We start from the raw sequence: 144179 nt of genomic DNA, 5'->3' as shown, positions 1-144179 counted from the left end.
AATTTTCCACAGTTGATTGTGATCCACACAGTCAAAGGCTTTGGCATAGTCAATAAAGCAGAAATAGATGTTTTTCTGGAACTCTCTTGCTTTTTCCATGATCCAGCGGATGGTGGCAATTTGATCTCTGGTTCCTCTGCCTTTTCTAATACCAGCTTGAACATCAGGAAGTTCATGGTTCACATATTGCTGAAGCCTGGCTTGGAGAATTTTGGGCATTACTTTACCAGCATGTGAGATGAGTACAATTGTGCAGTAGTTTGAGCATTCTTTGGCATTGCCTTTCTTTGGGACTGGAATGAAAACTGACCTTTTCCAGTCCTGTGGCCACTGCTGAGTTTTCCACATTTGCTGGCATATTGCATGCAGCACTTTCACAGCATCATCTTTCATGATTTGGAATAGCTCAACTGGAATTCCATCAACTCCACTAGCTTTGTTCTTAGTGATGCTTTCTAAGGCCCACTTGACTTCACATTCCAGGATGTCTGGATCTAGGTCAGTGATCACACCATTGTGATTATCTGGGTCATGAAGATCTTTTTTGTCCAGTTCTTCTGTATATTCTTGCCATCTCTTCTTAATATCTTCTGCTTCTGTTAGGTCCATACCATTTCTGTCCTTTATCGAGCACATCTTTGCATGAAATGTTCCTTTGGTATCTCTGATTTTCTTGAAGAGATCTCTAGTCTTTCCCATTCTGTTGTTTTCCTCTATTTCTTTGCAGTGGTCACTGAGAAAGGTTTTCTTATCTCTTCTTGCTATTCTTTGGAACTCTGCATTCAGATACTTATATCTTTCCTTTTCTCCTTTGCTTTTTGCTTCTCTTCTTTTCACAGCTATTTGTAAGGCCTCCCCAGACAGCCATTTTGCTTTTTTACATTTCTTTTCCATGGGGATGGTCTTGATCCCTGTCTCCTGTACAATGTCACGAACCTCATTCCATAGTTCATCAGGCACTCTATCTATCAGATCTAGGCCCTTAAATCTATTTCTTACTTCCACTGTATAATCATTAAGGGATTTGATTTAGGTCATACCTGAATGGTCTAGTGGTTTTCCCTACTTTCTTCAATTTCAGTCTGAATTTGGCAATAAGGAGTTCATGGTCTGAGCCACAGTCAGCTCCTGGTCTTGTTTTTGCTGACTGTATAGAGCTTCTCCATCTTTGGCTGCAAAGAATATAATCAATCTGATTTTGGTGTTGACCATCTGGTGATGTCCATGTGTAGAGTCTTCTCTCATGTTGTTGGAAGAGGGTGTTTGTTATGACCAGTGCATTTTCTTGGCAAAACTCTATTAGTCTTTGCCCTGCTTCATTCTGTATTCCAAGGCCAAATTTGCCTGTTACTCCAGGTGTTTCTTGACTTCCTACTTTTGCATTCCAGTCACCTATAATGAAAAGGACATCTTTTTTGGGTGTTAGTTCTAAAAGGTCTTGTAGGTCTTCATAGAACCGTTCAACTTCAGCTTCTTCAGCGTTACTGGTTGGGGCATAGGCTTGGATTACTGTGATATTGAATGGTTTGCCTTGGAAATGAACAGAGATCATTCTGTCGTTTTTGAGATTGCATCCAAGTACTGCATTTTGGACTCTTTTGTTGACCATCATGGCTACTCCATTTCTTCTGAGGGATTCCTGCCCGCAGTAGTAGATATAATGGTCATCTGAGTTAAATTCACCCATTCCAGTCCATTTCAGTTCGCTGATTCGTAGAATGTCGACATTCACTCTTGCCATCTCTTGTTTGACCACTTCCAATTTGCCTTGATTCATGGACCTGAGATTCCAGGTTCCTATGCAATATTGCTCTTTACAGCACTGGACCTTGCTTCTATCACCAGTCACATCCACAGCTGAGTATTCTTTTTGCTTTGGCTCCATCCCTTCATTCTTTCTGGAGTTATTTCTCCACTGATCTCCAGTAGCATATTGGGCACTTACTGACCTGGGGAGTTTCTCTTTCAGTATCCTATCATTTTGCCTTTTCATACTGTTCATGGGGTTCTCAAGGCAAGAATACTGAAGTGGTTTGCCATTCCCTTCTCCAGTGGACCACATTCTGGTAGTCAATGGAGTCTTTCTATTTAATTAGTTAAGTTGCAAGTTATGAAAATCAAGAGAGACTATTTTAGCTAGACATTCCCCAAACATAATTATACCTATAGCATTTACCTAAAACTCTTACCACATTTATCTCTATTTTATTTACTGAAAAGCTTTGTTGTATTGTTATTTTTCTTGTTTAACAAACTTTGTAAAAGGAATAATAAGGTCTTAATTGATTTCCAATAAACTTAGGTACAGTAGAAGCATTATTCTTAATGCTAAAGACACGTCTGCATTAATCAAACAAATAATTTGCTGGCATATTGAGTGCAACACTTTCTTAGCATCATCTTTTAGGATTTGAAATAGCTCAACTGGAATTCCATCACCTCCACTATCTTTGTAGTGATGTTTCCTAAGGCCCACTTCACTTTGCATTCTAGGAAGTCTGGCTCTATGTGAGTCATCACACCATTGTGGTTATCTGGGTCATGAAGATCTTTTTTGTTCAGTTCTTTTGTGTATTCTTAGAGAAGGCAATGGCACCCCACTCCAGTACTCTTGCCTGGAAAATCCCATGGATGGAGGAGCCTGGTAGGCTGCAGTCCATGGGGTCGCAAAGAGTCAGACACGACTGAGCGACTTTGGTTTCACTTTTCACTTTCATGCATTGGAGAAGGAAATGGCAACCCACTCCAGTGTTCTTAACGGGAGAATCCCAGGGACGGGGGAGCCTGGTGGGCTGCCGTCTATGGGGTCACACAGAGTCGGACACGACTGAAGTGACTTAGCAGCAGCAGCAGCCACCTCTTCTTAATAACTTCTGCTTCTGTTAGGTCCATACCATTTCTGTCCTTTATTGAGCCCATCTTTGCATGAAATGTTCCCTTGGTATCTCTAATTTTCTTGAAGAGATCTCTAGTCTTTCCCATTCTGTTGTTTTCCTCTATTTCTTTGCATTGGTCGCTGAGGAAGCCTTTCTTATCTCTCCTTGCTATTGTTTGGAACTCTGCATTCAAATGGGCATATCTTTCCTTATCTCCTTTGCCTTTGTCTTTTCTTTTCTCAGCTATTTGTAAGGCCTCCTGGGGCAACAATTTTGCCTTTTTGCATTTCTTTTTCTTGGGGATGGTCTTGATCACTGCCTCCTGTAGGATGCCATGACCTCTGTCCATAGTTCTTCAGGCACTCTATCAGATATAATCCCTTGAATCTATTTGTCACTTCTACTATATAATCCTAAGGGATTTAATTTAGGTCATACCTGAATGGTCTATTGGTTTTCCCTACTTTCTTCAATTTAAGTGTGAATTTGGCAATAAGGAGCTCATGATTTGCGCCACAGTCATGTCCCAGTCTTGTTTTTGCTGACTGTATCTTTGGCTGCAAAGAATATCATCAATCTGATTTCGGTATCTACCATATGATGTCCACATGTGCAGAGTAGAAGGACATGTGCTCATCCTCTCTTGCGAGAACTCCAAAATTACAACTCGCTGCTGAAAAACATCAACAGGAGAATGTTGGATCCCACCAAAAGAAGATACCCCACATCGAAGGGCAAAGGAGAAGCCCCAGCAAGATGGTAGGAGGGATGAAATCAGCATATCATGGCCAGAGATATTTCAACAGTGAGTAACAGTGCAGTAGGTCTATATGCTTCCATGTATATCCTGTCATTAGTGCTCTGACTGTAAAATCTACAGTTCTGCAGTCAAGCCTCAGAACTGCCAGTTATTTAAGTGTTTGATTTTGGACAAGTCATTTAACTTGTCTGAGCCTTGTGTCTTCGTCTACAAAATGAGGATGATTATATCTGTTCAGGTTGCCTTACTTGCGTTTGAGACTATGAAGGCAATTGATAAACTTTACTATTTTTGACACTTGCCTTTGGTTTTTGCTTTGTTTTCTGTTTTTAAATTCTACCAGTTTATTGCTACCAACCCATCTCCCTCCACCCTCATGCATGCGTGCTCAGTCATGTAACCCCATGGACTGCAGCCCACCAGGCTCCTCTGTCCATGGACTTTTCCAGGCAAGAATACTGGAGTGGGTTTCCATTTCCTTCTCCTGCTTTAGGTTTTTAAGAAAATGTCCAAAAGTCCCACTCTTGACAAAGGTAGTAAACTAAGAGAAGAGTAAATTATGCGAAGAGATATTGAGGAACTCTAATGTTTTCAGAATTTAGAAAGTTGAATTACATTTATCTAAATATCTTTAAAACTTTAAAACTCATGATATTTTCAGTGTCTTTTTATTGCAGGAAGAGTAGTGATAAAGCCAGTTTGAAGATGAATGGTAACATTTCTGTATGTGAGTGACTTATGTTCATCTTACCATTCTCTGTAAAGAAATTTTAAATATTTAACCAGTTTTGCATAATTATATGGAAATCCTCTTAGATTTAAGAATAGTTGAGCCAAAACTTGATGATTGGGAAACTTTTAAAATATGAAACATGGTATGATTAACACTGTGGAGAGAAACTGAAAAATATTTCAGGAAGCATCATGTGTAAAGATAAAGGATGGCTGAATATCTTTCTGAAGGCCTCATTGCTGATTATGAAGCAGAAGCCATGGAGATAGAGTGCTAAATTGTTGAATTGATAACCTATATCACATGCCTTCGGCATTCCTGCTGAGGTTCTCTTGCAACCTGTATCTATTTAAGTAGTGAGCAAGTGGTCCTGTAGAAAGAAAAGAATTCTCAATACAATGGGTCATTTGAATGAGAAAGACTGAAGAATCTCTTGGTAGCACTAAGGCTAAAAAGGCTAAATTTAACTGTAAATGCTGTCTGCCAGAGAGCTTCATATTCCCACTAAAAAATGAAAATTAAAAAGTATTTTAAAAAAACAAAAACTGAATCAGGTAAAACAACATAAAACCCATCAGTAAAAAAAGAGGTTGGATTCAAATTGGGCTTCCAGCAGATAACACAGATCAACATCACCTGTCTAGCTGGCTAACCCCTTTTTACTAGTATTTATGGAAAACACACTTCTATTTCTATTTGTAGCTTTTTTAAATTTTAGGGACCAAGTGGAGCCTGTCTCTTCTTCCCCAGGAAAGTCCCACTCTTGGACAAGAAAAGTTTGGTTTTTTTCCCCGATCCTTTCTTCCCTTTGACATCAGTAAAGGTTTTAAATATCACAAAACTGATTTGGCTGTAAATGGAGCAATGTTACCAAACAAACTGAAATGAAAAACAAAGGACAAACAGAAAATCCTAAATAAGCCCTTAAGTTTGCTCTTGAGGTTGGACATACAATGATACAGGAGACCATAAATGACATGTTTAACACAGCAAGGGGAGCAGTCAGTGGTACATGGGCTCCTGAGATACCCCTGCCTAAACCCAAGCAGAGATCCTAACAGGTGCTGTGGTTACACAGCATTGTTACAATGAAGTATCATATACTCCTCACCCACTGGGCTTACAGCTGTAATCAGATCACTTCCCTAAAATGCAGCTCAGAGGACTTTCTTTATGAAGAGTTGTAACACTACCCATTCTTAAAAACAGAAATTCAAGAAAAACAAGACGCAACATGCACACACAGATGCTAGCATCCAAAGAAACAAATGAACCGGTTCACAAATTGGGTCAAAGTCCAACAACAGTTTCCTCTCTCCAAAGGGTGCCCTCAGCTCAGTTTAGTCCAGTTCAGTTGCTCAGTCATGTCTGACTCTTTGCGACCCCATGAACCGCAGCACACCAGGTCTCCCTGTCCATCACCAACTCCCAGAGTCCACCCAAACCCATGTCCATTGTGTCAGTGATACCATCCAACCATCTCATCCTCTGTCGTCCCCTTCTCCTTCTCCCTTCCATCTTTCCCAGCATCAGGGGCTTTTCAAACAGGTCAGCTATCTGCATTAGGTGGCCAAAGTATTGGAGTTTCAGCTTCAACATCAGTCCCTCCAATGAACACCTAGGACTGATTTCCTTTAGGATGGACTGGTTGGATCTCCTTGCAGTCCAAGGGACTCTCAAGAGTCTTCTCCAACACCATAGTTTAAAAGCATCAATTCTTCGGCGCTCAGCCTTCTTTATAGTCCAACTCTCACATCCATACATGACTACTGGAAAAACCATAGACTTGACTAGATGGACCTTTGTTGGCAAAGTAATGTCTGCTTTTCAATATGCTATCTAGGTTGGTCATAACTTTCCTTCCAAGGAGTAAGCGTCTTTTAATTTCATGGCTGCAATCACCATCTGCAGTGAATTTGGAGCCCCTAAAAATAAAGTCTGACACTGTCTCCACTGTTTCCCCATCTATTTGCCATGAAGTGATGGGACCAGATGCCATGATCTTCGTTTTCTGAATGTTGAGCTTTAAGCCAACTTTTTCACTCTCCTTTTTCACTTTCATCAAGAGGCTCTGTAGTTCCTCTTCACTTTCTGCCATAAGGGTGGTGTCATCTGCATATCTGAGGTTATTGATATTTCTCTCAGCAATCTTGACTCCAGCTTGTGCTTCCTCCAGCCCAGCGTTTCTCATGATGTACTCTGCATAGAAGTTAAATAAGCAGGGTGACAATATACAGCCTTGACGGACTCCTTTTCCTATTTGGAACCAGTCTGTTGTTCCATGTCCAGTTCTAACTGTTGCTTCCTGACCTGCATACAGGTTTCTCAAGAGGCAGGTCAGGTGGTCTGGTATTCCAATCTCTTTCAGAACTTTCCACAGTTTATTGTGACCCACACAGTCAAAGGCTTTGGCATAGTCAATAAAGCAGAAATAGATGTTTTTCTGGAACTCTCTTGCTTCTTCAATGATCCAGCAGATGTTGGCAATTTGATCTCTGGTTCCTCTACCTTTTCAAAAGCCAGCTTGAACATCTGGAAGTTCACGGTTCACGTATTGCTGAAGCCTGGCTTGGAGAATTTTGAGGATTACTTTACCAGCGTGTGAGATGAGTGTAATTGTGCAGTAGTTTGAGCATTCTTTGGCATTGCCTTTCTTTGGGATTGGAATGAAAACTGACCTTTTCCAGTCCTGTGGCCACTGCTGAGTTTTCCAAATTTTCTGACATAGTGAGTGCAACAGTTTCACAGCATCATCTTTCAGGATTTGAAATAGCTCAACTAGAATTCCATCACCTCCACTAGCTTTGTTCCTAAGGCCCACCTAATTTCACATTCCAGGATGTCTGGCTCTAGGTGAGTGTGAGTTATCACACCTTCATGATTATCTGGGTTGTGAAGATGTTTTTTGTACAGTTATTCTGTGTGTTCTGGCCACCTCTTCTTAATATCTTCTGCTTCTGTTAGGTCCATACCATTTCTGTCCTTTATTGAGCCCATCTTTGCATGAAATGTTCCCTTGGTCTCTCATTTTCTTGAAGAGATCTCTAGTCTTTCCCATTCTATTGTTTTCCTCTATTTCTTTGCATTGATCACTAAGGAAGGCTTTTTTATCCCTCCTAGCTATTCTTTGGAACTCTGCATTCACATGCTTATATCTTTCCTTTTCTCCTTTGCTTTTCTCTTCTCTTCTTTTCACAGCTCACTCAACTGCAAAACAAATCCATTTGTTTCAGAGAAAAAGCTCCAGAGAGGAAATGCAACTCCTTCCTTTCTCCAACAGGGTACCCAACTCAAACAGAAGACAAACTGGCTTATTCCAGAGAAAAAGCCCACAAAGGAGAGACAATAACGTTCCTGGCTGTGTACACCTGAGTGACACCTTATTGCCATTCCACAGATGCTGGGACAGCTTATGTTTTGGGGAATTTGAAACAGCAGATCCTCAGACAAGATGAGGTCCTCAGGACTAGTAGTCAGTCAGCTGCTATGACCATTGCCACAAGCCTACTGCCTGGTTGCGCTAAAATTTGTTTACTGAGTCCAAGGTCCTGCTGGTCACCCAATGACAGCCCAATGGATTGAGAGATAACTTGTTGGGGCAAGAAATAGCAACTTGGTTCAGAAAACTAGCAGACCTAGAAGATTGGCAGACTTGTCTCCTGAAGGATCATCTTGCCTGAGTCAGAATCCAGGCTTCTCTTTACTGAAAGGGGAGGGAGCAAAGCCAAACCTTTCCTATTTTCCATCAGCCTCCTGGCGAGAGGTGTGCATTTCCTCCTCCCTGCAGTCATTCACAGGTGGAGCTGTGAGGTACACTAAGGTATTTTAGCTTAATGTTCTTTACTTAGGAGGCAGAGTTCCCAGAGATGGGGAATTATGTATAATTTAAGCTGAACAGACAACAACCCTTTAGGGATAAACTTGTAAGAGGGAAGAATACAAGGTTCTTCCTTATAACAACACAGCAATTGATAGTTGAATCAGAACCTTGCTATAAAGAAAGCTGAGTGCCGAAGAATTGATGCTTTGGAACTGTGGTGTTGGAGAAGACTCTTGAGAGTCCCTTGGACTGCAAGGAGATCCAACCAGTCCATCCTAAAGGAGATTGGTCCTGGGTGTTCACTGGAAGGACTGATGCTGAAGCTGAATAGTTTGGACACCTGGTGGGAAGAACTGACTCATTGGAAAAGACCCTGATGCTGAGAAAGATTGAAGGTGGGAGGAGAAGGGGATGACAGAGAATGAGATGGTTGGATGGCATCACTGACTCAATGGACATGAATTTGAGTCAACTCAGGGAGTTAGTGATGGACAGGGAGGCCTGGCGTACTGCCGTCCATGGGGTTGCAGAGTCAGACACAACTGAGTGACTGAACTGAACTGAACTTGCTATCTGAAAAAGGAGACAACCCACTTGGCTTGACCATTTGTGATCCATTCCCTTATGTGACTGGGGACACAGGAGGGACTGTTACATGATTTATTTATTTTTTTTGGTCCAAATCAGTAATTGAATTGGTGGTATCAAAGTGGCCTGAAATAGTATAGAATCATAAAATTAGGGAGCTGGAGAGTCCTCACAAAGCATATTTTGAAAGTTAAAAAAAAAAAAACAGAGTTCAGGAAAGTTAATCTGGGAATAGAATCCCAGTTTTCAGGTTCTTTCAGTATCTGTATCATTGACTCCATTGATCTTCAACACTTCCATGGAAGTGGACCACTATTAACATGTGGAACACAGTAAATGCTATCTATGTTTATGTGGATTAATTTTTTTTCATTATTATACTTTTACTGCTAACGTTAATCTAAAGCCTCCAGAGCTTTATTATGTCCTTTGATAAAGTGTCATCTATATGATATATATACATATTAGAGAACAGCAGATAAGGGGTTATATAGTCAGATAGCTATTGAGTGAAAGAAAAGGATTAATGTTTGTAAGTTGTTTATTGATGGGCCCAGTAAATAATACACCACTATTACAGCTCAAGTTCAAAGCCAACTCAGAAAAATAAATAAAAGCACAATGGGACAAAGCAAATGAGAGCCCTAAATATTGCCTTTATTACTGATAAATCTGATATTGGATGTGTGGCTCATATTGGAAGACAAGTGGGCTTCCTATTAACTGGTTTTTAGAGAGGCACAGCCACAGGATGGCATTACATGTGGTTCTCTCAAAGCTCCCCACTCTTTAAGTGGAAAAGAAATACGAACTGAAACCACTGCGGTTTAGAAAATTCAACAGGAAATAAATAAATGACTAATCAGGAAGAATTAACCTTCTTTAACACATATCCCTCTTTTAATAACATTTGGCCACATTACGCATCTTTTGTGCCAATTACAGATGAAATATTTGGTTGGATAAGGAATTAGTGTGACTTATTGAAAATATGTCTTATACTCTTACTATTTTCTGATTCTAAACAATATGATAGAAAAATTGTTTGAAGCAGTAATTTCTCAGTTATTAACTTGTCCTTTTCCTCTTTGATCCAGAGAAACAAAATGTTAATATCAAAAATACATAGTTAATTTCAACATACACAAATTAGTTATCGATAGAACTTGCTAAGGAATCCTGAGTTTACAAGGTAAAAACAACCAAAATCTCTTCTATAGGAAGAGGCTGAAACAGAAAATGAAAGATAGTGACTTTCCTGGTGGTCCAGTGGCTAAGAATCTACCTTCCAATCAGGAGACGTGTTTCGATCAATCCCTGGTCAAGGAACTAAGATCCCACATGCCACAGGGCAAGTAAGCCGCCGGAGGGCTGCAAAGTACTGAGCCCATGCGCTTTGGTGCCTGCACACCACCACTAGAGAAGAGCTCGTGGGCCCTAATGAAGAACCCACCTGCCACAGCTAAGACCCAAAGCAGTCAAAAATAAAATAAATAAATGAATAAAAAGAAAACGAAAGGCGTAAGGCAAAGGATAGAACTGTTTAAAGAATGTTGGCACAGGCAGAAGTGATTTGATGGAAATTATACGTAATAACTATTTTTCCACTGCAACGGCTCTTTATTAATAAAGTGAGGTAGTTAGAGGAAATTAAAGAATGTTGCCAAAACTCAGTACAATTGCTGAAATTCAGCATCAAAAATCCCCAAACCAAAACCCAGGTAGGTGCAAGTCACTATGTTTGGTATTTGGAGAAGAGATTATGTAATTACAACATACTCATCAAATTAAAGGGGAACAATATATGCACGTCAGGTAATAGTTGTAGATGTGTTTGCTGGCTACCCTATAGCCTTCTGCCACCTGTATTTATTCCCTTTGCCTGCCTCCCATATAGAAGCTGAAAAAAATTTTATCTTCAGCTTACTAGATCTTCCTTGCATGTCGATCACTTATGACCCTGTCATGGCTAATAATGTGTAAGGGGTCTTCTGGGGGCCTTTGGAAGGATTTATCTTTTCCCTCCAAGAAAAAGGTGCTCAAGGAGAAACCCTCTGTCCTGCACACCCGAGATATAGCCATCTTGTAGACACAAGTGCAGGACAGCGGTATGGCAGAGACATCACACTGAATCCAAATCTTTAAGACACTGAATCAATGCCAGCAACCACCTATTTCTAGACATCTCATTATGCAACATAACATTAGTCACGTTTTCTGTTATTTGAAGCTGCAAGCATTCTGAATTATCCCTATAGATGAAGGCCACACTTTAGGTAGTAATCTATCTACACATTTGAATGCCATCATGATTTTTCTCTAGCAGTTTGCAGCTTCAAAACGTGAGCAATCATTATAATTCATTTCCCACAGATCAAAATGTTACAGGACATGGCAAAAATGTAATGAAAAATTTGGGAAGATGATGATTGAAAAAGACCAGAGTCTACTCTGGGTCAGGACTGCCTCAGACCTCAACTTGACCCCATCTAGTTGTGTGATCTCAGCCAAAAAATAGGATAATGAGTCATTTACCTCATAGAGTTTTTGTGAGAATTACATGTGATATTTGTAAATTGCTTACCCCAATGCCTGGAAGATGAAGAGGATTACAGCTTTTTTTTTTTTTACTATATACTCCTGAATTAATTTGCAAAATAAATGTTCAATTTTATAGTCATTTTTTAATATTCACTTGCTCTTTTTCTGCTTTTAAGGAAATCTTTTATTTACTTATCAAATATACTCATTTTTCCTTTTTGACAAAATTCCTATTGGTGTGTAAGCTTTCCTTCAATAGTTATTCCAATTCTTTATCGATTATTGCAGGAACCAAATATTGTACTCCTCTCACCATCTCTCTCTCTCACCTAACTAGGAAGAGACAAAAATTAGTGTGCTGCAAGGAAGACGGGGGACGGGAAGAGCACAGGAATGTCAAATTAACTGGAGACAGGTATCAGTTCAGTTCAGTCACTCAGTCGTGTCTGACTCTTTGCAATCCCATGAATTGCAGCACGACAGGCCTCCCTGTCCATCACCAACTCCCTGAGTTCACTCAAACTCATGTCCATCCAGTCGGTGATGCCATCCAACCATCTCATCCTCTGTCGTCCCCTTCTCCTCCTGCCCCCAATCCCTCCCAGCATCAGAGTCTTTCCAATGAGTCAACTCTTTGCATGAGGTGGCCAAAGTACTGGAGTTTCAGCTTTAGCATCAGTCCTTCCAAAGAACACCCAGGACTGATCTCCTTTAGAATGGACTGGTTGGATCTCCTTGCAGTCCAAGGGACTCTCAAGAGTCTTCTCCAACACCACAGTTCAAAAGCATCAATTCTTCGGTGCTCAGCTTTCTTCACAGTCCGACTCTCACGTCCATACATGACCAGTGGAAAAACCATAGCCTTGACTAGATGGACTTTTCTTGGCAAAGTAATGTCTCTGCTTTTCAATATGCTATCTAGATTGGTCATAACTTTCCTTCCAAGGAGTAAGCATCTTTTAATTTCATGGCTGCAGTCACCATCTGCAGTGATTTTGGAGCCCCAAAAATAAAGTCTGACACTGTTTCCACTGTTTCCCCATCTATTTGCCACGAAGTGATGGGACCAGATGCCATGATCTTCATTTTCTGAATGTTGAGCTTTAAGCCAACTTTTTCACTCTCCTTTTTCACTTTCATCAAGAGGCTCTGTAGTTCCTCTTCACTTTCTGCCATAAGGGTGGTGTCATCTGCATATCTGAGGTTATTGATATTTCTCTTGGCAATTTTGACTCCAGCTTGTGCTTTCTCCAGCCCAGCGTTTCTCATGATGTACTCTGCATAGAAGTTAAATAAGCAGGGTGACAATATACAGCCTTGACGGACTCCTTTTCCTATTTGGAACCAGTCTGTTGTTCCATGTCCAGTTCTAACTTTTGCTTCCTGACCTGCATACAGGTTTCTCAAGAGGCAGGTCAGGTGGTCTGGTATTCCAATCTCTTTCAGAGTTTTCCACAGTTTATTGTCCACACAGTCAAAGGCCTTGGCATAGTCAATAAAGCAGAAATAGATGTTTTTCTGGAACTCACTTGCTTCTTCAATGATCCAGCAGATGTTGGCAATTTGATCTCTGGTTCCTCTGCCTTTTCTAATACCAGCTTGAACATCAGGAAGTTCATGGTTCACATATTGCTGAAGCCTGGCTTGGGGAATTTTAAGCATCACTTTACTAGCATGTGAGATGAGTGCAATTGTGCAGTAGTTTGAGCATTCTTTGGCATTGCTCTTCTTTGGGATTGGAATGAAAACTGACCTTTTCCAGTCCTGTGGCCACTGCTGAGTTTTCCACATTTGTTGGCATATTGAGTGCAACACTTTCACAGCATCATCTTTCAGAATTTGAAATAGCTCAACTGGAATTCCATCACCTCCACTAGCTTTGTTCGTAGCAATGCTTTCTAAGGCCCACTTGACTTCACATTCCAGGATGTCTGGCTCTAGGTAGTGATCACACCATTATGATTATCTGGGTCATGCAGCTCTTTTTTGTACAGTTCTTCTGTGTATTCTTGCCACCTCTTCTTAATATCTTCTGCTTCTGTTAGGTCCATACCATTTCTGTCCTTTATCGAGCACATCTTTGCATGAAATGTTCCCTTGGTATCTCTAATTTTCTTGAAGCGATCTCTAGTTTTTCCCATTCTGTTGTTTTCCTCTATTTCTTTGCATTGATCGCTGAGGAAGGCTTTCTTATCTCTTCATGCTATTCTTTGGAACTCTGCATTCAGTTGCTTATGTCTTTCCTTTTCTCCTTTGCTTTTTGCTTCTCTTCTTTTCACAGCTATTTGTAAGGCCTCCCCAGACAGCCATTTTGCTTTTTTGCATTTCTTTTCCATGGGGATGGTCTTGATCCCTGTCTCCTGTACAATGTCACGAACCTCCATCCATAGTTCATCAGGCACTCTGTCTATCAGATCTAGTCCCTTAAATCTATTTCTTACTTCCACTGTATAATCATAAGGGATTTGATTTAGGTCATATCTGAATGGTCTAGTGATTTTCCCTACTTTCTTCAATTTAAGCCTGAATTTGGCAATAAGGAGTTCAGGATCTGAGCCACAGTCAGGTCCTGGTCTTATTTTTGCTGACTGTATAGAGCTTCTCCATCTTTGGCTACAAAGAATATAATCAATCTGATTTTGGTGTTGACCATCTGGTGATGTCCATGTATAGAGTCTTCTCTTGTGTTGTTGGAAGAGGGTGTTTGCTATGACCAGTGCGTTCTCTTGGCAAAAGTCTATTAGCCTTTGCCCTGCTTTATTCCGTATTCCAAGGCCAAATTTGCCTGTTACCTCAGGTGTTTCTTGACTTCCTACTTTTGCATTCCAGTCCCTTATAATGAAAAGGACATCTTTTTTGGGTGTTAGTTCTAAAAGGTCTTGTAGGTCTTCATAGAACCATTCAACATCAGCTTTTCAGCGTTACTGGTTGGGGCATAGGCTTGGGTTACTGTGATATTGAATGGTTTGCCTTGGAAACGAACAGAGATCATTCTGTCGTTTTTGAGATTGCATCCAAGCAGTGCATTTTGGACTCTTTTGTTGACCATGATGGCTACTCCATTTCTTCTAAAGGATTCCTGCCCACAGTAGTAGATATAATGGTCATTTGAGTTAAGTTCACCCATTCCAGTCCATTTTAGTTCTCTGATACCTAGAATGTCAACGTTCACCCTTGCCATCTCCTATTTGACCACTTCCAATTTGCCTTGATTCATGGACCTAACATTCCAGTTTCCTATGCAATATTGCTCCTTACAGCATCAAACCTTGCTTCTATCACCAGTCACAACCACAACTGGGTATTGTTTTTGCTTTGGCTCCATCCCTTCATTCTTTCTGGAGTTATTTCTCCACTGATCTCCAGTAGCATATTGGGCACCTACCGACCTGGGGAGTTCCTCTTTCAGTATCCTATCATTTTGCCTTTTCATACTGTTCATGGGGTTTTCAAGGCTCAGCTTAACATGTGTCATATCAGTGTCAGAAAAATTTCCTCTAGCTGGGGCAAGGGAATAGCACAGACCTCAAGGTTGCACTGACGCTCTCATGCATGCACACGGAAAGCCAAAATGAAACAAAATGAAAAGCAAAGACTCGAGCTTCCTTTGGTGACTCAGTGGTAAAGAATCTGCCTGCCAATGCGGGAGACATAGATTCAACCCCTGGTCTGGGAAGATCCCACGTGCTACGGAACGACTAAACCTGTGAGCCACAACTATTGAGACTGCTCTAGAGCTTATGCTTCACAAGAAGAGAAGCAATTGCAATGAGAAGGCTGTGCCATTTAACTGGGAAGTAGACCCTGCTCTCCACAACTGGAGAAAAGCCCGTGCAGCAATGAAGACCTAGCACAGCCAAAAACAGAATAAAGGTAAAATTATTTTATTAAAAAAGAAAGAAGACTCACAAACTTGCACTCAAGAAGACAAAAAGCAAGCAGAGTTTAAGACACTGAGATTGTAAGCCTTGGATAACAGCAAAAATCTGCTTGCAAGTTAGAATTCATTCGAATGTTTAAATGAATAAGAGAAGGGATGGGGTTTGGGATGGAGTGGGAAACAAAACTGAGTTAAGCTCCCGAGTTTGTCACTTAAGTAGTAGATAACCAGATTTTTCTTTAAAAGGCATGGGTTCCCTTTTCTCCAGCCACTTTGATGCAGGGAGCTACCAAAATATGGTTACCTTGACGTTGGAGAGAAATCAGAATTAGTCACTAGCTAAGTTTCTCTGTTTCTATTCTGGACATGGAAGCATCAGAAAGATAAATTAAACACCCCTTTTAAAAGGGCAAACTCTAGCTTGAAAAGATTTTTATAATAGGGTCGAGAGCTTCTTGCACAAATTGATTTAGGGAGGCATTATAAATGAACTAATTAAAGCAAGTGGCCTATAGTTTTGGATCATTCTTTGAAAACATATGAAAGAGGAATTTTAAATTGTCAGTTTGTACCATGGTATATACTTCTTCTGAATTTTGCTTAAATAATGCTCTGTACTGAATCTCACATAAATCACAGAACGCAACATTTCCAAAGGTGAGCTCATCTCTAGTTGTCCAGTCCTGTCTCACGTCTCAAAGACTGGCATCATCATCCACAGAGGTGGAATCCTAGGAGTTAATTTTGATCATTTTTCCTTTCACCATACAGAGCTGATCCACTGCTGCTGCTGCTTTTTTTTTTTTTTTTCTCTTTTTGTGGCTTGCATTGTCTTTGATCTTCGCTGTGGCCTGCAGGATCTTTAATCGTGGTATGTGAATTCTTAGTTGCAGCAAGTGGGATCCAGTTTTCTAACCAGGGTTCAAACCCAGGCCCCCTGCATTGGGAGTGTGGAGTCTTAGCCACTGGACCACCAGGGATGTCCCCATCCACTGCTCCTTGACAGTGATCTATTTTTTTCCCTCGAATCTCTTGTTGCCCCATCAGCTCAGTTAATTCAGTCACTCAGTTGTGTCCGACTGTGACCCCAAGGACTGCAGCACGCCAGGCTTCCCTGTCCATTACCAACTCCCAGAGCTTACTCAAATTCATGTTGCTGACTTACTTATTCAAGCATGTGATTACCCAGCTAGGTCATCTCAGCTGCCATGCTTCATCTTCACTCGTTCTCTTCTACCAACTCAATGCAGAAAGACTTTTCAAGTGAAAATCTGATAGATGACACTCTGTAGTTTAAAACAGACTAAGGAATGCCTGTAACAATAAAGTGGGCTTTCCTTGTGGCTCAGCTGGTAAACAAATCTGCCTGCAATGCGGGAGACTTGGATTCGATCCCTGGGTAGGGAAGATCCCCTGGAGAAGGGAAAGGCTACCCACTCCAGTATTCTGGCCTGGAGAATTGCATGGACTGTATAGTCCATGGGGTCGCAAAGAGTCGGACCCAATTGAGCAACCTGAACTTTCACTTTCATAGCAATAAAATAAATTCTAACTTCTTTAAGACTACGGGCAACGTTATCCATAAATCTGACCCATGTTCATCTCTTCATATCAATCCCCTTACAATCCCTTTCTAAGTATGCTGTGTAATGAAAAAAATGACAAATCTAGAATAAGTGGTCAGTTGTATTGTTTTAGTTTTTATGACTTTTTCACAGGTACACAGAGATGGGAAGCGATATATATGTATCTGCATATTGGCTTCCTTCAACCCAAACTTTTATTTTCTTGTCTAGATTTCCACTGAAATCTCCATTAGTGTCGATCAAAAATGTCAATCCACTAAATATATACCAGTTAGTCAGCAGGATAATGAGTGCTAGGAATTCAACTTCTTACGGCAATTACCATCAATTTGCAGTTTGAAAGAATGAAAAATCTGAGAATTGTATAGCGGAATACATTATGATAAGAGACTGAAATGACAACAGGTTGTGATTAAGTAAGGTCCTCACAATTCTGCTAATTTTCAGTATACTAGGGCTTACTTTGCATACTAGATATATTTTATACCCGATTTAATTATCAGAAAGTAAGTTTGTCTCCCACCATTCTAAATAAAAATGAGTAAGTTTCAAATTGTGCATGCTCTGTGTTCAAGAGAAGAAGACCTCAAGGCACATAGACGTGTGCCTAGAGGCAACCACTCAGAAAGCAACTGATTAGGGCACTCAATTCCCACTAAATTATTCAGAATCTCTAATGGAAATCAGATCCAATGCTTCCTGGTGTGGAGCAGCCCTTCTTGGTTACCCAATATTCAGCTAGCTACTCAAGAGCTTTTGAGAACAATAAAGTAAAAGGTAAAATATATTTTAATGGTGTTCACAGTCTCTTGGGTGATTTCTTGGCATGAAGTTCCTCACTTCCTGACAGCTGCTGCCGTTGAGAAGAGACAGAGAAAGTGAAAGAAAGAAATCAATATTTAAATCTGAAACCGCCAGAAATTTCCATGAAGGGTGCCAGTACTAACTGGTTTGCGTATGTGTTTGGCCTTTCAAAAGCCCCCAGTCTTAAGAAGAGAGAAGACATTCTAAGTAAACAACTCATTAGGAATCACACCGCAAGTATGCATTATTAGCTCAGGACACCCATTTAATTTAAGGAAGAATATTCATGTGAGATTTTGTCTAGAAATCTCAATAACAGAATGAACTGTTGCATAAAGTAATGTGCCTGTTTCTCTCTCACTCTCTTTCTCTCTCTCTCTCTCCCTCTCTCTCTCTCCACAGGAAGAGAATATTGATTTCCCAGTCTTGGCCACCAGCCCCACCTCTTCTCACTATAAGCATTGAGATGAATGAGTTTGTGTCTCTAAAAGCACTAAGCAATCTTCAAGAAAGTACCGCTTTATAAATTAAAAAAAAAAAAAAAAGCTTTTTTATTATTATTGGGTAGAAATGTTAGAGAGAAAGTTGGAGCTCTTATCAAAGGCTGTTGGTGCCCTGACATTCGCTGTCAGCTCTGAAAAGGTGGCTGTGAAACTCATTGTATCCAATCCTGGTTGGCTTAGGGCCCAGCCTACAGTGGGATTTCTGGCCAACGGCCCCGTACAGTGGGACGGCTGGCGCCTGGCCCAGGGATTAGAGAGCTTTCATTTCTTTGTCTCATTGATATTAGTCACAGAATCTCCCTTTTCATGCACAACCCAAACCCGTGCGGGGGTGGGGGGAGAGGGCAGAAGCAGAAATTGCTGCAAACTCTGAGCTCTGGTACCCCAGGAAGAAGAAGAACATTCCCAATTCCAGCTCCGTTATCCAACATCTGCAGCTACTTCGTTATGCACATATAGCAGGAAATGGACAGTTCAGTATATCTTTGAAAGAAAAATTGCTTTACAGATATAAGATAACGTCAGTTCAGTTCAGTTGCTCAGTCGTGTCCGACTCTTTGCAGCCCCATGGACTGCAGCATGCCAGGCCTCCCTGTCCATCACCAACTCCCGGAGTTTACTCAAACTCATGTCTATTGAGTCAGTGATGCCATCCAATCATCTCATCCTCTGTCATCCCCTTCTCCTCCTCCCTTCAATCTTTCCCAGCAACAGGGTCTTTTCAAAAGAGTCAGTTCTTCACATCAGGTGGCCAAAGTATTGGAATTTCAGCTTCAGCATCAGTCCTTCCAATGAATATTCAGGACTGATTTCCTTTAGGATGGACTGGTTGGATCTCCTTGCAGTCCAAGGGACTCTCAAGAGTCTTCTCCAGCACCACAGTTCAAAGGCATCAATTCTTCGGCGCTTAGCTTTCTTTATATAGTCCAACTCTCAAACCCATGCATGACTATGAACCGTACTGCCAGTTAGCCCTGGACAAACAAGGTTTTCAGATTCTCCAGGCTTATTCTGCTTCTGCCTCTCCTTTCCCCTCTCCTTCTCTTTCTCTCTAATGAACTAATGACTATTCTTAAATTTCATCTCAAGGAGCAATTTTGGTAAACATAATTTGTGGCCACATTTTCTTTCATTCCTAGATGTGTGTGTGTGTATGTGTCTGTACCCTTTGCCAAAAGACCATATGTAATATGCCATTTGTGGACAGGTTTCCTTTGATTCCTTCCTGGCTTGTGCGTGTGATTATGTATTTGTGTATAGGTGTGTGGTAGGTGCTCGGCAGAGCATCTGTACTCATATGTCCTAGAGTCACATTCTCCTTGAGTCTTGGAAAATGTTCCACTGAGTTCCTCAGGCTAAACTTTGGTCTCAAATAATAATAATCGTGGTTTCAGTATTCATGCCCAATGGAAGCTGAAAGTCATTTCCAAAATAAGACTAGGACTGTACCTTGCTAAATAGCAACTGATCTTAAACCACAGAGCCCGACCTATCAGAACAGGATGGCTCAGGCTCACATCCCTTTGCCTGACTCTCCTAAAAATATCTTCTGATAAAAGAAAAGAAATACTAATGTCTGAAGGACAGTCTATGCTGAGTCCATGGACATAATCTTGCTCTTTTTCCATATACTGCAAAATTGCCATGAGGGAGCAATCAGTTCATCTCACATACAAAATATGTAGGTTTTCTGGAACCAGTTCAGTGGCAGAGGGAATTAGTGAGTGAGAGAGTGAGAAAGAGAGGAAGGGAGGGAGGCAGAGAACTTAAGATCAGATAGAAATGTCTCTGAAAATTTGCCGCCATCCTCATTAGAGGATTAAACTTCTGCTTCCTCAGCTCTGACAGAGTAATAATGACGTCTATCCTTATGTGTTCCTGATATACATCAAGTGAGAAAACATATGTGAAAGACTTTGTAAAACTTATAATACGTAAAGAAAGAGGTGTTGCTGTATGTAGTACTTGAAGGTGACAATTTTAAGAGGTAAAAGGAAAAGAAAGATGGATTTTGTTCAGATGAACACATATTAATTATGGACTTCCAAATCCCTGAAATTATATTAAAATGTCCAATCTCATACTCAGGACATCAGGAGTTTAGATCACTTGTTCTACTACTATATTTTAGAGAGACAAAGAAAAAGGTCAAACGTCATGGGTGATTTATCCAAAGTAAGAAAACGAACCAGCAGCAGGTCAAGGGGATCTGACGAGGCTCACTTTTAACCTGATATTCTTGGGTTTGCATTCCTTACAAATGACAATTCACTGTTTTGTTTTTGAAACAAAGAGTTCTGAGAGAGGTGCTGGAGGTGATGGCCAGTTCATTGCCACTGTATCATCCGTCTTTATGGTGCAGGAGGAACTTGACTGACAAACAGGGTTTGGTAAATGCATTAGAGCAGGGAAGACCTTATTGGTCCAGAAAAATAGCGGGAACTCAGACATAAAGAAGCATGTTACGCACAAAGGCCACTGGGACAGCTGTCTGGCTACAATAAAAATGGATACTGGAGACAATGAGAAATGAAGCACATTATTAAGGACCAAATTTTAGATGATGTCATTCAAAAACATCTTACCTGCACTGGAAAATTTTGGATTATTGAATCAAAGATTGACAAGATGACAAGTTCTTAAAAGATTTTCTTTCTTTCAGTCTTTCTCCATGCGTTATACATCTGTCAAATTAAGCTTCCTAAATACTGCATGCACTGTGTCAATCTTTTTCAGAAACCCCCACGTCTCTGCAGCGTCTATCAATACAATAAAGGCAGACTCAAGAGGTGCCTCAAAGTGACTCAGGTCAACTCGGGTTTGCTCCCAGACCTGGTCTCTGCTTCGGCCAAAACCGCCCACAAATCATAGCCAGCATTCTTACTGGACTTTCTTAGCTGGAATAATCGCTGTGTCTGACTCTACTCCTCACATTAAAAAACAAACAAACAAACAAAATTCTTCAAAATCCAATATAAATCTTTCTGTTTCTATTAAGTGTTCTCTCATTTTTCCTGACTTTGGCTGTGGGTGATTTTTCCTCTGGACTGAAGAAAAAGCCCTTCATTATAAACCCATGCACATCTGCCAGTCATGCCATATGTGTAACTTCTTGGAGGACAGGGCGCGTGTCTTTCATTGTGGCTCTGTCTTTGTGTGCCCCCAGCATAAGTACTGCCCTGGTCTTGAAGCAGAATCTGAAGCTTGACTACTCAGGCACCTATACACTGCAGACATCCTTCCTGGCTGACTATCAACCAAATACCTATTAATAATAGTGGTGAGCAATCTAATTTGGGAAATGAGCAAGGAAAAAAAAATGATTTCTTAAAATTAAGTGGTCTACTTTTGAAAGTCTTAGGATACAGCTTTTATTTAAGGGATGTTTATATTTAAAGGACTTGTTACTTCATGACATATTTCCTTTATACATGGATCTAGAGCCAATTTAATGCAGTGTCTGGCCCAGATTTTAACACAGTGATTTTAAAGATTCTTTACCAATTTAGCGAATGGTGATATAGTGTTTGTTAATAACCAAGCAGTGTTCTAGACATATTAAAAGCTTAATTTCCTTTGCAAACTTGCGTGGCAGGCACTGTTATTATCCTTACTTTTCAAATGGTAAACCAAGGCATGCGCGCATGCTCAGTGGCTAAGTCATGTCTGATTCTTTGTGACCCTATGGACTGTAGCCTGCTAGGCTCCTCTGTCCATGGGATTTTCCAGGCAAGAGTACTAGAGTGGGTTGCCATTTCCTTCTCTAGGGGATCTTCCTGACCCAGGGATCGAACCAGTCTTCTGAACTGGCAGGTGGATTCTTTACCACTGAGCCACCTGGAAAGCCCAAACCAAGGCACAGAGGGCTTAAATAAGTTACTAAAGGTCACACAGTCAGTCAGTGAAAGTCCCGGGTTTGGAACCAGTTACTCTGATTAGAGTCGATGTTATTAACCACTACACCTAAAGACCTTATTATTTGATTTTGTAAAAAATTTTCTTGAGGTGCATTTAAGAATTTTAATTATATACAGAATTTTAATTATATACAGAATTTTAATTATATAAAGTGTACCCATGCTAAGTGTATAGTTTGAAGATTTTTAATAAATGTGTATTTTCAGGTAACCACATCGATAGATTATTTGGTGGTTCTTCTATCAACCTCTCCCACCCTGTACTGCAGTCGCAGGCAACACTGATCTGCTTTTTGTCAATGCAGATTAGGTTTTATTTTTCTAGAATTTTCTATAATATAATCATACCTTACGTGCTCACAAGTGTCTGGCTTGTTTTGCACTGTGTAATGATTTTGAAGTTAATCCACATTGTTGTATGTATCAGCAGTTTATTCTTTTATTGCTGAGTAACATCTCATTGAATGGACCTACTGCATTTTATTAACACATTCAACAACTGACGGATTTCCAATTTGGGTCTGTTGAGAATAAAAGTGCATTTATGTAAAAACTCTTGTGTGGGGTACAGATTTTTATTTAACTTAAGTAAATACCTAAGAGTGAAAAGTCCAGATCATATGGTAGATGCATTTTTAATCTATTGAATTTATTAACAGGTGTCAAACTATTTTCCAAACTGGTTGTATCATTTTATATTGTCACCAATGCTTAGGATTGTCAATCTTTTTAATTTTAGCTCTTTGGGTTGGTAGGTAGTTTGAGTTTGCATTTCAAGCTTATTAGCATTTATATATTTTCTTTTGTGATGTGTCTGGTGAGACCTTTTGGCAATTTTTTATTAGGATGGCTGACTTCTGATTATTGAGTTATGTGGAATCTTTAATATCCTAGGCCACAATCTCTGTCAGACACATATTTTGAGAAAACAGCTGGCTTCTCCTTTATCTGAGGCTGAGAAACCCATGGATACAGAAGGTCAACTGCACTATGCTGTTTTATATAAGGGACTTGAGCATAATTAGGTTTTAGTATCACGGGGGTCCTAGAACCAACCTCCCTGGCAAATACTGAGGGACAACTGTGTTTATTTGCATTTTCAGGATTGCCTCATTATTTTTAAGATGGCTTTCAAAGAGTGAGATTTCAACTTAGATAAAGTGCAATTTATCAATGTTTTAATAATTGTGCTTTCATGTCTAACCTATGAAATCTTTACCAACTTCAGAGTAACAAAGATTTTCTCCAACTCTTTATCTAGAAATTCTATATTATTTGCTTTTACATTTAGGTCTATGGGCTGTTTGGAGTCAACTTTTCTCTATGGTGTCAAAATTTGCTCCTTTCCATGTGGTTATTAAGTTCTTTCAGGATCATTTGTTAGAAAGACCATCTTGTCTCCACTGAAATATGTTGGAGTCCATTGGTGAATTGATGATTTTGTTCTTTATTACCCATGAAAGTGAAGTGAAAGTGAAGTCGCTCAGTCGTGTCCGACTCTTTGACACCCCGTGGATTGCAGCCTACCAGGCTCCTCCGTCCATGGGATTTTCCAGGCAAGAGTACTGGAGTGGGTTGTCATTTTCTTCACCATATTACCCATGAGTCTCTACTTATTAAACATAATTATTAAACAACAATTTTGATTATTTTTATTTTAAAGCAGGACTTGATACCAAGCAATGTGTCTTCCAAATTTGTCCTTTTTTTCCTAAAAATAGAGCCTATTTGATAGACATTTGTTCTAAAGAAGATACACAGATGGCTCTGAGGCACATAAAAAAAATGCTCAATATTGCTAATCATCAGATAAATGCAAATCAAAACCACAATGAGATATTACCTCACACTTGTCAAAATGGCTATCATGAAAAAGTCTACAAATAACAAATGTTGGTGAGGATATGGAGAAAAGGGTTTGGGACCTTCTTTACTTTAAGCCACATATGTCTGAAGCTCCCTGACCCCATACTGAAGAGACTTGGTTCACAAATTAAAGATGCAGAGTCAAAAGATGGAAAGACCTGGGTCCTTGAAGACTTTAAAATACTGACTTGATCCAACTATGTTGTTCATGAGATAAATTCTCGAACTACTTAAGCCCTTCTTAGCTGAGTTTTCTGTTTTCTTATCCAGTAAAACTGCAGTCATTTAAAAAAAATTACCTTAAATTGAAGTAAGTTTTGTAATTTAGTCACAAAGATAAAAAAATAAAAGTTTTTTTAAAAAATTACCTCTTAACTATTCCAGAGAGAGGAAGGGAAATGTATTAATGAAACTTCCGTCACACTGAGGGTGTGATGAATTGTCCTTTTGCATTCTAGGCATATTGAAGAACTCAGGGTGGTAATCAAGAATCTAAACGTCCTGCCAAGTAGGCAATCCAGGAGACACACTGGCCAATTTTTCAGCAGGTTGCTTCACATTTTTTAACTTCATGCTCATCACACTTCTCCTTGTATTTGTCACTGCAGAATCAGCCGCCTCATTTTCAAAACTCCCTTAGGATATGTTATAATTTCTATGATTTCAAATCATCCTGCATGTAGTTATATTTTAGCTTGGCAACACCCATGCAGAGGGCTCACTAATTACCCTGGAGAGGCTGGGGAGCTGGGATGAGCAAGTCAAGGTGACTGCTGACAGGCATTTTCGAGGGCAGAGAACGTGTGAAAGAGTAAGTTTGGAGTTAGTTATTCTTCACAAGAAACAGGGACAAGCAGAAGTCTGGTCAGTGAGAAGCCGCTGTAGCCTCCTAACTGGAATCTCTGCTTCTACCCTTGTCTTTGTGTGGTCTTTTCAACACAGCAGAGAGACCCTGCTAAGCCAGAGACTTAATTGCCTTTCACCTCATTCAGAATAAAAGTGGAATTCCTGACGGAGGACACAGACCTTGCACAATCTGGCCTGCTACCTTCCTCACCTCCATCCCCACCTTCGCCCATTTGTGACCTCCCCAGTGGCCCTCTACCATCCTGCAGTCAGGCCTCAGGGCCTTTGCATTTGCTGAACTTTGCCTGGAGGTCCTTTTCCCAAATATTTTCTCAGCCAGTTCCCTCACCTCTTTTAAGTCTTCACTCAGGAAGTCTTTCCTCCTCCAAACGGATGCTTTCATCTTCCTTCATAGGCTTATATCTTTAACAAATTTTACTAATTTGTTAATTAATTTCATTTGCTAGTTTATATCAATAGAAGTGTAAGATATATGAGAGTGGGATTTTCATTTATTTTTGTTCATGGCTCTATTCACTCAAAAACTTAAGTGCTCAAAGTCAGCTAAATAAATGAAATGACTTGAAATCTTAAATCAACAGACAGACCCATGTCTGTGTCACAGGAAGAAGTTTCAATTTGAAATAGCACATTTCAGAGTGTGTTAAAAAGCATCTTCTTCTTCAACTTTGTGGTACCTGCTGGGTTGACTAATCTAAACGTTATAGATTTCTATTTCTTAAAAAAAAAAAAAAGAAAGAAAAAAAACCTCTTTTTCATCTTCCTTTATATTTTAAAAATACAGTGGCTAAAAATGGTTATTATGGTCCCATCCAGCCATTATAATCGCTCATTAAGAGCCTAGGAAGCCTGGTGGTGCTGGTCGCAGGACAATGTGTGTGTATAATGTCACTGAACTGTACACTTAAAAATTACTGTATATTTTGCCACAATAAAAAAGTAAAAATAAATACAAATTTTTTAAATGAAAAAATAAAAACAAACATTAATAATGTTTGTCGGGGTTTCTTAATCTCAGCTCTATCAACATTTCAGGCCAAATAATTCTTCGTTGTGGGGAAGCTGTCCTGTGCACTGTACCATGTCTAGCGGCATCCCTGGCCTCTGCTCACGGGGCACAGTAACACCTCCCTCCCCCAGGCTGTGACAACGGCAATGTCTCCATCATCGCCAAATGTTCACTTAATGGCAAAATAGCTCCTGGTTGAGAACCACTGATGAAAATAATTTTCATATGTCCCTATTTGAATAAAGGGTTACTTTTTGATATAACACATACAATAGAATGGAAATCATGGGGATCTCATGCTTACTCTATGGATCCCCATAGAGAAGCATCATAATAACTGGTAGCAATATGTTACATTTGAAGATGTTAAGATAGTGCTTAAGAAGTTATCCCTGGCGGGTCAGCGGTAACGAATCCACCTACCATTGCAAGAGACAAGGGTTCAATCCCTGGGTTGGGAAGATCCCCTGGTGAGGGAAATGGCAACCCACTCCAGTATTCTCACCTGGGAAATCCCATGGATAGAGGAGCCTGGTGGGCTACAGTCCATGGGGTCATAAAAGTCAGACATGACTCAGCGACTAAACCACCACCACCAAAAAATGGATAACTCCTTGTTTAATGGCCTGGAAATTTCACCCCTATGAAGTGACAGTGAATACAGAGAAATCTCTTTCAGTACAGGGTCTGGGAAAAATAATCATAAGTGATAATATGCATTCCTCCACAATGTATACAGGTAAAATCAGATTAAAACAAATATTGCTTTACTTCATTGGATAAATGGGATCACAAAAGGGACGCAGGCAACCTGAAGTTTGTATATGGAAGGAAGACAGCTCCTTATTCATTTGTTTCATTTGAAGAAGGTGTGTGTTGGGTATACGGAGAATTCAGCTATAGGGATAGACCAGAGGTGTGTAGGTGAATTTCTGATGCTTGTGCTTTTGAAAAAAAAAAAAAAAAAAAAAATGGATTGATTCAAAGCACTGCCTGTAGCGAAGGCTCTTTGTCCCCACCCAGCCCCTCCATGGAACATTTGTCCGTGTAGCCAGCAAAGTCTCTAAGATTCTAAGAGCTACTTCCCACAAAACAATGGTTTTTGGGGTTTAGGTTGATTCACGTAAATTTTAAGAGTTATATAAGTCACTTAGTAGCTATCTCTTAAATTGATTTGAAAGGAAGTTACTTCAGAACTATGGGAAACGGAAGGGAAGTATATTTTGCAACTACGTTTGGGGTCTGCAAACAATAAGTGGAAAGAAAGTAAAAGAAGCAAGAGAAAGAACAGAAAAGAACCGGTGAGCAGAGGACAATCTCCTTTTTGACCGTGCTTGGGTGCATTTGCTTTATACTTAATAATTTCACGCAACACTTCCTCCCATCTGTATCACAAATACTCATTTATGTGTTACTCAAATAATCCTAGGTATATTACCTTAACTTCTGTCCTCATCCGAAGAAAATGGAAATTCCAGAAAGAAAACCTCGGAGTTGGAGCCACGTGGATTAAGCCCCTAAATTCTTGAGTGTCAAAGAATGTCATTAAGTAGGTCACTAAATGCACCAAGGAAGCCAGAAAAAGAAAGCCCCCTAAAGGAAAGTGGCATTTAATTGGGAACTTTCAGACATCTGTCACTCTTTGTGACAAGCGCCAAAAAGTCCTTCGCACATTTAGTGACGCGCAGGTGGGACGGGACTGACCGCTGGAGTGATTGATGCTGTGCAGAGGTTTGGGCGAGAGGGGGAAGGGCGTTGGGGGTGGGGTGGGGACAAACAAGGGCTTGGTTCTGAAGACTGTGGTTTTTCACCCTCAATAGCAACCACAAAAATCGCCTGGGGCCCAAATTGTAACCTAAGATACCCTCGACTGTCCATTTCAGGTCTGCTACTTGGCAAACTGGGGTACGCACCCACTGCAGAAGAGGTCCTGCGCAAAGTTTGGCAAAGGGATACCGCATTGGTCCCTGCTAAAAACGAAACAAGTCTTTCATTCTCCCCGCCTCTGGGTTCAAATCCGCGTGCTGGCGCAGGGGGTGGGGGCCGAGACGGCCCCCGGGAGAACCTCGCATTTAAGAAGAAGCTTCCCAATCAGCGCGCGAGGGAACGGCGCGCTCCCTCCTCCCCAGCCGCGTCTTCACCCTGCCCGCTCCTCGCATCCCTCCCATTCTCCATTTCCCTTCCGTCCCCTCCCCGGCAGGGCGTGCGCCAGTCCGAGGCAGGATCGGGTTCCCCGCCTTCCAGTCCAAAAATCCCGCCAAGGGAGCCACAGAGCAGAGGAAAAGACGAAGTGGAGAGAGTAGAAGAAAGAGAGCAGGGAGTCACCGGGCGTGCGGGGGCGGAGAGCAGCGGCCGCCGCGAGCACCAGCGACTTGGGTACCTGGACTCAGCGCAGAAAAACCTCTCCCGGATCAACAAAGGCAGCCTGAGCGCGCACCGCTAGTTTGCGACTCCAAGTAAGTCGAAGCGAATGCGCGATTCCTTCAAAGGTGTCTCGGATCGACACCTTTCTGGGCGCCAGCGCGTAATAACTGGTAAGAGTGGGAGAGAGGCTGCTAGTGTCTCTGCTCGTGGGGCTGCTTTCACCACTGAAGCTCTCCAGAGGCTTACTTAGGGGGAGTCAGGTCAGATAGTCAGGGACCCCTGGGAAGAGTGTAAGCTTTTGTAATGTTATGGGATGTGCATGTGGACTGGGTTCCCGGCTTCCAGCTGGATGGCGAACGTGCGGGGGCTTTGCCCTTTGTAGAACCTGAGCTAGTAGGTGTGGCTGGGTAGAGAAGAGAGAGAAAGTAAGGCAGCCTGAGCAAGCAGGCTCATTTTCCCATCTTTCCTCAGCTTCCCGGATGGCCCCAGGGCTTGCCAGCTGATGCGTTTCTGTTGGCATTTCTAGGTACCAAGTGGGAGCTTGTTCCTCCCAGTGCCAGCTACATTGCGCATCCCTCACAGAGCATCTGGGCACTCCTTGTCCTGCCTGCCAGCCCAGGAATGGTTCTAGAAATGGTTCTGTCCAAAGTTTAAAAGACACACCTTGCATCCCACTTCTAATTGAATAATTTTAATAATTGCCCTGTACCGAGACACTTGAACTTTTTATTTCCCCCACATAAAGCTGGGGTATATTGATTGCTAATTGGCTAGATTCCTAGTTTTTGAGTTGATGCGTCTAATAAGTTAAAATATTTTAAAAGGGACGAATGTATTCTACTCCATCCCTTCCCTACTTAATACATAAAACAAAACTTCCTTTCTCTTCAACTCACACACACACACATGCAAGCACCCTTTTTTCTTTAACATAACACTACACTGAGTTTACTTATACTTTTGTTAACTTACCCTTCCCTCTGTTAACAGCTGCTTTATAAGTTTGGGGGATACACTGAAAAACTAGGAGTGGCATATGGGGGGAGGGGTGGCAATGATTGGGGAGAAGGAACAATTTGAGAAAAATTAAATTCTGGTCTTTTTGGCATTTGGCATCTATCATCTTGAGGGTTATTTAGGCATTTTGCTTTAACAGCTTGAGAGAGGTGGGGGGGGTGTGTGTGTGTGTGTGTGTGTGTGTGTGTGTATGTGTTGGAGGAAAGGGCCTGGGAGGAGGTCCAGGAACTATCAAGAAAGCTTTTAAACTAAAAACATAATGAAGCAATTTCATGATTTCAGGCAAATGTGGAGTTGATGAAACAGTAAAGCCCATTTTAGCCTCTTGAGCATCTGGGGATAAACTGGTATTTGAAATATTGGAAGGTAATTGGAGGGAGACAAAAGAGGTGTCTCTCAGCATAGAAAATAAAGCTTCTATTTTTCCATCTTCTTTATGGTTTTATTTTTAAATAAATTAGGCATTCTAAAGACCAAATCATTAAGAAAATTTATAGTCCAGTTAAATTCAAAGGCAATTAGAGTGGATATTTTCTTTTTTCCTTCCTTTGGGATATGAGTTATTTCAGAGGAGCAATATTTGTACTTTCTCATTTAAATTAGAGGATGGCTTTTAAACAATTATTTCATTAAAAAAAACCCTATTATTTTGTGCTTTAAGAAACTTTGGTGCTTTGAATTCTCTAATTGTACTTTAAATCGATAGAAGTTGTTCTCCTCCTCTTCCCAGGCCTCTTTTAGGACATTTTTTTCTCATGTAGTGAAAAGCCTCTATAAAGAACACCCACCTGAAGCCATACTTAATGCCTTAGCTGCTGTGTTCCTGCTGTTTGCATTTCGGTACAAGTGTATTGTATTTTCAAAGCTAGAGCTGTGAAAGAAAAGAAACTCAGTTAATATGTGACTTTTTATTATCTGACTTTTCAATGGGGTCTTATATAGAATGAGAATAGTAACATTTAAAAATATTTAGAGTATATTATATTTATAACACAATTCTGTGGATTTCTAGACTTCTTTTCATGATATTGGGAATAATACATTTACCAATTTATTGAAAATTTCCACGTATACCTTAATCTTCACATATAGCAATGTGTCACAGAACCCACATTTTTAAATGAACATTTTTGATGTTTTTACTCTAGAAAACCTTGTGGCCTGGTTTGGATTTTCACAGAACCTGATCACTGGAAATAACTTGAGAGAAATAAGATCCTTAAATATTTTAATTGCTTTTATCAATAAAGTCAATCTTAGAAATTAAATATTTTGAGTTTAAATATTTTTTTCCTTTTGAAGATACTCTTGCTTTCACATTTAAATGACATTCTCATGTGAATTCTGATCATATTCTTATTTGCCATGTGGTATTTTATTACTATTCAAAATTTTCTCAGGAGACTGAGTTTGGTTGGCTTGTTCAAAATGGTATATGAGTTAATCGCGGATTCAGGGCCAGTAGTCCGAATTCTGATTATGAATTCCAGTTCTCCAAATACACTTTTTAATATGGTGACATAGTAAAAAGGGGAACTGTCCTTGACTCCCTCCTAAGGTAATGCCCAAACCAAGACCACCCAGGGTGATCAAGGGGCAAGCTGAGTGCAGGTCAGTCCTGTGTGAAGAGATGCTCACCTTTAAGCCTCTGGTGAGTCAGACATCTCCAACTGCCCTTGTTCCCTTAGCTGGATGCTGAGTGGAGCCTCTCTAAGGGTGAGTGATGTTGTCTCTTTTGGCTGCAGTTCTAATGAATAATCAGAGAGCTAGTGTTTCCTCTTGACTCAGTTCCATGTCACACATGGGGTAAAATAATATTCAGATATGGAGCTTCTCTCTATGAGCTGGACCTGCTTTTTCCCATTGAGTCAATTGACTTGAGTGGAATTTGGGCCACAGCCTTGTGTTGGAAAGCTGTTCTCCATGCTTGATGTTTATGTCCATTTCGAGTTTCCATCCACTGGGCCATGTTTCCATGCACTTCTTGCCAATCTTTTATGTGGCATAGTTTTCCAGGTGTCATACGACCTTTCTAGATTGTCAAACATAGCAAGCCCTTTGTTCCTCCCTATTTTAGTATTTGGTAAATGACAAGTTAAGACTTCTGTGGTTTAGAAGGCTAACTATAATGTAATGTTATCAGAGGGCATTATAATTATGGTAACATTGCTGATTTGATTATGTAGATCACATTCACCACAAATTCCTATTTCTTTTAAGTAGGCAGGGAATACAGTGAATGGCATGCTCAAGGTATTTTGAGAAATAATTAAATTTCTTCTACACCGCTTTATTTTGGAGTCATTTCTTTGTAGTAGATTTAGATAAAGTGACATTCGAATAAAAACATCATCATAATGAGTTTCCTAAAACCAGAATTCTTAAGATTCTTAAAGTTCATAGTTAGTTAAAAAATCTATTGTTATATATTAATATTGAATGAAGTAAGTCAATAGTAACTGACACTTGGGCTCTTAAGTCTAAGAATTGTGCTGAATGAGAACCAAAAACATCATTTTAAGGCACATATTTGACTGAAGGACAGTCATCTGATATCTTGGTATAAAAAGTGGAAGAAGTGGGAGGAAAAGCTGAGAGAGAGACAGCAAGTCCTCAAACTTCAGTGTGGAATTTGGGTGAAACTGAATCAGTCTAAAATTAAAGCCTCCAAGAGTGGGTTTTCCCAGGCAAACCCTCCCTCTAGGTGGCGCTCTAATTCTCCCTCCTCTTGTCTTCTCAGCCCCTCCGTCACCCTGCCCAAGACTTCAGTTCCTCCTTTCCCAGCAGTGTTACCATTGGAAAAGCACATCATTTACCTCTGAGGATTACTCACTTTTACCACCAGCTCCGCTCCACCCAGCCCATTCACCCCTTGAAGGCAGGGACACTCATTCATCCCTAGAACCCTAGAATATCTAGAGTGGGACCATTGAAATGCCTGATAAATGTCTGATGAATGAGTGAAAAAGTAAGCTAATGACTCTGAATACCATTCTCTCTGCTCTTCCTCATGCTCCAATGACCCTGCCTGTCTTCCGTACTCAATCCCTATAAACATCACCTGGTACCAATTTCCTGTTTAAAACCAAGTACCCCATTCTCATCCTTGAACCTCTAGAAGAAGCTCTCCTCTCTTCCCCTCACCTCCATTATTGCAAACGTATAGATCTGCCAATTCTATGGAGTGTCTTCCTTATCACACTGCACCTTGTTCATTTTAAGGCCTTTGACCTTGCATGGCTCTGACTCACTTCCATAATGGAGACAGAAACCTTACTCCTCTTTAACAAACTGTTATTCGAAGCCTTAAGACTGAACACTTGGAACATTATTTTCATCATAACTTCAGTGTGCCTATAGGCTTTTGCTTTTCAGAACTAGTAACATGTATTTTCTCATCATATTTTCATAACAATTCTACCTAGGTAGGCTGAGCAAGACTTTTTTTTTAGTTGATAAGGATACAAGTTTAAAGAGGTTAAGATGACCCCATACAAGAATCTTGGAGTTCTTATAAGATCTTAAAATTCCTAGTTTGGATATTTTTCCTCCTCTATAATATAATGCCGTCTCTTCCTTTGGCTAGTTAATTTTCTCTCACAGTTGCGTCTCACATCAAACCTAATCTCCAGTGTCTATGCAGTGAATGGCCAGATCGCCCAGGGTACTGATTTCCGATCCTCAGTGTTTATCAGAATGACTAGAGTCACGTTTTAGCATCCAGATGCCTGGGGCCCATCTCCAGAGATTCTGATTTGAGAGGTGGAGTCAAAGAACCCGGACGTGTGACAGGCCACCTGAATGCCGGTGATGTGTTAGAAACATCAACTGTAATGCTCCATTATTTGAGCTCTAAGATGAAAGAACTGAAGGTAAACCACAGCTACACTTCTTAATAGCTGTGTGAGCATTAGCAAATATTGTGATCTTTCTTGCTTCAATTTCCTTATTCCTAAGATGAGGCAATGATACTTATCTCCTAGGACTGACATGAATATTAATCTAGAAAATGAATGTGAAGGACTGAACCCAGATTCTGACTGCTACAGAGTATTTGAAGAGATAATGGAAATGCTGATTTTGGGGGTGCATCCCTCCCCATGAAAGCCTACCCTTGCTCTTCCCACACTCCCCTCGTCCACTGCTTTTATTTCTCATGTCCAGCTGGCATGAGACACAAACAGACAAACAGAAACCTAGTCTGTGTCTCACAAAGGTGAGACTTTCTGCTTCTTGCAATGCTCTTGCCTTCTATACTCTCAAATTATTCTAAATGCAGATCCAAAACCCCTTCTGAAAAGAAACACATGGGACATGTGATCATGCTCCAGGCCCCAGGGAATCCGACACGTGAGGTCCCCAAATCAGGCTGTTGACCTTGGCCTTTCCTTTAGTGTCTGTGTGCTCAGCTGTGTCCAAGTCTTTGCAACCCCATGGACTGTAACCCACCAGGCTCCTCTGTCCATGGAATTTTCCAGGCAAGGATACTGGAGCAGGTTGCTGTTTCCTACTCCAGGGGATCTTCCCAACCCAGGGATCAAACCCGAGTCTCTTGCATCTCTTGCATTTGTATGCTGATTCTTTACCATTGCACCACTTGGGAAGCCCGCCTGTAGTGTGCAGGAGAGCATTTTGCACACTGGGCACTTCTTATCCAAGGTGCAGGCACTTCATTGCTGGCATTGTGATACCCACAGCCATGTCCTCCCTGGCCCTGCTGCCTTCGTGGAGCTGCCAGCTCGGAGGAAGGAGTCCAGGTTTGAATCGCGAGCCTGCATTTATCTCATTGCAGTTCCACCTGGTGTAGAGTATGTCCTGTAGGTCCTGGAACCTTAGGTTTTCTAGCTGTAAGATGGCAATGACGATGATGGTGGTGGTATATGCTTTGCCTTCCTCATGGGCTGCTGGTAAAGGTCAGTTGTGTCCATGCAACGTTTATAAACTGTAAACTGTTATTCGAAATATGAACTTCTATTAATAAAATCAATAGGGCCAGTTCTGTCTGTTTCTTTCCTCAATTCTGCTGCTCATCATGATCATTTTCTCAGGACCTAGAGACTGCCTAAGACGTCAGAAGGTAAGTTTGATCAGATGAAGTGAGTAGGAGGCGAGATGTGTGACAGGCAGGTGTGAAGAAAAGGAAATTTGAGTCAGAGTGAAAGAAAGAAGAGAATAGACAACTCTAAAAAAGGTTAAACTAAAATGGCTATGAATTGTTTTACTGAATATTATGTTAGAGTGCTTCCTCAGAGTTGTACAAGATGCATACCAAAAATTCCCATCAGTTATTCTCAGTAAATTTAGGTTTTTATGGTGGATTAGCAGCACTTTGTTTATACTATAGATGTGCTCCTCACATTTTCATATGCATATCAGTCACCTAGAGATCTTGTTAAAATGCAGACTCTGGTCCAGTAGGCCTCTGGCTGACTCTCAGAGGCTGCCTTTCCAACAGACTCCCTGGTGATAGCAGCTGCTGGCCTGGGGACCTCATGTTGAGTGACCAGCCAATAGTGTTTAGTTCCATAACCTTGGAAGACTAGGAGAGGAGTCAGAACTCTCTAATCATGATGTCCATAGCTTAGCACACACACTGAGGGTCACTGGCAGTAACACGTCCTTCTAGTGCAAAAGCTGATCACGCCTGTATCTTCACGTCCGAATAATATTTATAATGTTGGATCATGTGCAGAGGAAATTGACAGTCACCATCCGAATTGCCGTTGACTTGACTGAAGCCCCTTAGGAATACAAGGCCCCTTGTCAGGTGTGATCTCGGGCTTCTTACAGGTACTCTGCTGGAGCTTTTCCCTGAGAGGGTGTAAGTGAGCCAAATACTGCCATTTTCATTTACCTTAGAAGCCGGCGAAGAAGTGTCTAGGAAATTCCATTCATAGTATGAGAAGGATGTAATGTAACAGGCTTTCTGCATCCTACAGTATTCTCTTCTTGAAGGTTTGAACATCGTTTCTCTCTTGGAGGTCCCCTTCCATATCATAAGGGAAGTAGAGCAGGGAGCATCCATCTGTGTGGCTTCCCAGGAGACACTGGGCTGCCCAGGAAAGGAGCCAAAGATTTTTGTCTCAGAGTCCAGATTTAATCAGTAAGGAACATGTCTCAGTCCCAATTTTAGCTAACAGAGAAACTCTTCTTCACTCAGGATAAAATGAATGGAGACCATATAAAACTTTAAAATAATGTTTCCGTAATGGCCTTCCTCATTTGAGAATAATACGGCGTCTTCTAACCTGGGTGAGGGATTATTGCTCTCGACAGCAGAGAGTCATCTCAAAAGTTTTAGTGTATAGTGGCCTTTGTTTCTGAGCATTAGAACATCAGAAGGCTTCCACTGGGCATCTGCCAACTGACCAGATGGACACTTAACAGTGTCCATGTTAAGCCAGGAGTTGGATCTTTGGCTTAAAAAAAAATATCCTGCTGCTTTGGAGAATCTTATGCGAGGGCCAATTTAGTTCTTCAAAAAAATTTTTTCTATAAAAAATGTTGCCTTCTGTGTACAATGTATTTCTTTAAATATGAGCTATGGTCCAAGATGATTAAACGAGAAAGTTTGAAGCTGCTACGTGAAAGAAAGCAGAAAGTTTATTAAGCTATTTTAACTGGTGGAGGTACTTACATTTTGAAACAATAACATAAAGCCTTTCTTCCCATCCTCTTTTAATTACAGTATATGTTTAACTATTCAATTCAAGGCCTCTGGCAAAATTCAGAACCTTAAATTCAGCTCAATGCAATTCAAACTTGTAAAAAGATTGATTAATTTTAATGATGTGAAACATAATGTGTTTTTTTATTACTATGTTTGCTATTAGGAAAACACAAATATACACCTGAAGAAACACATTATTTTTTCTCATTCTGGAATAATGTGTCCAAGCTACAGGATTTTCAGATCTTTAAAGTTATGAAGAAGGAAAAAAATGACTTATAATTATGCTCAAAATAGGCATCACTATTAACACTCTGATACACTTTTATAGTTTTCCTGATTTAAGTTTTGAAAATAGTTGTGCAAATAATAGTCCTGCTTTTTAGGTCAACATTGTAATCAAAATATGCTATATTTTTATAGTTTTACACACATTACCATGCACATTTGTTTCTACTAAGTGGTCCAATTTAAGACAGAAATTCAGTTTATTTAGCCTGACATCAATAAATCTGAATCATAAAAAGCTTAGTAAATTAATATCATGGACTCTCATTAAAAAGTTGGAAATAGAAGAATGCTAACAAACAACCATCATCCAATGAAGCAAACAAAAAATCTTTCTCCCAGCAAAGATGGATATTTAGATGGGAACAAATAATCCTGTGGACCTTAGTGTGTGCCAGTTAAAGGTTGAGCTGAGTAAACATTATCTTTCATTCTTAACCTTGAGGACCCTTCAGATACTATCCAGGGGTAAATGTCTCCCCAGGGAAGCCACACCTGCCTGATCCCACCCAGGTTCAATCTCAACTCCTTAGCAGGTCCCAGGAGCCTGAGGAGCTTCTGAGCTGCTCTGGGCTAAGATGAGTGGGCCTGATACACTGAAGATGGTAAGCTTGCAGAGGCAGCTGACCTCTCTGAGGCATGTCCCCCGGGGCTTGGCACTCTTTGGGGAGTATTTATTTGCTCTGTTATTATTTGGAATGACTAGTGTACAGATTGGCTCTAGTTTAAAGTGAGTCAGATCACACTTGGGTTTGTCAACCACACTCTTGTTTGTAGAGAAGGGGGCAAAAGTTAAATGCTTGTATTGTTTGTGCCAGTATTGGGATTCCCACCAACTTGAGCCTGAAATAATTTCTAGCCTTTGAAAACAGCCGTTTGGGTCTGATGGTTAGGGATCACTGAGTTTGCCCTCTGATATATGGTATCGGGGGATTGGAACGTGTACTTCAAGGCTGTCATAAATGAACTCGGATTGGAGAAACAGATCAAAAACAATTTAGCAGGAATAAGCAGGTAGAGGTGGATTTCTACCAACTTCTCTCTAACTCAATCCATATTTCCTAAAGGCAAGATAACTATGGGTTTCTAATATCTCATCCAGTGATTTCTCTTGCAAGAGGTTCAAATGAGAGCATTTAACTTCAAAGGCAGCAGAACCAAGACTGCAAAAGAAGTAGAAGTGGACTTGAACTGAGACCTTAGGGAAAACATCCAAAAATCTGATAGAAGCCTGATGCTTGGGCAGAGGAGCTTCAGATCTCACAGAGAACACTAGGAAGGGGTGAAAGTTAAATGTTTTTATTGCCTATGCCAGTATTGGGGTTCCCACCAACCCTTTCCTCCACTCTGCCTGAACTCTCTTTGGGTCCTTTGGGCTCAGTTGACCCTGGTGGGGTTCGTTAGGAGATTTCTCCCCAGTGGATTTGTCTTGTTTGCTTTCTAAATCTCCTAAGCGCTGCATGTCTCTTGGTATAATAATGCCACAAAGTCATTCTAGGACAGGAGCAAGCCTGTCCCCTCCTTATTTCTCTCAGAGGAAGTATTTGCAGACAAAACAGTATCAGTTGTTCAAGTGAAGAGCTCCTGCCTTAAATAGGACATGAGCAATCTTGGATGCTGGGCTGTGAGCTAGACAAGCTGGTTGCTGGAGTCAACTTGTCCATAAGGCTTATACCCTCTACCCATTGTTTCCATTCATATCTTCCCCACTCTTATAGGGGGATGATGAAAGGAGATCAAGGAACAGACCCAGAGGCTCCCTTTCATGGGCACAATAGCATCCCTTCTGGCCCAGTTAGCTTCCTGGATTAGTTTTCTACTCTTGATGTCTACTTACCAGCTCTAATATGTAATGTTAAGTATCTTTGTTGAAATCAGAAAAAAAAAAAAAAGTTGAGACTTGGGCATTTGTATTTAAAAAACTACGTATTGTTTCCTGTCTTCTTCTCATCTCAATTTGACCACTTCCTTACCTAATTTCCAAGTCCATGTCAAGGTATGGCCAGATTTATTATCATGTATTGGAACTTGAGCAACTATTGAAAATAAGTACAGAACACAGGAAGGTGTGACCACTCTCCTTAAGGTGATTTTAATGTTTCTTCGGTGAGGAAGATCAGCCTAAAGTATTTGTATCTACTGTATATTTGTATTTACTATGACTCATAATGCTGCAGTGAGATCTCAGTTCCTGATAGGAGGCTAGGAACTTCTGAATTTTAAGAGGTGAGAAATGTAAGGGTTGAGTGCAGGACAGTTAGGAAAGCCTTAAGGAGCAAGTAAAAAAAATTCCCCCAGAAGGTGAAAATTGAGAAACTACGGTACTGTGGCTTATCGAACTAATTTGACTTTTACTGAAATAAGGATGTGGAAATACCCAACGAGGAGCGCCATGTGCAATTGAGGAGCACTTAAGATACATACTAGAAAAGATAAGACATGAAAATACTGAGTGGTGTTTCCTGAAGTAAATCTACAGATCTTATAGATTCCTCGAGATGGCATCTAGCTGATTTTATTTCCATTTGTCGGTCTCTATATGAAGGTGCTTCAATTATTAAATCATTTTGGGTTGTCTACCCTTGGTATTTAAAGGAAGTCACTGTGTTGGTTCTAAGTTTCAGTGGTCCTGCGTCTTCTTGCCGGACCTCTTTGTTCTATCCTGTACCTCTGGACAGTTGCTTCTAGTTCTTTCACTTTCAGTCAGTTTAGTTCAGTTCAGTCACTCAGTCGTGTCCGACTCTTTGCGACTCCATGAATTGCAGCACGCCAGGCCTCCCTGTCCATCACCAACTCCCAGAGTTCACTCAGACTCACGTCCATCGAATTAGTGATGCCATCCAGCCATCTCATCCTCTGTCGTCCCCTTCTCCTCCTGCCCTCAATCCCTCTCAGCATCAGAGTCTTTTCCAACGAGTCAACTCTTCACATGAGGTGGCCAAAGTATTGGAGTTTCAGCTTTAGCATCAGTCCTTCCAGTGAACACCCAGGACTGATCTCCTTTAGAATGGACCGGTTGGATCTCCTTGCAGTCCAAGGGACTCTCAAGAATCTTCTCCAGCACTACAGTTCAAAAGCATCAATTCTTCCACTACCCAAATAGCAAATGGTAAATTGAGTAGTAGGTACTCAATTCATGTTTATCGTTACATAGAATTAAGACAACCTTTCACACAGGGAAGTTGGGAGCTTCCCTGGTGGCTCAGACAGTAAAGTGTCTGCCTGCAATGTGGGAGACCCAGGTTCGATCCCTGGGTCAGGAGGATTCCTTGGAGAAGGAAATGGCAACCCACTCCAGTACTCTTACCTGGAAAATCCCATGGACAGAGGAACCTGGTAGGCTACAGTCCATGGGGTCACAAGAGTCGGACACGACTTCACTTTCTTTCACATAGTTTCTACTCACTTTCCTTGCTCTCCTGCACTCCCTTCACCGACCCTGGTGACATTTAATATTAACTGGCTGCCTTGACCAAAAATTGTGACATGAGCAATCACTTTCTTTGACCTCTCTAGCTTTTCTACTCCATCTTTCATACTTAGGGATGTTTTCATAATCATTGTGCAGGCACTCAGAGTCCCACACCTGTTGTGGTATGAAGACAGCTGTATCCAGGCTTCATGCTGGCCTTGGGCATCCCGAGTTTCCCTTGGTGTGCTCTGGGGACAATGGCAGTAAGTCAAGTTCAGGACCTTCCATTGCATCTGAGGCTCTGAGGCTCTGATCCTAGGAAATGCCAGGGCCAGGGAGGAGTCTTCATCCCCTATCACCAGCTATTTCTAGAAGCTGGAGATCTTGCTTTCTTTTCTTAGCACTTTTCCTTTTTCTGTTCTGAGCACAATTCGCCATCATTACTAACTGAGTCCCTGAATGGTTAAGTAACTTGTTCAAGGTCACAAGCTAGTGAGAGGTAGAACTGAGAACATCGTTTGTTTGTTTGTTTTTTGACTGTATCACGTGGCATGTGAGATCTTAGTTCCTTGACAAAGGATTGAACCCACACCCTCTGCTTCAGACGCTCGGAATCTTAACCAGTGGGCCATTGAGGAAGTTTAAGAAGTAGAATGGAGATTATAGATCAACTATATCTAACCACAAAGCTCCTAAACATTATGCTCTTCCACCTACACCCGCTGTTCTATGACAAGGGCTCAGTGAGTATCTGACCTTTCTTGTATCCAGGAATATGTTTTCATGCTATGTATTTTATTTCTACCTCACCAGGGTCAAGAGAATCCACTCTTTTTGGACAAAGAATCCTGTTGTCAGACTGGATCTCCTGGATTGTATATTATTAATTTGCCACTGCTTTCTCAAGCATTGGCTTGCCTGCCCTGGTGTTCAGTTGGCCTGTCCTGAGGACGGGCGTGGGAGGAGAGGGGACTGGAGGGTGTCTGGGTGATGCGCTGTCTGTTCCTCCGGGCTGCTATCACCTGACCAAATTGTTTGCTGGATTGCTGTGTTCCAGCCCCAGGGGAGGCCACAATGCCCTGTTTGTTTGTGTAGGAGAGACTCTGGCTTTGATTAGCAGCTAGCTTCAGTGCAGCTGAACATACAATAGGGACCAAAGGATGGGAAAAAAAATCCCGCTACAGTTTCCCATTGGAAAGCATTCACTGTCAAGCTTGGAAATCCAGCAGTGGGGCACAGATGGATAGAGGCTGGGAAAGGTTAGGTGATGGATTCTCCATGCCCTGCAGCTCGTTGTGTGTGATACGGTCACTTCTTTTCGTAAAGTACTGAGCCTCTCTCCCTCGAGATGTCTTTTATTATTAAGGTTGGAGACTCGTATTTATGTGCTTTGACGAGGGGCAAAGCCTGGAAGCTGAAAAGCGTGAAGGAGCCCCACAATGATAAGGGCAAGGGTAAAAACGGTGAAAAGGATGCACCTATCTTAAAGGGCTAGTTACACAGTTAAAAAAAGTATTACTTTGGCTTCATGGAAGAGATAAAAAGTAACTATAACTGTACTTCTATCAATGAGAAAGTAGCAAGTTTTTTTTCATTACATAGGCAAAGTTAGTGATTTCACAACATAGACACACTGATAACGGATTATTTACTTCTCATTAAATTCAGTCTTGTACCTAGGAAAAGCACCCCGGTCTGCTGGTAGCTGAATAATAAGATGTCTGCCTAAAGACTTGTGATACATCCTGAGACGAGTGCTTCAGTTATCAAGAATTTTTCATCAATAGATTAGTCGTCTGAAACACTGTGCATGTTACAGAAGCCATTGTCCATTATCCTAGCTTGTAGGTACCTTATTTGCTCTTCCAAAGAGGGACAAAGCAGGCTTAAAATCAGAAAACCACACAATGGTTAAATGGTAGAAGAGTGGTTATCAGGTTGTCTAGAAGAAGATACTATGATCTGGCATGGAAAAGGGAGGCTGCATGAAGGAGGTAGGGTTTTGAAAGACAGAGTGGTACTGTCCATGGCAGGAAGGCATGAGGAAGGCATTCGAGGTGAGGGCTGGAGAGAGAGGAGTAGCAAAAAGATGATAAAAAGTAAGATATTTGGGGACAGAGAGTAGAAGGGCTGGATACGTGCAGACAATGGGTGACCGAGGAGTGAAAGTTAGGATTAGGAAAAAAGTTTTGTATAACAATAGCAAGACCCTTGAGATGCAAGCTGATCTACTTGAACTTTATCCTGTTAAATAGTAAGGCATCTTTGGAGGTTCTGCACAAGCAAGGAGAAACTTGGCTAGAGTATAGGAAAGATTAGAGAAGTAACAGATTAGAGGTGGGGAGAATCCATTAGGTTTTAAAAAATAGTTCTCTGTGTACCACCCCTCCTCCCAAGCCCTTGATCTTTTCAAATTCTGGAAATCCTGTTCACACTTCGGTGCTTTGCTTAAGTACCATATCTTCCATGAAAATTGTCTTCATTCCTCTAGCTGAAGTTAATACTCATTCCTTTTTCTGTTTCACAACTTTCTAAGATTTTTCTTTTATAGTTTTTATCCATTCATTCATTCATTCAAAAATATGCAATGAACATGATCTACTGGGCTCTATGTTAAGTACTTCCTAGTACAGAGATTGGAGAAGGCAGTGGCACCCCACTCCAGTACTCTTGCCTGGAAAATCCCATGGATGGAGGAGCCTGGTAGGGTGCAGTCCATGGGGTCTCAAAGAGTTGGACACGACTGAGTGACTTCACTTTCACTTTTCACTTTCATGCATTGGAGAAGGAACTGGCAACCCACTCCAGTGTTCTTGCCTGGAGAACCCCAGGGACGGGGAAGCCTGGTGGGCTGCCGTCTATGGGGTCGCACAGAGTCAGACACGACTGAAGGGACTTAGCAGCAGCAGCAGCAGTACAGAGATGAATACGACAGTGTCTTTAAAGCTCACAGTCTAGTTGGAGAGCAGGTACATCAATGGCTAATGCGTGCAGTTAGTGCAATGATCTAGATAAGCACTCTTGAAAGCCCATAAGAGAGATACCTGATTCATTTGGGAGTGGATTCATGGCAGGCTTCCAGGAGGAAGTGTCTCCGGACTTGTGTTTAAAGACTGAAAATGTGGGAGTTCCTGGTAGGGACAATAGTGTGAATCCTGACTTCATTTTTATATAGCAGTTATTTTAAATAGCTGTTTCTCCCCTACTTAACTACAGAGGTCTTAGCCCAATGCTTTGCATGATGCCAAATGTCTGTAAGAATGAATAAACGAATGCATTTCTGATGCCTTCACATTAGTGGGTACTTAGGAGGAATTCTTTCTGGAGACACTATGAAGGAAAACAGAAGCTATCTGATATTAGGATGGAAGTCTAGATGTTAAGATGGGTGTGAAGGGGGAGTAAAAAATGAGATGCTGATCAATTTGAAAGAATTCCAGTCCCACTGATGGAAGAAACCTAAAGAAAGATATAGCTGATATAGGAGAGGAGGTGGAGTGTCTTGGACTTGAAGGAACTGTGGAAAGATGGATTATCCTCAGAATGGGGCATGAGCTGGATCCAGGCTTCTCAGGTGTCTGACCTTCATGGCCATCTTCACCATCTCGGAGGCCATTTCATGAGAAGGAGCCCTCAGGCTTGCAGCACTTGGGCAGTGGAGACCAGGCTCCCCACTGAACTCAAATTCCCAGGCTCAGGACGGTACCTCCCTCCCCAGGAGATTTTGCAACATGCTTCTGCCAGAATGAGGCAAGGTCATGTTAACAGTTTTATTTGCTGGGGAATACATGTTATTACTTTGCTGTATCTCATAAGGTTTCCTGGGATGCATTGGCTTTCAGGAGAACTCTAATCAGGTCTAGGCATTCCACATGCACGTGGAATGGTCTGAAGCCACATCTTCCAAAAGAGATCAGTTGGCCTGTGAGTTGGCTTCTGTAATTTGAGTTTACATTTTAGATGTGCACTGATCATCACATGAGATGCCCACATTTCCCTTGAAACTGCTGATTTTGCTTTGCTCGAAGGAATGATCTTCTGCCAGCCGTGTACAGAGTCATTTCTTCTCCACCCAGTGGAAAAAGTAGTTATTCATGAAACACAACACCAGAGTGACCGTGGATGCCAGATTGTTGTGGCTCAGTGAATATTGATTAAAATATGTGGAGAAACCCAAGTGCTGAGCCCTCAAAAGGAGAATGTGTCTTATGTTCAACGCTCTGCGGGGAAGAAAGGCTCCCCTCCCTCTCTGGTATTTTCTTTCTCCAGCTCCAAGATCCTCCTTCAGAGTGAGGGCAGAGTCAAGGTAAATGGATCATTTTCATTTTCTTGCCTTAAAAATTATTCTTCCAGCGTTGCCAAAAGCAAAGAAAGCTCAGGAAGTCAAAATTGTCTGGTTTCCAATCCCTAATTCATGTGCGAGTCAGAAGAGGCAGGAAATGGCCTGGGGACAGAGATTAGCCAGTTTTCTAAGAAAACCATTGTGCCTAGGATACATTATATGTTTTTATTGTTACCGATTAGGACTTAGTCTCCAGCTTCTGTTCAAGGTAATTGGGAACCTGTGAGAGTGAAATCTTATGACTTTTACGGAGGTTTTACCTCTTCTGGTTCCTTTGACAAATAGGTAAGCTTCTGCCAGGGGGAGCCTACTGTAATACAATTAAGAATCTTTTATCTGCAGATTCTCCAGTTGATATTAAACAAAATTTGCTTCTCTATAATGAAGCTAGCAACTAACTTCCATGTAATATTTCTCCATTCACGAATTGCTTTCATATATTTTTTCTCATTCTGTCCTCAAAGCAATCATATGCGATCAGTTTTAATAACTTCACGCCTTATACAGATGAGGAAAAGGAAACTTAGAGAGTGGAAACTTGACCAAGGGTTCTCCAAGGAGGTGCCTCATCTACCTCATAGGATAGTTTGAGGAGTTTTCATAGTCTGTAAAAGTATTTTGTGAAAAAAAAAAAAAATACAAAGAAAAGTCAGCATTCTATTCTTTCCTGTGTATAGACTGTGCTTTAAAACATTGGCTTGCAGTATTCTAGAGCAGTTTCTTAAAGAACAGTTCACCTGCATTTGGATCTCCTGGGGTTGCATCCTCCACCTCTGCAATCAGAACTTTTAGGTAAAGGCTTGGGAATATTAATTTTTAACCAGGCCATTTCATATGAAGCAAAGTTTGAGAAACTCTGTGTGTGTGTGTGTATGTGCGTGCACATGTGTGTGTGTGTGTAAAAATTTCACCTTACAGTTGTTGAGAATAGGGTCTATTATGGTGCTAGCTGTCTTCCAGAAATTATTGGAAATAGATTCTAGGTTTTAGACCAGTCTCTAAGACTGGTTAACTTTGTTTCTGAGTTAAGTAATTTGAATCTTGCAGGTTTCCACTTCCTTAATTGTAAAACAAGAAGCCTAAAATAAAAAGATCTCTGAGATGCCTGAAGCACTTTGAGTCAGCGGCTGTCTTCTTGCCAAATTTTGGTCTCCCGAGTCTTTTCTGTCTCCTCATGAAACACCCTTCTGAATGTGCTTCAGTCAGTGGTTCTTAATATGTGGTTCCTGATCTGCAGCATCCGTTTCACTTGGGAACTGGTGAGAGAGGCAAATTCTCAGGTACCACCCCAAACCTGTTAAATTAGAAACACTCAGATGGGGGTCAACAATCTGTGTTTTAATCACCCCTTTGGTGATTCTAACACATGATGAGGTTTGAAAACTGCTGACTTAATGCATTTCTGATCCTGGCTAATAAATGCAAATATGTAAAATGTTCAATTACATCTTGTTTTCTTTGACCTGTGCAGCAGCCAAAAGTCTACAGTTCTCTATTGCTCAAAGAAGGGCAATAAGGAAAATATGATCTCTGTGTTTTTAATTGATGACTTCTGAGAGTAAAGAATCTGATTTTGCATGGTTCTAAAGTAGCTTCTCTTATACATAGAGTTAGAGGTTATATGAAAGTTTGGCAGAGAATTAATATTTTCAATTACGGGCGGTTTTTGCCTTGCATGGTTCCAATGTGCATGAAGTTTGGTTACTACAGTTTAATTAGCACCAGGTCCCTGACAACATGGGTCAAATTTTAGTATATAAGTAATTGCATAAAGTACAAATTAAACTGCCAACTTCTCAGTCCACAAATAGAAAAAAAAAGAAAGTGAAGTCGCTCAGTCGTGTCTGACTCTTTGAGATCCCATGGAATGTAGCCTGCCAGGCTCCTGTGTCCATGGGATTTTCCAGGCGAGAATACTGGAGTGGGTTGCCATTCCCTTCTCCAGGGGATCTTCCTGACGCAGGGATCGAACCTGGGTCTCCCACACTGCAGGCAGACTCTTTACTGTCTGAGCCACCAAGAAATCCCTCAGTCCACAAAGCACTCCATAAATAACAGATTTGCTTTATAATCAGTGAGCAGTCACATCATTTCTTCCATCCCTTGCCCATCAGTGGTCCCTCTGCATCGGTAATTCATTTTATGCATAGACAGTGAAGTCTGGAGTATTGTTGCCTCCTTGCCTTCCAATGACATTTTTCAGAAATAGACAATTTAAAGAAGAAATTGGCCAACAGAGATGAATTGCAGGCGAGAAGTGAGAAGTGATTTAACACTGGAAGTGAAATTCAAATGAAACATAAATGGAGTTAGAGAAGAAATATCTGTCCGTAGGTGGGTACGTTGACACTGCTGCCAGTTGAGAAGCTCTGCGTTCGCAGCCAAAGACACTTAGTGGAGGCAAGCTTGTCGATATAAATGAGGAAGACAGACAAAACAAAGGATGAAGATGTCCTGAAGGAACTGGTGCTGGCAAGAAACCCACTTTAATGGAATTCTCAAGTATATTTTAAGATATTGAAAGCATGAAGAATAAAACTCTGGAGGCCAATCCAAACCTAGAGAGCCATGACAATTGGCCAAGGCATCGAAAGATGCTCACAATGTATTGTAATTTACACAGTGAGAAGACAGCAAGCTGTTCAAAGTAGTCATGATAAATATTTTTCCAAAAAAAGAAACACTTTAAATCTCAATATTTCTAATGTTGTAAGTTACCATATACTAAGTATGAGCTTCCATATATTTTTAAATTTTCCTCTGCGTTTACAGGGGCTTCCCAGGAGGTGCAGTGGTGAAGAATCTGCCTGCCAAAGCAGGAAACGCAGGAGACAGGGGTTCAATCCCTAGGTTGGGAAGATTCCCTGCAGTAGGAGATGGCAACCCACTCCAATATTCTTGCCTGGAGAATCCCATGGATAGAGTAGCCTGATGGACTTCAGTCCATGGGCTCACAAAGAATTGGACACGACTGAGCAAGGATGCATGATGTACAATACATTTACATCTGATACTAAGAGTTTTTAATGATTTTGCAAAAACTTTTGAAGTTCAAGGAGCAATCATAATTGTTCCTAATTATTATTAAGGTTGCTTTCCCTGGTTTCAGTTTACATGACCATTTTTATCATTTCACATTTCTTTGTAAAGCAGTGACTGTGTATATCTGCTATATATAACTATATGAGATTACATGTTTTGTATTTTTAAAAGAGTATAGATGAAAACATCCACCCATTTAATCACTCATCAGTATATGGATGCCCATATACTGTACTGTACAGCAACACAAGGGTGAAAAGGTAAAAGGTACCTACTTATATTCTTGATAAATGACGAACCAAATAAATATGATTTCAGTTAGTGGTAAGCTCTAAGGAAAATAATAAAGAGCAATTAGATGGAGAATGATTGTGTTTATTGAAGGAAAGGGGGATAGTCTAGGGAGGAGGGTATCAGGAAAAACCTATTGGGTTTCTGCTTAATTCTTTTCTGAACAGTGATAAAAACACCTGCCAAATCTTATCTCCTACAATTTCAGTTACTAAGTCTAAACTTCTTATTCTGTAACTTGTAATACAATATATTTTTGAAAATTAGCTATTAAATACTTGCTGTTGTTTTGCTTCTAAGTCATGTCCGACTCTTGGCGACCCCATGGGCTGCAGCCCGCCAGGCTCCTCTGTCCATAGAATTTTCCAGGCAAGAATACTGGAGCGAGTTGCCATTTCCTTCTCCAGGGGATCTTCTCAACCCAGGGATCAAAACCTGTGTCTCCTGCATGGGCAGGCGGATTTTTTACCACTGAGAATGCTAGGATGACAGCTATTTCCTCTCCTAATTCAAAGATAAGGATAGATAGGGATAAAATGGGGCTTCCCAGGTGGCTCAGTGGTAAAAAATCTGCCTGCCAATGCCGGAGCCCGGTATGAAACATATTGTTTTACTTAGCCTAGTCATGTATGGTCTGTTTTAAATAAAGCAAAACCTGTAATAATGAATTTATGAATAGAACCTTAACTCAAGACTGAAGCATTAAACAATATCTTATTTTTATTGATTATATGTATTTAATCTGGAACCATATGTGTGAATCCCAAGGGCTGTGTGTGTATTTCAACTGAGAAATGAATATTAAATAGGGTTTGGACAAGGAGAGGAAAACATATGCTGACATTCATTAAAAATGTTGCTGAAACTTTAGTACATAGCTTGCAAAAATCATATTGTTATAGAGAAATTATAAATCCACATGTAAAATACTTTTATTATCTGTCATTTAAGAACTTGACATCAATGATAAGCACTATTAATGACAAGAGAAATATTGTCATTATCACATATGACTTTTGTCTTTAACACATGGATATAAACAAAGACATTAGCTTATTTTTTTAGGTGGTGAAATATGAAACTGTGCCTATATATACATATATATATAGTCATTTCATTCCTATTCATATATTCATAATGTGTACATATATGCATACATAGATGTATAGAGAGAGAATCGTTTAAAAATTGTTAAAGCCAAGCAGAAATTCTAATCATATTTGGTTTAAAGGATTGTCTTCTTGCAAAGCAAGCATTTCTTTGATTCTTGGTCAACTGTGAGCAGGTCGAAGGCTGCCCCGAGGCTAGCTTGATAAGTGGTGTTAACCTGAGGGGCCCAGGGTGGTGGAGGCGGGTTGCTTTGCTTATTTTGCTGTACGTGTGGTGTTATTCAGCACCCCTTGGAGCATGCACACAGGACTGGCAATAGCAGGGGAGGCCTAGTAGCTGTCGGGTCACTTCCTTAACTGTCCATTAGCTTGGATGCTCGGAATGGGACACAGTGAACACTTTTCAATACTCCTTACAGAGTCACAGCACATATAGCTCACCTCAGAGCTGACTGGACGTCTGGGGAAAATCAGGCCAGAAGGTCTAACACAGAGGGCTCCCCCAAGCCCAGCTTGCTCTGCGAGATGAATAACCATCACGCCCAGACCTCTGAAGAGGAATAACAGGGTCTCCTGTGGGGCAGGTGCACAGTGAGCTGCAGGACTAGAGAGGCCTGAGCGCTGGTTTATGGAAGCCTACTGCTGTTAGGAACAAAATTCACTTGCAAAGCTAACATCAGAAAATCAAGAGAAAACGGATGATGCAAACTTTTACAATGTTCCTTTTCTCTGTTTCACGTCCAGCATCATATCTTTTTCTACAGTATTTCTGATACATGTCATAATTCTCTTTCCCTACCTGAACACCTTCCAGAAGATTTTTTTTCCCTTTCTTTATCTCTCCCAGCCACAGCTTTAAGTTGTAGATGGAGTAAAAGTACTCATAATCTTATAAATAAGTATGTATTAATTAACGCCAGGGCCAGGTATTAAATGCTAAGAGGAAAACAACAGAATAGAATAGTTAGAAAATATAGTTCACATTTTAAACTTGACACTAAAATGGTCTGCTTTAAGAAAGATTCTAGACCCCACATATGGGTTTTATTTTTTCTATCAGGTGAGTGGGAGCCAGGGTGAGCATGGGGGAGGGGCTGTGTGTGCATGTGTGGGTGAATTGTGATGAAAGAGGAATAGGAAAAGAAATAATAGACTCTTTTATTCTTCCATGGCATAAAATAATAAGAATTAATAAAAATAAATTTGAGGATGCTCAATGGTTGTCATTTAGGTATGAATGTATGTTTGTGTTTTCCAAGCACATACTGACCATACATATAGTATGATGGGAATTTCAGAGCTAGAAAGAAGGAGGGATTTGTTTTCTGCCTCTTAGAATGTTGGAGGAACTCATCTATGTAGATTCTTAGTAGAGTATGTATCCAGGGGGTGTATCAAGGAGGGCAGTGCCATTGAGTATGGACTGAAACAGACCCAGGCCCTCTTAATATTCCTTCTGACCCTTTGATGTCACTTAAACTCTACCTTCAACATAGAAAAATACAGTGTTAGTGAGTCCTGGCAAAGCTGCGTGATGCTGGAGGCTGGGCAGCAGACACTGCCCACAAGACAACCCAGAGCCTGCGCCCAGCCTCCAAGCCCTGAGGTCTTGGCAGTTAGTCCTTCTCCTCGTCTGCGCAGGTTTGAATACTCTTTGTGGATGCCCAGAAACAGTCTGAGATCTTGGTCAGATTCTGATAAAATGGAAGACAAAACCCTATGGGGAGAAATCCTGAGTTTTCCATTTCAATGACTACAGAGGAAGCTGAGCAGCCAAAAAAAAGAACTGTGAGCTGTGTGCGGAGAGCGGCTGTCTCAGTAAAATGACAAAGAGACACTTTCAGTCCCTGGGAGTGCTTTGCTTCAATGTCAAGTTTTAAGGAAATACTGAAAAGCAGAAATCTCAGGTTATGGGTATTTAGGTCATGCCCACTATGGAGGAAATGGAAGGGGGGAAAATGCTAACCTTTGCAATTGTTTGTTTTAGTCAGTAAGTCGTGTGTGACTCTTTTGTGACACTATGGACTGTAGACCGCCAGGCTCCTCTGACCATGGGATTTTCCAGGCAAGAATACTGGAGTGGGTTGCCATTTCCTTCTCCAAGGGATCTTCCCAATCCAGGGTTTGAACCTATGTGTCCTGCAGTGCAGGTAAATTCTTTACCACTGAACCACCTGGGAAGCCCAAACTTTGCAATAGGTAATGATTTTTGCACTGGAAACTCTGATAAATCCTTTATTTAAATGACATTTAATCCTTACAGTAATTCTCTACAGAATGGAAACTAATGAACCCCATTTTACAGATGAGAACATTGAGGCTGAGACTTAAGTAAATCGCACAAGGTCTTTGGGTTTGTAGGGCTTCCCATGTGGCTCAGTGCTAAAGAATCTGCCTGCCAAGGCAGGAGACACAGTTTTGATCCCTGGATTGGGAAGTTCCCCTGGAGAAGGAAATGGCATCCCACTCCAGTATTCTTGCCTGGGAAATCCCATGGACAAAGGAACCTGGCAGGCTACAGTCCATGGGCTTGCAAAGAGTCAGACATTACTGAGCAACCAAGCAGGCACAAGCACTTTGGGTTGGTAGGTGAGATCTGAAAGCAAGTGTGTGTGTTACTCCAGAACTCAAGTTGTCAGCAGTTATGCCATATCACATAATTTAAATATTAGTGGGGTGGATGGACAGATAGGTAAGTAGATAGCTGTGTAGATAAGTAGGCGGATTAGAAGCTTCTCCCTTTAGTAAGATAAAAAAGGGAGAGACAATGACACTAGTTTCTAAAATGCCAGAGAACAAAGAATCTTGGGTGCTGATGGAAGGAAAGTTAATTCTATGTATTGAGTGCTATGCTTACTGCTTTCAAATACCTTATTTCACTTAAAGGGTTATTATCCTATTTTGCAAATAAGGAAACCATGGTCTTAGAAAGGATAAGGAGATATCTGAAAGTCATCAGCTAGTGATTAGCAAGGCTAGATTTGAACTCTGGTTGTCTGACTCCAAAATCCACGCTGTTTATGACCTCACAGAGAATGAACAAATGCCCTAAAAGATAAAAGAGGACCAACACTCTGCTCAGAGATGCCTGTGGCCGCTGTTCATTCATGTATTCATTCATTCGTAGCACACAGATTTGCGAGTCAGAGCTCTGAAATGGAACACAAAGTTAAATGAAACTTAAGAGACTACCACTCTGTGGTACATATACACAATGGAGTATTACTCAGCCATGAAAAAGAATACATGTGAATCAGTTCTAATGAGGTGGATGAAACTGGAGCCGATTATACAGAGTGAAATAAGCCAGAAAGAAAAACACCAATACAGTATACTAACGCATATATATGGAATTTAGAAAGATGGTAAGACATCTTTGCTGTATGCAAGACAGCAAAAGAGACACAGATGTATAGAACAGTCTTTTGGACTCTATGGGAGAGGGAGGGGGGGAATGATTTGGGAAAATGGCATTGAAACATGTATAATATCATATAAGAAATGAATCACCAGTCCAGGTTTGATGCAGGATACAGGATGCTTGGGGCTGGTGCACTGGGATGACCCAGAGGGATGGTATGGGGAGGGAAGAGGGTGGGGGGTTCAGGATTGGGAACACATGGACACCCGTGGCGGATTCATGTTGATGTATGGCAAAACCAATACAATATTGTAAAGTAATTAGCCTCTAATTAAAATAAATAAATTTAAATTAAAAAAAGAGACTACCACTTGCTGTCTTAAAATTATGTATGATGAGCCCACAATATATAAAATAACAAATATAGAGAATATATAAAAGGTAATATTTAATGTGGAGCCATGTGTGATAAAACACTTTATAAAAGGATTTGTTTGAAGTCTCTGGAATGGCTTGGATTACTATCAAGGTCAGCATGAGAATGACAAGATGCTGATGTTCTTGGACGATTGCAAACCTTCATCTCCAGTGGGCTCTCTGCCACTAGATTGCTTCTTGTGAAGAAAGGTTTCAAGTCTATTTAATCCAGGGATTCTTATTTAAACCTTCTATCCAAGCTCACCATCTACTTCTTGAGCTCCAACTATACTTACTCATGTCAGCCCTTATTCGCAGATCTTATGTTACTCAGTGTCTGTTGATGCATTTCCTTCCTGCAAAGACGAGAGGGGACTCTGCTTAGTTTTTTTTTTTTTTTAAATATAACACAATACCCTGCAAGCCATCACTGCTTATGTATCAATTATTTTACATATAATTATTTTACTATATTTAATTAAGGTGTTCTCTTAGTAAGGCCCTATAAAATCCAATGACAGACAGAATAGAGGCCCATGGTTATCTGTTATTGCATTTGGTGATGTGAGACTGGAACATTTTGAAGTTTCTGGGATGGTGGAAAGGAAGTCAGTGAAGTTTCAAGGCCTAGAGGGTTTCCCAAAGTTGAGATTCCTGCATATGTGGTCAGGAGTTTTGGGTCCCAGGGATTGCCCCACTGGGGACCTCTGCAATTCTTCTCATATCTTTACCTACATTCTCACACCCACTGCTCAGTTAGAAAGTTTAAAGAAGAAATTATGATGCCAGAGGTGCTTGTATGTTTATCAAATTATTGATCTTCAAACTTACATGATATTCTCCATAACCACATGGGAAGAAATCTAAAAATCACATTCTGATCTCTGAGTTGAACACAGGCTGGGATGACAAAAGCATGTCAGATCCAGAGATCAGGACCAGGAGGAAGAGGCCTGGAGCCTGCGTCCGCTTTCCCAGCCCTCTGGTCTCTCCCCACTCACCCAGGGCCTCTTTTCATCAAGCCTGCCATCCTAAGTGATGGGTTCACTAACACAGTCTCAGAAAGGCTCTTAGGTAACTGATGTGATTTCTGATTAAGATTGCTATGCATGCGTGGAAATAAGAAAGAGAGACGCGGAGACAGAGAGAGAGAGACCACCAACCTGAGAGGAACCCCATGTCCAACAGAGAGGCGGGCTTGGTGACAGACAAAGCAGTTAATTGTGAGCAGTTCCACCAAGGGGCCTGGGAAACTCGCGCCCAGAGGGGCGGCTGTGACCCATTTGGCACAGGCGTTGCTGGCCTTGCATATTTCAACATCCTCCATGGTCGAACACCTGGGTTACCTCATGAGTGCAAGCCCTGTTCTTAGAGATTTATGATGTTTACCAAATCTGGCAGCTGGCTCATTTGTAGGAAAGGTGATGCTTTGGGAAGCCACTCTGAGACCCCACGCCCTCCCTGGGGGGCCTTTAGCACCTCTGCTTATTGTTCTTGCTGAAATGCCGGTCAGTTTCTACAGCATGGAAAGTGCTTTCCACTCTGTTTTGGGCCCTCTCGATCCTTTGGTATCTGCCATTGGTCATTTTTGAAATCAGCCCCTCCTGTTTGAAAGACAGGAAGCCTCTCTTATTAGTGTGAGGCGACCTTGACCTGTTGTTTTAAAGTTTTCTGCCATTGGGTCACTTGGCGTGTAATTATGGAAAATGCTTCACTCTGAATTTCCCGGGGAGGTGACTTGTTTGTCGTCCCAAAGATTTTCTTATGTTATTTGAGTTCCCTTACTAGGAAGGAGGCCCTCGAGATGGAAATTCCAGGGGTGGGCGTGAGAGCAGAGGGTCAGCACTTTGCTCCCGGGGTGCACAGTGAGTGAGTGGGGAGCCTGAGACATGAGCCCAGGCAGCTTTGACACGTGTTAATTTCTTCTGGGTCCCTGGTGATGTGATGCTGCTGGTCGGAGGACTATGCGTTCAGAACAAGGTACTTTAGACATGAAGAGAGAATCTCAGAATCGGTTTCCTTTAGAGCAAGAAGGATCTTGAGAGATGATCCTTTTGAGAGCTTTACTGACTACATTCAGTAGAGCCTTAGAGCCCTGAAGAGGTGGCTTAGGGTGGATGCTCAGGGTGGGCAAGGGGAGGTCCCCCATCTGGGTATAAGATACAATAAGAGCAACTTATTTTTATATGTTTTATGTAATTGAGTTTTATACATGGCCTTATTTGATAAGAGGTTTTTGTTACTCAAAATGAAAGTGGAACTAAACTACCATTCTAGTCTACCATTTTCTTTTTAATATGCAAATACAGAAACAAAGCCAGAGACTTAGGATCACACAGCAGCGTAACTGAGTCTTGCTGGCGTAACATCATCTACCTCTCACCTCTCACACTGTACAGTTTAGCTGCCCATTTGTGTGGGACTCTTGTCGCAGCTCCAAACCCACTCTTCCACACACTACCCAGTGGTGCTGGAGTTGGGACCCTGCAGACACATTTCTGTTTTTCTAGCTGGCTCAGGGTTAGGCTCTCAGGTTTCCCAGGTGGTGCTAGTGGTAAAGAACCTGCCTGCCAATGCAGAGACGTAAGAAACGCGGGTTCGATCCCTGGGTCGGGAAGATCCCCTGGAGGAGGGCACAGCAACCCACTCCAGTATTCTTGTCTGGAAAATCCCATGGACAGAGGAGCCTGGTGGACTACAGTTCATAGGGTCACACAGAGTCAGACACAACTGAAGTGACTTACCACGCACACATGCACGCAATGGTTACTAAAGGGAAATTTAGAGTAACTCAGGGGTTTAAGTACCTGGGTTTTATCTGAGTCCAGCTACATCTCTCCTTTTAAAATTTCAGGAACTCTACCTCCCAATGTCCTGACTTTCACACTAGAGACCTGGTGAAGTTGTGACTTCAACATAGTTTATCATTCTGTAAGGCACACCACTAAATGTTGCGTTAGATTTTCAGTAATGTCAGCTCAGGAGTTACAAGAGATAAGAGATTCTCTTATCTCTTAAGGGTTGCCACTTCTCTTCTGTGATTTGTGATAAGAACTTTGACTTGAGCTTGTCCCTTCTTTCTCTAATCACTGCAGAGTAATCAGAAGAATCCAGCCCACACCATAGTTATCCTAGCTGCTACAGTGGTCAAGGACATCAGCCATCTGGGCTCTCAAGGCACGTTCTTCAGTAGGCACTTTATCACAGTCAACCACGGGTGTTCATTTGATTAATTGGGATGCTGTTGCATTGCATAATTACTAGCATCCTATTTTCCATTAGCATGGAGCCCATCACTGTGTTCAGACCTAAGGACACAACCAAACCAGTTCCTAAATGCCATCTATGAGGTTCTGATTCCTGATCTCACGCCTGCTGTCGATTTCTGGCTCAATCAGGACTAGCCACAAGATAAACCAACACACCGATTATTTTAACAGAGAGAATGAGTATACGTATTGGTTAACTATGTATAAAATTATTAGCTAGGTAACTGAATGAAACACTGAGGAATCATCAAGTATCCCAAAGCAGCATATGGGTTGGGGCCCAAGAGAACATAAAAATAGGCAGAATGTAGACACACTTCAAGAATATATAATTTTCCTTGACTTCTAAGCCTATCGAATCTTCTGAGACAGAGTCTATTCTTACAGCACTTTTTACTTCTACAATGCCAGCTTTGCATTCTGCTATTAATATCTCTACACGTGTGTCTTCTGTTCACAGTGAATTCCTCAGTGGTGACTCTCATCTCTGCTGTATGCCCTAAAACATAGAACAAAGTAGGTCAGTAAATACAGAAAAGAATAATGAGTCATGATACTGCTGAACCTGCTGTAATTAACAGAGGACCCAGTGCAAACCCTATTCTAGAGTACAGGCTTATCTTGGGATACTATCTTTAGGGTATCATGCAGCCTTCTGAAAATTCTGGGTTTGTGGCATAGCTTAACATTCTCCTTAAATGACTCTAAAACAGATACTTTCTTCTGCCTTCCTAGTGTGATTTCTCAGCAGGTAAATTAAAGAGGCCGAATAATAAATGTACATCTCTACCAGTCCAGTAAGACTGTGCATGTTGAACATCCAGTGCTGAAAAGAGGTTATGTGCCAAGAGGATATGAGTTTTCATTGGGTTCCTAAGTGCATTAAATAAAGCTTCTCAATCCAACAAATAGGATAGCTATAATACACTAAATTTCAATCTTTTAGAGATAGATGGATAGATAGAGGTAAGATTTATACAGGTCTTATGAATTTTCAGAATAGTTACTCATGTATGAATTGAAATACAAAATTTTAGTAAGAATTTATTTCATCCTTTGTCAGTTATGGAAGGATGGGCTGAGAGCAGAATTTGACAAGGGAAAGCGTGAGTTTAAGTCAACTGTTTTTTTAGTTGCAAACAACAAAATCTCCTCTGTGTAGTTTAAGCAGTGAGATATTGATTATGGGACAGAGATACTTCCCAGAGTTATTGAGAAAGCTGAAGAAATGGATTCTAGGTTGAACTTCTGGGAGTGACTCTTCAAAATACAGCCCAGAGCTGGGTCACTATAGGAGTTGCTGCCTTTGCAACAAAACAGCTCTAAGATGGGCTGGGAAATATAATTTTCTTTTAAAAATTATTCAGTTTTGTTACTCTTTCTGCTTTTTGCAACTTTGGAAGGGGGTTGGGGTGGGTGTTGAACAAGACAATATGTGATAGAAACTGGGAGGTAGACAGGTCAAATAACCCTGAAGAAGTCTCTTTGGAGACCTGGGTGGGAGTGAGCGTAACCAAGAGGACTCTTGGCTTCCACAGGATGGGTGAGAGATGGACAACCAAAAGGGAGAAAGAGAGAGTTATTAAAATACCTAGAAGCAGTTCGTAACAATATCCTAGTATAAATAACATAGACCATAGCACAAAATTATTTTAGCATTTTTATTATGTTCAGTCTTTGATTTTTCATTAGATCCTCAGAACAACCTTGTGAGGTAGGTAAAAATAAAGTAAATTAGTTTTAGTATTAACTAATTCCTTTACTCCATAATTTATGTTTTACACATTTGTTTTATAGTAAGAGTATGACTCTATTTAAAATTCAATATTTTAACACTTTTATTAAAAAGACAAATAGAATTTTCTAGCTCTCCACCTTTTTTGTCTGCCCTTGGACCAGAGGTTAACAATCTTCCCTGTGTTAACAGCCCCATATTTTTCATTAAATATGGAGGAGGGATGGGGGGTAGTTTAAAACATAAATAACAACAATCTTTCAAAAGGTAGGTATGTAAACTGAATTTGAAAGTTGAGACACAGAATGTGGCTCAGAAACTGTAGGGATCACAGCTAAGCATCAGGCAAAGAAAGCGAACAAACCACCCCGACAAGATGTCAAGCCAGGCAAAGTGCATCTTCCACTTCTCATTTTAGTAGACCTCCCACCCTCTGGTTCCCTGTCTCATTTACCCTGATCTCTCTCATTGGTAGAAAAGCAAGTAAAACCATCCTAAGTAACGTGTGCTGCAGAGACTCCTCAAAGAGAAATGGATGGATTCACGTGGCTGCTTCGTTGCTGTACACCCTACTTTATATTCATTTTCCACTGGAGAATGATTGCCACTGTATAATTTTAAAATTGGCTTTGAAAACTACTGGCACCAAAAATAGACAATAATTAATATCCTGTCCTTCACACTGGAAAACATCACACTTCCCCCATGTTGGCAGTGTCTGGTAGTTTTAATGGATTACTTAGAGCTTCAGAATTGCCACCTATATTTTACAATCAGGTCTTTCTACTTATGCATAAAGCGGCTAATGGATTATATAAAGCCATTTCCTCAGGCATCCCAACCACCCAGTTTCACAGAGAAACTCTATCCAGCTCTCCCTCTATACTCTGCTTTAGGAGTCATTTCAATGTCTATTTTGGATCCCATCCTCTTCTTATTTTATCTTTCAGTCCCAACTTCATTGGGCCATCTGAATTGATAGGATAGATCATCCTCTTAGGTCTAGAGATAATAATTTCCGTTTGAGCCTCTTAGATGGCAAAATATCAATCTCAGACAATTCAGGGTAACCCAGTAAATTTGGAGTTAGTTGATTCAAACCTTATTCTGCCCTAGTATTCACAATTCCTAGAATAGTGTCTTAAGTTCCATGGAACTTGGGGAGTGTCCTCGAGAGAGATGGCAAGATGGAGTTTGGGGCATCTTATCCATGGTTATTCTGTTTTCTGCAAAGATTTTAATCCTGTCCTGTGTTAGGATATGGGCTTCAATGGCACTAGTGGTAAAGAACCTGCCTGCCAATGCAGGAGATGTAAGAGGCATGGGTTTGATACCTGGGTGGGGAAGATCCCCTGGAGGAGGGTATGGCAACCCACTCCAGTATTCTTGCCTGGAGAATGCTATGGACACAGGAGTTTAGCAGGCTACAGACTATGGAGTTGCAAAGAGTCAGACATGACTGAATGACTTAGCATGCATTTAGAATTTTAGCATTTTAGAATATAGACTGTGATGATGATTAGATCACTCCAGTGAAGTCCCTATTGTGATATCTTCAACAAAAATTTGCCTTACCAAACTCTGAACTCCAAACTCACCAGCAGTTTGGCATAACTGACCATGGAAAGGAAGGCAGGCGGATAGCTAAGCTTTCTAAGGGTTTTAATAGGTTTTAGTTAGTTGATTTGAGAATCTAATCACCACTGGTAGCAGGTAGGACTGTGTAAAAGTGTGCATGTATTTTTATGAAATAATGATGTGAAATAGGAGAATTAGTTCTGTGCTATTCTTTTCCCCGACTGGTAAATCAAGTTTCCCTATATCCCTTCTGCCTTTAAGTAGCTAGACAAAACCATAATGCAGCCCTCAAGAGAGAATGCCTAGAGCAGATCATAGGAAAAAGAGCACAAAATTTATGACTTTTGAGTGGTGATCAATTTGGAGGCCTCCAAAGCCAAGGGGGACTCAGGGCATACAATTATAACAACAAATGATGAATTGGTTCAGTAAAAGATGGTTCTTCCTTCCCCCCAGACTAAAGATTTTCCAGTCGGTAAGAAAAGCAAGTTAGAGGGAGTAGGATTGCTAAGATCTATGTATGTCCCTCAGTAGGGATCTTGTAATGCTTTCCTTTGGGGAAAAGAGGGCAGAAAACATAATCCTAGACAGTTTAGAGGTTCCATGAGCAGCTGAAGCTGTTTCTCACTTATGAAGAACACAGCAGATCTTACATATATACATATATTAAGTATATATACATTTTATATTGTGTGTACGTATTCAAATAAGAGAAACTTAATCAGGATGAGACATGATAGAAAGACCATTGGCTTAGGTTTCCTAAAATATGGGTTCTGGCTTCAGTTCCACTGTGGTCATGTTTTGATTGTATGACTTTGAACAAGACATTTCATTTAATTTATCTTAGCCTCTTACCTCTGAAAACTAAAAGGAGGAAGACCAGATGGCCTCAGTAATATGTTCCATCTCTGGATAACTATGATTTTGACAACTTGTGCCTGTATGTTTAGTCTGAGTTCTTAAACAGGCAAGAATGAATTTTAATGTTGGTCTGGTCAGAAAGAAAAATTAGAAAAAATGGATTGATTGTTCAGAAAGAAAAGTCAGTATGAATAAGTCAGCTTTTGATCCAGTTAGAAGCATTCTTTAAAAATATTCAAGTGGCCTACCCATCCATACCATCTTCCCTGGTGGCTCAGATAGTAAAGAATTCATCTGCAATGCAGGAGACTTGGGTTTGATCCCTGCGTCAGGAAAATCCCATGGAGAAGGGAATGGTTACCTACACCAGTATTCTTGCCTGTAGCCCGCCAGGCTCCTCTGTCCATGGGGTCACAGAGTCGGATACAACTGAGAGACTTTCACTTCACTTCAAACATTCATATACTTATGTAATGATTTATTCTAATAGACATGTACTGAATGATTTCCAGGTACCGGGTTTGAGAATTTCCAGGTACCTTTCCTGTCCTGCCCTTAAAAGGAGCTTACATTGTCAGGAATTAAATTGTTCTCAGATGCTGTACTTCAGTGGATCCAGCAGGAGGCAGTATCAGTGACTTGGGACAAGAATAAGAAAGAACTTTCATGAGCTGGGCTTTCCTGATAGCTCAGTTGGAAAAGAATCCAACTGCAATGCAGGAGACCCTGGTTCAATCCACTGAAGAAGTATTCCACTCCAGTATTCTTGGACTTCCCTTGTGGATCAGCTGGTCAAAAAATCCACCCTCAGTGCAGGAGACCTGGGTTGGATCCCTGGGTTGGGAAGATTCCCCTGAAGAAGGGAAAGGCTACCCACTCCAGTATTCTGGCCTGGAGAATTCCATGGACTGTATAGTCCATGGGGTTGCAAAGAATCAGACACAACTGAGCGACTTTCACTTCATGGAAGCATCTACCAAATGCCCAAAGTTTAACACTCATATTCTAAGTAAGTGGCATGTCCACCATTGACAGCTGGTGAATTTTAGTTGTTCCTCTGAGTATTGATTATTTGGGGCATGTGTGGAAAATTAGTGTCATAGACCAAATGGTGCAAGTGTACATCAACCCAGTTATTTTCATATTACTCTGAAGCCTTGAAAACTGAAGTGATTGCACGAGATTGCGTGTTCCCAAGTGGCAAAGCCAGAACAAAAGGTGTAGATCCCTGTTCCTTTAACGATGTGATTTTTCTTTCCTTATTTAGCTCTGCTGCTTGAGCAATGGCTTTTTATCATGGTATCCTAACACAAATCTGATCTTTCTAAAACAAAAGTCAGCTTTTATTTTGAAGATGAATTTAGACATCTGAACATCTTGGGAGTTGTCATATTTAGCGATGCAAAGTAAAGTCAAGTAGATCCTAGCAAGGAGGTAAATAAATTCAGAGAACATTTCCAAAGCTGCTAGAAGATGAAAACTCAGCTATTTTTGTTATCCTTGGTCCAGATTTTTCTGTTTCTATAAAAAAATTGTGAGTTAAGCTGTATAACCATTGGTTTTGGCATTTTTTCAAAGGTTTTCTTTCATTTTGCAGAAGACCTCATTTATTCCAAGTTCTCCCAGCTCCCAGGAGGTTGGAAACCCAGCCAGGGCATCTGATTTATATAATTAGCCTTTCGTGAGTATGGATGGCCTCTCACTCCAGCATGAAGTGAGGTGAATTTGAGGAAAAACACTCTTCCTTTATCCTCCTGCTCACCCTCCCTCCCACTCTAGTTCTCATTTGTAACCCGATTTACCAGGGAAAGCAATGATTCTACAATCCAGTGTGATCTCAGCCTGTCAGAGCTTTCAGCCAGAAAGACTTAGAGGCCATCAATTTCATAATAATGGGTGTATAATGACGGTCCCTTTGGTATTGCTCTCACCCAAATCCCCATTTAGAGACGGCGACTGAAAGGACAAAGGCTAGTGTTTCAGGAAGGGCAGATTTAGGGTAGATCAGCCATGGAAATCAGCATTGGCTCACATGTCCAGGACCTAATGAGAATCTGGCAGAGGCCCAAAAAGGAGCTGAATCCTCTCTGCCTCTGCATTCTAGTCCCCATTTCAGGGCTTTTCATGAGAATCTGTAGGATTGTAAGGGAGGAGGTGAGGGAGCCATGCAGGGAGGCAGTCATGACAGGAGCATTAGCTGCAGGTTAGTCTGTGTAACTCTGACAGTAGAGTCCCTGATGGCTTCTTCCATGAGAGATTCTTCCACACTCATCTCCAGTCCCACTTTGTGTGAGATGCTCAAGGGCTTTGCCCTTGATGGTGGTAATGTACACTTGAAATTCACGAGATTTCCACTTGATGACCTGAGCTCATGTGAATTTGCCAATTTTCCTATCGGCCTCATCTTTATTTTGGTCCAGTTGTAACCCATGACCTCCTTCAAGCATATTCTTATGCTTAAAACCTAAGTGCTAGGAAATGTTGATGGTCAGAAGAGTATCACTGACAGAAGAAAAACTAGGAAACATGCAACAATTATTTATGACTAATGCCAAATTTTCTGGCAAAATTGTTTTAGACTTTATTTGAAAGTAACTGAACTATGTCAGCAAGTAGCTGACTCCGTTGCTGTAAATGCAGTTCTTGTCAAGCTACAGGGGTGCAGGTGATGTCCCACTGGTGGAAGAGGAATGGAGCACAGAAACATATTCTTGGTCTTTTTTTTTTTTTTTTTAATCCAAATGCGTGTGTTTTTGCCTTGGATTCACATAAAATGAAAACTTTTTACTTTGGAGTGTCAATCTCAGAGACGGCATGCATATGGGAAAAAACCAAACAAGTTTTTACATGGATGATTAATAAATTATTAAATGTTTACATCTTGTGAGGGGGAGGAGGAAATATGGTGAATGAACTCTATCTAGCCTTGAGATTGATCTGAATTTAATGTTGATATTTCTTCACACCTAACATTCTTAGGTTGAGAGGAACTACTCTCTGTTTTCTGGCCTCTATGCTGTGATCAGGTTGATTGACTGAGAGGCCATTGGCCAGTCTGAGTCAGGCCACTTTCTTAGATTGCAGACGTCGGATTGCTGAGCCAAGACCGCTGAAATAAAGATCAACTCTATGTGTAACGGAGGATATGTCTGCTGTCACTTGCTGGCACATAAAAGCATTTCCTCTGGATGAGTGTAGATTTTAAGTTCTCAGTTCTTAACTCTGACAGCAAGTATCTTAGTTGCTTTATGTCCTGGCTCCCAGAGGTTCCATCAAGATGTTTAAAGAAATAAAAGTCCCAGAGGCTCGGGCCTTCTCCCTTTTGTTCATTTTTAACTGCGTGCTTGTTTAAGAAGGTGTGGCACAAGTGGGAGGCATTCATTTTTGAGACAGTTGGCCCCTTACAGATAACTCGACTTGGAAAACATGCAGTGTGGCTCTTCAGCGCCTGGGTTTTCATTTTCATGAACTCACCACTTGCCCCCGACACCAGCCCCTTACTCCTCTCCATTTCTTTCCTGGCACTTCTTCTCTTTCACCCTCTCTGCTTCTTGGCTTGCTTTTTAGCCAATAGGGCTTTCTTCTTCATCTCCTGCTTATTGATGAATGAGTTTCATTCATCTTTCTCTCCTTTTTGGGGGTAGAGCAGCAAAGGGGAGTGGGCTGGTCTATGAATAGCTATAGACTTTTCCTGCTCCCATTTTTCCACTTGACTATTCAGATCCATGGAGACAGAAAATGGAAGGGAGCAGCAGGGTGGGAGGCACCAGGGTCAGAGGTCAAGAGTGACCACCTTTTGAATGAAAGCTCGTGATTTCCACTGGGGATAACATATTGTCACCCAAAGTAACTGTGCAAGTACTTGGCTGTCAGAAGCCTCAAAGCAAAGGGAGAGAGGTGAAAGAAGGGGGGTAAAGATCAGAGAGAAGGGGAGGAATGCAAACCCTGGGGTCAGTTAACATGATTTGCAGTGTTTTTGAAGAAAGTGTTTGGTGACTCCATGTGGGAGTCATTATGCTTTGTATCTGTCTCTGTATCTTCTTAAGGGGTGGACCTGGAATATATTGCACAGCCTGTACACAGATTACAGCCTTCCTACCTTGTAGACAACTTTATTTAAAACCATTTAATTAGGTGGCAAACTATTGTGCAACATCAAAGCTTTTGGTGGGTGAGGGGTGATACTACATGTTAAATTTATTGTCATTTCCTAGAAACTTTGTAAGACTAGCATTCAAAGGTCTTTTATGGCCCCACTGGGCATTTCATATGCACTTAAGTTTATCTCTTTTAGGATGTTAGTGATTGTCACTTGGATAAACTATAAAAAATTCTATAGATGTAGTTCAGTGAGTGGTATTTGCTTGGTTTTTCACTCATACATGCTATTTTAACACCCTCCCAATAAAAATGTGATGAGGAACAGATTAATATCAGGATGAAATTGTAATTTTCCCACTAAATTTTTAAGAGCTGGAACTCCATTCTGTTCATCTTTAGGCCCATAGCACTAACCTCAACATTATTTAGTAATTGTATATGGAAATAATGAATGTTAAACAAAGGGAATCTAAGAACTTTTTGTCATCTTAAGTACTTTACACATGATCAGATATTACTTAAGTATAAACTGCTGTGCAACATCAAAGCTTTTTTGGGATGAGGGGTAATGCTACATGTTAAATTTATTGTCACTTAAGTAATATTGTAACACTTAAGTAATATATGATCATGTAAAAAGATGATGTAAAAATCATGTAAAGATGACAAAAATTCTTAAATTCTCCTTGGTAACATTCATTATTTCCATACACAATTACTTGGTTTATATCAAATGATCCTACTACAAATTGAGAGTCATCCTAAGAGAAGTCTCCATGTGATTGGGCTTTAGTTTTACCTGGGAAAATGTTTTCATTCTAATAATACAATAATAGTCAGATGGAATTCTCAAAATATAACCATTCAACCTAAGTCTACAATAAAATAAAAAGATGTTCCATAAAACAGCCATTGAAAAATCTGGTAGCTCATGAGAATCACTTGGGAAACGTAAAAATCCTTCCTGGGCTTCAGAACTGATGACTCTGAGATACGACTTGCTTCATAACTACTGTCATAGCACAGGGAAAGTAAAGGAAAAAGTCTTGCAATCAAACTCTTCAAGTCTGAAGCACTTAGTAGAATTCAGAGCCATATACAACAAAATTCCATTATAACAACAACCAAAAAATACAAAGAGAGTGTTATGAAACAAAGCTATTTCCCTGTCTCATGCAGCTGGCCCATAGAAACAGTGCCTTATTGATATGATTACAATAAATACTATACAATGAATAAACATGAACATCAAGTGCTTTCTCTTTGAGGCCATATAAGTAATAGCTATTGTTTTATGAAGAAAGTAAATTGTATACAGTTTACATTGAAAGCAGGGAGAGCAGAGCAGAACTGATACACTTTTTGAGTTATTTTGAGATATTTATGCAACTGTGTCCTACCATGAAATAGCACGTGCTATATATTCCAACCACCTACCAAGAAAATAAAATGAATAATTCAATGGAAATGGAAATGGCTTAAAATTATAAAAAGCACCAAGTTAAGTGTGTAAGTTGGAGTCCACTCTTGCATTCTTCCTCACAAAATTTCATATCAATGACAGTGACCACAATATTGAATACCTTGTGAAATTCCTTATCTGGAGATCATACCCAGAGGTGATGTGAGGGGGAGGGTGCTAACGATCCAGGGAAACTTCCTGTGATATTCGGCATTGTTGGTGGTAAATAAAACTTGTTTGCATCCATTTTTGATTCCTGCTCTTCTTTCTGGCTCAGACGGCAAAGAATCTGCCTGCAGCGCAGTAGACACAAGAAACATGAGTTCAATCCCTAGGTCGGGAAGATCCCCTGGAGATTCTTGCCTGGAGAATCCCATGGACAGAGGAGCCTGGCGGGCTACAGTCCATGGGGTCGCAGAGTCAAACACGACTGGGTGACTAACAGTTCCATACTTTCATGTTGCTTTATCTAGTCTACTCTGAATTTTTTTCACTGAATTTCATCTGATGGCTAGAAATTTTTGTTTTCATCTTAGAAGCAATAAAATTCTTCATATTTGTTAAATATCATGACTACACAACAACGTTCCAGCTATTTGGTAACTCAGGGTCAGGAGACCTGTTACATCGCCTCTGCTTTGTTTCTTACTATCTGTGTTAACTCCTTTTTTAAAAATTTATTTTTAATTGGATGATAATTGCTTTATAGCATTGTGTTGGCCTCTGCCATACATCAGCATGAATAAGCCATAGGGACACATATGTCCCCTCCCTCTTGAACCTCCCTTCTGCTTCCTACCTCATCCCATCCCTCTAGGTTGTCCCAGAGCACCAGGTTTGAGCTCTCTGCGTCATGCAGCAAACGCCCGCTGGCTATCTGTTTCACATATGGTAAACGGGATATGTGGTATGTTTCAGTGCTACCTCTCTCAACTCATCCCCCCCTCTCCTTCTCCCCGCTGTGTCCGTCAGTCCTCTATGTCTGTGTCTTCATTGCTACCTTGCAAATAGATTCATCAGTACCATCTTTCTAGATTCCATGTGAAAGTGAAAGTGAAGTCGCTCAGTTGTGTCCGACTCTTTGCGACCCCATGGACTGTAGCCTACCAGGCTCCTCTTTGCATGGGATTTTCTAGGCAATAGTACTGGAGTGGATTGCCATAGAAATACATCAATATACAATATTTGTTTTTCTCTTTCTGACTTATTTCACTCTGTATAATAGGCTCTAGGTTCATCCACCTTAATAGAACTGGGTCAAATGTGTTCCTTTCTTTAACAGCTGAGTAATATTCCATTGTGTATATGTACCACAACTTGTTTATCCATGTGTCAGCTTCTTCACGACATTTAGCTTCTCTGAGGCCTAGGCTTCACTTCTGGAGGATGGGGATAATACAGATTGCCCCCCTTGGTTCACAAAATTGTTGGGATCAAATAAGAAATCTGCACAATATTCTTTGTAAATCATAAATTACTGAAAACATGTAGGGACCGTTTAAGCTTTACTTTCTATCTTTACTATGCTGACCTCTATTAAAATTTTTAAAAAAAAATTCTTTAATGCAGCATCTTAGTTTCCCAACCAAGAATTGAACTGCACTCCCTGCAGTGGAAACATGGCATCTTAATTGCTGGACCAACAGGGAAGTCCCTATATTGACTTCTCTTAAAATCTCTGTATAATTTTTATTTTGCACAGAAATGACTTTTATAATTTTATTTCTAAAAAGAGTGCCTTTTAAGATGTATTATGTGAAAACCCAGGAAATTAAAAAAATAATAATAAATTACCAGAACTTTTAAAGAACCTATATTAACACTGTGATTCTTATCCTGGATTTTTGACTATCAAGAGTAAAGTGTTTTGTGTTACCTCTGCTTTGTTAGGTCTTGATCTTCAAATGCTAAGATATAACTTTAAATGATGATACTAACTAAAAAAACCATGCTGAATTCAAAGAAAAAGAAAATAGCTTTCATGTTTGCCTGGTTTAATCTGAATTCCTGGAATTCTGCTTATTCTGCACCTGTCAAGTGAGATCACTGGTCCTTTTCGTGAGAATCCAGCATTTAAACGCCTGTTACACATGGTGTTCTGCACTGAGTAGGCGTGTTGTACATTTCTGTTAATTTTATATACATAATTCTTAGCCACTCTTGGCATCCTTCAGAGAAATTCAGGACCCTTCTATTCAGATAGATTTGATCAATATGTTCACACTTTCTTTCCCTTTTTAAACAGCCAGTCCAGTTGTTATGTGAGGATAACATGATGATTATCTTTCTGTTTTCTTTCCCATGTCTGTCTTTAACTGCAGCAGTGCTTTACTTTCACATGCCAACTCTTATTTCCCAAACTGCCTTGGTTCATTTCTCTCTCTGACACATTTTGTACATCTTTAGGATATTGTTTAGGAAACTCTAGTTGTATAAGGATGTTGATTGCAGAAACAACATTTTTAGCGTATCCATTACAACACCTTTTATATTTTCTCTCTCTAGAACCTCAGCCTGCTGCCTCCTTTGCAATTATCCAAAATATCCTTGAAGTGGCTATTTACAAATGGGGAGCAAGCGAGAATTCACTTTAAGGTACAGGTGGAAGGATTAAATTATGAAAGGACCGATACCTAAGAACATGGCAGGAATCGGTTAGACAAATTTTGTACTATATTCAGAATAGAAGTTGGGAAGTGGAACCTTTAGCTGGGCAAGGTACTGCTCAGGAATCGAAGTTATGATGTCTTGGGGTTGAACTGATGAATTCAGGAAAAAATGAAAGCCCTGTGAAGATAATCTGAGACACAGAGAAGTCTTGCCTTCATGCTGTTAATACAATGCCCTTCTCCAAACCCGCATGTGCTGTGCTGTGCTGTGCTGGGCTTAGTCACTCAGTCGTGTCTGACTCTTTGCGACCGCCTTGGACTGTAGCCCACCAGGTTCCTCTGTCCATGGGGATCCTCTGGGCAAGAATACTGGAGTGGGTTGCCTTGCCTCCTCCCGAATCCCCCTAGTCGTTCCTTATTGGTCAGGAGACGTGCTGTACTGAGCGGGCCTGCCAGCCCCTGGTGCTTGCTTGTGTGTGCCATCAGAGCATCTAATGCTCATGCCTGCTCATCCCTTCCAGGACCCACCAGGCTTTACTGTCTCTGAAACACCTTCCTAAACTCACCCTGACTCCCAAGAAGAGTGAGATCCTTATTCGTTTGTTTCCATGTTACTTCGATATCCTCTGTACCGTTGCTGGCTGATTTGTGAGTTTCCTCCACCAGGCTGTGGTCTCCTTGAGGGCAGGTACCATGCCGTGTTTTGCCTTCTGTCTCTGGTCTCTAGCACCATAGCTGACACCTGTGAAATACTTAATAAATAGAAATGAAAATAAACGCATGAGGAAATAAGGGAAAATTGTTGAGCACTTTAAAAATAGCTGGTGTGTTTTTATACTTCCCAAATTATCCTCCTGGGACCAACTAAACCTGTGCCTTAGGCCCTATGGCCACCCTGATGACCACAACGTTCTGAGTCAAATGGGATAAAAGGTATAAAAGTGCTTAAATCGTGAATTTCATTTTTAAAATGTATTTATTTTTAATATTTATATATTTATTTGACTGCCCCTGGTCTTCGTTGTGGCATGCAGGATCTTTTTCGTTTCAGCCTGGTCTTAGTTGCAGCATGTGGGAACTAGTTCCCAGGCCAGGGATTGAACCTGGGCCCCCTATATTGAGAGCAGGGAGTCTTAGCCACTGGATCACCAGAGAAGCCCCTAAATAGTGAATTTTGATGCAATACTAATGTCCTATCTATCTGTCATCTAGCAACAAAGAGAAAGGACTCATTTTAAACAGAGAAGAGGTGACATTGCTGCCTGGAGGGGGACAGTCACCTCACCCAAGGCCCTTGGTCCCCACATTGCTCCCCCAAAAATATTTAGGGTAAAAGGGAATGGGCCCCCATGAAAGGATTAGCCCTGATGAAGGACAGTTTTGAGGATTGGGCTGGTATGGTACAATTTGGGACTTCTGTGGCCTTTTAAGTAAAGCATACCTTTTACTTGGGGCCCCTGTGATTCTAGAGTCAGAACAGTGTCTCTAGCAAGAGTCAGAAGTTGAGTTTTTTAGGGCTGATTCTCAGGCAGAAGTTAAACATAGGAGAGTAGTGTTTCTCTCCCTCTCATAAGGGCAGAAACAGGGATGAGAGGTTGGGGCCGATTCCCTGTCCAAGGTCACAGGGTGTGATTGGGAGTGTGTCTCATATACCCGAGCATGGTGTTTAGTTGTATTAACAATGTCTGCCTCCTCTTTGGAGGTGACCGCCCATCACGTTTGGTGGTCTCGCCAGGACGCTCCTCTGGGGCCTGCACGGTGCTGCTCTGGGTCCCTCAGAGGCCCCTCTGAGGTGCGGGCCCAGGTGCCCTCTGCACTGGATGGCACAGCACCTCCTAGCTGGGGCCCTAGCTCCCTTCCTTAGGACCTGATCTTTTTAAAACTGGGCATTCTCATCTGTACAGTGGGGTTAACAGTGATGGCTAGCGGGGTCATGCATGCATGCTCAATCGCTCAGTCGTGTCCAACTCTTTGCGACCCCATGGACTGTAGGCTTCCAGTTTCCTCTGTCCATGGGATTTTCCAGGCAAGAATACTGGAGTGGGTTGAGTAATTGAGATAAGAGCATACAGAGCATTTAGTATTGTGCCCAGAACCAAAAGCAAACAATAAATAACAGTGTTAACTATTATAAATAGTAGCTGTCCACTCTGGGCACTGGGCATGGACACTGGGATGCCTGTGACCTTGGGGGCTATCAAAGGTTAGACGTAGGCCATATTGTCCATGAACAGTATTCTGGCTGGGCATGCCCCCAGTAAGTAGCATGGACCCAGAGAGGAGGCTCGATGCAGTTTTATATTAAATCTCAAGGGGCAGTGAACATTCTCTTTGCTCTTAATACTTCATACGGCACTCTTGAGAGTTCTCCAGTTGTTTCCCATCAGTCACAGGCTCACCAGTTCTCACCTGGAACTGATCCCATGATGAATCTGGAAAAGAGCGAGGGCTCAATCTTGCCAGTGGCTCGGGGCTATTAACCAGGCCTGAAGCGGTGCCATTTCTCTAAATCCCTGGATATATGACAGATCTTGCTTCATTTCTTTGCTCACGAGTGAAGTTCTGGATAAGAAACCAAAACAGAGTTAGCTCTTTGGAAATTCCTGGCAGTGAACCCTAACCCCTGCAGAGAGGTGGTGCCCATGAGCAAAGTGGGTTGAAAGAGTTGGATGCTTCCTGCTATTTTGGGCAGGAAGGCAGGAAATAGTCCTGATTTACAATAATTATGGGCAACAGGGCCAGGAATAAAGCAGGGCTTCTATGAAAACAAGCTGTTCTCAATACGGTACACTGAGCCACTAGCGATGTGCACAGAATATTGACTCGGTCCCTCTTTGTCTCCATGGCCAGCCATCCAGTGGCCATGTATTTATTAATGTGAATTATAACAAGAGGTTGATAACTCTTTAATTACCAATATTTTTGTGTTAAAAGCTATTAACATAAAACAGAAGGAGCAGAAAATCTGAAAAAAAAAATCACATTAAAGAATCTACCATATTAAATGACTGGGACACTTTTCTCTGTCTGATGTCTACTCAAGAGACCCAGAAGCCTTTTGGACAGTTCAGATCAATATCTGGCTAAGTCAGAAAAAAGAAAATCTAAAGCATATTTACTCAGCTAATGAATACAGTGTTTGGGATTAGTTCAATCAAAATTTGAATTAACACCAATCTCAGGATTTTCAAACACCCAAGATTAGAAACAATAATGTTTTTATATCAAAGAATTATTTTTCTGTACTCTTCAAGTGGCCCAGGGACCTATTTTTCGTTCATTCTTGCTCCTTAATCCTTGACTTAGGGATTTCATGTTGAAACTGCACAGAATAGTTGCTTGGGACAGTTCTTTGCTGCCTGCCGTGTGAGCTACCTGTGTTGTGAGCCTAACAGGAAACAGACCCAGGCAAGCTTGGATGGACAGGAAACAAACTCTTCCCCATCCGAGCCCAGCAGAGGGAAGCTTCCCACCCCACAGCATCCTCCTGACCTAACATATCCGTCCTCTGGGATCTGTTCTATCCAACCCTTCAGTTTCCCTCTCCAGTGTTTGCTATTCTGCTCCGAATACCAGGAGGCTGATCTTTATAGGAACTGTCAACAGATTCTTTGCCATCTGGCTTTTGGTTGGCTTTGGTCAGTGGAGACACAGTCAAGAGATCACAGAGGAGTGACCTGGGCTGTTTCCTGAGTGTGCGGAGGTGGGTCCTTTGGGGCCGTGGTCTCCTACACTTTGAGCTCTCCCGAGGTTCTAACAATGATTCCTTCCACTTTCCACCTCAGATAGAAAGGTGGTGGCACCTTCTTGTTGCTCACTTCAGGATGTTTCAATACTTTCTCTTGGTTTCACTTTGTGGCCCCATGACTGTAATCCACCAGGCTCCTCTGCCCATGGAATTTTCCAGGCATGCTGGTGTGGGGTGCCATTTCCTACTGCAGGGGATATTCCTGACCCAGGGATTGAACTCACATCTCTTGCATTTTCTGCATTGGCAGGCATGTTCTTTACCACTAGTGCCACCTGGGATGCCCCCTAACTACTCTTACATTATTGTAACTAATACGTTCGTTAAACTCTCCTCAGTGAATCCACGTGAATGTGCCGTCTGCTTCATATGAGACCCCTTTCTGTACCGCTGGGTGAAACCTCCCTTCCAGAGGGACCGGTTTCAGTTCAGTTCAGTTCAGTCGCTCAGTCATGTCCGACTCTTTGCGACCCCATGAATCGCAGCATGCCAGACCTCCCTGTCCATCACCAGCTCCTGGAGTTCACCTAGACTCACGTCCATCGAGTCAGTGATGCCATCCAGCCATCTCATCCTCTGTCGTCCCCTTCTCCTCCTGCCCCCAATCCCTCCCAGCATCAGAGTCTTTTCCAATGAGTCAACTCTTCGCATGAGGTGGCCAAAGTACTGGAGTTTCAGCTTTAGCATCATTCCTTCCAAAGAAATCCCAGGGCTGATCTCCTTCAGAATGGACTGGTTGGATCTTCTTGCAGTCCAAGGGACTCTCAAGAGTCTTCTCCAACACCACAATTCAAAAGCATCAATTCTTCAGCGCTCAGCCTTCTTCACAGTCCAACTCTCACATCCATACATGACCACAGGAAAAACCATAGCCTTGACTAGACGAACCTTTGTTGGCAAAGTAATGTCTCTGCTTTTGAATATGCTATCTAGGTTGGTCATAACTTTCCTTCCAAGGAGTAAGCGTCTTTTAATTTCATGGCTGCAGTCACCATCTGCAGTGATTTTGGAGCCCATGTGTCTTAAATATCCTCTACAGCATTTCCACTTCCATGTAAATTTCCAAGTCCCTCCATAATGCAGAACCAAACCTAAGCCAAACTTAACCATGCTTGCCTGACCAGCCACTATAGAGGAAACTGGTGGCACAGATTCTTTGGGGAAAAAATGATCATATGTTATTTTATAACATGCTTTATTAGAAAGTATTATTTAACATTATTTACTTGGCCTTGACTTATGGAAGGTTCTTTGGGCCAAGTCCATTTCCTTCAGTTCTTTACATTTCCCCATGATGTCAACCTCTTTGTCATGCACAATGGAAGAGATATTTGCTGATTAAAATCAGTAATTGGGATACTTTGTCAATTGTTGGTGCAGTCAAGTAAGCATGAAATAGTTCCATAGCCACACTGTGACAAACTTCTCAGGCTGCAACAGACACAACCAAACTATGACTTCTGAGGCTATCAGTCTGCCCCAATCTTCAGGGTCTGATGGAGACCAGGAATGTTGGGAGCAGCTCACATACCTAGAAAAATAATCACGTCTCTGTGTCTCACTGGTGTGCAATTATGAGCTAAGTGGTGTGGTGCCTGGTGTTGTTAAGCCAGAACTTGTACAAAGTGCCCTCTGTTTCAGCAAGCTTCAACTTAGCCATTGTGAAATCAGAAACCCCCCGCCCACCTTTCTGCTGCTGCTGCTAAGTCGCTTCAGTCATGTCCGACTCTGTGCGACCCCATAGACAGCAGCCTACCAGGCTCCCCCATCCCTGGGATTCTCCAGGCAAGAGCACTGGAGTGGGTTGCCATTTCCTTCTCCAATGCATGAAAGTGAAAAGTGAAAGTGAAGTTGCTCAATCGTGTCCGACTCTTAGTGACCCCATGGACTGCAGCCTACCAGGCTCCTCCATCCATGGGATTTGCCAGGCAAGAGTACTGGGGTGGGGTGCCATTGCCTTCTCCGACCTTTCTGCTACTGCAGCAATATTCAAATGATTGGCTACAAATACATAGGGTGAGTTTGATGCTGCTGTTGTAAATGAGTAGCATGTGTAAGAATATGTTCACTGGAGAGACAAGTAATATCAAAGTGATCTCTTGGCATTGGGCAATAGATAGAGATGTGAGCTCCAAAACCAAACTGTCCCCATTCTTCTACATCCCTCCACTAGGGGTCTCTGTTCCTTCAATGCATCTCTTCCTGTGCCAATTTTACTATTGAAACATTTGTGTTTTAATATTTGAATTTTTGCTTTTGTTCGAATTTCCCCAGAATTAGGGTATTTCAATATTTTACATCTCAAAAGTTTTCTTGATTGCTTATGAAAGTATTTTATTATGATCCTTATTCAAAGTGATGATAATGACAATATGGCTTTCAGTTTATCAGGTGACTTCACATGCATATATTTATCTCATGTAGTACCATTCTATCTAAAATTGAGAGAACAGATTGTTTTTATATTTAATACGTGAAGAGATTTTTCTATTTATACCTCAAGATCTCATGATTTGCTCTTGATTTTTCAGTAAGTGAATGAGAACTCTGAGACCAGCAGAAACAAGGTCTTCTGATTAACAGCTATTGCCTTTCTGTTGCATCATACTGCCTACACATTTGAATCTCATGCACTAATCACTCACGGTACAAGTGATCCTCAAATGGAAAAGAAAAGAGGGAGACGCTGAGCCAGCTTATTAGTACCCTAGTTTGGTGCAAGTTCCTCCCCTAGCTGTTCCACAGGTTTCTGGAGGGCATCTGGTGTGGCTGTTTGCCCTGGAGGAGTGGAAAGCATCATTACAGAGAAGGCTGGCCAATACAAATAATATGGGAGCCAGTATGTAATCTTAATTTTTCTTGTGATCACATTAAAAAGTTAACAAGAAAGGGGTATGATTAATTTTAATAATATATTTTATTTAATCCGCTGTATACAAAATATCATTTCACCGTATGCTCAATGTAAAATGAGTTAGATAATTTTTATTCATTTTTTTATACTGTTTTTGAAATTCAATGTGTATTTTACACTTGTAGCCCATCATAATTTACACTAGTCACATTTCAAACATTCCCCTGGGATGCATGGCTGTTTGATTGAACAGTGGGGCTCTAAGGCAATGGGAAGGGGCACCCTTGCCCGGTGGCATGAAGATGTACACGCAGAGTGGACGTCCCTGTCCTTGGTGTGGCAGCAGCACTCAGGGATGTCTGTTTTGGAAATGTCAGAAGTATAGTCAGAGTATTCGTGCTGAAGGCCAACCAATAAGGGAAGACAGTTTTGAATAACAGCTACTAGACTGTAAGCTCTATCTACAAGTCTGAGCTCGTCTTATTCATTGCTCCATTTTTAATGACTAGTCCACTGCCCAGTTTGTCAGTAAATGAGTCCTCGATGGAATGAATCAGATAACTCTGAGATATTTTTTATGTTCCTTTTTGTTCATACTAAGTCTTCCAAGTCTGGCCCGTATTATACATTTACTGCATATCTCAGTTCAGACCACCCACAGTTCATCCACTCAGTGGCTATTGTATTAGACAGGAGAGGTATGGACTGTTGGCATATTTCACTGACTCAGTTACCTACTGATGACCCAGAGAAAGTTAATTTTTTTCTGTTTTTTTGTTTGCCAGACTCTCTGGAAGCATAAGTTCCTATTTAAAATTACAAATTGCCTTATAATAGAGGAAACAGTAGCCAAGATACATGACATTCACATCCAGTCCTCCACCTACTTGATGAAAACAATTACTATTACCTTCATTAGGAATCGAAGCAGTTTGGCTAATGGAAATAGGATATGTTTTTATTTGTCTCCTCACCTTCCCCAAGATGTACAAATATGCAATACCACAGGGACACATAATTAAAAGCACTGAGGAGAAGTTAAAGACACAATAGATAATGGGCTTTTCAGTAACTGCTGCTTGGTCTGTTTTCTGGGGCAGAAGGCAGAGAAACTTCCTAACTGGCCAAACTCTTTTGGTGGGGCAGGAGATGTTCTGATTGGGAGCAAGTTAGCCTCATGTGCTTGACCAGACACTTAGATTGCCAAGTAAAGCAGCCAGGGACCAATTTTTTTTTGAAAAGGAACATAAATGTTTAGGACCAAGACTGTTGCACACTGTGCAACACAATGCAGACTGTGCCCTGCTGAGGACTTGAATTCAGCTGGAGGGAGAAAAGCAATGTGAAATTTTGTACCAGGACACTTTATGGGCCCTCAGCAGCCCACTTTAGGACTTAAGCAGCCATGTTCAGAACTCAAACTATGGCTGGAAGGAAGAACTCCACCTGGCTCAGCTATGAAAAAGTAACGACAACAAGGACAATTTAAAAAAATGTCAGGGATAATGCTAGTCACTCAGTCATGTCTGACTCTGCGCGACCTCATGGACTGTAGCCCGCCAGGCTCCTCTGTCCATGGGATTCTCCAGGAAAGAATACTGGAGTGGGCCGTGGGTTGCCATTTCTCCAGGAGATCTTCCCAACCCAGGGATCGAACCCAGGTTTCCTGAATTGCAAGTGTATTCTTTACCATCTGAGCCACAAGGGAGCTAAATCCTAAAGTGTGGAAGTCCTTACATACCTGAAATTGGTCTAAATATGAATGCTATTTCTTTCTAGGAAATAAAAGGAAACAAAAAAGCAACCAAATTGTGAGTACATATACAAGAACAGACTTGAAATATACTTACTATGCTCTGTGAACGTTTTTTTCTTGGGTGGTATGCCAAAACTTTTCTTTTTCTTAAGTATTTTAAAGCACATTCTAGACATTTTATTGTTTCATTTGAAAATGCCAAGGTGAAAGCTCTTTAAAAATTATAGCCACAATATCGTTATCACATCTGTTGAAAATAGCATTTAAGATTCACTCTTCTACCCTTTCTTAACATGATATCTATTTCCATAATAAATTGTTCAGTTTAAAAAGTAAGATCAATTGCCACCTTCATGGTGCTGTGCATTGTAGAATCATGCAGCGCTCCACTTCCCAAGATAGCATATTTCTATCTTCCCTCAGAAGAAAGTGAAGAACTAAATAGCCTCTTGATGAAAATGAAAGAGGAGAGTGAAGAAGTTGGCTTAAAACTGAACATTCAAAAAACTAAGATCATGGCATCCAGTTCCATCATTTCATGGCAAATAGATGGGGAAACAATGGAACCAGTGACAGACTTTCTTTTCTTGGGCTCCAAAATCACTGCAGATGGTGACTGCAGCCATGAAATTAAAAGACACTTGCTCCTTGGAAGAAAAGCTATGACCAATTTAGACAGCATATTAAAAAGCAGAGACATTACTTTCAGACAAAGGTCAATTTAGTCAAAGCTATATTTTTTCCAGTGGTCATGTATGAATGTGAGAGTTGGACTATAAAGAAAGCTGAGTGCCAAAGAATTGATGTTTTTGAACTGTGGTGTTAGAGAAGATTGTTGAGAGTCCCTTGGACTACAAGGAGATCAAACCAGTCAATCCTGTAAGAAACCAGTCCTGAATATTCCTTGGAAGCACTGATGCTGAAGCTGAAACTCCAATACTTTGCCTACCTGCTGCAAAGAGCCAGCTCATTGGAAAAGACCCTGATGCTGGGAAAGATTGAAGGCAGGAGGAGGAGGGGATGACAGAGGATAAGATAGTTGGATGGCATCACCGACTCAATGGACATGAGTTCGAGCAAACTCTGGGAGCTGGTGATGAACAGTGAAGCCTGGCGTGTTGCAGTCCATGGGGTCGCAAAGAGTTGGACACAACTGAGAGACTGAACTGATCTTCCCTGAGCACCCCAGCAACCCGCTCAACTAATTCCACCATTAATTATTAGCATTTCAAGTATGCTGGCCCAGAAACTTTATCAAGTGTATGATGCATGGCTTGTAAAGGTATTTAGGGGTGCTTGCATTTTGCTTTTTCCCCAGTAAGTAGTTTTACTGCCTGGGAGGTGAAAAATGCCTGCCTCATATCAACACAAATCAGTTTCAATGATTATTTCTAGTACCATGACTCAGAAAGTAGGAGCTGGTTCTTCATCATCTATTTATGGATTCTCCTTTTTCTCTCTTATCTCTTGACTAAGGTGTGAAGCAGTTTTAGGTCTAAACAAACTCTGTTGTTGAGCCTCTCATGAGACCCTGGTTATGTTAGCTCACTTATAAAACCAGGAATAGCTCCGGAAAAGGAACGCTTCCCTGAGAGTCAAGAGTAGGGGAGCCAGTCTGACTTGTGGGCTGCAGGATGGGCTGTGCTGCTTGAATTTCCCAGATACAACGCACACGGGGAGTGAATGACATTAGGTCCCTAGAGGAGGATGCCAAGCGACATAATCCCGATAAGAATGGGCAATTGAAGCCCTGATCAAGTTACACCTACTTTTCAAGTGTGTCAAAAGAACTCATGGTCATTTTTACCCACTGCCTTTGGCTGGAAATTTATAGATTCCAGCAAATCTGATTGGAAATTCCATTGAAAAAGAGCCGGATATTTTCACTGCCCATAAAAGAGAAAATAAAGGAAGGAAATTCCATTCAACTCACTTCAGCTGGAGTCTTGAGAAAGCATCAGAGTCTCTTCCTTTGCTCAGAGTGTCTGGCCATGTTAAGGATGTTCTTGGGAGAGTTAATTGGCATTTGTGACTCGAGGCACAACTGGGGGTCTGGAATAGTCAGGGATTTGTAGGCAGCGGTAGTTGCTGAGTCTATGACGTCAGGTGCCCCCGGCTACATTAACAGAAACGAGGAGTGATCTGTTAAAGATGAGAGCCTCAGTCCATATTTAATTCTCAAGCTTCATTTGGCACTTTGGATATTTAATAGTAACTATGTTACTTTGATGTGACTAGGCTGAGTTTGGATCAAATTATTTTGTAAAATGGAAATGACTTTAGTGTATTTTTTGAGTGGCAAAAATACACTAAATAAAATACAATACTTATAAGGATTGCAGAAAATTTAGAAAGCATTAAAAGAAAATTTAAATGACTTATATCGCTTCCCTAGTAGCTCAGACAGTAAAGCATCACTTGCCATGTGGGAGACCCAGGTTTGATCCCTGGGTCAGGAAAATCCCCTGGAGAAGGAAATGGCAACTCACTCCAGTATTCTTGCCTGGGAAATCCCATGGACAGATATGCCTGGTGGGCTGTAGTTCATGGGGTCTCAAGAGAGTTGGACACGACTTAGGGATTAAACAACAGTATATCCCACAGGACCCTAAAAATGTGTATATTGTATGTGTGTGTGCATTTGTAGTTTTTTTTATTAAATGGGGTTGTAGTGTATAAATGGAGTCAGCAACTTCTCATGTAAATAAATTTCACAAATTTTCATGTGGCTAATGATAGATCACATGTAATGGGCACATAGAATTCCATTTTATAGCTACATTTAATGGATCCATATTGGTGCTGGTGGTTTAGTCGCTAAGTCACGTCCAATTCTGCAGCCCTGTGGACTGTAGCCCACCAGACTCCTCTGTGCATGGGATTTCCCAGGCAAAAATACTGGAGTGGGTTGTCATTTCCTTTTCCAGAGGATCTTCCCGACTCAGGGATCAAACCCAGGTCTCCTGTATTGCAGGCAGATTCTTTACTGACTGAGTGACCAGGAAAGCCATTAGTAGGTCTGAATTTTAGAAAGCTAGGAGATCCCATTACTGAGGTTCTAATTTCACAGTGACAGTCATGTTAACCTCCTCTTATTAGTCCTAAGAGGACAGCCATAGAAATCAGATATACAAAATTCGTGTTTCTGCCAAGAGCTATATGAATTGGGCAAGCTGCTTAGCCTCTTTGATTCTGTTTTTGCTACCTGTAAAATGGTAATGATGCTACCTGTTTTGCAAAGTTGTTGTGACTATCAAATAAGATATGTGTACAAAGCTTTGGTATAGCACCTGCATTTAAGTGCAAAATAAATAATAATCTCAACTTGTTTCAGTGAGGAGAAAAGCAAAAGAAAGTGCAGATTTATATTATTTTCTTTCAAACTAAATCCACCATCCAGCAGAAGGGCTGATTGTGCTGTTTTTCTGTTGTTAACTAAAAGTGATATCCTATAATAATATCAGTATTAATGAATATATTACATTAATTAGTTTTCTTGAGAGATGATAGGTCTAAATTTTTAAAATTGCAAATGGAAATTTTGTTTTCCTCAAATAAATGTGTTTTCCATCTCTATGCTAATATTGTTTCTTGATTTTTAGGTCACTAAATTGAATGTACTGATTTTCATTGGAGACCCCTAGAATGAGGTGAAATATCCTCTAGTGTATAAACAATAATTACAAATCATACTTAACATATAAATGAACTGGGAGGTGAGAAGCAACCCTGAGAGTGAAGCCAGGCAGAGCCTCTGAGTTACTCCCATTTTTCTAGGAAATATTTGGCCAGGAAGATAGTGCTATAAGGGGATTCCCTGGTGGCTCAGATGATAAAGAGTCTGCCTACAATGTGGGAGACCCTGGTTTGATCCCTGCGTCGGGATGATCTGCTGGAGAAGGAAATGGCAACCCACTCCAGTATTCTTGCCTGGAGAATCCCATGGATGAAGGAGACTGGCAGGCTACAGTCCATTGAGTCACAAAGAGTCGGACACGACTGAGCAACTTCTCTTTCTTTTCTTTCTGTCTTCTCTAATGCTATAAAACCAAGTCATAACTTTGTTGCTTCATAAAATTCCTGAACGTATCCAAAAACACGCTTACTTTTGGCAAATTATTCCCCAGTTAAAGCAATAGATTGCTTACCTGGATAAAGAGTATGCTTATCAAACAGCAGTTCACTTATCAAGACACTTTACAACCTTTGTTTCAGTAAACCTTTATTTCATGAACTTTGCTCAATCCTAGTAAATTCCTTGGGCTTCTCAGGAATTGTTAGTGGTAAAGAATCCACATGCCAACGCAGGAGACATAAGAGACATGGGTTCAATCCCTGGGTCCTGTGGTCAAGGTTATATCTTCCTTACTGTAGTAGGTTTAGTACAATTAGCTTTGCTTAGTTAACAGATTTTTCTGGTTGGTCTTTTGTGAGTAGAGTTTACAGTTAATAATAATTATGATATGCACCACTTATAATTTGGAAAAATGTATTAAAGAAAAGAAATCATCTAGTAAATAGGTCTCCCTGGCTTCACAGTGGACCACGTGGTAAGCATTTTGAGAAACACATACATTATATAGCTTTTAATTCCATGGGACACTTTGTCATACTGAGCAAAGGAGCTGCATTTACATTTTCATGAAAACTTTCAAGTTTTAATTTAATTTTGTTATGGATAAGGGTCATATATTATATATATATATATATATATATATAAAAACTATGTCCACAGTCTTATACATTACAGCACTAAATAAATTCTAGTTGATGGATTAGGAGCTGAAGGATCAATTTAAAGTCACTTCTCTTTAAAATTCTCTGAGAAACAAAATATACATTTTGTTTGTACTTAGATCACATCCCAAGCAGAAAAGAACTCCATGTCAACCCCAAAATAGCCGATAAGCTTTACATTTGGTAATTCATAAATCCCTCTTTATAAGTCCTCTGGAAACAGTAGTTATTTAAAGGAAGCACTGTAAGTAGAAGTTAACAGTGAAATTGTTCACAAATTATGATTGTGGAATGTCAAGAGAGGATAGAGAAAAACTTTACTGGCAGATCAGCAACTATTATACCATATAGGGAACAAGTCTTGTTTATTCAGCATGCTCCTTTGTCAACACACCACTAGAATGAGATTTCAAGCTGTGCAATAGGATTGCTGATGATTTCTTGTCTTGAAACATGGTTGAGACATATTATATAATAATTAATTAAGATTAAGATCAAGCTAACTTCTTATCTTGCTTCACTACTAACTAGCTATGTGGTTTGGGGTAAGTTATGCAATCGATTAAATCTTCAATTTCATAGTCTATTAACTGCAGATTAACAGTGCCTGCCACAGTTTATCCCACAGTGATTTAGCAGAATTGAACAAGATAGAATCATACCATCTTGGGGTTGAAAAGTAGTTAATGTTTTTTTTTAGTCTAATTAGTGCTTTAAAATGAAATGTGCTTCAAAGGAAAAAATTTAATACCATATATATTAAATTTTAAACATATATTTGAATTTTTAACTCATTCCGAAAATACTCCACCAAAGGTTTTTATGTGTCTGTTTTATGAAGAGAATTGCCTTATCAACATTTACAGGGTCTTCCCAGGTAGCATGGTGGTAAAGAATCCACCTGCCAATGCAGGAGACACAAGAGACACAGGTTGGATCCCTAGGTCAGGACGATCCCCTGGAGTAAGAAATGGCAATTCACCCCAGTATTCTTGCCTGGAAAATTCCATGGACAGGTAAAGAATCTGACACAACTGAGTGCGAACACACACACACACACACACACACACACACGCACACAGTAATACACATACACACCACCAATTTGTTCAGTCTAAGTGAAGGGTTAAGTGGAAAATAATATCTTTACCTTTGAGGGGTAGACTGGTCCTGGTTTCTCCTGATTCTCTTTCTGTTTTGTTAAACTCTGCAACCCCATGAATTGCAACACCCCAGGCTCCTCTGACCTGCACTGTCTCCTGGACATTTGTTGTCAACGTGATGTCTCTGCTTTTTAATATGCTCTCTAGCTATTACAAATCTACACAGCATATTAAAAAGCAGAGACATCACGTTGACAACAAAGGTTCGTATAATCAAAGCTATAGTTTTTCCAGTAGTCATGTTCATATGTGAGAGTTGGACCATAAAGAAGGCTGAGCCCCGATGGACTGATACTTTCCAATTGTGGTGCTGGAGAACACTCTTGAGAGTCCCTCGGACTGTAAGGAGATCAAACCAATCAATTCCAAAGGAAATCAGTCCTGAATATTCATTGGCAGGACTGAAGCTGAAGCTCCAATATTTTGGCCACCTGATGCGAACAGCTGACTCATTGGAAAAGACCCTGATGCTGGGAAAGATTGAAGGCAAGAGGAGAAGGGGACGACAGAGGATGAGGTGGTTGGATGGCATCACGGACTTAAAGTTTGAGCAAACTTTGGGAGATAATGGAGGACAGAGGAACCTGGGTGCTGCAGTCCATGGGGTCGCAAAGAGTAGGACACAACTTAGTGACTGAACAATAACAATAACTAGGTTAGTCATAGCTTTCCTTCCAAGAAGCAGGCTTCCCTCAAAGATCAGTTGGCAAAATATCCACCTGCAATGCAGAAGACCACGGTTCCATCCCTCAGTGGGGAAGATCTGCTGGAGAAGGGATAAGCAACCCATTCCAGTATTCTTGGGCTTCCCTTTTGATTCAGCTGGTAAAAAATCTGCCTGCAATGTGGGAGACCTGGGTTCAATCCCTGGGTTGGGAAGGTCCCCTGGAGAAGGGAAAGGCTACTCACTCACTCCAGTATTCTGGCCTGGAGAATCCCATGGACTATATAGTTCAGTCGGTCACTACTGAGCGACTTTCACTTCACTTCACTTCCAAGGAGCAAATGTCTTTTAATTTCATGACTGCAGTCACTGACTGCAGTGATTTTGGAGCCCTAGAAAATAAAATCTGTCCCTGCTTCTACTTTTTCCCCTTTTATTTGCCATGAAGTGATGGAACCAGATGCCATGATCTTAGTTTTCTGAATGCTGAGTTTTAAGCCAGCTTTTTCACTCTCCTCTTTCACACTCATCAAGAGGCTCTTTAGTTCCTCTTCACTTTCTGCTATTAGAGTGGTATCATCTGCACATCTGAGGTTGTTGATATTTCTTCCAGTAGTCTTGATTCTAGCTTGGAATTCATCCAGTCTGGCATTTGGCGTGATGTACTCTGCATATAAGTTAAATAAGCAGGGTGACAATATACAGCCTTGACTTACTCCTTTCCCAGTTTGGAACCAATCAGTCGTTCCATGTCCGGTTCTAAATGTTGCTTCTTGCCCCTCATTCAGATTTCTTAGAATACAAGTAAGGTGTTCTGGTATTCCCATCTCTTTAAGAATTTCCCACAGTTTGTTGTGATCCACACAGCCAAAGGCTTTACAGTAGTCAATAAAGCAGTTGTTTTTCTGGATCTCCCTTGCTTTCTCCATGATCCAACGAATGTTGTCAATTTGATCTCTGGTTCTGGAAGTTCTCAATTCATGTACTGTTGAAGCCTAGCTTGAAGGACTTTGAATATAACTTTACTAACATGTGGAATGAGTACAATTGTATGGTAGTTTGAATATTCTTTGGCTTTGCCCTTTTTTGGGATTGGATGAAAACTGACCTTTTCTAGTCCTGTGGCCACTGAAGTTTTCCAAGTTTGCTGACATATTCAGTGCAGCACTTTAACAGCATCAACAGTATTTTAAATAGCTCAATTGGAATTCCATCACCTCCACTAGTTTTGTTCATAGTAATGCTTCCTAAGGCCCACTTGACTTCACACTCCAGGATATCTGGCTCTAGGTGAGTGACCACAGCATCGTGGTTATCCAGGTCATTAAGACCTTTTTTGTATAGTTCATCATTGTCTTGCCACCTCTTCTTAATATCTTCTGCTTCTGTTAGGTCCTTACTGTTTCTGTTTTTTATCATGCCCATCCTTGCATGTGTTCCCTTGGTATCTCCAATTTTCTTGATGAGATCTCTAGTCTTTCCCATTCTAGGAAAGTTTCTTACTTTGTTGACTTAAGAAGGCCTTCTTATCTCTCCTTGCAATTCTCTGGAACTCTGCATTCAGTTGGTATATCTTTCCCTTTCTCTCTTGCCTTTCACTCCTCTGCTTTCCTCAACTATTATAAAGCCTCCTCAGACAACCACTTCGACTTCTTGCATTTCTTTTTCTTTGAGGTGGTTTTGGTGACTGCCTCCTATACAATGTACGAATCTCTGTCCATAGTTCCTCAGGCACTCTGTTTGCCAGATCGAATCCCTTGAATCTTCTATTCATCACCTCCACCGTATAATCATAAAGTGCAAGTCACTCAGTCATTGATGATCTTAGCTATCTAGCAGATGTCAATACTATGACATCGGGGGGCTCCAATCAGGGAAAACTGAGTTGTTGGGGGGACTACTTGACTCAATCCAAATGACTTATATGTGCCTTTGAGTTTTTAAAAATAATATCCCCATATTTTCCTGTATCTTTATGCTGATAATGATATACTTAGAGGCAGCATTTATTATCTTTCTTCTAATTTACTACAGACTTGAAAAACAGATAGCCAAACCTGCAGAATTATATATAAAATTCAAAAGATAATGATGGATCTCCTAAGGGTATCAACCCTGTGATACTGTTTCATTGGGTTTGGCTGGTCAGTTTTAAATTTTATTCATTCATTCAGTAAATATGTACCAAGTACCTACATAATTACTAAGTATAGAGATCAAAAGATATATAGAACACAGGTTTTAGATACATAAAATTGCTGGATTTATTTGCCAATAAAGCAAGATGCTATTGTATGACTTAAATAATATGATCTAGGTTAGTGCTCAGTTACTTCAGACACATTCAACTCTTTGCAACCCTTATAGACTGTAGCCCACCAGGCTTCTCTGTGCATAGCATTTTCTAGGCAAGAATACTGGAGTGGAGGGTGGCCATGCCCTCCTCCAAGGGATCTTCCCAACCCAGGGATCAAACCTACATCTCCTGGGTCTCCAGCACTTTAGGGGGATCTTTTACTGGGAAGCTCATGACCTAGGTTAGCAACTACTTTAAATTTAGTTAAAACTTGCAACTGCAAGGTTATAATCTATTTGTGTTGTTCCCTGCTGTCATCGTCATGTTAGACATAACTGTAATCAGTGCTAACTTTGTCTCTTATTGTCTGTGTAAGAGTTGTCAAGAAATCACCTCATTTACCGCTGAGAAAAATTAAATGAAATTTACAGTGGATAGACTCCAGTTCGTATAAGGAAGAACTTTCTATTTGAGCTTCTTAAAAATAGAAATGTACTTGTTACTTTCCTACCTGTATTTAATTTGGATTTGAACTTTTTTCTTGCTTTTTGAGACAGAGATTAAATTACTGATTTTAGATTTTTTTTTTCCCCTTTCAATATAAGTATTCTGTGGTAGAACCTGTTATCTCACGTTGTATCCACCTCACAGTGTTATTGTCTGACTGGAACTTCACTGTCTTACTCAAGAGGTATGTTTTCCAAATACGTGTCAAAATTTCCTGAAACCAAGATTCTTTATGGCCATCAGATCACTATTACTTGCCACTTTCTCACACAACTAAATAAGGGTTATTTGGCGTGAAGGAACCATTTTGATCTTGTTACTCTTTTATAAATTCCAATGGTAGTTTTAGGCCTCAGGCTAATTATTTCTAGAAAGGAGGCAGTTCAGTAAGTGGGGCATTGATGCTTCCTAAAAAGGGGGGAAATAAAAATCATCAGCTTCCTTCTTGGATGTGGAAACTACGCAGAAGGACTTCACAGGATCTCTGAAGGGACAAGGAGCAATTGATTCTCATGCACCAGCATAAGGTCTCGTACTCAGGTCCGAATTCCTTCACCAACAGTGCTTTCAGTGAATCATCAGATGAAGGAAGATTGAGTGGAAGGCACCATGTGTGCGAGAGGAGGATGTTGGAATGAGGTGAAAATAGCCATGTAAGCAGGAACAGAAAGTGGGCTTTTAGAAGACAAGGCGAGTGAGCAGAATCACAATCCTTGATTTTAATGTTTCTAGTTTCCAGTGTTACACCTCTTTCAGCATATTTTTTAGTAGTGAACTTTTCACCATCAATGAAATATGATGGAGAATGCAAAGAATGAGGCAGACAGAGTGAATGGGGATGAGGTATCCCAACCAAGCTGCAAGGTCTCTTGCTGTTTTAAACTAACCTGATGTAATGTTCTCATTTTGAAAGATGTCACTAGGTCCCTAATGAAGTGAGTTTGCCAGGCTTCTAACAAGATTTTCCTCTTTCCCAAAGCAACACTCTGCATAATCAATTAAGCCTTTCCTTGATTTCCTTTTTTTTTTTTTTTCCCATTCTTCTTTATTTTTTTAGTCAATGAGCTCAGCTCTAAATGAAAGCTAGAGTTGTATGAACTGAATTGGCTGGAAATAGTAGCTGAAAGGCGTGCAAATCAAAGCTGGCAAGTTTCAGCTCTTCCGTTCTTGAGGGAGAGACTAACTTCAATCCAGATGGCTTCCTGGGCAATTGTTTGATTATTCCAGCGCTTTGTTCCTGGTATGGAACCAGGCATTAATAACCCAGCCTTTGCAAGCTAAACCAAGAAAACACACACCATATCTTTACCTTTAAGTGGCTTAGTACCCATTTAGACACTTCCACCAGTGTGGGAACTGTGTAGGAAGGGATTTTACATCACTCATGGATTGAGGGAGGGTATGTAGAGAAGATAACCGTCAGGCTGTTTGATCCTAACCTAGCATAGGGCCTAAACTACAGAGAGAAGAGAAAACTATGAGCTCTGAAGTCAGTCAGCTCCATCTTCTTTAGTACCTACACCAAGGACAAAGGTTTCTAGTGTCTTTGTGAAAGATGTGAGTCTATATTTGTATCTCTCTACAGAGATCTTTCTATCGATATATCTATCTATCGATCTATCTATCCATCTATCTCCATACACACGTTTGGGGTATGAAATTATTAATATTTGTTATTTTGCTTTTGGAAATTATTTGCCTTCAAGTCAATCCCACGGATGGAGGAGCCTGGTAGGTTGCAGTCCATGGGGTCACGAAGAGTCAGACACGACTGAGCAACTTCACTTTCACTTTTCAATTTGATGCATTGGAGAAGGCAATGGCAACCCACTCCAGTGTTCTTGCCTGGAGAATCCTGGGGACGGCAGAGCCTGGTAGGCTGCCGTCTGTGGGGTTGCACAGAGTCGGACACGACCAAAGCGACTTAACAGCAGCAGCATTCATTTTTAGAATGTTACTAAGTATATTCAAGAACTCCTGCAAAGTGAGAAAATGTAGAGGTTTTACATAATTCACATTTTTACAAGGATCTGTAGCTCCTTTAGGGGCTTCCCAGGTGGCTCAGTGAGCAAAGAATCCACCTACAATGCAAGAGATGTGGGTTCAGTCCTGGGGTAGGGAAGATCCCTTGGAGGAGGGCATTGCAACCAACTCCAGTATTCCTGCCGGGAGAATCCCATGGACAGAAGAGCCTGGTGGGCTACAGTCCATAGGATTGCAAAGAGTCAGACATGACAAGTGTCTGAGCATGCCCATAACTCCTTTAAAAGGTAATGATAGCTCTCCTGTACTATACAAATAGCATTCTGATGGGCAGAGACTTAAATATGGATGTGATTCTTGTATTCTCTTTCTACATCAGTTTCTAGAAAGTGTAAAGCCATGTATTAATAAATTATTAGTGAAGATCATGACATCTGGTCCCATCACTTCATGGGAAATAGATGGGGAAACAGTGGAAACAGTGGCAGACTATTTTTTTAGGCTCCAAAATCACTGCAGATGGTGACTGCAGCCATGAAATTAAAAGACGCTTACTCCCTGGAGGAAAAGTTATGGCCAACATAGATAGCATATTCAAAAGCAGAGACATTACTTTGCCAACAAAGGTCCGTCTAGTCAAGGCTATGGTTTTTCCAGTGGTCATGTATGGATGTGAGAGTTGGACTGTGAAGAAGGCTGAGTGCCAAAGAATTGATGCTTTTGAACTGTGGTGTTGGAGAAGACTCTTGAGAGTCCCTTGGCCTGCAAGGAGATCTAACCAGTCCATTCTGAAGGAGATCAGCCCTGGGATTTCTTTGGAAGGAATGATGCTTAAAGCTGAAACTCCAGTACTTTGGCCACCTCATGCGAAGAGTTGACTCATTGGAAAAGACTCTGATGCTGGGAGGGATTGGGGGCAGGAGGAGAAGGGGACGACAGAGGATGAGATGGCTGGATGGCATCACTGACTCGATGGACGTGAGTCTGAGTGAAGTCTGGGAGTTGGTGATGGACAGGGAGGCCTGGCGTGCTGCGATTCATGGGGTCGCGAAGAGTCGGACATGACTGAGCCACTGAACTGAACTGAACTGATATAAGAGTTGGACCATAAAGAAGGCTGAGCACTGAAATTGATGCTTTTGAACTGTGGTGTTGGGGAAGACTTTTGAGAGTCCCTTGGAATGCAAGGAGATCAAACCAGTCAATCTTAAAAGAAAAAAAATCAATCCTGAATATTCATTGGAAGGAATGATGCTGAAACTGAAGCTCCTATACTTTGGCCACCTGCTGCCAAGAGGTGACTCATTAGAAAAGACTCTGATGCTGGGAAAGATTGAAGGCAGGAGGAGAAGGGGACCACAGGATGAGATGGTTGGATGGCATCACTGACTCAATGGACATGAGTTTGAACAAGCTTTGGGAGATGGTGAAGGACAGGAAAGCCTGGCATGCTGCAGTCCATGAGGTCACAAAGAGTTGGACATGACTAAGCGGCTGAACAACAACATATAAGAGTACATGACAGGCATTTTTTATTCTACCTTCTCTATTCAACTTTGTGGTTAAGAACATAGATTTAATTTGATTTTGGCTGATCTAGGTTCAAATGTTATTTTTTAAAAAATTGAAGTTGACTTAAACACTCTTCTAACACTTTGTGATCTTGGGCAAGTTATCTAGATTCTCTAATTTCTGTATTACTCACCTGCAAAACTGGACTAATATTGACTCATTTTTAATGTTGTTGGGATGATAAAAGATAAAGCTTTTAGCACAGAGCAAAGCCTTTAATCCATGATGGCTACTGTATTTCCCTACTCTTTATTTTTCCTTTGCCTTTTTCTTTATTTTTCTTTTGTAATCCTTCGAGATTGTGTATCTTTTAAAAGCTACCTTAAAATTATTGGAAGAAATTGGGCCATAAATCATTTAAATAAGTAATCAAATTATTAGCAAATATTTAAATTTTGATTCCTAAAGAAATTATGGTTTAGAAGTGTTTATGAAATTTTCAATATCACCTAGGGATCTTGACCTTGTCAGAATGAATAGTTTAGCAGGTCTGATGTGGGACCTAGTCTGGATTTCTAAGAAGCTCCCAGGTGCTACTGGTCTCAGAGTAGTGTTTTGGGTAGTAAGAGGTTCAGAAGAGAGGCTTAGAACTTTATAAAAACACAAAGTATTGAGTGCCTAGCACACTTTGAATCACAACCAAAAGCAGTGAGATGATGTCTTCTTCTTTAATGGGTTAAAAGATTCCTTTCTGTAATCCAAATTACCTGAAGGAGTCCCATGGGATTCTCTTTCTGACAGGAGTCATTGTCTTTCCAGCCCCTGTGAGTCATGGCATTCCCTGAGCAGGCGCCTTGGTCCTTTGACTCTTGGACAGTCTTTGCCATTACACTGTGGCACTTCTCAGAGCCTTTCATTATGTCAGGTTGAATATTTATTAGGCTCTTGTAACATAATGCTGAGCTAAATAACACAGATAGTCACTGGCCAAGAAACAGTTTCTAAAGCAATGTTAATTTAATGATTGGTTCAGAAACAGCTATTTGGGGTTATTTTAGCTTCACAATTTCACTAAAACATACCATGTTAAGGTGGTTTACCAGTGATTCCTTATTGCTAATTCCTATAGACACCTTTCCCTGGAATTTGACCCTGTTCATCATTTCTTACTTCTCAGAACTTCCTGTTTGCTTGGTTTCCATGATTCAGCTTCCTTTGCTTGCCTCTTATTCCTCAGTTGCTACTCCCAATTCACTTAAAAAAAAAAAAAAAAAAAATTTGGCCACACCATCAGGCTTGTGGGATCTTAGTTCCCTGACCAGGGATCAAACCAATCCCCCTGCAGTGAAAGCACTGAGTCTTAACCACTTGACCACTAGGGAAGTCCCTCCTCCCACTTATGTAAGAATCAGAATTCTCACGTCTTATGCACATCCTCAATTCTTACTCTGTGTCTTCTCACTCCATGGTCTCTTTGGGAAATCTCAAGTCTGCCTATTTATTCAGATAGCATATGTTGACTTCACTTTAATTTCCATCTCTAGATCAGAACTCTTCTTCCAGATTGATAATTTCTATCTCGTTCAACTCAAATGTCCTACTGGTACCTTAGACTCAACATCTCCAAACAAATCTTTACTACCTTTCCTTAACCTTAGTCATTAAGTGTCTTTAAGCAATTTTTTTTTAATGATCTGAAAAGTAAGGATATTAGAAGAACCTAAACATTCAGATGTCTGAGTATTAATATATTAGTATATATTTCATAAACTATATTGTATATAAATATTTTTATATATATTCTGACATTTCATACATGTCAGTTGCTGAGAATACTGTCCTTAGCATAGATCATCATGTGTATTACTTGGGAAACTGTTGAAAACCATATTCTCTATGTTGGCACCTATTTCTGGATTAAAGATTAGAAACTGAGAAATGTCCTATATTTCTCCTTCTTTCTCCTTACATAAGTTGTGTGTTCAATCAATGTGATAAGCCCAACACATTTTACCCCTTAAATAACTTTTTCTCTTTTTACTTTTTTCTAGTAAAGCAGAAACATTGGCTAGTAGAAAAATTAAAAATAGAACTGTCATATGATATGTATCCAGAAGAATTAAACTTCAGATCTCAATGAACTATCATGGTCAACACAACATTATTCACAATAGCCAATTTAGTAGAATTTTTCTAGTAAAGTAGAAACTTTTCTAGTAAAGTAGAAAATAGCCACTTTACTTTTTTCTTCTCTCAATCCCCTTTCCAGTGCCACAGTTTAAGTCTTCTCTGTGTCTCACCTGGATTATGTGAACAGGCCTTCTCTAAGCCTTCCTGAGTCTAGGTCCACCATCTCCCGTTCACTCTGCTAACCTGTTGCTGAGCACTCTCTCAGATTCACAGCTGGCCATGGTCCTTCTTCACTCAAAATTCTTCATAGCTCCATGTTTTCTAAAGTAAAATATCATTGCATTTCTCATGTGACCCTTACATATGACAATCAAGAAACAAGATTAGTCTCTTCCATCTCTTAGTTCTTTTTCTATTTCTCAAATTTTCTCAGTGGTGCTTAAGCAATTTTAAATTAATCATTGATTCCTAGACTATATCACACTTATTCAAACCTGCAGGCCTTTGCCTGGATGTTCTTCTTTCTCTAACCTAAAATATTATTTGAGACTAAACTCAGAACTAGTCTCCTTTGATAGCTTTCCTTAAAGTCTTTGAACATAACCAGGTAACTTTTTTATGCCCATTAAAAATAAGAAGAACAAAGCTATTATAGCTATTTTTAATTATAGTGCATCATTATTTTATCAGGAAATAGTATTGGATTTGATTCAGGTTTTTTATGGCATCTCTTGAGCTAATCCCATGATTTTTCTCCATTATTGTCGTAATTCTGCCAATGTAGTGAATGTGTTGGCTGTTAAAACAGCCTTGCATCTTGGAATAAACACCACGTTATGATTAACTAGCTTTTGTTTTATATTTACGGGATTTTACTTACTAATATTTTAGAAATGTTTTTATGTTTATGTTCATTAGGAGTGTATGGTCATTAGGAGGTTTCTTGTAATGTCCTTGTTAGGTTTTGTTATCAAGTTCATTCATACTGAATTTTTTTCTACGTATACCAATTATCCTTCACAATCTCCTGGAGTTTGCTCAAATTCATGTCCATTGAGTCGGAGGGCAGCAGAAGATGAGATGGTTAGATAGCATCACTGACACAATGGACATGAATTTGAGCAAACTCCAGGAGATATTGAAGGACAGGATGCCTGGCATGCTGCAGTCCATGGGGTTGCAAAGAGTTGGGCACAAATTAAGAGTTGGGCACAGAACAACAAAAACCTTAGACTATGATTCTGGATTAGTCTATTTCTTTTTTCCAGTTCTGAGTAATTCATGTCTTTTGAGATTTTATTATATGTAAACCCTCTTTATTATATGTAAACCCTCTTGTATTATGTCTTCTAGATTAATAGATACTTTTCTAATTATGAAATGTCTCTGTTTTGTTAATTCTTCCTGTCTTGACATCTACATTGACTAACACTACTATAGCCACACTAGAATTTTTTTTATGATTGGTTTGCTTTCAAGTTAAAAAAAAATTATACTTAAAATATGTCTTTTATAGATAGCATGCAGTTCAATATTGCTTGTCTCTTTACTTGACATTGTGTTTTTAATACATTTTGTCTGCTTATATTTAATGCAATTATTCATATGTGTTGATTTGCATATACTTTGTTGCTATTTCTCTTTATCCCATTTGTTCTTTGTTCCTTTGTCCCTCCTTTCCTGATTGTTTCAGGTTAATCAAACCTTATTTTACATTGCATTATAATTTTTCTACTCTTTTAAATTATTACTCTTTAAATTATTTCTTTTAGAGGTTGCATTAGGAATTGACATATGTATCTCTGACATATAACTTGCTATTTAAAATGAATTTTACACCATTTTATGTAAGTAAAAAATCCTTAAAACAATATAATTGCATTTCCCCCATCATGCCTATAAAGACGATTTTCAAAGTGGTTCCAGCTAACAGATTATGAGAGTTAAAGTCCCTGTACATCTTTGTAACATTTGGTATGGTTATTCTCTAACTTTCAGTCAGTTGAGTCTCTGTGTAGTAGTATCACATAGAGGTTTCCTGATAATGTTGGACATCTTCTGATGTGCTCATTTGCCATTTGTGTATCTTCTTTGAAAGTGTGCAGTTCTTTTGCTCATATTTTTATGGGTTTTCTTATTACTGATTTGTAAATGTTCTCTATGTATTCTAGATGGAAATTCTTTGACAGATAAATATTTTACATATATATAGTTATGTAATTGGTATTAGTATATTGATCTGGTATCCTGTAACATTACAGAATTCATTTATGGTTCTGGTAGCTTTGGGGGGGTAATCCCATTGAATTGGAAATAGAAACTTATTTCTGGAGGGTTCTTTGGTAATTCTAGGTATCAAATTAAGAGACCTGGTATAGTCTCTCAGATACATTCAAGACTTACTGGTTGAGATTTTCTGTGATTTCTTTGTGGTCAAAAAGTAATACTCAGTTCCTTTTCTGGTCCAAGTTTAGTCTGCAACAGACCAGTCAACAAATTTAGATCCCTTTTCAAAATTCTCAAAAAAAAAAAGAATAAATTTTCACTTGCCGGGTGTGACGTTTTCATTACTTGTCTGACCTTTGTGGCAGATGCAGAACTTCTCTGAATTGATCCTGATTGCTCTTGTACCAAGTCTCTGCCTCACACAGCCATAAAATATTTATTCTTTAGTGCCCCCCCCCCAACAAAATGATGTGAAATACTCTCCTAATGCTTAGCAGAATGTTCAGTTCAGTTCAGTCACTCGGTCGTGTCCAACTCTTTGTGACCCCATGGACTTCAGCACACAGGCCTCCTTGTCCATCACCAACTCCCGGAGCTTGCTCACACTCATGTCCTTTGAGCAGTATGTTAGTGAACATGAAAAATTGCATGCTGTTTTGTTAGTTATATTTTTGATTGGGTCACTTCATCTCAACAAATAAAGCTGCTAGTTATTAACGAGATGCCATTTGAACTCAGTAGTTGATAAAGTTGTATCCAGTTGTTTACAAGCATATGAGAATGTGGTAATCTTGAAGGAAATACATTTTCATTTGATGTTAAGATCCACATATTTTTAAAAAAGTGTTTTCTTACTGAGCTAGGCTGAAGGAGTATGGACTGTGTCTTCAGTCAGCATGGGGCATTTATCCATGATTTGTTAACACTATTGACTCTTGCTTTGAGAAACTAATTAAGTTTGCCAGTACCCACAGCTTTCTTTTGATTTTTACTGCCTAAAATTGATAAATACTCCTTAAAATTTGCAGAAGAAATCTTAGCAAGAATATTAGACATTTCTTTCATCAAAAATACGTTTGTTTTACTTGCAACATTTTTACATCTTCCACCACAAAATATGGCGTATACTCTTAGTGTGTCTTTGGCTCCATAAAGCGTTTGTCATTTGGAGAGCTTGTGAGATCAAATATAATTCAAATCTGTGTCTCCCTTATAACCTAGCCTATTATTTTTCACATAGTATGCGGTCACTAAATATTCACCGATAATAATTATAATTTCAATGATCTGCCTGCTATGGCTCCAACTTTTCAATATCACACTTTCTTCTTTTATCAGCAAACCAAACTATTTCCTTCAAATTAGTCTCTTGATTTCTCACCTTAAAATTTCTTCCATTTTCCCATTGTTGGTTAGTTGCTGAGTTGTGTCCAACTCTTTGTGACTCCATGGACTGTAGCCCTCCAGTCTCCTCATCCATGGGATTTTCCAGGCAAGAATACTGGAGTGAGTGGCCATTTCCTTCTCCAGGGGATCTTCCCAACCCAGGGATAGAGCCCTCATCTCCTGAATTACAGGCGAATTCTTTACTGCTGAGTCATCAGGGATTATGCTTCTTCCATTGGAAATGCTTTTCGTTCCAGATTTACTTATCAAAATTCAAACTACTTTAAAAGGAGGTATTGCCACCCTCTTTATGAACCTACTTCTGGGGGCTTCCACCCCTCTCTTCCTCTAAGAGCTACAGGGGTCACTACTGATGGAGCGCCTAACGTGTGCCTGTCAAGATGCCAGATATTTTATATCTGTTATCTCATTCTAATCTTTAAAAAACTAGGGGTCTGCATGATAAAACTTTAAATTTCTTTACCATAGAGGGTATTGAGAATAAAAGGGAGTGACTGCTTTGTTCACATCACAGATATAATAAGTAATAAAGCTTATATGGAAGAAATCTGGCTAACTCCAAACCCTCTTCTTTTTCCATATATTAAAAAATTAGTTTTTAATGCCTTATGATTCACTGTCTTATTTTCCTCATAATTGTAGTCATACTTATACTGTGTGTTTGATTCTTGATAAGAAGACATAATCATGTCAAACATTAAAGTATGGGATAGTTAAAATATACACTTGTAAAGTTCCTGTTTTTGCTACCCAAAACAAAGCATGTTGCATACTCAAATATATTTCATATTAACTACTTGAAACATTTTCGCATTTCTACTTTTGAAAAAAATATTGTTTTGTAACATCATATCCCCTATTGACCTTAAGAATGGCCAGACCAGTGACTCTTAAATGCATTTTTTCTGAATTTCCCTGGTGGTCCAGTGGTTGAGAAGCTGCCTGCCAATGCAGGGGACGTGGGTTTGATCACTGGTCCAGGAAGGGCAACAGGGCAACTAAACCCGTGCATGGCAATGACTGAAGCCCACACACCCTAGAGCCCATGCTCTGCAACGAGAGAAGCCACTGCATTGAGAAGCCTGCATACTGCAACCAGAAAAGCCCGTGTGAAGCCAAAAATAAATAAATAAATAAAATTAATTAAAAAAAAAAGAACAAATAGTAGTATCAGGTTTTAAAAAATAAATACATTTTTCTTTCTTGACAAATGAAACCTTACAAGGAAAGTCATGCAAGAGAAGTTGCTGCAGGTAAAGCTGAGATAAGGGTGGGAGATACGGTGTGACTGTCAATACCATCTCAAGTTTCTTTCATACCTGGCAGCAGCCCTTGACCTCTCCCTGGAAACACCAGTTCTCTAAAAATCATTGTTTAGACCAACTTTATTTTTCTAATGAAAATCAGAAGAGATGCTTAAATGTGTGTGTGTGAAGCTTTTGAATCTTGGAGCTTGTTCCTGACTCCCAAGTACTATAAGCATTATAAGTACTTTGGTAATAAATACCTGGAAATGAACCAAAGTACACAGAACATCCACAACATGGGTAAACAAAAATAATAAGAAAGCCAAAAGAGAAACACGCATACTACATAAAGGGTATCGAGATGACTGGTTGAGTATGGTGGCTGCCCCTTTCGTGGTAACTTAGGGTTTTTGTTATGTTTATACAGCATGCGGGCTTCCCAGATGGCGCTAGTGATAAAGAGCCAACCTGCCAATGCAGGAGATGTAAGAGATGAGGGTCTCATCCCTGAGTTGGGAAGATCCCTTGGAGAAGGGCATGGCAACCCACTGCAGTATTCTTGCCTGGAGAATCCCATGGATGGAGAAGCCTGGTAGGCTACAGTCCATGGGGTCACAAAGAGTTGGACACGGCTGAAGTGACTTAGCACAGCATACAACATTCCTCTCTGCCTGACTTCCCCTTGCTTCTCTTTTCCTGAGCAGTTGATAACTGTCTGTCTTTCTCCCTCGTTTCCTCTTCCTCCTTTTGAGGTCCACCCACTGTTAGCTGGTACTGTACACTCTATTCTAATCACATTCTGTCACTGAATATATTATATACATCATCTCCACAAATTCATTTATTTGATCCCGTTTGCCTGAAGTTCCCTTCCTTCCCTCATTTCTTTATTTAGAAGATCAACTATTTTTTTAAATCTGATAAAATATACCACAACCCTCTACCTCAGTCACCCTTGCTAAGCAAAATTATCACTTGAGCCCAGGTACTCAAATAGCACTGTGTGTATAAGGGCTTCAGGATATTTAACATAGTGAGTCATGTCACTCATTTCTCACTTTTTTTTCCCAGTTACACAGAATTCTTTCGGGGGAGGGCTGAATCATATTCTTTTATCATGTTCTTATGCCTAGTAGACATCCAGCCCTCAGTAGGTACCCTAAAAATTGGTGAATAAATACCTAAAGAAAATGTCCTAAAATATCACATTTCTCCAACAGGGGCCATTATGCTGTGAAAATAATTCAGCCTGAAAGCTACCCATTTTTATTGTGTTATACAAAAATTAAACAAATGTCATACTATCAATCTGATTGATATGTACTTAGTTAAAATCAAAGATGGAACATGGTTGAATTCATTGATGGGCTGTGAGTAGAGTGTAGCTGAGGTCATGAACACACATGCTTGGGACACATTCTTTTCAAGGCTTAATGTTTAAGTAAGGCAGCTTAACAAGATCAAAGTGAAAGGCTGGTTTAGCAAAAGATTCCATTGTAAACATAACGGTTATTTATACGAGACTTTAGGAATCTAAGGCAATGATCAACCATTTGAAAATAAATCAATTTGAGGATTATGACTTGAAGAAGGGTTAGTGAAAATAAAAGTGGCCTATAAAAAGGAAAAAAAAATTACTATTTCACAGAGCTTTAGAAAGATAGATCGCAAAATACCTAGAAAGTTTTGGTGATGTGTAATATTTGATGTATTACAAATCATTCATAGACTGCTCTTGTATGTATGAAATGCTTTAGATCCTGGTTGTTTCTAGCTCAGTTTTTTCAGTGAATCTTATATCCATGGCATAGACAAAGAGCTGAGGCATCACTTTAGCATGAATACTACTTCCTCTATTTGATGCCATGTTTTAGCTATATTTTTTTGCTAGCAAAAAATTTACTAAGTGGCAACTTTGTGCTGGGACCCTGTCTCAGGTATTTGAATAAAAGGAGGGCAGTAGAATAGTTTCACCACACAAGAGGTATAATATTCAGTTGCAAAGTTATATTTTTTTTCATTTCATACATGTTAAATTGCATAACAGTTTCATTCGTTCTCAACATGGAGCTTCTATACTTTAGTGAAGTCCAAAGAAACACTGGGGATAAAGGTCCTTGAGTTTCTTTTAACCTTTTAAGAAGTCAAAAGCCTGAACAAATTTGTGTCCTAATAAAGCTGAACAAGTCTTTAGTTGGCATTAATTAAATCATATCTCTCTGGTTTTTAAAAAAAATTTTATCCTTTGATTTTAGATAAGATTAGACAGCTAAAAGTGTCATGCTCGTTATTTCTTAATGAAAATAAGTACTTCCTTTTAGTAAGTAATATGAGTGTAGGGGTGAACTAACTTTATTCAGCAACTAGTAATATATTTCTTGATAATCTGGGTTAGCTCTATGTCTACATCTTAGTTTCCACAACAAATATTTCTTGATATTCTATGTTAGCTCTGAGTTTGCATCCTGCATTTTCACAACAAACCTCTCAAGTTATTATAATCACACCCACTTTGTAGATGTCAAAACAGCAGTTTAAATGGTTGTGATTTGCCCAAGAACATTCCAAAAATTATATGGTAGAGCTGAAGTTTAAGCAAAAGCTTCTGCCTCTAAATCCTATATTAGTCATTCCAAACAAATCACTAAGAGACAGATTCCAGCATCCTTGTCTTATGTTTACACCAGATGTTAATCATCTTTAAAATTTTAGATCCTATTAAATACTAATACTTTTCCTTCTCATCAGTGATTTTTCTATAGAAGTGACCGGGATTTAATCTATTAACACTCCCCCCCCACCCCCAGTTGGTTTCTTTAACCGATTTCGTTTCATCCTTGAGCTTCATTCATACTTATTAGTGATTGAGATAAAGCCACAGTGATTTCCAGACACCAGGCATCTAGGGTAGTCTTCTAGTTAACTGTTAAGCCCCATGAAATTAAATCTGTCAGAGTAAGGACAGCAAAAGTTGGCAGTAGGAGGAGTGAAAATAAGTAAATTATTCAAAAGACCTGAGCTGGCTTAGCAAGGCTTATTCTGCCATTGTTCTAGTTCCCTCCGTTCGAAAAGTAAGTCCCGACCCTGACCACTTCCTTAAGTCAGTATTCTTGCCTCTGTGCTCATCTAGCACGTGTTGGAGTGTGGCAGGGATACACCATATGGAGATACTTCTGCCTTTGTTTGATGCTAAGGACAAATAAAGTGAAAGAAAGTGAAAGTGAAGTTGCTCAGTCATGTCCAACTCTTTGCCCCCCCATGGACTGTAGCCTACCAGGCTCCTCCATCCATGGGATTTTCCAGGCAAGAGTACTGGAGTGGGTTAAACAACCAACAGATACCACAAGCAAGGGAAGCTCTTATCTACACACATTCAGTTACTCAAGTTCTTAACACCGCAACAAGGCACCAGCATGCTACTTGTTTTTTGGGTTTTTTTTTTTTTAATAATTTGACTCATCTCTTTCCTAAACTCCTTTACCCTCTTTTAAAAAATAATTGTTTCTTTTGCTCTACCCAGAAGAATCTAAAGCTACCAAAACAGAGGCTTAAGCAGAATGGCAGACAAAACAGGAGGAAGGGGAAAAGATAAGTTGAAAATTCAAACCTATTGCTGATCACAAATTTTACACATTTTCCCTGTACGTATGGAATTGTGTGCATTTTCTTTAGAACATCTAAAAGCTGAAATTAACCATTTGCCCACTAATTAAGATTCCAAATTTTTCTGAATTCATAGGGGGAAACAATATAAACAGAGTTTACTTTATTCTATTAACTCTAACTCTCATCCCAGTTCCTCTCTCCTTTCTTCCTCTCTGCTACCACTACAGTTAAGATCCCTGTTTAATGGACGATTCTATGATTTTAGAACATTTGTTCAGAAAATTCTGGCCTCTGTGGGATTTTTCTCTTGAAATTAAGTGACTTTAACTTGATTGAAAGAAAGCTTTTTGAAAATAATTATAAAAGTAAGGTTAGCAATGTCAGACTAGAAATGCTGAGGTTAAAATAGCCAGCAATAGTATCCTTCTATTAATAACTCTGTGTGTGTGTGTTTATGGAAGAGTTCTATTTCTGCTAAGTGTCCATGTTTTCTCAGTGACCTCTCTTTCCACTGTGTATGATACATGGCTCTTCAAGCATCACTCTTTTGCTTGGTCAGAAAATTCTTTCAATAGCTGTGCTCTCATGATGGAAATTTCTGAATTCTTACTTTCCTGCTATTAGAGTGGTATCATCTGCATATCTGGGGTTGTTGAGATTTCTCCCAGCAACCTTGATTCCACCTTAACTAAAGAACCTCTTGATGACAGTGAAAGAGGAGAGTGAAAAATCGGGCTTAAAACTCAACATTCAAAAAACCAAGATCATGGCATCTGGCCCCATCACTTCATGGCAAATAGATGGGAAAAAGTGGAAGCAGTGACCAGTTTTATTTTGGGGGCTCCAAAATTACTGCAGATGGTGACTGCACCCATGAAATTAAATGACACTTACTCCTTGAAAGAAAAGCTCTGACAAACCTAGGCAGCACATTAAAATGCAGAGACATTACTTTGCCAACAAAGGTCCATATAATCAAAGCTATGGTTTTTCCAGTATCATGTATAGATGTGAAAGTTGGACTATAAAGAAGGCTGAGTGCTGAAGAATTGATGTTTTTAAATTGGGGTGCTGGAGAAGACTCTTGAGAGTCCCTTGGGCTGCAAAGAGATCAAACCAGTCAATTCTAAAGGAAATTGACCCTGAATATTCATTGGAAGGACTGCTGCTGAAGCTGAAGCTCCAGTACTTTGGCCACCTGATGCGAAGAGCCAGCTCATTGGAAAAGACCCTGATGCTGGGAAACAATGAAGGCAGGAGGAGAAGGGGGCGGCAGAGGATGAGATGGTTGGATGGCATCACTGACTCAAAGGACATGAGTTTGAACAAACTCCAGGAGATAATGAAGGACAGCAAAGCCTGGTACACTGCAGACCATGGGGTCACAAAGAGTAGGATACAACTTAGAGACTGAACAAAAACAACAACAACACAATAATCTAATTCACAATCTAATTCCAAGTATTCATAGGTAATTATGAAACAAAAAGGTATATTACAACATAGAAATGCATTAAAATTTAAAAGTTAACTTACCCTCTGCTGCTGCTGCTGCTGCTAAGTCACTTCAGTCATGTCTGACTCTGTGCGACCCCATAGACGGCAGCCCACCAGGCTCCCCCATCCCTGGGATTCTCCAGGCAATAACACTGGAGTGGGTTGCCATTTCCTTCTCCAATGCATGAAAGTGAAAAGTGAAAGTGAAGTCGCTCAGTTGTGTCCGACTGTTAGCGACCGCATAGACTGCAGCCTACCAGGCTCTTCCATCCATGGGATTTTCCAGGCAAGAGTACTGGAGTGGAGTGCCATTTCCTTCTCCAATAACTTACCCTCTAAGAAGACTCAAATGAGAAGTTTCTGCCTCCAAAGTGGTTAGTCACTGAGAGTATGTTCTTGGACTGCCTTTGGAGAAAACACCAGAAGACCTTCACGTAGGTTCATGTTACATCTCATAATTATAGTTGCTATGTGGATATGTATTAAATGTATTGTGTAGATGCACCAGGGTACTTAGCTCTGAGAGGACTTGCCGACCAATATGACTCACTTCTCAGACTATTCATGTCCAATGAAAGTCATAGGACAAGTGTCATAATCAGTAACAATTTGTCTGTTTGATCATCACTGAAGTATAATTATAAAAATTTACATTCAGTTCAGTTCAGTTCATTCGCTCAGTCGTGTCTGACTCTTTGCGACCCCCTGGACTGCAGCACGCCAGGCCTCCCAGTCCATAAAGTCCCGGAGTTTACTCAAACTCCTGTCCATTGAGTCCATGATGCCATCCAACCATTTCATCCTCTGTCATCCCCTTCTCCTCCTGCCTTCAATCTTTCCCAGCATTAGGGTCTTTTCCAATGAGTCAGCTGTTTGCATCAGGTGGCCAAAGTATTGGAGTTTCAGCTTCAACATCAGTCCTTCCAATGAATATTCAGGACTGACTTCCTTTAGGATTGACTGGTTGGATATCCTTGCAGTCCCAGGGGATTCTTCTCCAACACCACAGTTCAAAAGAATCAATTCTTTGGCACTCAGCTTCACTTATAGTTCAACTCTCACATCTATACGTAACTACTGGAAAAACCGTAGCCTTGACTAGATGGACATTTGTTGGCAAAGTAATGTCTCTGCTTTTTAATATGATATCTAGGTTGGTCATAACTTTTCTTCCAAGGAGTAAGCGCCTTTTAATTTCATGGCTGCAGTCACCATCTGCAATGATTTTGGAGCCCCCAAAATAAAGTCTGCCACTGTTTCCACTGTTTCCCCATCTATTTGCATGAAGCGATGGGACCGGATGCCATGATCTTCATTTTCTTAATGTTGAGCTTTAAGCCAACTTTTTCACTCTCCTCTTTCACTTTCATCAGAGGCTCTTCAGATCTTCTTCACTTTCTAAAATAAATAAATAAATAAAATTACATTTACAGAAAGTAAAAGCATGTAATTTTAGATTTTAGAAAGGGATGGAGATGCTGAGTTGCTAATTAGGACTTGTGATTCAGGGAAAGGACCAAATGACCAAAATATTAACTTTAACTGATGAATACAAAATATTCATCCATACAATGGAATCCAAAGTTATCAATTAAAAAACACTACAATGGGCATTTCCAGTGTTACAGAAAGGGAGAAAAATTCACTGACAAGGATATCATTTTATAGATAGGCTTGAATGAGGAAGAAAGGAAATTACAGAACAGAGTGATCTTAGTCCCTTATATATGTGAAGTTTTATTGTTTACATTCATGAGAATGTAAAATCATGTCAACAGTCTACACTTCTGGAAGAAAAATTTGGAGTTAATGAGCGTATGCCATTGCTATCATTTTTATATGAAGTATAAAATATCAGGAACATACTAGATGGAGATCAATGACTACCAGGTGAGTTGCTGCAGCCAGTGACTTGGTACAGCTTCAAGAAGTGGGCTGTCCTGGCACTTGTCCTGGCGCCTTCCCCAGTATGCTTGGCAAGGCGATCGTGTTGACAGGATGCTGTCACAAGTGACTTCAAGTTCTACAGGAGTCTTGCTAATGTTATCCTGGGATTTTTTTTATTGATATCAAATGTGGAGATTTCAAATTATGAGTAAATGTAAACCCTCCATTCTAGAATTTAGAGGATTTTCAGTACATTTGAGTTTAGAAGTGTTTTTGCTGTATATTGAAGGTGTGCTTGCTCTACTTCTGTTCTGGGCTTCACTTTTCAGTGGACCAATGAATAATACAACTATGATGATAAGACAATTGTGATCATGGAAATGATAAAACAAAATGAGAGCTATTGATCATTACGGATGCATCTGAAGATAACAGCAAACATATACTTGCACAGATAATCTATTCATTATGTCTACTCACATTATACGCATGGACGAAAACATCATGGCTGTTTTTAGGAATCTTCAGGACTTATAAGGATAACTGTAGTCATTGCCATTACCAAGTGTCACTATCAGTAGGACTTACTGTAGGAGTCTGTTCCAATGCATGCCATCAAAATTCTTTTGCTTCCATTGCTCTTAAGTCATACTTAGCAAATGGTTGTGTGTGAAGTCTTATGTGAAGGACTGTTGTATTTTATCAATGAATACATGACTGATTGCAGAAGAGCACTTACTTCAGTGGATGTTGGAGAAAATATTGAACTCTGCTCCATATAATTGATATAAATCTTCCTAAAATTTGATATTTCAGAAATGGAAACTGGAGTCCTTCATCAAGGAGTTCAGTGAGCTTTCTTTGACTTAGGTTGACTCCACCTTCTCCATTTCTCTGTTCATTCTTAGAATGCAGACTCCACAGTACCTGCAGCAACGTCGAAAATTTGCAGCTGCCTTCTTGGCATTTATTTTCATCTTGGCAGCTGTGGACATCGCTGAAGCAGGAAAGAAAGAGAAACCAGGTGAGCAATATCGTTATGAACAAAGGTCTTCTTTGATTAATATCTATCTAATCCAGCTACTTGCTTTTTGTCTTTTCTCCTTCCTTCCCTCTCTTTTTTCCTTCTTTCCCTTTCTTCCCACTTTCCTTTCTTCCAAGTATTTAGAGGAACACCTAAGTGACATCCCCTCTTATCCCATCCCCCCACTCTAAGTCCTGAAATATAGATGATTACCACTAACTATTAATTAAAATAATAATTAGTAACAGCTACATCATTCAGAAAATTGATTGGCAATCAAATGTTTAACTTAGGTTGATACTCTTCTTCGAAAAGAGTCCTGGAAGCAAATTTTGTTTTATCTCATTAACAAAGGAGGAAACTGAATCTTAGCAGGCATAAAGCACCTTTTCTATGTCACTTACATTGTGCTAAGTTGGCTGTGGAGCTGAGAGTCTGTTACGTATGTGGTCTACCACATTTACTGCATGTTACTCCATCTACGGGCTTCCCTTGTAGCTCAGTTGGTAAAGAATCTGCCTGCAATACAGGAGACCTGGTTTTGATCCCTGGGTCAGGAAGATACCCTGGAGAAAGAAATGGCAACCCACTCCAGTATTCTTGCCAGGAGAATCCCATAGACAGGAGCCTAGCAGGCTACAGCCCGTGGAGGCGCAAGAGTTGGACACAACTTAGTGACTAAACCACGACCACCACTCCATCTATAAGACAGAGAAAGAAGCATTGACATACATTGGAATGACTAATCTGACAACTGTTAATTTTCATAGACTATTTCCCTATTTTTTAGATTTAACTTGACTTTGATCATCTTCTCTTTTTCAGCAACATTCGCTTCCTAAAGGAGGTGTCAGTACATCACTTAGCACAGTCCCTGGAACATAGTAAGAATTAAATAAATATTAGTTCTAGCTCCCTAGTTTTCTCCTGGTCATTGGTTGATTCAATCATTCATTCAGCTAACACCGAGTTTCTACTCTTTCCTAGACACTGAAGAGAGAGGTAAAATCACAGACCATGCAATTAATGAGCTCAGGAATGGACTTGGTTTTATCCAGGAGCTAAAGAGTTTTCTGGGCGTTGATAATTTTTCCTTCTTCACTTTCAGAAAAGAAGGTGAAGAAGTCTGACTGTGGAGAATGGCAGTGGAGTGTGTGTGTACCCACCAGTGGGGACTGTGGGCTGGGCACCCGTGAAGGCACCCGTACCGGAGCTGAGTGTAAACAAACCATGAAGACCCAGAGATGTAAGATCCCCTGCAACTGGAAAAAGCAATTTGGAGGTGAGTCCCACCCTTACTGTCCTATTGATTTAATCTTCCACCCTGAGATAATTCTTGCATCCTTCCACCAGGTATCTTTTTGAGGTTGACTCTATTTTAACACATTTATTTTATCAGATACAAGATAACCTGGCATCTTGCCCAACTGTGGGTCCCTCGTTTTCTGTACTGCTAGAATCTGGAACCAGATAGTTGTCTTGTCCTGGAGGGAGGGCTGCTCTGTGCATCGTAGGCTATTTAGCTGCATTCCTGACTTTTACCCACTAGTTTCTGGTAGCACTCCCCACCTCAGCAACTACGACAGCTGCAAGTATCTGGATGTTGCTGCACGTTTCCTTTCGGGGCGGGGCAGAGGGTCAGAGTAGTCCCTGATGGAGACCACTGCCTTAGCAACAGGGGCAGAAAATAGGCCCTCGGTCCCTCTTAACAGTGTGCTCTTTCCTTCTATTTCTAGATTCCTCTTATCTTCCCTTCCTCTTTTCTTATTTATTCTCCTCCTTCTCCAGATCTCTCTCTCTCTCTGTTACTTCCGGGCCTTCTCTCTCTCTCATGCTCCCTCCCCACTTGCCACACTGGTTCATAGCTCTTTACTCACCAAACCCAGTTGGACTGCTCTGAGCCACTGTTCATAGATTTTAGTTAGCTCAGTGACTATTGCCAGTTTCATGTTGACCTCATCTCCCAATCTGAGAAGGAATCTTTCAACACTTTTGACCCTAAACCCACCATGGAACACCAAAATTGCCTGTTTTTTGTTTTTTCCCCACGTTCTAGACTTGTTTTTCTTGCCATAGTGGGACACAGTGCCCCAAGTATTCTCACTGGTTTACAGAAATGTGTTTTGGCTACTGGACAGTGGAGAAGGGTAATGAATACTTACACTACATCTTTGTCATTCTCTATAACCTTTGGGGTTATACCTTTATATAAGTGGAGGTAAATTCTATAAAGGCATGGTGAAATTCAGATACGTTTGATATTAAATTGTGTACAACTACTCTAAAGATCTATACATAAAATGTCTTAAAAATGTGTTTTAAAGGTCTTATATATATAAATGTCTAGAATATATAAAGAGCTCTCAAAACTAGCAATCCAATTAGAAATTGGGCAAAAGACATAAACAATCATTTTACTAAAGAGGATACATAGGTGGCAAAAAACAAAAGATGTTCAGCATCTTTTCTCCATGATGAAAATAAAAATGAAAACCAATGAGGCATCACTATATACTACACACTGATAAGAATGGCTAAAGTCAGAAACAACATCAAATGCGAGCAAGGATACAGGTGAAACTAGATCATGCCCACATTGGTGATGGGAATACAGGATAGAGAGCCACACTGGAAAAGAGCATGGCAGTTTTTCACAAAATGAAACTTGTATTTACTATACAATGCAGTGATTTCACTCTTAGGCACTTATCCTAGAGAAATGGAAACTTATGTTCCTATAAAAATTTATACATGAATTTGTATAGCAGATTTAGTTGTTATAGCCAAAAGCTGGAAACAACCCAGATATCCTTCAGCTGGTGAATGGTTAAACAAACTGGGGTACATGCTTACCACGGAGTACTCCTCGGCAATGGAAGGAACAGACTATTGATTCATACAGTTGGATGGACCTCCAGGAAATTCTGCCGAGTGAAAAAGCCAATCTCAAAACATTACATACTGTATGATTCCATTTATATAGTGTTCTTAAAATGACACAGTTATAGAGGCAGAGAACAGATTAGTATAATTTTACTAAGGGTTCAGGAGGTAGGAAAGGGTTCCCTGGTAGCTCAGCTGGTATAGCATCCACCTGCAATGCAGGAGACCCTGGTTCGATTCTGGGTTGGGAAGATCCCCTGGCCAAGGGATGGGCTACCTACCCCAGTATTCTTACCTGGAGAATCCCCATGGACAGAGGAGCCTAGCAGGCTACAGTCCATGGGGTCGCAAAAAGTCAGACATGACTGAGTGACTAAGAAAAGACAGCACAGCAGGGCAAGGAGGTAGGAAAGGAAGAAGTATGCTAAGCTATGACTATAAAAGGATCACCCAAGGGACCTTTGTGTTAGAAGTGGTTTGAATGCTATTGATGGAGGTGTTCACTCTTATCTATACATGTGATAAAGTCACATGGAAGTCAGCGTCCACATACCATATACACACATGAGAGCATGTGAAACTGTGTGTATTAGTTGCTCAGTTGTGTCCGACTCTTTGCGACCCCATGGACTGTAGCCCACCAGGCTCCTTTGTCCGTGGGATTCTCCAGGCAAGAATACTGGAGTGGGTTGCCATTTCCTTCTCCAATGAATAAATAAATTCTCTGGACTATGTCCATGACAAGTTCCTGGTGGCGCTGTAGCTATGCAGGATATCACCACGGAGGGAAACTGGGTGCAGGGTATACGGGATCTCACTGTATTATTTTTCACAACTGCATGTGAACCAACAATTACCTCACTACAGAAAATCGAAAATAAAAGTGTTTGTTTTCATGGTACTCCAAGAGGAACTCAGAGATTTCTGTTTGGTCCTACCCTGCCTCCAGCGGAGTGCAAATACCAGTTCCAGGCCTGGGGAGAATGTGATCTGAACACGGCTCTGAAGACCCGAACTGGGAGCCTGAAGCGAGCCCTCCACAATGCCGACTGCCAGAAGACAGTCACCATCTCCAAGCCCTGTGGCAAGCTGACCAAGTCCAAACCTCAAGGTAGGTTCCTGTCTTTGAACCATAATTTTAATCTGAATGGACTGAGGGGCTCAGGCAGGATCTTCAGATGTGCAAATTTTCCACAAGGAAGTCTTGGATGAATCACCTTAAGAAATGGATTGGAAAGAGTCCATATACTGAGCATCACCAAGTACTTTTCAGCAGCAGGCAGTTGATGCGTTCAGATTGAAGTCCTCTGCACTGATGAGGGTATAGGAATAGTCTCCTTGCAGAAACAAACAACTTAACAAGACAGGCAAATTAAGACAGTTTTATGGTGACTTACTCGGCTTCCCTGGTGGCTCAGTGATAAAGAATCTGCCTGCTAATGCAGAAGATGCAGGCTTGATCCCTGGGTCGGGAAGATCCCCCTGGAGAGGGAAATGGCTACCCACTCCTTTAGACAGCGGAGCCTGGTGGGCTACAGTCCACAGCTTTGCAAAACAGTCAGATAAGATTAGTGATTAAAACATCAATGACAACAACGGTGACTTATAGTCTCAGCCCTAAATCAGGACCACATCCTGACGAGTGTAAACACACTTAGGAAGATCAAAAGGCTGAAAATTCAAAATCAACTCTCCTAGATAATCAGTGAATATAGTTCTCATGAAATCAGTTACATGATTTTATATTTTTCCTTTTTCTACTCCCTAACTTGGTAAGTTCTGTAGTTCTAATATTTTTTTAGTTAGATTAGCTTATCATGGAATTCCAAAATTATGTAGAGCTATCTTTGTATTCATTCCCAGAAAGTCAGCTTTCATGCTAGAGACAGTAAACCAAACTAAATATCATGGCCATGGTTTCATACGATAGAATCCCAGCTGAGGGGAGACAAGAAGGTATTAAAATCTTCTATTTCATGGTTGTATGGATGAGTTATATCCCCCCAAATTCAAATATTGAAGTCTTAACCCTCAGTCTCTCCAAATGTGACTGTGTCTGGAGGTGGGGTCTTTAAAGAAGTAATTAAAGTTAAATGAAGTCATAAGGATGGGTCCTAATCCAATATGACTAGTATATAAGGGGAGAAGGCAATGGCACCTCACTCCAGTACTCTTGCCTGGCAAATCCCATGGACGGAGGAGCCTGGTGGGCTGCAGTCCATGGGGTCGCTAGGAGTCAGACACGACTGAGCGACTTCACTTTCACTTTTCACTTTCATGCATTGGAGAAGGAAATGGCAACTCACTCCAGTGTTCTTGCCTGGAGAATCCCAGGGACGGGGGAGCCTGGTGGGCTGCCTCTCTGGGGTCACACAGAGTCGGACACGACTGAAGCAACTTAGCAGCAGCAGCAGCAGTATATAAGGAGATTAGGACACAGACAGACACAAAAGAAAGACAAGATGAAAACATAGGGAGAAAACAGCCATCTACAAGCCGATAAGTGAGACCTCAGAAGAAATCATCGTTGCTGACACCGTGATCTTGCATTTCTGGCCTCTAGAACTGTGAGAAAATAAACTCCTGTTGTTAAGCCATGCACTCTGTGATCTGGTGTATGGTAGCCCTAGCAAATGACTATGATGGGCCTCGGTGAACTCTATCTTAAAATATCTCCTTGGCCTTTGCTCATTTTAATGGACTCTAAAATGGATATGAAAATTCATATTGGCTAGATTAATTATAAGGAAAAATTCAGGAAAATGAACATTAAAAGTCCATAATAAGTTAAAATCAGAAAAAATATCCCCAGAAACTGAGGAGGATTGACTGGCTTGCTGCTGATGGGCAGGAAGGACCCCTTTCATAGGCCTTGCTCTTTAGTCTGATGGAGTGGTCCTTAGAAATGGTTACCTCCAATCTCAGGATGGTCAGATGCAGGCTGGACCTGCAGGTGCATATCTGGGATTCAGGAAGCTCTCCTCAGGTCATGGGAACCTCTGCTGGTTGCAGTGTGTATTTGAAAGGCATAACGTGGGGCTAGAGTCAGTGCACTGAGTTTGTCTGCCAACTGTACAAATATCACTCTTCTGGAAACAATGACACAGAAATCTAATGAAAATCCCACACCTCGTCTATTCAGTGAGAGAGTCCACAGACTGGAAGAACTAAGAGATGCAGTTTTCAAATTAGTTGATTTTTAATCCAGTCAGAGAACCAAAATCTTCAGCATAAATATAGAGTGGAAAAGAAAAGGGATTGAAGATGTCTCCATGTTCCAGTCTACTGGTTCTCAACCTGGGCTGCACACACAATTTTCTGTGGGAACTTATAAAGATCCTAGTGCCCGGGTATAACCCAGACCAACTAAATCAGCATCAGTAGTTTTGAAAAATTAAAATGGTTTTTAGGAGATTTCAGTATCAGCCAAAATTGAGAGTAAAATTCACAGGGACCATGGATAGGAAGGCACACACACACAAGCTTCCATGCCCTCCCTGTTCTCTCCTTTGGTGAAAGAAACTGCAGTTTGATGGGGCGAGGAGAAAAAAAAATGGGATTTTGATTAGACAGGTGGTGGATGGTGGTGGGGCTGGGTGAACATATAAAATGTTGAAAAGTTTGGAATGAGTTGGACAAAGGAGGAACATGATTAAGACAGACTTCTCAGGATATTTGATAAATATATTAAATGAGGTTCCATTTTAATTAGACTGGTGAATAGTTCCCTTTTTTACATTTCCCATTTAGGGATACACAAAGTGAAAGTGAAAGTGAAGTCGCTCAGTCGTGTCCGACTCTTTGCGACCCCATGGACTGTAGCCTACCAGGCTTCTCCATCCATGGGATTCTCCAGGCAAGAATACTGGAGTGGGTTGCCATTTCCTTCTCCAGGGGATCTTCCCAACCCAGGGATCGAACCTGGGTCTCCAGCATTGCAGGCAGACGCTTTAACTGCTGAGCTACCAGGGAAGCCCCAGGGATACATAATGAAGGTTAAAAGTATGGTTCAGGCTTGAAAAATAGAGGTAACAATATTTCAAGTGGGTAGGCAGTCTGTTGTTTTATGTAAAAATTTTTTTACCTAATTTTTTATGTCAAAAATTAAAGTATATAATTAATTGAAAATGGATTTACCTGAAGTGAGTTCTGTATTTCACAACACTACCAGTTATGCATCTCATAGGTCATTAAGATCCAATCTTTTGGTACATAACATACCTTTGCTAAAACTAATCTTTTCCCTCTCAGAAATAGAGGGTTCTATGAATGCAGTTTGCACACCAGGTTCTCAGCTTGGGCTGCACACACAATTTTCTATGGGAGCTTATAAAGATCCCAGTGCCCAGGTATAACCCAGACCAACTAAATCAGCATCAGTAGTTTTGAAAATCTTATCATATGAGTTGAGCTAGGAAGACTGTCAGATAGAAGATTTTCTTAATGGGATTCACACACACTTTCCATGACATATTTTTCATGGTTTAAGTAAAAATGTAACAGGTGGCATGTGTGGGTTGTATATATTTTTATACCATTTTTTTTTTTCAAATAACCATGAATGGATGTTACAGCTTTCTCTGTGTCAATTTCTACCCTTCAGATAGCTCATTTATTTCTAATCAATGGAGAAACAAGTCATAATGAGATAGAATCTCTATTATGATTAGTATTGTTCTGTTTCTACTCTCTCACCTTGCTCTAGGTGTTTTACATATATTATCTCATAAAATTCCATATATCCTTGCAAGTAGATTTTGATATGAAGGATACTGAAGAACACTGGTTACTTTATTTGCCAAGGGCTACATCTCTAATAAATGACAAGAGTCCACACTTGGCTGACTCTAAATTCATATTCTCTTTCATACCCTGTAGATTTCTTACTTAATCTCTTGTGGGTATTAGGTAACCTCCATGAGTTTATTTTCCTTTGAAATAAGAGAAGATGAGATTTCTAAAGGTGGCTCAGCAGTAAAGAATCTGCCTGCAGTGCAGGAACCACAGGAAACATAGGTTTGATCCCTCGTTCAGGAAGATCCCCTGGAGGAGGGCAGGGCAACCCACTCCAATATTCTTGCCTGGAGAATCCCCATAGGTAGAGGAGCCTGGCGAGCTATAGTCCGTAGGGTCACGAAGAGTTGGACACGACTGAAGCAACTTAGCACTCACACACGAGCTTTGTTAAGTTCAACAGTGATGTGGGGGATGATGCCCAGATGGAAGAAGATAGTTTTTAGAACATTATTTCCAAAACTGTTCTGAAAGACATTTCCCAGAATATAAGTTCCAGGAGGATGGGGACTTGGTCTATCTTATTCTCCACTGTATCCCTTTTGCTTAGAACATGGAGCAGCACACCATAAGTGATGAATAAATATTTATAAAATAAATGCTATTAATAAAAGGAAAAAAATGTTTTGTAAACCAGATCCACCAAAGAGTGGTGGAAGCTGTAGTAAAGAAATGATTTAAAGAAATTTTTCTCAAAACTGTACAATTATAAATTAGTTTCTTCCTTTATTCAGGGAAGAGTAAGTCATCGATGCTGTCTTGTGTTTTAGCTTATAAAACACAAAAAAGACAGAGGGAGGTAGAGGACCCACTAATTTTGACTCAAGCACTGTCATAGGTACTCCTCATCATTTAATTCAAGCATCAAACAACACTTTGTAGTGCATTTTGTTTATCCTGCTTTTATATGAGGAAACACAGGGTTCAGAGAGTTTAAGCAACTTGCCTGAGGTTTCACAGCTTGTAAGTGTTGAAACCAGGATTCAAATGTAAAGTTAGCTGACTAGGAAGACCCAGTGCCTTTTTAATTGTTTTGTGTTGCCCCTAGGTCCTGGAGAAGGGAATGGCAACCCACTCCAGTATTCTTGCCTGGAAAATCCCATGGATAGAGGAGCCTGGCGGGCTATGGTCTGTGGAGTCTCAGAGTCAGGCATGACTGAGCACACACGCACACACACACACACGCATGCCGCTAGGTGTTATAAACTCGTGAAACTCTAGCAGTATTAGATAAATCCTGATTCCTAGACTCATTACACGGTAGAGCTTGTAGGGACCTTGCCTGTGATTGATGGGGCCCTCATGTAACAAATGAGAACAAAGGAAATCAGTGATTCATCCAAGTCCCCCTATTGCTTAGTAGCAGAATCATTCCAGGCTTTGTTCTCTTTTGACATCATTTGTCTGTCTATTTAACCCAGTCACTGACCTCATAGTCAGAATATACTTTCTTTCCTCCAACACTATCCTTCTCATGAAACACAACATTAAGTTCTGGGATTTTTTTTTTTTTTCCTGCTTGTTTTGTAAAACTCTTTTGCTTGGTTTTGCTTCCTCTTGTTTTGAGAAATGGTAGTGGATTAATATGCAAACTGCATGATTCTCAGTGTGAAAAACATGCTCTTTAAATTTTAGAATGGAATATTAAGATGTTTGTAAGGCTGTGATGACCCAGCATTAAATTGAGGAAAGATGGGAGAACATCCTCCTTGTGGGATAATCGTTGTGACTTGATTATTCATGAGGTTAAAAGACTGAAAGACTTGCCTTGGGAGAGGAAGTGCTTAATATCTAGAATTGCCATCTAAATGTTGGGAAATGACTAAATATCCCACTTGATTTGGTTAAAAATTGTCTTAAAATTCATAGTGCTTCATTCTCACAGCATTACCTTTGAGGTAAAGAAGTGGTTCTTACTTCTGTGGCAATATTGTACAAACGCTACACTCTAGCCTTGGTTTGAAGTTTCAGTGAAACATTTAGATCCTTATCTAAAGGTTCTCTTGTGTTGGAATCCCACTTAATCTGAAGAAAGCTTTTAGTCATTCACTTCTGAATTGTATACCCAGAAGAAGGGAGAATATTGATATCCTATACAGACTTAAGAATGGGAAGATGTAGAATTGAAATGTAGCTTTCCTGGGGTAAGGACAGATTGCTCTGGGGAGGGTCATTGACTGACTGAGAGATTATAACTGGAATTTGCTTAATTGCTGCCAGAATCTGGCAGGGAGAAATGGGTGAGTCATTGTGTTGGACACTTAAGATTTTAATTTCTTAGGAAAAGAGATTCAGAGTATTAATTAAAATTTTTAATTAAGAAAATCCTGTGTCTGTTGAAGAGATTTTAGCTGCAGCAAGATCTATTCTAGCTAGTGAAGCAGAAAGGGGTTGATTGAAGAGTTTTATATAGCTCACAGACTCTCCGGAAGGGCCAGAGGATTTGACTTGGATTCAGCAATATTGCCGAGAAGACATCAGATCCAGGAGAAATGTCTGATCACACCATACGTGACTGATAGAACAGAGACCCTCTTGCTGAAAGTACTGACTGCTTGACACATGTAATGCTAAGAGCTGGACACTGGAAGCCTCACCCTCCCTGTACCCCAAAGCCAAACGCTTCTACCTCCCTTCTTGCCAAAATGTCCAATCTCCCCAAATGTGGCCTTATTTTCTGCTTGCTCTGCTCTAAGATTCATTTAAGAGTGCCTGCATGGTGGAAACTAGGTCACATATAAAATTCTGCTGCAAGAGGGTCTGGGAAATGTCTAAAACTTTCTAAACTTTGCTTATAAATACAAAGGAGAAGCTGAAAAGGATTTGAATTGGTATTCAGTGAGTGATCCTCCAGGGCGTATGTGTTGGAGTGTATCATTAGACCTACCCTTCTCTCCTATTGGGCTAGAAGAGGCACTGATGACATTTCTTGTTTAAAAATCATACTGGACCAGTTGAGTACCCAACTATAGAGAGAAAGAAAGAAAGTGGAAGTCCATCAGTCATGTCTGACTCTTTGCAACCCCATGGACTATACAGTCCATGGAATTCTCCAGGCCAGAATACTGGAGTGGGTACCCTTTCCCTTCTCTAGGGGATCTTCCACTGAAGCCAGGTCTCCCACATTGCAGGTGGATTCTTTACCAGCTGAGCCACAAGGGAAGCCCAAGAATACTGGAATGGGTAGCCTATCCCTTCTCCAGCAGAACTTCCCCACCCAGGAATTGAACTGGGATCTCCTGCATTGCAGGTGGATTCTTTACCAACTGAGCTATCAGGGAAGCAAGTATAGAGAGAAGTCTTTTCTTATTGGAACCACCAGTCATTCTTTGTTGAGTCATTTTGGTCTTTTCAGTTTGAAAATAATGTACAGGAATATTTGAGCTGTTGAGCAAGGGCAGAAATTGGAAATGTGGCCAGTAAGGGTTGACAGTGCTATAACAAAGAGCAGAGCAGAGAACCCTTCAGAGGGCAGTGAGTGTTTCTCCATGGTTTCCTTGGAGGACGGACTCACCGTAGACTTAGAAGGTGGTCCAGCTGAATGAGGCTGGCAGGATGGCCTATCTGTGGGGGAGCTGGGGTCCTCCAGGCTGGCCCGTCTGTGGGCGCAGGTGCAGCCCAGGGGAGCAGACTGCTGGTAGCTATCACCTGAGTGCAGAGTCAGAGATGAGACCGAGGAGGGGACTTGTGTGGGAGGCACCTAGATGAGCTGAGATCCTCCTAGGTGCCACAAATGATATAGCACGATGATCATGTTGGATCATTCTAGAATCTTGAGTTTTCCTTGACATGGAAATCATTTGTTGCTTTATGAACAAGATACATAAATACTAGAAAGTATGTGAAACTCCTTTTGATTCCGACAGGCCAGCTTGGCATGTGTCTGCTTCCGAGTTTGTGTGACAGAGGGCCATGACAAATGGTTTCCCAGAGAGGCAGGATGAGGAGCACACGGATGGATGGCTGTGTCACAGGTGGTCCAGGCAACAACGCTAATCCCTCCTGCCATCCTGTCCACCAGTGTACGCTCTGCTGGTGCCAAGTCCTTGTCTAGTTTCCCTGCTCTCGATAACCCTGATTCCTTTCATTTCTTTCCGACTATATCTGAAAGCTTTGCTACGTTGCTGCTCTCTCTCTTTTGGATGATTTCCTAGGCTTCTCAGCTTTGACGATTCATCTTTAAAGATCAAAAGCACAGCAGCCATTTAAGTGCGAGACTCGGCAGTGTGCAGAGCACAGCATTTGGCAGTTGATCATTAAATGGGAAAGGGGGTCAGTAAAGTGATATTTCCCGCATTCTCAATTCTCTCCTGCTAAATAGATTCTTTGGTTAGTTCTTTAAAAGATAAAAGACACTCCCCAACGTTTCTTTCTATTTTTTGGGCTCTGACGTCTCTTGGGAATGAGCATGGCCATACTCTGTGGATGAACTTTGTTAGGCCGAGAGACTTTGAACGTGTTCAGAGAGGTGAGCGCACAGAATCCCAGTGCCAGCCAGTCTGGGAGGGGCTTCCTCCTTTCTGAGACCCCTGGGGGTCGATGGCTGCTGCCCTCGCATGTGACCAGAAAGAGAATTGGGAATTTGTTCTTTTTGATCAGGGAGAAACGGTCTTACCCAGTTTGGCCTCAAGGTTTTCATTTCTTTTTCATTCTGCTTGTGGCAATCTTTGAATATCTATTTTATTTCCCATCCATGATACTGTTCTTGAAGTGAGAAAATCTAAATCTGCCCCCCTTTTATTGGAATATCTGTTTTGTCTTCTGGAAACTAAAATCTACAATGAATATCTCATAGCACATTGCATAGATAAAAGTAATTTATGTAAAAATCTTTGATAAATGTGCAGTATTTTGTAGAATGTTTCCTTCCTTCCAAATGGATTTCTTGAGGTGGATGTTTCCCTCAGCACTTTTTCAGGCAAAAGAATTATGGTGATTTACACCAATAGAGATTAGAGTTAATATTTTGTGAGAGCCTGGTGTGTGCGTGCTAAGTTGCTTCAGTGGTGTCTGACTCTCTGTGACCCTATGGACTGTAGCCCACCAGGCTCCTCTGTCCCTGGGATTCTCTAGGTAAGAATACTGGGGTGGGTTGTTTATCCCTTCTCCAGGGGATCTTCCCAACCCAGAAACTGAACTGGGTCTCCTGCGTTACAGGCAGGTTCTCTACCAGCTGAGCTTCCAGGGAAGCCTGAGAGCCTGATAGGTTTTTATTACAGTTGGGTAAATGCTCATACATTGTCACTGAATATTCACAAAATCTCTGTGAAATAGTTATGATCATCCCCAATTTTACATATATGGTAACTATGGCTTAGAAAACTTAAATGCCTAGTGTAAGGTGATACAGATAATAGGCAGAGGAGCCAGGACTTCAATATAAGGCAGCCTGACTCTAAATTTCCTGCATTACATATACCTCCTATCCCTGTATCTATTCCACATAGGCCTCTCAATTTCTTATCTAAGAAAAGTAATGAATTTCAGACCCACTTATTCTTCCTAAAATCCCTCTTTGAGCGTCACTTCTATGAGCACAGAATGGGATCCTGGCTCCTTAGCAGGACTTGCTGCTCATGCATCATCCACTTTGGCTCTTCTGGATTCTTGCTCCAGGCATTGCTCATAGACTCCGCCCCAACCACACCAAACTCCCACAGATGGATCCCTGGGCCATGATTTGTTATATGTCCATTTCTCTATACCTGTTATTCTAAAAACTTTTGACCTGTTTCCCTTCTCCTATGCTTTATATATTTCATTCTATAAAACCCAGCTTGTTTATTCAGCAAACATTTATGGAGTGGGTGCTGTAGGTTAGGTCAGCACCAGGGATACAATGACCTATATGGCCCAGTAGTGCAGTAGGAGGAAGAGGATAAATCCCAATGTACTGCAGAGAGTTCCAAGTGCTCTGAGAGAAGCATGCTGTCCTTTGACATAGTTTCCAATATATTCATATATTTATAAAATCTTAGGTGCTACTGATATTAAATGTTTCCTTCCCTCTTATTTCTGTGTTCTAGTGGTGATAGTGGGTAGATAATAGTGACCAAAATAAACAACTAATAATTCAAATGAGAACTACATATTGAAGAAAGTGGTCTTAATATCTAAAGAGCCAAGTGTTAGAGTGACCAAGAGAGAAGGGGGCTAAGACAGTGTAACTGGGGAGAGCACCTTTGAGAGGTCACTTTTGAACTTGGACTTGAAGACAAATAGCAGCTAGCTACAATGTTTTGTTGTTCAGTCGCTCAGTTGTGTCTGACTCTTAGCGACCTCATGGACTGCAGCACGTCACACTTCCCTGTCCTTCTCCATCTCCCAGAGCTTGTACAAACTCATGTCCATCGAGTCGATGATGCCATCCAACCATCTCATCCTCTGTCGCTCCCTTCTCCTCCTGCCCTCAATCTTTCTCAGCATCAAAGTCTTTTCCAATGAGTTAGTTTTTCCCATCAGGTGGCCAAAGTATTAGAGTTTCAGCTTCAGCATTAGTCCTTCCAATGAATATTCAGGATTTATTTCCTATAGGATTGACTGGTTTGATCTCCTTGCAGTCCAGGGAACTCTCAAGAATCTTCTCCAACACAATTCAAAAGCATCAATTCTGCAGTGCTCAGCCTTCTTTATGGTCCAACTCTCACATTCATACATTATTGGAAAAACCATAGCTTTGACTATATGGACCTTTGTCTGAAAAGTAATATCTCTGCTTTTTAATACACTGTCTAGGTTTGTCATAGCTTTTCTTCCAAGGAGAAAGCATCTTTTAATTTCATGGCTGCAGGCACCATCTGCAGTGATTTTTGAGCCCAAGAAAACAAAGCCATACTACCATTTTAAATAAAACAAGGGGAAGTTCAGAGTCCCGAGGCCAAAAAGAGCTTGTTTTTGTTGAGGATTAGAAAGGAGATCCCTATGAGAACTTGCAGACTTCCCTGCCCAAGCCTGCAGTGACTGCCTTATCTCTAAGGGCTGGCTCCTGTGATAAGACATTCACACTGCCTCTGCAATGAGTGCATGTCTGCCTTGCCCCACACTGAAGCACTGGAGGTCAGGAGCCACCACCCATTCACCTATGCAAGTTACTACAACTCAGGTCCTTAGTCCATGAGAGGAGCTCAACAAATAGTACTGACTCGATGAATGAATGGTGGTGGTGGTTTAGTCGCTAAGTCAAGTCCGACTCTTGTGACCCCATTGTCCAAGATGGGACATCTTGTCTGTGTCCAGGGATTTTCCAGACAAGACTACTGGAGTGGGTTGACATTTCCGTCTCCAGGGGATCTTCCCGACCCAGGGATCGAACTTGGGTCTCCTGCACTGCAGGCAGATTCTTTACTATCTGAGCTACCAGGGAATTCCCTGAATGATGTGTCCAAGTAAATAAACCATCCTGTTCTGGGTCACTAGAGCACACCTTTCATTCATTGGCTGCAACAAAAATGTACAGAGAAATCACAGTTAAAGCACAGGGCACTCGCTTGGAAGAAGAGTCACCTGGGTATTTTACTCCCATCCTTATTAAAGAATTTTTGCTTCTAATTGCCAGGGCAGCTGTGAGGACTAGCAGCTATAAATATTTGTAGGGTTTACTTCATGCTGTGTATCTGCTTTCATCTCCCTTGGTAAATTCCATGTTCAGAGGCTCATTAGCTGTGTACATACAAAACAGCTATATAATAATTAGTATCAAGGAAGGCTGCATAATACAGCAATGTTTGCACTAATTAGATACTGGGTTGAGGGACCTTCTTTTTATTTCCCCCTGAAGCTTCTGCATTTTTCCTTTCTAACTTCTGGATTGAGAACTTCTGCTTCATGTTTTAAGTTGCAGCTATTATCATCAGCATTTCTTGAGCGTAACTAGAGTAGTTGCTGTTTACTGAGTACGATGTGCGTCTGTGCTCAGTCGCTGCAGTCGTGTCTGACTCTTTGTGAACCTATGGACTATAGCCCTCCAGGCTCCTCTGTCCATGGAATTCTCCAGACACGAATACTGGAGTGGGTTGCCATGTCCTCCTCCAGGGGATCTTCCCAACCCAGGGATCAAACCCGTATCTCTTATGTCTCCTGCTTTGCAGGCAGATTTTTTACCCACTGAGCCACCTGGGAAGCCCGGAAAGGCATTATACTGAGCCCTTAGCACGCACTGCCTCACTTGGTCCCCACAGCAGCCCCAAGGAGTTTGGTTTGCAGTTTACAAATCAGGACACTAAGGTTGCAACTTGCACAAGGTCACTAGCCAGTGAGGGGCCAGGCTTGAAGTCAAGAGAGTCTGTGTCCAGAGTTCTTCTCTATTATACCAATTCTTCCTAAATTGCTTCCTAATGGGATCTCTTTAGGTATTCTAAAATAACTGAATAGTTTAGGTTTTTGTCCACCCTTATGGCAGAAAGCAAAAAAGAACTAAAGAGCCTTTTGATGAAAGTGAAAGAGGAAAGTGAAAAATTTGGCTTAAAACTCAGCATTCAGAAAACTAAGATCATGGTATCTGGTCCCATCACTTCATGGCAAATAGATGCAGAAACAGTGGAAACAGTGACATACTTTATTTTGGGGGGCTCCAAAATCACTGTAGATGGTGACTGAAGCCATGAAATTAAAAGGCACTTGCTCCTTGGAAGGAAAGTTATGACCAACCTAGATAGCATATTAAAAAGCAGAGACATTACTTTGCCAACAAAGGTCCCTCTAGTCAAGAGTATGGTTTTTCCAGTGGTCATGTATAGATGTGAGAGTTGGACTGTGAAGAAAGCTGACAGCCGAAGAATTGACGCTTTTGAACTGTGGTGTTGGAGAAGACTCTTGAGAGTCCCTTGGACTGCAAGGAGATCCAACCAGTCCATTCTAAAGGAGATCAGTCCTGGGTGTTCATTGGAAGGACTGATGCTAAAGCTGAAACTCCAGTACTTTGGCCAACTCATGCGAAAAGTTGACTCCTTAGAAAAGACCTTGATCCCTGATGCTGGGAGGGATTGGGGTCAGGAGGAGAAGGGGACGACAGAGGATGAGATGGCTGGATGGCATCACCAACTCGATGGACATGAGTTTGAGTGAACTCCAGGAGTTGGTGATGGACAGGGAGGCCTGGCGTGCTGCGATTCATGGGGTCGCAAAGAGTCGGACACGACTGAGCGACTGAACTGAACTGAGACAGCATATTAAAAAGCAGAGACATTACATTGCCAAAAAAGGTCCATCTAGTCAAAGCTATTGTTTTTCCAGTAGTTATGTATGGATGTGAGAGTTGGACTATAAATTAAGCTGAGCACTGAAGAATTGATGCTTTTGAACTGTGATGTTGGAGAAGACTCTTGAGAGTCCCTCAGACTGCAAGGAGATCCAGCCAGTTCATCCTACAGGAGATCAGTCCTGACTGTTCATTGGAAGGACTGATGCTGAAGCTGAAACTCCAATACTTTCGCCACCTGATGTGAAGAAAGACCCTGATGCTAGGAAAAATTGAAGGCGGGAGGAGAAGGGCACAACTGAGGATGAGATGGTTGGATGGCATCACCGACTCAATGGACATGAGTTTGAGTAAACTCCGGGAGTTGGTGATGGACAGGGAGGCCTGGCGTGCTGCAGTCCAGGGGGTCATTGCAAAGAGTTGGACACGACTCAGTGACTGTACTGAGCTGAACTCTAAAACATTAGTATAAGTATGTTTGGGGTCATTTACGATTGAGCTGCATCAGATACTTTTGACTCAGCTTTTCTTTGTATAATAACCACATGGGAGCACATAATAACTTTTAGTGCCGCTTTTCTCAAATGGGGGTCCTTAAAGGGGCTGACTTCCTCCAGAGTAAGACACAGCAGTGTCAGGCACCCCATTACACTCGGTGGCCTCCCAGCCTCCACCCAGGGCTGGCTTTGGGGCTACCTTCTCTCCACTCTGAGATACTCGTGCTTCCCCAGGATCCAGGGCACTGGTGCCCTGGTAACAAGTGCTGTAGAGACGCTCTGCACGCTCCCGGTGACTCCAGCCAGCTCTGCCGCATTGCACAGCCTTCAGCAACCTACAGGGAAATCAAAGCAGGCTGGCTGTTGCTCAGCTCAAAGAGGCAGGGGGAAAGAAAGACTTTTTCTAGAGGAAAATGCAGTATTTATAGAAGAGCTCATCAGAAATCCAAAGAGCAAGAAGCAGGTAAACATTTTCCCAGTGTCCTGCTGCTGGGGTACACAGAGGGCAAGGCCCAGAGCTGTTTACCACAGGCTCGCACATTCTTGGCGCTCGCTCTTGCAAGGTGAAAAAAATTCCAGGGATGATTTTCATTCTACAGAAAAGCTTTATTTTCAGACCTTTGCTGACATGCACCAGAGTAATAAATTAAGCTGCTATGAAGACTGCTGTTTAAAAACATGTAGAGAAGTTGCCTGGAAAATCCCATGGACGGAGGAGCCTGGTGGGCTGCAGTCCATGGGGTCGCTAAGAGTCAGACACGACTGAGCAATTTCACTTTCACTTTTTACTTTCATGCACTGGAGAAGGAAATGGCAACCCACTCCAGAGCTCTTGCCTGGAGAATCCCAGGGACGGGGGAGCCTGGTGGGCTGCCGTCTCTGGGGTCGCACAGAGTCGGACACGACTGAAGTGACTTAGCAGCAGCAGCAGCAGCAGCAGAGAAGTTGAGGAGAGTCTCTTCAGACCTACGACTGAGCGATTTCACTTTCACTTTTCACTTTCATGCATTGGAGAAGGAAATGGCAACCCACTCCAGAGCTCTTGCCTGGAGAATCCCAGGGATGGGGGAGCCTGGTGGGCTGCCGTGTCTGGGGTCGCACAGAGCCGGACACGACTGAAGCGACTTAGCAGCAGCAGCAGCAGCAGAGAAGTTGAGGAGAGTCTCTTCAGACCTACTTGCTGCTGCTGTAGACAGAGCATTGGGTGCGTGGAGGCAGGCTGGAATTGAGTGTTGTTGAAACACAGCTCAGCTGCTCTAAATCTGGAGGCGTGGAGACCAGTGATGGATTAATGCCTGGAGCAGCTTGAAACCACACATGCGCATACAGTCCTACCGTGTACAGTACCAAAGTCACATATTCAAATGATGTTAATTAAAATCTGGGGGACATTTAAAAAAATAACAATAAACTTAGGCATATTTTCTGCAACTAATGAGGGTTATCTGAAGGATATACAAAAAGGACAGCTAGTGTTATCTAGTTCACAGATGCATTCGTTCACTCTCTGCTATAACAAAGTACCACAGGCTGGGTGGCTTAAACAGCAGAAATTCATTTTTTCACAAGGTTTTAGCAGGATTGATTCCCTCTCAGTACTGTGAGGGAAGAGTCTGTTCCAGACTGCTTTCCTCAGCTCATAGATCGTTCTCTTCTTCCTGGGGTTGTCTGTGTCCAAATTCCCTCTTACTACAAGGACACCACTCATACTGGGGTAGGGCCCACTCTAATGACCTCATTTTAGCCTATTTACCTCTGTAATAACTTTGTCTCCAAGTATGTTCACACTCTGAGGGGTTAGGAATTCAGTAGGAATTTTTGAGGGGGACATAATTCAGCCCATCACAACTGATTCTGATACATACATACATATATATATATGTATGCATATATATATAATGTATGTATATATATTTATAATGTGTATACATATATAATGTATACATATACATATATATATATAGGAACCAAAAAAATATAAGAGCGAATTAAAAATGTTTCATGGAGCTGTACTTACTGAGTTTTTAAATATTCTAGAGTTCAAGCTTTTCCCCTTTTCCATAAATCATAATTTGAGTTTCCAATAGCACCAGTCATTAAATATTAAACATTAGATATGATAATAGAAAAATAATGATGTACTTAGTGGGCACTACTTATTGTTTATAATAATGTATTTCATTTCTGACTTAGGCTACCATATAATTTATAATATTTTATAATAAGGTCAATTTTCTACCTGTGCCCTCATTATTGCAGAAATAAGGTTTTAAACATTTAAATATCATATTAGAAAGAAGTATTCTTTCTGCTTTTGATGTAGAAGAGGTCAGTTACTCTGTGTCGGGGGGGTCACTGTCAAGAAGTGTAAGGTGTTGAGAAGGGCCTGTGGACCGAGGAAGGAGCAGATGCTTTGCTGAACAGAAGCAGCCTAGACATTCATTCCACCATCTGTGGTTGTGTGTGTCTTTCTGTGTGTGTGTGTTAGAGAGACAGAGACACGTGGATTTAAGTATATCCTCTATTCTACCTGACTTATAGAGTTCTTCAAGGTAGGTAGGGCATGGAGATAGGGCTGGCAGGATTGCCAAGAATGACAGCATCCAGTGACTGCCAAACCAAACACACACACACACACACACAGGCACACACAAGTCTCTAACACAGGTATCAGAATTGGGTGCTATTGATCCTACAAATATTGGCCATAATTATGCCAACATTCTCAAAGCTACCTACATAAAATTACATGTTCTTTGGCAAGTTTTATTTGCTTTAGCTGTATTTGCCTCTCTTGAATTTTCTTCAGTACTTAAACATTTTTTTTTGCCCAAAGGTGAACAAAACAATGTAGCAGCTGAATATGAATACAAACATACACACCCACAACACACACAGCTTTTTGTTTTCCTTCTGTAACTGTGTACAAGTGAGAAAACCCTGGATTAAAGGACATACAGATGAAGTATCTCTTGATTCCTTTCTTCATTGTTCTCTCTAGTGACTCTCAGAGGAAAAGTCCACAAACATTTTCAGTGTTTTTTCTTTTAACATTTCCAGACACATGAATAGGTGTGACTGATACATAAGGACAATATGAATGAGCTGAGTTAAAAGAGGGGTTTGACTTGGTGACTCTTGTCCTGGTACACCCATGTGCATAGGTCGGATCTAGGAGTGACCCCAGCACACTCGCTTCTACCCTACAAAGAAAGCACATCCTAGAGAGGATTCCTTTCTTGATGGGTTGGAGAAGCCAGTAGTGGTCTCAGCTTTTTCCTTCAAGGAGGAGGAAACAGAGAGATAAGAGGGAAAGGGGGCTGAAAAGAGGAGTCTCTGGGTGAAGGGAGAAGAGCTTCGTTTACCGATACATGGGGAGTTGCTTTGGAAAATAGCTGACCTGCTTAGGGACATTTACTAAACTTGCTCTGGGTAGTTGATGAAATAATTTCCTCATCTCCACTAAACCCTCTGTTAAGTCCACATTACTCACCACACTTTCATAGCTGAACTTGCTATTTTGAGGCAACACAGTTAAGTGTTGAGTCACCCCTAAGTGAATGCAGGCAGACAGAGGTTGCTCAAAGGGTCCAGACATGTTTAGTCTGCATTTTGACACAGAAGTATACTATTTTTAATGTACTGTACTTGATGTCAAAAGTAAACTTGTGTAGAAGGGCAGGTAGTAGAGAGGAGAGTGGTTGGTGTTGTTATGAAATAGACTTGAGCAAAAGGAAGGTGGGCAGTGAGGGAAAGGGCAGATGTTAGCACATCACTGAGGAGCAGCCCTATGAAGGTGGATATATATAGTGGGATGTATATATTCCATACGGGCTTCCCAGGTGGTGCTAGTGGTAAAGAATCTGCCTGTCTGCCAGTGCAGGAGCAGCCAAGAGATGTGGGTTCAATTCCTTGTTTGGGAAGACCCCCTGGAGGAGGGCATGACAATCCACTCCAGTATTCTTCCCTGGAGAATCTCATGAATAGAGTAGACATTAGGGTCTCAAAGAGTTGGACACAACCGAAGCTAGTTAGCATGCATGCACACATATATTCCATATATAATTCTAGAAGTATTATAAATGTATTGAGTCCATAAAAGAAGAAATGGCATGACATTACAAAATAAGGAATTGAAGAGGAAACAAATTATTACACAGATGTTGGACTGAACCATATCTGAGAATAATCAGAATAAAAAACTAAGAGATGATACTTTTGATTATTAAATATACAGAAATTTCTTCTTGTATTGTGCCACTTGATAGACACTACCCCCATTTAACCTGAAATATTGGGGAATTCAATGAACGGTGCCATGGCGGGAAGCTGAGCCAGCTAGTACCTAGATCTCTGGTGGATCACCGAGCTGTACATTTACAATTCAGCAAGCCTTGTTATCAGTTCAGAAACACAGCTGGGAAGGAATTAGAGATTTCCAGGTGACTAGGCAGCTGATTCTTAAGCACAGGTGAGTTCCTTCAAATAGGTTCATGAAGCATTACAAAGGTGTTGGTTGTATCCAGACTTTGGGGCTTATTTACATGGTGATATTATTGTTTGACAGTAACTTGATCCTTTTCCTTCACTCAGTTTTCATGATTTATTGAATGAATCTCCACAGGTTATATTTAGGACTCTCTGTAACACACCACCCACTGTCCCTGTCCACGGGCACTCTTGACCTCTAAAGCTTTGGTGTCCATTTCTGAGAGTTCATAGCTTCCTCTTATAGGAATTCTACCTCTATATAAGGTAAACATATTTTCCTATTCTAATTAACAGTTCCTCTCATTAGTGTAATGACCCAAAGCCATTTTATTTGAAATAGTAGCAAAGAGATGTTGACCCAGTTAAAGTCTAAGCCCCTCTCATATCATTTCATCTCTTAATTTTCTTTCATTTTCTATATATGCCATAGATCATCTGAAAAAAAGAAATCAAACCAAGACATTTTGCTAAGAAAATGAGATTACTTTATTCCAGAATTTTCAACTCTTCTGCTTCTTAGAATGCCATCTCCTCTCAAAGTCTTCAGAAAAAAATCTGTGATGTCTTTCTTTCAATTCCCACTTACAGTCTTATTTCTTCTAGGTGTCCCTAATAATGGAAATGGGAGTGGGTGTTTATTTGTACCAACCACATGGCAATCCTATTCCTAAAAGGACCTGTGGATGGGTGGAAAAGAGATGATGCATCTTGTTTAATGATTTGCCTTTTGAGAAGGAGTTTGCTGTGATCGATTTTTTTTTTAATTTGTATTAATTTATTTATTTGTTGCTGGGCCTGGTCTTCATTGCTCTGAGCAGACTTTCTCTAGTTGTAGCGAGTGGGGGTACTCTTCCTTGCAGTGTATGGCTTCTCATTGCCGTGGCTTGTTGCAGAGCATGGGCTCTAGGCACGCAGGTTCAGTAGTTGTGAAGCAGGAGCTTAGCTGCCCAATGGCATGTGGAGTCTTCACGAACCAGGGATCGAACCTGTGTTCCCTGTATTGGCAGATGGATTCGTAATAACTGGAGCACTAGAGCATCCCTGTGATAGCCTTATATAAGTTGTTGATAAAAATTTAAATTTGTACTTCCTTTCAAGAAAGAAATATGCCAGTACATACCTAGAGCTTTAAAAATACTCTGTTCTTTGATCCAGTAGATCCTCTGTTAGTAATGTACACTAGGGCAAAGCTTAAACATACAGTGATTTGTCTGCAAAACACACATTGCCTCATTCTTTATGATAGCAAAAAATGGGGATATGTGGGAACATGCCGACTGACCAACAAAAGAAGAAAAATAGGCAGAGATGTCATAAAAGAATGCTACTTGGTCATGTCTCAAAGTATATGCAATGGCGTGGAAACTAATGTAACAGAATTTTTCATATAATATATTCTATCAACTGTCATTATGGTCTTAAAGTATATTACATATATTGGTAGAAAGGAAACATAAATGGAACTGTTTGCTGGAAGTGCTGTCTATATATTGTGAAACCATGGGTAATTTTTTTTTACTGTATGTTTCTTTATTTTTATATAAATAGGTATTACTTTTAAAGCTGGAAAACTAATACTTTTTAAAAAGAATGAAATAACTCCGAGAGGAGAAATTCTTTCCCCCCTCAGGCTAAGTCTACCACAGACATACTTTTTCTCCATACTGATTTATTGTCTTTTACGTAACACACATCTGTGATGGTAGCAAGAGAAATACGGACTGAAGCCATAAAAAAGCTGCCACATACCCATGATCTTTGGGGCTTACCAGATGGCCCTAGTGGTAGAGAACCTGCCTGCCAACGCAGGAAACTTAAGAGGCATGGGTTGGATCCCTGGGTTGGGAAGATGTCCTGGAGGAGGGAATGGTGATTCTAGAGTGGGTCACCATTCCCTGACCTGCCTGAGAATCCCACGGACAGAGAAGCCTGGTGGGCTACAATCCCTAGGTTTGCAAAGAGTCGGACAAGACTAAAACGACTTAGCACAGCACAGCACAACACAGACAGGGTAAAGCTAGAGAGGATGTTCATCACTTTTTGAGGCCATAGAGATAAGTAGTGACAAAGCTCACTAAATATACATAAAGGTCACAGTGTGAGAAATCAAATTGACTATGCTGCTAAGTCGCTTCAGTCGTGTCCGACTCTATGCGACTCCATAGACGGCAGCCCACCAGGCTCCCTCGTCCCTGGGATTCTCCAGGCAAGAACACTGGAGTGGGTTGCCATTTCCTTCTCCAGTGCATGAAAGTGAAAAGTGAAAGTGAAGTTGCTCAGTCGTGTCCGACCCTCAGCAACCCCATGGACTGCAGCCTTCCAGGCTCCTCCGTCCATGGGATTTTCCAGGCAAGAGGACTGGAGTGGGGTGCCATTGCCTTCTCCGAAGTTGACTATAGACAAATACAAATTCTTTCCACTACCTTTTACTGAAGACTCCTCATTTTATCTATTTAGATTGAACCCAGAGTGGACTTAAGGTGTGTAGTGTGTCAAAAGAATGCCATGGTGACTTATTTGTCAGTTGCACTAAAAATATTGATTGATATTGTGCAGATTATATGGGCAATTGCTTCGTTTCTTGGTATTTAATTGTTGTTAAATACCAATTTAATGGTATTAAAATTTAATGGCATTACCAATAATGGTTGTTCATTGATGAATATAAAGTAAATGTCAGGCTCAGGTAACAGAGAGAGGTGCTCTTGTTTTAACCAAGGACAACTGAGGAGAAATTCCAGTTCCCAAAGTGTTGCCTACGTTACTTAGATCAAATAGTTTCAAATATTCAGAATAACTTTAAGCTTTATGAAATAAAATTTTACCAACACCTGATGAGTGTGGGATTCATTTACTTACATATTGAAATAGGGACATGATAGCCAAAACATGTGAACTATTGCCCCAAACATCCTCTCCTGGAGGCTAGAGGATTATAAATTACTGAGGCTTCCCCAGTAAGGGATTTGGAGAAAATAAGATGAGGGAAATCAGAGTTATATTTCAGCTGTCATCCTAGATTATTCCCTGAGGATACCATCTTAATATACAGCTGTTACTTCAAATGCCAACCAAAGACTGGGGATTATTAAATGTTCAGATATTATTTGTTCAGAAACTGAACAGGGAACCTTATTTGACCTTAGAGGTATCTTTAAACTTGGAAGTTCTGGTCATCTCACCTATAATAGGTCAAAAAGGAGACATTATAATGACAAGTAGAAACAGAGAGAGTAAAAAAGTGTTACTTTAGTATGGAGAGGGAAAAAATCTGAGGATATTTGTGAACAAAATGAATACTCTTGAGCAGCAGTTCAGCAACATTTTTGCAACTCCTGACCTAATTGCATATGTTGCACCCTTGAAGCTTGAATAAAGGAAGTTTAGGACAATTACTTTGTACAGAAATACTACTAGGCCTAATATATAATGGACTTCAGAACTAATCTGAAGAGATGATAAGGATAAGAATGGAAAAAGTTCAAGCTCTGCTTAAGTATAAGCTGAGTTTTGTACACCATTTGTGGCTGGGGTCATGTCCCCTCTCATCATAAACCTCTGACCCTCTTGGGTACGTGCCCTGTGATCCCATGAACAAGTCCCTACTGGCCACTGTTTCTGTCCTGATATTCCTCTGTTGCTCAGAACATTCAATGACCTGCTCAGTGCAAATATCTTGGTGATGACAAAGAATATTAATCGTATAGAGCAATCACCCCCTTGTTCTTAGTCTATTATCATACTAATAATAAGTGCTAACCTTTATTGCCATTTTATTGTCCCATGTTCTGTTCTCAGTGGATCTGGTACAACTCATCGAATTTGGATACGAACCTGACAAAGTGGTACTATTTGTATGCCCATTCACAAGTGAAGAATCTGACTCACAGATATACAACTTTCTCAGAGTCTCACATTAACTTAGTGATAGAGTCAGAATTTAAACTCCAGCAGTCTGGCTCCAGCCCCTAACCCATACATTTTTGCCATTATGTGGACTGAATGGGGAAAGTATTTAATATCTGAAAAACACTTAGCAATATCCTTGCACTCGCTAGCCTGGTGATGCTGACCATTCTCATCTTTGGAACCAAAGCTGACATGTCCTATTCCATACCATTTTCTCCTAGGCTTAGGAAAAGGGAAATGACAGATGACTGAATGGAAAAGGATGACGTCTTTTGGTTTAAATCCTAATAGTTTTACTTACCTGGTTTAGCCCAGGTTGGTCCATCTTACTTGCTTCACCAAGGCTAGGAGTCTCTGTAGAGTCAAAGCTCCATGCTTGGTAGATTCAGAGGTGGTCCTTCATCTGTGACTAGGTGGCCAAATGTATAAACAGAAGACACATCAGGAGAGGATACCTCAGGAGCAGAAGCACTTTGAAAACGATGACAGGAAAAAAAAAAAGCTTATCACCTGTCCCATGGAAAGCGAATGTGAGAAGTGAGGGTCTGGGAGAGCGTTGGTAGCTCTCCATTGAGCAGTGACCTGGCTATTCTCTCAGAGAGGCCGGCTGTGTTTCAATTTTCTAAGTGAGACCCCAAGACAGTATGTTGTTTATCAAATGGGGGCAACCAGTATGAAACCAGGCATTTATAGGTGTTTGCACAGGAAGCTGTATTACTCCTGCCTATTCTCATAGGCGCACTCTGGCAAAAGCACGTGCACTCATACACACACACACACACATACACACATACATACACACACACACACACACACACACACGTACTTTGTCTATGCATTTAATCATTTCATTCCTGGCCATTTATAAGAAAAGTGGCTCCCTCTCTCATAGCTTACTAATGTGATACTTTTTCCTCTCTTTCTTTTATTTTAATCACAGCAGAATCTAAGAAGAAGAAAAAGGAAGGCAAGAAACAGGAGAAGATGCTGGACTAAAAGCTGCCACCTTCCGTGGACCATGAAAAGGACATCAGCAAACAGGATCAGTTAACTATTGCATTTATATCTACCGTAGGCTTTTTATTCAAAAATTATCTATAGCTTAAGTACACAATAGGCAGAATCAAAATGAAAAGAAAAATTTTGTAGTAGCATTTTTTAAAATGTATCAATATACCATAGTACCACTAGGGACTTATAATAGAGGACTGTAATCCTATTTAGAAAGTTGACTTATAGTACATGTTAAGTGATAGAAAACTGAGGTAAGTTTTTTGAAGTTATGTGATATTTTACATTAAAAATTTTTTTTTTACATTTTTTTCTTTGGGCAGCAATTTAAATGTTATGACTATGTAAACTACTTCTCTTGTTAGGTAATTTTTTTCACCTAGACTTTTTTTCCCAATTGAGAAAAATATCTACTAAACAAAGCAGCAATAAAATATGATCATCCTATTTGAGGAAAATATCTTTTTTTCTGCCAGTGGATTTTTAAAAAGTGGTAGTCAGCAAAACGAGGGGAGGGTGGTCAGAGCATGTCCTAGTTCAATGTTGACTTTTTTTTTAAAAAAAGAAAGCATTATAACATGAAATTATTTCACTTTGGCAGAAATATTTGTTTTTTGATGAAATTATTTTTCCATTGGAGGACAAAAAAAAAGATGAGGAAAATAAATCAAGGTGATGCTGAAAAACAGATGCTTTTGTGTGCAATAATTTGATATTGTAAGCCTTCTCTCTTTGTCACCTATGTTCCCCCAGCTCATCTGTTAGCAGAGAGAAATGATCATACAAACTAATTAAATCATTCTTGGGCACAAATGTTGTAGAGGGTTGACACAGCTGTAGATGTAAGTCTGTAACTATATTTTAAACTTTCTATCCGTATATAATAGGTTGGACTGGTGCTACCGAATTAAAGTTCCAAACTAGTCTAGGGTTTGGTGGAACAGAAAAATGCTCTTCTTCTATTGAGTTTGGACTTTGTCGTTGTTCAGTCGCTAAGTCATGTCTGATTCTTTGTGACCCCATGGACAGTAGCACACCAGGCTCCTCTGTCCTCCACTATCTCCCAAAGTTTGCTCAAATTCATGTCTGTCAAGTCAGTGATGCCATCTAACCATCTCATCCTCTACCACCCCTTCTCCTTCTTTCCCAGCATCTTTCCCAGCATCTTTCCCAGCATCAGGGTCTTTTCCAATGAGTGGTTTCTTCACATCAGGTGGCCAAAGTATTGGAGCTTCAGCTTCAGCAGCCCTCCTTCCAATGAATATTCAAGGCTGGGTTTGCATATTAACACCAGGCATAATGGTTGCTTGTTATTGGTTTCTATAAACCAATGGTTCCTACTCTATCATCTACTATATGAGTACCACAGACTAGATATGCTAATAAATCCCTTATCTTCTGGGCTCTAAACACAGTTTTTAAGTAAATACAACTATGCTTCTATTATTCAGAGAAATAACACCTCAGAAGTCAGCTGGGATTAACCTCAAAGTATTTCTCTTGAAAAATCCACCTTTACTTTTAAAGGGATAAGACTCAATAAATAACACTTACCTATCAAGATAACTCTAAGTCCACTTTCAGAAATGAGGGTTTCAATACCTTTCAATAAACTAATTACAATCTGGTCTAATGATGCAGCCAAAGTGCCTTCAAAGTTGAAATATTTTTGTCACCTGGTCAAAGACTCCACTTGAGCTAGGAATGTTGGCGGGGTCCATATCTCCCCACTAAATCAAAGCCAACTGCCAGTGAGCAGTAGAAAAAGGAACGAATCTCTAGGCACATATGTGGAACAATTTATAGCCTGGTGCTTAATAAGAGCAGAGTACCTTGTAAAGTGCAAATGCAGAAACATGAATAGTGAATGCAGTTCTTTTATAGGTGAACCTTAATAGGCTAAAGGTACTCATGGGGATGGATGGAGGAGATGAAAGGGAGGCATTATCCTGACTGGGTTTTGTTGACAGCAAAGACTCTGCAAGGAAAGGGATGGTGGAAAAGCCTGAAGAATGCTTTGTTAGCCTCTCACCTAATATTGCTCCTCCATCATCATTTAGCCAAAATAGCAGCCCATGAATCAGTAATGAGCTGAGGTGAACTAGAACACAATCTCCCACAGGAAAAGCAGTCCTGTAAATAATCATGGCATTCCCTCTTTCTTTAACCTTACAACATGGCAAGAAGCCAAAGGCGCTCTGCTGTGTGAAGGGTGATTCTTAACACATCATACACTAACTCCCTGATCTTCTGTGAAGGCAAGGGTGCGGATGCTAATCTCCACTGCATAGAGTGTGAAATACTTAAATTCTCAAGAATTATTCCATCCCAGCCCCAGCTTTAAACACCTTGCTAAATCTCACTGAAGTATTGAAAACATAAATACAAAAGGACAGGCTCTGAAAATCACTGACTTGACAAATAGAAAAAGAAAGACCATTTTCAGTATTTCATAGAGTGCCCCAGCAAGCTCTCTCTTCCAATCATTCTGAGTTTTATGAACTTATTTATCCTAGTGTTCTTTAAGCCTGGAGGAAGGAAAGAGAAATGGAAAGAAATCAGCTATGTTTCTTTAAAGGACCTTCGACTGAAGAAAGTTTTCTTCCAATTACCAAAAACAGTCTTCCAGTTACCAAACGTGTCCTTATTCAATATGGTGACCATATCCTTCACACTTGGATTTTGACAGGCTTTCTTATTTATCCTGATTATATGAATCCTATCACACTATATTCCTAGAATGACATCATAATGTCTTGTTAATTCTGTAAGAATAGAACTCCAAACAGAACTTAATGCTCTAAATAGTTATCAAGTTCTACTAAATTGTGGAGGTATTAAAACAAAAAGAACTATATAATTTCATTTGTGGGTCCTTGACCATATGAAGCCTTATTTAAGAAAAGAAACATTACAGTCCTTTACCCACTGAGAAGACAGATTTCTTTAGGAATAAGAGATAACACATATTTTCCCATAATATGTAACTCTTGGTTCCATGTATCTGAAAGTCTGAAATTGTTTCATAACTTCTTTGGTTTAAATGAAAAACAAAGGTAAAAATGCTTTAGGAAGCACCGAATGAGGCAATATAAAATACTATCTTTCACCAATTGAATTATTTTAAAATAATTTCCAAACATAAAAATTCAAATTTTATCAACCTTTAGTTGTGGGATTCTCTAATGGAGTGAAACAAAGGGCTTTATTCCCATTAACTTTCTCCAGAAAATAATGCGACAGATCAGCATCCTTAGATGTGCAATATCGAAGCATTTGATCTCAATCTCTTTTTTCTCTGGCTTGCTTTTAATTTAATTAGTTTTAAGCCTTAAGCTTTTAAAAGTGAAATCAATCAGAAGGCGAAAGTGTAGAGAATCGTGTTCCAACTCTTCTCATGTAAATTCAAATTTTAGATTCTTCTTTGGAGTAAAACAGGCTCCTCACTGTCTACAAGCTTATTTCTGAGTCACAAAAATTCTCTCCATGTTTTTCCCTATCTTATCATGTTTTCCTCCTGCATTCTCGTACTCAGTCTGGGCTGCCAGAGGACACTTTTTTCTTGCATCTGGAAATTTAAGCAGCAGACAACTTATTTAAGCAGACAGTAATGTCTCCAGGTCTGTCAAATAGATGCATTTTCAATCTTCCAGTACTTTCAAAGAAGACATAGAATCTTGGAATACATTTCCATAAAGGGTAAGGAGCATAATGTTATTCAGAGCATTTAGCAAGAAATACCTGCCTCATACTTATGTGGACTTTAATTCTCCTAGAAATAAAATATAGGGAACATTTTAATCAGAGAAAAATGTGTCATGATCTTAGCAATCCATCCCCCGCCCCCCGCCTCAATGTTTCTCTTCTTCCCAGTCTTTCAATTTTCCAAAAAAGGCACCAGAAGTAAAGTAAATGTTCAGTCCTATTAGGGTCACAAGTAAAATCATGTCATTCAAGAATATTTCAACACAAAGGAATGCAAACTGACATGTGTTCCATTTTTTTTAATTTAAAAAGAAAAATAAAGAACAATTAGCTCTCAATATCTAATTTCTGTAATATAATTTTTAAAGGACAAAACCTTGACCAGCAGAACATTGATATATTTAGATCTATATATCTCATTACAACTACAGTATTAAGTTGTTAGTGGGATTGGCTAAGGAGGTTATATGCTCATGCTCAGTCACCCAGTCGTGTCTGACTCTTTGCGACCCCATGGACTGTAGCCCATCAGGCTCCTCTGTCCATGGGATTTTTCAGGCAAGAATGCTACAGTGGGTTGCCATTTCCTCCTCCAGGAAATCTTCCTGACCCAGGGATCAAACCCACGTCCTGTACTGCAGGCGGATTCTTTACTACTGAGTCACTGGGGAAGCCTAAGAGGGTTATATATCTAGGTTATTGCAATGTATTTTCTTTTGTTCTTTGGAAATGTGCATGGAAGCCATACAATCTATGTTAGAGAATGACAACATGGAAAATCCTGACATCATGTAGTTAAACTGGGAATGGAGGAATACCTTACAGAGTATAAACATGTTAGTGACTGAATCCATATATGCAACTTGCTCTTAGTGGAGATATAAAATATTACATAAAATACATTAATCGCAACGAGTCATTTGTCTCCTGTCTTTTGGTTGTCAGATCCATCAAATACAGGAGAAAGAAATCTTCAAGTATCTTAGTTTATGAGATTCTTGGAGAATTACATGAATATCTCAGTTGCTATAAATGACCAACAGATTGAGATGCTTGCAATAAATGATATAAATTTTAGACTTCTAAGTCCAGAGTTGTATGCTTTTAAGGTGGTCATAGCTAATAATTCATCTTCTCATCAGTTTCATTAGACATATGCCAATCTGCTATCTTGCAGCAAGGAGGAAGAGAGAGTTATTAGGGGTCTATTCTGGGATGTGGTCAGGAAGAAAATGGGCAAGTTGTGTATAACTGTTCCGATTAAGAATTCCTGAAGTCTCTGAATTCCTTCCCTCTATATTAAGCTAAAAATTATCTGGCCATTTAAGGTAGATTTCTATTGGCACCATTTGGTTCATGAGTTAAATTCGGCAACTTAACCAACACTGGAAGTTGAACCCAGACTCTGGTGAAGGCATCCTTATCAAGAAGCTTGATCATATTGAAAATGGGATTCCACACTCCTAGGAAGTGCATTTCTAAAGCCCATTTGAACAAATGTTATTCTATGATAATTATATTGATTAATAGAGATTAATTCCTAAAAAATCTTGTTGAATATATTTCCCCTTCCAAATTCTGATTATGCATTTCATCCCATAGTCTCTATTTAGTTTAAATTCATTAATTTATGCTTTCCTGCATACGAATTATTTATTAAGTGCTCAGCACAGTTACTGGTGCCAGGGGTGCAGCAAAGAACAAAATGACCCCCCCCGCCACTCCTGTTTTCATGGAATTTACACTCTTGCTGGAAACACAGACAATGAACACAGTGAAAAATGTTTTGGTTACATACCACTGCATGCAAAACCACCTAGTTCATCTCCTGCCTCTCCTGGTGGGCTGACTGGACTCATCTGGATGGCACTTTTGTTCCGTGTGATGTTAGTTTGAAGGGCTGGAATGTCCAATGTCCAACACGACTTCCTCATGTGCCTGACCTCTTAGTGGAAACAGCTGGAGAACCGGATTCAAGTGGGCCACTGGAGGGCTGGGCCTCTCAGTTTCTCCATGTAGTCCACGGGCTCACTCTTTCCACAGGGTGTTGTCTGTCTCTACAGTCTACCCAGCAAAGCAACCAGCCTTTTCACGGGGTAGCACAGAGCCCTCCGAAGCACAAAGTCAGAAGTCAGCATGCCCTCTGAAGGCTTAAGCCTGGAACTGGCTCAGCATCCTTACTGACGGATTCTCAAGGTTCAAATGAGTTGCAGAGCTGCCCAGATTCTCCAGGAGGGGGACTACCCGAGGGAGTGAATCCCAGGAGGCAGGGTTCATTGGGGGCTATGTCTGGGAACAAAGGACACAAAAAAGTAAAATATATAATAGATGGTAGTTAAGTGCAACAGAGAAAAATACAACACCGAAGGGCAACATAATATTGGGCAAGTGTTGCAATTTCAAATATAACGTCCAGAGGAAATCTCCAGGAGGAGGTGACATTCAAGCCCCCAAAAGTTGGAAGGAGGTGAGGGAACAAGTCAGGCAGGTGTGGGAACTTCCCTGGTGGTCCGTCCAGTCATTAGGAATCCGCCCTGCAGTGCAGGGGACGCAGGTTTGATCCCTGGTTGGGGAACTGGGTTCCCACACACTGTGGAGCAACTGGGTCCACGTGCCATCCTCGCTGGCAGGAGAGTGTGGCAGCAGAGATGGCAGCAAGGGCGGAGAGTGCAGAGCCCTGCAGTGGGAGCTCCCCGCACCTGAGCAAGAACAGGGAGCCTGTGGGTAACGTAAGCAAACGGGAGAGGGGTAAGAGATCAGGAGAGTCAGGGGAGATGAGGTCAGCACCAAGGTGCTTTGGCGCCACAGGATCCATTTAATTTCTCCTGTGGGGGACTCTGCTTCCTCAGTCAAGGAGGGGGAGGGCAGACCAGGAATGTTGGCAAGAGCGCCCGTGGCTCAGGTTTCTTCAGGCTTAAATGTTTACTAATGTATCTGCTGCACAGCTCATATCCCATTATTTCCCTCGAGATCTATGCAAGATACGTGGCAGTATTCTCAATTGCCTTGATGTAACAAGCTGTATGGTCCATCTCCAGTTTGGTTTTCATCAGTCTCAGCCCCGTGACAACTAGTAAAAAGAGATGCATGGGGCACGGGGACAGGAAGACTCTGGATTTTAGTCTGTGCCTCCCAGTGAAAATGGTAATATTTGAGGTCACAGTTCCCTCAGTTTCATTTATCCAGAAACCGGGTAAACAATCACAAAAGCCAACAGTTCCTAGAAGTTTCACCCACAGTGTTCCAGGCAGCCCCATCCATGACCTTATTTCCCAGCTCTCCTTTATATGACTTTAAATTTCCCATATCAGAATTTTAATGTCGGTGCCATTGCTTTTTATGATATTTTAGCTTGAGAATTGACTCCACATACGCCAGTCATCTCGGGGTGGGGGAAGGTCTGTGCCCTATTCTATACCTAACAGCGCCCCCTATGCTTTTGTGCTCATTTCTGCATCCTTCGGTGTTCTTTGGTTACAAGCAACAGAAACTGCTATTCTTGAACTGAACTGTGTGTGTGTGCACACACACAAAGGAATTCCTCGAAAGGATGTTGAGTAGCTCAAAGAATTGAGTGGAAGAGCCTAAGGAAGGATAGAGGATCAGAGGAACATTGAGATAAAGACACAGACACCTAAGAATTCCTCATACGCCTCCTCCGTTCCAACCTCTTTTGGTCCCTCCCTGCCCCTGCATTCTTGGGATGCGCCTCCTGGCGAGGAACTAGGGGTGGCTTCACTAGGGCCACGGGGCACTTCTCTTGTCAGAAGTCCATAGCCTTCTGATTGGCAGCCCACCAAAATCACACGGAGACGAAGTAGAGAAAGTCTTCAAAGGAGGACACACTTGTCAGAAATAAAAAGAAAACATTAAAAATGAAGATTCAAAGAATAAGTATTCTAGTTTTATTTTAATGACTATTGAGTTAAAAATAAAGCATACTAGGAAATAAGCATTGACATCAGTTGGAACCATATTGTGCAGAAATTTGAATGAAAAGAAAAGGAACTTGTTAGGTGACAAAGAGTTGTTGGTATTTTTTAGTAGAAGATTGAAGTGAGAAACAGTGTTTACACTTGAAGAATTTTAGTCTGTCTCCTGGAAGTGGTTTATAAGGTGAATTTGAGTAGTGCAGCACTGAAAATGTGAAGACGATTTAGGAAGCTGTTGGACTTTTCCAACTGAGAAATAATGAAGGCCATCTGGATCTGTCATCCACTTTTGCCTCTGGCGACCCACTCATTTTTTTCTGTTTCTTTTTCTCTTCTTCTATCACTGTTGCCTGATTATTTTTGTTGTGATCCAAGGAGATCTGACTTAATAACACATTCTGCTTCATGCTTTGGGAGCCTAATGCCACACAGAATAGATGCCTCAGAGAGTAAAGCCGATTTGGAGAGCTGACCAGTTGTCATAGACATCCTGCTTCTCTGCCTTCAAAGCCCTCTGTTTCCATTTGAATGATCAGGTTCACCTTGACTGACAGACTTAGTCCCAATACGGACTTTGTGTGAACCATCTTCTCTGTCGTTATTTAAGAGGATCTGATTCAATAAGAAGAAATTCGTCATTACTCTCATGCTCAACTTGCATCCAAGTGTAAGAAACCTCCATTTTATTACCCTTTTCTACTATGTCCTTAATTAACTTTTTTTGTAGTTAGCCCGGTATCCTTACCTTATAAATCTGGGCTCTGTTTTCTGCTCTCAAACCCTTGCCCTAGTCGACATTACCACTGTCCTCTGTATAGTCCTGCTCTGAATCTCTTCCACATCTAGACTGACTTATCTGATGCAAATCAAATTTCCAGGCTAGGAAATTATCCCTATTTTGATTGAGCTTAGCGTACTTGCTGCCATGTTTCCTGGGCTATATTTCATAAATATTTCACTTTTTTCCGGACTTCCCTGATACTAGCCTCTGGCCAACCTGTGGCCTGTGTCTGTACTTTCCAGATGCTGAGTGCTGGCTCTTATCTGCTGGGCTGGACTTTCCCCCTCCCATTGGCAACTCTGTCTCCTCCACCATCATCAACTTTTCCTTTCCTTTCTATCAGCAGCTCCTATCCATGTGTGGAGAACTCTGTTTTTATATGTAAGCCCTCCTGAATCTCCCTGCCTGCTTGAAGTTTTCCCCTTCATCTCCAGATAAATGCCAAAGTGTGCATGCATGCTCAGTTGCAACGTTGTCTTCAACTCTTTTGTGACCCCGTGGACTGTAGTTGGCCAGGCTTCTCCATCCATAGGATTTCCCAGGCCAGAATACTGGGAACTGGGTTGCCGTTTCCTTCTCCAGGGTATCTTTGCGACCCAGGGATCAAACCTGCATCTCCTACTTGGCAGGTGGATTCTTTACCATTGTGCCACCTGAGAAGCCTGTGCTAAGATAGGGAATTCATTTAAAGGGAAGAGAAAGGGACAAAGGAGAGAGTAAAGAAAACAATACAAAAGGGTGATGTAAAAGTTCATCTTTCTTATCCACATATACACTGATAGGGACTCTCCTAGATATCAATTTCATAAAAATTCTAGAGAGAGCTAATAGATGGAGTTGTTTACCTGGAAACTGTTGGAGAGCTAATATGATAGAGAAAAGGGTAAGGAATGCTAAAACCAAAATACTAATTCTAATGCAGTGATTCTTAATATTTTTTTGTTGTTGTTCCATGAGCTCCTTTAGCAGTCTGGAGAAGGCTGTGGATCCCTTCAAAGAATACTGTAAATGCTTAATATAAGCTATATTGGAATATAAATAATTCCAATTATATTGAAATGCAGTTTCTATACTTAGAAACATTTTTGATGCAGAAATATTTTTGCTTCACTATTAACTCACTAAATTAGATCTAGAGTTAAGTCTAATAACTACTGAAGATAGTGGTAATATACATGATATTTGTAGCTATCTGTGATAACTGTAATACAACAAGACCATGATTTTCTTCATGACAAAGTAAAAAATCCTGCTTATACTCTTTTGGTTTGTTGCCTACATTTGCAAGGGAAGAGAATGTTAAATTTTAGTTCAGTTAGAGATGAGTGAAAATAAACATAATTTGTTTTCCTATTTAAGTCCTGGATTCCCTCGTTTACTTCAGGCACTGGTTGGTTCAGAACCGTATTCCAATTGAAGTCACAGTCATAAGCAAGACAGTAGGGTTGTACTGCAATCTTTAGTGGCCTCCTCCCTGGTGGCTCAGACAGTAAAGCATCTGCCTACAATGCGGGAGACCTGGGTTCAATCCCTGGGTCGGGAAGATCCTCTGGAGAAGGAAATGGCAACCCCCTCTAGTACTCTTGCCTGGGAAATCCCATGGATGGAAGAGCCTGGTAGGCTACAGTCCGTGGGGTCGCAAAGAGTCAGATATGACTGAGCGACTTCACCTTACCTTACCTTCAGTATTTTATCAGACTGGGACCTGCCTTTCCTCCCTAACACTTCCTGAAATGTGAAAGTGTTAGTCACTCAGTTGTGTCCAACTCTTTGTGACCCTGTGGACTGTAGCCCACCAGGCTCCTCTCTCCAGAATCGGCCTGCAATGTGAGAGACCTGGGTTTGATCCCTGGGTCCGGAATATCCCCTGGAGAAGGGCATGGCAACCCACTCCAGTATTCTTGCCTGGAGAATTCCATGAACAGAAGGGCCTGGTGAGCTACAGTCCATGGGATTGCAAAGAGTCGGGCAGGAGGGAGCTACTAACACTTTCACTTTCTTTACTGTCTGAGACACCAGGGAAGCCCCAGGCTCCCCTTCCTGCTAAGCTCCAAACACACCTTTCTTTTCCTCCTTGTTCCCATTATTTCCTCCTTTGGGGATACTAGCTTTCCTTGTACCAGTATCACCACATGCTCCTCCAATTCTTACTGAGCTTCCTTTTAATTCATTGTTCTTGAACTCACACACTGGTTTATTCTTTAATTCAACGAACAGTTTTTAACTGTGACAGAAAAGGAATGTTACATCTCTGCCCAGATCAGACTTTTATGTAATGAATGAGTTTCTGAAACCTTATTCTATTCTTTCATTCTGAAAAAATAAATATTAATCTTTATATAAGAGAGAAAATTAATTTCATGTCAAAGTGATTATTACAGCCTGATATGTCATTATTTTTCTCATTATAAGTTAACACTAGGATGGGAAAATTGTTTATAATATGGGTCTTTCATTCTTTATACTATCTCTTGTTTAGTGTTTGTAATAAATGTATGGTTCTCAAAAGGAAATCATGTTATTTCTGAGAGTCATAAAGATGTTTTTTCTGACATCTGCCTAAGCTCAGCTTCTTCAGTAGCTAACTACCATCAACTCTGCTTCGTAATTCCTAATTATGTTTCTCTTTTCAGAATGGTTTTTAATTTACCATACTTCAATTTCTAAAATTATGTAATTTTTTTTTTTTTTTGCTGATTTTCAGTAGTTGGGAATCTACATGGAGGAAGTCTCCCAGAACTTGAAAATATAGTTGAAAAAGAAATGGATTAATCAAAAAAATCAATGATTACTAGGTCACATGCAAGGAAAACTTAAAACCAAAGGCTGTTTGATCCGGAAATTGAGTGGTGCAAGATTGATGTCACAGAATTATCAAAAAATGATGTGTCAATAAGAACTAGGAGTCTGGAGGTGGTGGGGAGAGGTGAGAAACGATGAGCAGTATAGGTACAGAGGCATTGCAGTAGTCCATGTGGGAGTGCCATTATGAACATACTCAGCAGAGGGAGAAACCTAAGCCAAACACCTTATCACATCCACAACCACTGCCTCGACGGAACTGATCTCATGGAACAAATATCTGAGCCCCATTTATGTCCACACGTGGGAAGAAAATCAGCTTCATGTCAGAATGAGTATTGCAGCCCAGGAGAGTTGTTTTCATCACTATAAATCAATATGTGGGGATTATGACTTATCTACTTCAGTTCTATATAGCTGAGTTGGTAAAGAATTCACCTGCAATTCAGGAGACCCTGGTTCAATTCCTGGGTCAGGAAGATCCACTGGAGAAGGGATAGGCTACCCACTCCAGTATTCTTGGGCTCCCCTTGTGGCTCAGCTGTTAAGGAATCCAGCTGCAATGTGGGAGACCTGGGTTCGATCCCTGGGTTGGGAAGGTCCCCTGGAGAAGCAATAGGCCACCCACTCCAGTATTCTGGCCTGGAGAATTCCATGAACTGTATAGTCCATGGAGTCACAAAGAGTCAGACATGACTGAGCAACTTTCACTTTCTGTAACATGGTTAATGGGAGTCCCCTCTGCCTCTCGTGTCCAGAGTTAGTATGCTGTTAATTCAACCTTGGAGTGAGTTGGGGTTAGTCCTTGAACCATGAAATGCTATTCAATGTAATGCAGTCCTGTGATGGAATTTCCAGTGTGCAGTTTGCCTTTTCCAAGTGATACTTCTGTTTCATGTAACTGTTTTTGGAATTTTTACTGTTGATATAAGTCATTAAAATGGCCAGAGTCGAAAGTGCTCTGTATTAAAATATTTAAAATGATTCAACTTCATAGTAATACAATACATATTCACAGTAATATGTACTTCTTTACTCTGATATCTATTGGGATGAATAGAATTAAACCCAAGTTAAGAAACCCATCAAAATTAAATTACCAGGAAATTGTGTTCCCAACCAGTGGACTGCAAAACAAACTTTAATAACCCTCTGAAAGAAGTATCTTCTCACATTTATGAGAGTGGAGAAAAGAGAGACTTCAGGATGATGCACATAGAGAGGAGAGTTCTTATGTATCAAGAAAAATCTTCAAGATTGGAATGACCCTTCTTACAGTATTTACATGAGCTGCATAAAGACTCATAGAAAATGTGTGTGTAGACTGTCATTATTATGGTATCTGGTCATGTTCTGGCTAGCTAAAAAGCCAGTTTGAAAGGAAAATTTTAATAGGGCGGAGATAAATAACATACAGCAACAGGAGATTTATTTTCTTTCGGTCATCCTGTCACACGATGAGCTCATTTTTAATGATACTCCAATGTATACTAAGCACAGCAAGTATTATTAAAGAATAACATATTCTGGCAATGTGGAAAATATATGAGAGGTGTGGTCTTTCTATCATTATCCTGATTAATTGGATAGAATCCACGAAAATATGTATTTGCTCTCTGGGTTTTCCAGCAAAATCCCTCACATAGTTTTCCTATCCAGGAACTCTGATTGAACTGTCCTGAGTGTATTTATTGAAGTTATTACTTTTTAAACAAATACTCTAACGTATTGCCAAATGATGTGCGTGTGCATACCGCTCTCCCTTCCCAAACACACCCTGCATTTGGCTGCCTCAAAGAAGAAAGCAGGACTGATGGAGCTGTTGTTAGTCAGCTTGGGCTACTATGACAAAGACTGGGTGACTTAGACAACAAACACTTACAGTTCTGTAGGCTGGGATGAGAAAGATCAAGGTGCCAGCAGATTTAGTGCCTGGTGAGGGCCTCTTGTGGTTTGCAGATAGCCGTCTTCTTGCTATATCCTTGTATGGCAGGGAAACAGACAGTCTCTTCTTACTAAGGGCACTAATCCTATCAACATGGGGGTTCCACCCTCATGAACTTATCTGAACCTAGTTATCTCCCAAAGGACTAATTACCCCCTTATTCCATTGGGAGATAGGGTTCCAACATACATTTTGGGGGACACCAACAGCCAGTCTGTAACAGCTGCTCCAGGTTAATCTCTGCCTAATGGTAAGTACATACTTGATAGCTTATGTGTTACATCAAAGCATCACATAGCAGTCCTGGT

At 40.7% G+C, this 144179-nt stretch overlaps 1 protein-coding gene across 2 annotated transcripts; it reads left to right on the top strand.

The window, feature by feature from the left end:
• The first annotated feature begins 27869 nt into the window (after nt 1–27869).
• PTN (pleiotrophin) lies at nt 27870–131394 on the top strand. 2 transcript variants are annotated; one of them, XM_055591018.1, is made up of 5 exons: nt 27870–28206; nt 103810–103925; nt 105034–105207; nt 107758–107919; nt 130639–131394. In XM_055591018.1, exons 2-5 carry the CDS (start codon nt 103811–103813, stop codon nt 130689–130691), a joined length of 504 nt encoding a protein of 167 aa, XP_055446993.1. In that variant the 5' UTR covers nt 27870–28206; nt 103810; the 3' UTR covers nt 130692–131394. The 2 variants fall into 2 exon arrangements, with proteins under 2 accessions (XP_055446993.1, XP_055446992.1); XM_055591017.1 differs by having other exon boundaries at nt 27875–28206; nt 130636–131394.
• Nucleotides 131395–144179: the final 12785 nt, after the last annotated feature.

The sequence above is a fragment of the Bubalus kerabau genome, chromosome 8 (assembly GCF_029407905.1).
Source record: "Bubalus kerabau isolate K-KA32 ecotype Philippines breed swamp buffalo chromosome 8, PCC_UOA_SB_1v2, whole genome shotgun sequence".
NCBI classification, from domain to species: Eukaryota; Metazoa; Chordata; class Mammalia; order Artiodactyla; family Bovidae; genus Bubalus; species Bubalus kerabau.
The sequence above is the reverse complement of the archived record's forward strand: the minus strand, read 5'-3'. Positions and strand labels throughout refer to the sequence as shown.

Bases quoted from the DNA above. Each gene is read 5' to 3' on its own strand.
- PTN (XM_055591017.1), top strand. From the start codon at position 103,811: ATGCAGACTCCACAGTACCTGCAGCAACGTCGAAAATTTGCAGCTGCC. The intron at 105,208-107,757 runs GTGAGTCCCACC...CCCTGCCTCCAG, and splicing joins CTGGAAAAAGCAATTTGGAG to CGGAGTGCAAATACCAGTTC. The intron at 107,920-130,635 runs GTAGGTTCCTGT...TTTTAATCACAG, and splicing joins GACCAAGTCCAAACCTCAAG to CAGAATCTAAGAAGAAGAAA.